The following is a 128,538-nucleotide window of genomic DNA, read 5'->3' as shown; positions in this document are numbered from 1 at the left end:
CCAGGTGCTTGCTGGGCATGTCCTTCTAAGGAGAGAGGAAGTTTAGCCTGTAACCTGACCACCAGGCCATGTGACTACCTCAAGCTGTCAGAGGTGGGGGTTGTAAGGTGACCTGCAGGCCCAGAGCAGGGAGAAAACAGTCCTACTGCGGGTCTCGGGTCTCAGGGGGAGATTTAGGTGTTTGGATGCACCTCGACCTCACTCTTGCTCCTGGCTTTCCAGACCAGATCCAGGCATGCTTAGCTGGCATCATAAAGACATGCAGACACGAAGACAGGAGGACACACGGGGATGCTTCTGAGCTTGCTCCATTTTCTTCCAAAACGTTCCTGTTCCAAGAGCCATTGAATTTTAGTCTTTTCTATCAAACACTATAAAAGTCTGTGTATGGCAAGAAATTCAAAAACATTTTTTTAATCTCCCTCGCCTTTTAAGATTCTCCTACAAGTCTTTTTATTCAACCCACCTTGTAAAACCTTTATGTAAAAATTTTAATCCCTCCTTTCCAGTGACACTTTATTTATACAAAGGCCTTGCTACATTCTGGGAACTTAAGTGTCTAAAGTCGCTTAGCCGGGTCTGCTTTATTTAGATTCCTTTGAGCTAGCCAGTTGTGAAACACTGAGATCCAACCCCAGTCAATGGAGAAAAGATATAATCATCACCTGTGTTACAACCAGAGCCAAGAGCACTTCCTGCCCTGGCAAACTCACTCTTCTTTTGGGAGAACGCCGTTTTCGATCAACAGTAAAGTTTAGTCTTACAGAAACCCTTCAGCTGGAATGGTGGTCTCTCTCTTTGGGGCCTGTAGTTTGTTTTTTCACACTGCTTCACTCAGTCACTAATGGGTTAACAGGAAGAGGAAATGAGGTAGGGAGGCTTGGCCTGCCTTGGTAAGACCATCTTACCCTCCCTTGACTTTCATAGCTGTCCCCTAAGACTGCATTCTTGAGTGTACATAATAAGTAAGTGTGTATGGGGTAGGGGAAGGCTTTGCTCTTAATTAATGGATCTGGAGCTCAACAGAAAGCAGGGCTGGAGAGTGACTTATAAATAATTGTAGCACAGGGGATTATTGAATCATTTCTTCCTCTCTCTGATCTTTAATCTATTTTGGCTGGTTCCCAAGAATAAGCCTTCTTCTCTCAGCTTTTACTGCATTCTCTTTCCTGGAGACCCAATGCACTCATCCTCTCTGTCATCCTTGCTGATAAGAGTTCTCCAGAACGAACGCAACAGCCTTCCCCCAACCAATCCTAGAGCACCGCCGCCTCTCTAGGGCCGTGACACTTCTCCATCTTCTTAGTGTGCAACCTCATTCAATTTCTGCCTTTGATGGTTTTCACCATCAAAATGCCCTTTAAAACATTTTAATTTATTTACTTATATGAGGATGACCCCCAGTACCTGGTGCATGGTAGACAACAGCTCCACCACTGTGAAGCGTCTTGAACCCTCTCTACTTTTACATATTCTTGTATTTTTACCATAGCATGGATTTTTATCTTCTTTCTAGGATCACTTAATGCATTACTCTTTTGGGACTCTGCTAATTATGTCTACTCAGATATGATTACTGGAACTATATCTTAGTAGGCATATTAGTAAAGCTTTTTCCAGGAAGATATGGTCACACATAACAGTATTCCTAACCCTTGGATGGTAGAAAGAGGAGAATTAAGAGTTTGAGGCCATGCTGGGCTACATGGCCAAAGCTTACTTACAGCAAACCAAGGGCTATGATGTAACTTGGTGGCCGTCATCTTTCTTAGCACACACAGAGCCCTGAGTTCAATCACCAGTACCCACCCAGACAAGATGATTTTTCTTTGTCTTCTACTTTAATCCACATTTCTTCAAATGATGAGAAACAGGATGATCTGCACACAGCATTGGTTTTTCCAACCTTGGAAGTCTCAGTGTGAGCCGCTGAGCCTCATTACTGGGAGTGGCTGCGACTTCATCGCGCCTTTGACACAGAAAGGAGATCGTGAACATGACTTTGAGTTGTAGCAATGGAAAGATTTCATCATTAAACAGTCTGTTAGGACCTAACCAGCCGATGAGGAACAGAAAGTGTCTCACAGCCTGACACAATCAGATTTACTGTCTCTCAAGGAGGGGAGACACTCCTAGGCCAGAGGGATGAGGGTCACAGGTTTTTGTAGTTGAGTCTGAGGGAGCCTGGATCACTTTGGGATCGGTTGGTGTTTGGAGGTAGGATTAGGAGGAGGGAGTTAACTACGTATCAAGTGGTGACCGGAGGTAAAGATGACAGAGCAATCGAGTATCAGAAATAGTGCATGCAAATCGCCATGGTCCAAGGCTCCACTGGTAAGAAGTCATTTGCCATCAGAGCGGTTCATTATGGCATTGTTTAAGCACTGTGCGGCCTTGGCAGCAATGGTGCTGACTTCTACTCTTTGTAGTTTGTGCTGTCTGTCTGACCATGTCCATCCATCCGCCCATCTGTCTATCTGTCGTCTGTCTGTCTTCCTAGCACTCTGAGTGTCAAGAGTTCTTTACATTTTATTTTCATTCAATCTAATTTTCATTGTTTTAACCTCAAACATATTTTAACTTGTTTACTGTCCTGGATTTAAAATTTATCAGAATATATTTCCCTACTGCATTTATCAAAACATTAACACTGCCAAGTTAATCTTTATTTAACTTGGTCAAAGCATCCAGAACAAGCAAGAAACAAAACCAGTTTCGATTTAGAATATCTAACTCTTTCCAAACATGCCACCTCTCTGCTTTTTGACAATGTTGCCCCAATAACAGACGCTTCCAGCTGTCTGAAAGCTGATGGCTCTTCTTCAGATGTAGCTTTGGTTTTGTGGTTTGACTTTGTTTCATTTCGTTCTTTTCTCTACCTTTCTACCTAATACATACTTGACCCACACAGGAACCTTTATGTTTTCATATCTTCATGTATTTATACAGTCACATTTCCCTCCTCTGGGAACTTGAACCCCAAGTCCTGCTCTCTTTTGCTTCTCTACAGACCAACTGTGATCCACCCTATTGAGACTACTAGCTTCTTGGCAACAGTAGCACAGTAGAACAGTAGAACAGTGGCTTGTGTCTGTGTGTTCAGCATTGCTCTCCCTTTGTCTTCTAAGAATGTAGTGGTTCTTCAGAGTTTCCCTTGCTATTTGAAATTTAAAAGCTTGCCTTATCTATTTTTAACATCTCAGGGTAATTTCTTAACCTGATGTTCCTAATTTCCTTGTGTCCACCGTGGGACAGTGTGTATAACTTTATGTGTACACACACACACACATATATAATAAGAGTACTTGCTTGTATGTATGTATGAATGAATGTGTATAATATATATATACTGTATATATGTATATATGAATGTATGTGTGTAATATATATTTATGTGTGTACTATATATTGTATGTATGTATGTAAGTATGAATGAATGTGTATAATATATATTGTATGTATTTATGTATGAATGTATGTGTGTAATACATATTGTACGTGTGTAATATATATTGTATGTGTATAATATATATGTATGTATTTATGTATGAATGAATGTGTATAATATATATTGTATGTATGTATTTATGTATGTGTGTACTTTTCTGAGGAATGGACCTACAACTTATATCACATGTCCAAAGAGATGTGCTACCTCCCAAAAGGTGAAGAAGAACTTTTAGATTATTAGTCTATTCTGGAATGGGCACTCTGCCACTCAAACAGATGGAGGTGATGACTAGAGCAACCAAGACATCATGAATGTGCATCAAATGTGGGTGCTTAGGGCATGAGACCCAGCTGGGCAGGTGGAGAACGCCATCCACCCAGAGCTGCCAAGGGCTATTAGCCAGTGCTGATTAAGCTCTGGACTGTGCCGACTTTTGGAAATTGCAGTAAAATCCAGTCCTCCCTAGTATTGGCACAGGAGCACAGTGGTTGGCTGGGTTTATCCACACAAATGCTCTGCCTGTGCCTTTGTCAGACACGGTGTTGGCAGTGGTGGCACCATTACTTGTCCCTGTCATTTCTTTTTTAATTCCCACATACAATCAGTTTGATTAGTAATCATGCTTCAGCATCACAGGTCCGTGGAGTGGGGTAGGAATCTGGAGAGAAATATTGCGTGTGACTTATTTTCATGCTTAAATTTAGTGGAAAGGCTCTTGGGCTGGGGATGTTGTTCATTGGTCAAGTGTTTGCCTAGCATTTTCGAGGCTCTAGGTTAGATCTCCACCAGGACAGAAACAAAACAACAATAGAGGAGTTAGGGGAAGGACTGAAGGAGCTGAAGGGGTTTGCCACCCCATAGGAAGAACAACACTATCAACCAACCACATCCCCCAGAGCTCCTAGGGACTAAACCACCAACCAAAAAGTATACATGGAGGGACCCATGGCTCCAGCTGCATATGTAGCAGAGAATGGTCTTTTTTGGTATCAGTGCAAGGAGCGGCCCTTGGTCCTGTGAAGGCTAGATAGCACAACACAGGGGAATGCTAGGATGGTGAGGCAGGAGTGGGTGGGTGAGTTGGTGGGTGAGCACTCTCATAGAAGCAGGGGGCAGGGGGCATGGGATAGAGGGTTTGCAAAGGGGAAGCTGGGAGAGGGGATAACATTTGAAATGTAAATAAATAAAATAACCAATAAATAAATGAAGGAAGGAAGGAAGGAAGGAAGGAAGGAAGGAAGGAAGAAAACCAACAGCACTAACAACCAAAATCTCTTCCAGCAATCATCTACTATGGATGCCAGATTTCTTCTGTGTACTCGCTGTGACATGTCTGTCTATACAGTCAATGCTTAGCATGACTTTCAGACTGAGATGACAAACCTCATGGGGGAGGCAAGACTTTGTCTGTGTCCCTTAACTTCCTATGTTAAAACAATTCATGGTAGCAGGAATATTTTTCTGGCTACTGCCCTCCCTCCATGCTTTTCCTAGAAAGTTCTTTGTAGAAATGGTTTGACTTGTAAAGAAAGTTTAATGTATGAACACGGGCATAAACATGTATACTTCTAATGTTTGTGTGCACTCATATGTTGCTTAACTATTTTTTTGCACTTTTTGTGAATTTATTTATTTTGACACAATTTATTCCCCTTCATAGAGATGTTTGGTGAGACATCAAAACAATACGTAATCCATGTCACTTGGTTTGAAGGAAAATAAGTGTTTTTCTTCAAAGTTACTCTTTGCCTGTATTATGTTGGCTTAGTCAAAGAAACCAAGGAACAAAAATGTCACTATAGCAAATGTATAATGATAATAAAAGCTACTTATTCTAAAGGCAATGTGACAAGTTTTTCAACCCCATAGCTATGTGTGAAAGGGGGACTTGCTAACTTGAAACAGAACAAAACTCGCACACGAACAATTCTAGGATCTGAGTATCTGTTCTGAATCACTTGGAAAATTGTTAGAACACAGGTTTGTGGGCTTCTCCTCCAAACTTTCGAGATCGGGGTATGGCTAAAAATACGATTTTTCACCGGTTTCCAGGTGACACAGATGCTGCATGTCTGGGGGGTCACACTGTGAAAACAAATTCATCTATGACTTAGAGGTCACAAAGTGTTTGCAATCAGGAAAGAACACGTTCCCAAATCCCTAGCAGTTCATGATAATATAAGGATTGGAACAAGCCCCGTAAATGCTCTACAAGGGCAGCCACGACACAGAACTCTGCGCTGACAGGGTTCCCAAGGACACCCTCAAAGTCTGGCTACCATTGAGAGCATTATGTCCAAAAGGTAGACACAGAGCCACACTCTTGTAATCCCACCACTAGGGAGCCTGAGACAGGAGGATAGCCTTGAGTTTGGGATGCAACTCAACATTGTTATTCTAGGACTTCACAAAGGTAAAGCTAGATCTTCAAATACAAGTCAGAGCAAAGTGAATTTATTAAGTATCGACAAGGGACAGCACAAACTTCAGACTTAAGTCCAAGTAAGAGTAAGAGTGTGGGACAGAGGAGGTGCGCACGCGAGTACGCGCGCGCACACACACACACACACACACACACACACACACACACACACACACACGAGGGGGAGAGAGAGAGAGAGAGAGAGAGAGAGAGAGAGATGCAGTTACACTGGGAGTCTTTATGATATATATAACATATACATATATACATATATACACATGTATACACATGTATGTGTATATATACATATCCATGTATATACACACACACATAATTCTGCAGATTTCTAAGTTAACTTGTTCAAAAGATGTAATTTACAAAATTTAGAGATTAAGCAAAGTTCAAAAGTAAGAATGGTTTAAAAATAAAGCCGTGATTTACTTATTTCTCTTATCTTAAAGAATGCCCTTTTTGTACATTGTAATGTGGTTTCATGAGGTTTACTGTTTGGAGTTGAGAGTACTGCTAACAGGTTTAAACTCAAGGCCACGGCCATCCTGGCCCTAAGAGGCCATCACAGTGACTTTAACATTGCCGTTTGAGATGTATAAGGAAAAATGAGCATTATCTTGGAGGCAATCTTGGCTCGAGTGGTTGTGTTGAAGTTTCTTGACACACAGCCAAGAGGGAAGCTAGATCCCAGGGTGAGATGCCTCATCCTTTCCCATATTCCCTTGTTTTCTCTGTCTTTCTATCCTGCCCCTATCAGAGGGGAGGTAGAAGATTTCATAAGGGGAATGAAATTAAGGGGATTTGACTGAAAATGGAGCAAACTAGTTGGAGGTTAGCTTCAGAGTTAGTACAGCTGTCATCCCAGGACCTGAGTAACAGGTACCACCAGGAACAATTTGTTCTGGAAAGCTCTCAATACCATTTAATACGAAGTTCAGATTTCCTACAGCAGGGAATTTATCTCCCATCCACACATCATCTCCTTCTGGGACATGTAGACACAAGGAGCTATCTTCATACTCCATGAACAGTGTAAGCTTCCCACAGCACTGTTTGGGGGGTGCAGTGCAAAAAGTTTTAGTTACTGTTTCTCAAGTGTTTGTGAGGGAAACAGCTTAGATTGGGAGATGGGTTATTTGAACTGCCGAGTTCATTAATTTTTCCTAGGTTTCACTGATTGGAACGTTGGTAACTTACAGAGATTTTTCTGAAAGACATAAAAAGATTATTTGAATGTGGATTTAGGTTGCCAGCAAGAACTGGAAAAACCTTGGATGGCTGGAGAATCCCAAAAGAGGGTTCGAAGGCCCTAAGAATGAACATTGCTGCTTTGGGGTTCAAGGATAGGTGTCACTTCCAGATCCTATTAAAATTCAAGTACGGAATGAGCAATCCTGAGACTCCATTCTCTTCAAGATTTCTGAGGATGTCAATGTTGCAGACTGAGTTTTGAAGCAAGGTTAACATGAAAAATCCATAGCTTGTCACTGGGGAGAAAGGCCTGTTCCCTGACAGAAGGAGGAAGCGAGCACTGCTTAAGGCTAAGGCTGGTCCTACGCAGGAAGGGTGTCGGGACACGTGTGTGCAGCTCCCCTGGGCAGGGCCGGGCTGCAGGGAGGGGAGCACAGGTAGGTTCGAAGAAGGTAGGCCGGGCGCAGCTCTGGGCTGCGAGCGTTTTCAGGTCTTTCGGCCCTCGGCGGCTCCCATCGCAGCTCCGGGGCGCGAAGCGGAGACGGCGACGGCCGTGCCTCCGCGCGGGCGCGCGGGCATGCCGACACCCACTCGGCCGGTCCCGGCGCCTCGGCTCCCGGAAGCGGAAGGGGAGCACGGCCCGGCCTGGGCGGCGGAGGCGCGGAGCCGAGTGGAGAGCGGAGGAGCGGGCGGCGGTGAGTGTGGGCCGGCGGGCGGTCCCGCACCTGCCGTGGAGCATCCCTCCCGGAGACCGCGGCCCTGAATTGAATGGGGTGGTGAGAGAAATCGGCCGAGTTCTCTCCGGAACTCTGGCGTCCCTGCATCCCCCGGGCTCGGGCTGTCGGTGTGACCGAACGTTTCATTCATTTCGAGGTCGCTGGTGCGGAGCTGCAGAGGACCCTGTGGAAAAATCGTGCACCTTCATTGACCTTCTCCCTCCTCTCCCTCGGCCGCACCGGTTGTTTTGAGAAAATGGCTTTCCGCATGGCAGCACTTTGCACTTGTTACCATTCCCTGTAATCGCTCGCTGGACTGAGCCTGGCGCTGGTCGTTTAAAATTTATGATCTTTCTCGAGCTGTATTTGGGTCACATTTTAAGATACCTTATGAGTCAGTGGAAGATGTGTGTATCTTCAGGGCTGAGAGGACCTGGCCGATAATTACTTGAAAATACTGCAATATAGCAGTTCATAAAAGTACAGGAGGGGGAAAAATCAAGGTCATTGTGGGTCATAAATCAGTGTAAAGTTTCGGCCCCAAATAAGGGCAAATAAAGGTAATTAAGTGTAAGTTTAAAAGACTTGTCAAATGAGTCCTCCACCCACTGCTACTATGCGCACCCCCCCCCCCAATTCACTACCTACTTTGTGGTAAAAGGTAATGATAGCCATTACCGTTTGATGACTGCTTAGTGCGTGCCATTCCTAGATGAAAGGGTTTGGTGCAATATCTCATTAAGTTCTTCCAGAGCTTGAGATCCGCGGATAAAGTTCAGAGGGGTACTCTGTTTCCACCTTAGTTGTGCCCTCTCAATAGTAAGGCTTTTGAAGAGGAGAAGAGGTTTGAAATCATTTGGGGGAAAAGAACAAACAAAACAAAACAAAACAAAACAGAAAACCCAAAAACGATTTGGAGTTGAAGAAAGAAAAACCAGATTCGCTTTTGGTTTCTGTACTGTCCAGCTACGGGGTCATGAGTAGGCCAGGGATCCAGTTTATTCTCTCATCTAGACAACTAGGTAGCCAGGCTAAGTTTTTCCAAGAGCCCATCTTTAAAGCTTTCCCATGTTTATCTGGACAATGTCTGCTTTTAATTTAACACCTTTTTGACATGGTGAGCGTTTACCTGATTTAAAAAAAATAATTAGAAAATGCTTGTAGTACTGGAAGTCCACAATTCAATTTGGATGTAAAACAGCAGCGTTACATTAGCTGTCTTCAAACTGTGGAGATTTCTGTTAGTACTTTAGGAGCTGTAGCTGGAATAAGCAAAATAGACATATTTAAGAGAAACTGATGTCTAAATATGCTTTGTTTACTTAACATAATTTAAATACCTAAGTACCTAAACATCCATACGACAGACAAAAAGAGATCAGTCGATCATAGCATTTTAACTTATGTGCCCACTGCCTGATTTCCCTGATTCGTAGTGGGTAATTCAGAATCCTATTGGGAAAGCACGTATATTAGTAGAGAGACCAAGAACTCTGGAAATGTCCATATAGAGCCTATGGAAACATTTCAGCATGGGATGTTACGTGTTGCAGCATAAATTTATCAGGCATAACCGGTAAAGAAAAGGAATGTATACTTTCTTATTTACAAAAATATTAGGGCTGAGATTCAACTTTTCAAATGTCTTAGAAATAAAAGATCATCTAGTGGAACAGTCAGTATACATTTATTATATGCAATTACTGAAATTAAAAATGTTTGACATATATAGAATGCGCTACAAGCACAGGTCTCCCATGATCTAGCTCCATGTCAATGTCTGTGTATATATGTCAGTTGGTGGTAGAGTGTTTCCCTGGGATGAGCAAGGCCCTAGGTTTGATTCACTGGCACTGGGAGGAGGGGGGAGGATGAAAAATAAAAGAAACAAGCCTCTGGTCTGGTCTGGGTTATGATTTGTTGGTTAAGAATCCCCAGGAAGCTGTGTTAGCTAGTTTGGTAGGCACATTTTTTCATGTGTGAGGCCACTAGCTAACCCTGAACACCTTACTGTAATATCAGCTTATTTACTTGTTCCTGGTGTATATCTCCCTGGGGTAAATGGTGACATTTTCTGGCCATGTGTTTTGCATTATAGGCCTTCTCTTCTCCTGTAGTCATCTCAGAGTAGATTAAGCTTCTTCTAGGCTTTAAGAGGCTGGATGTTGGGGGGGGGGGCGTGGGCTGGGGAGACAGACAGAGTCAGAGAGACAGAGAGACAGAGACAGATGGGGCAGTGGCGGGGCGGGGGAGTGGGAGTGTGTGTTAAAGAGATAGATCATATTAGGTACAAATTAGCAGTGCTTGATTGTAAACTCACAAATTCTGGCTTTAAGCCTTTTTTCTGTGGTTAGAGAGTTATTAAGTTGTTCACAACCTGCAGGATTTTTCATCAGTAGAAGCATTTAATGTTATTGTGCTTAGTTCATACCTGCGTTGGTAAACTCTGCTGTGTGTGGGCAAGCCAATCTAGCTTTTTTTCTTCTCCCTGGATGCCTTGGCCCAGTGGCCACTTGAAGGGCAATAACTTGCTCATTTTCCCACTTAGAAGAATGTGCCTGGTTAACACCCAGGAAAGACCTGACTTGGCCTCTTCATTTCTGGTGTTTACTGTACCTGAAATGTTTTTCCCTGGTCTTATTTTTGGAGGAAGGTACCTGTCTCCACCCTACATTAATGTTGCTTTATGTGTTTTTGTACCCCTGTGTTTCTCTGTGAAAATTCCCACAGAAGTTTTCCTACATGGAAACAGTGTTTGACAGTCTGTCTTCAGTTGGTATCATTCTACGTCTCCCAAGTTATTCTTTTGTCAGGAGAGTGCAGAAGTATGTTAGCTAGCTCAGTGTTGTTAATGGAGGTCCATTGTTAGGGAATAGATGAAGCCAGTATACTGAGCAACAAATGCACGTGAAGGGCCAACAGCTTATGTTCAGTTTTGTCCAGAATGCAGTGACAGAGAGCCTTTCACGGGTGCCTTCTTGAGACCATTAAAGGAGCCAAAACACTACAGCACCCATGTTTCCTTGGAACTCTTCTCGGAGAACTGTGTCTCAGAATGCCTTAGCTGGACTTGCTCACCAGTTTCTGAAATGGAGTGCTGATGTCCATCCATGCTCCACTCCCTGGTCTGACATCTGGCTTCCTACCTGGAGTAGGAACTTCGTTTCAGATCAAACCTGTAGTTTTCTTTTTCTGCTTAGAAACAGAGCAGACAGCAGAAGAAACGCACTTCTTTCCTGCATACTTATCATGCAACACAATGCCAGTGGTAAGACTGCAGTAACTAAAGGACTTCTCCTCACAGTTTATTTATTTTGTGTGAATGTGTGTGTATGCATGTGTGTGGGCACATACTTGCAAGAGCACATTCGTAAAAGTTAGAGGACCATTTAAGGAGTTTATTCTCTCTGTCCACATTATGGGTCCCAGGAATTGAACTCAGGTCTGCAGGCTTGATGGCAGGTGCCTTTACCCATGGAGACATCTCACTGGCCCTAAAGGGTTTATTCTAATAAATAATTCCCTGGCTTTGGTATTCAGCAAAATAGAAAGTAGATGGATGGCTAAATGTTAGTACCACTTTTAATGATGGGGTGCAGGAATGCTTTTATCTAGGAATTGCTAAAGTCATACTTACCTTTAATTCACTTCCTTTCAAGTTACCATTGGGCAGTAGTGCTTCTTTGCTGGGCAGCTCCCAGTGAGGCAGTCAGCAGTCCTAAGTGGGCGTTATCCTCCCTAAGTTTTGCCGTGTTACAATGTTACATGTTTCAATGTTACAGTGAAGCCCGGAATGGACAGAGAGACAGTACACAGTTTGACTGTAGCTCCCATGTAAGACTTAGGTCTACTTTGTTGATAATAAACTGAATATTGATGATATTTTTAAAATTATGTTAGCTCATTGGCTGATTCCTAAAGTCAACTAGAGCCTGGTATCTCAGAGTTAACTGCCATGCTTACTCAGTTTTTAGAGTAGAATAAACTCAAAAGTCAAGTAGCTTTATGGATGTCTTTAAAGATAGGTACATGCAACTTTGGTTTTTACTGTGGTGTGTTTGAAAAACGACTCCGTTATTTATATCATTTTGGATGTAGCAGGTTAGGAGATGTAATGCTACTGCGTTATGACATTGTAGACATTTTATAGTTCAGAGGCATTGGGATTCAGGGGCTCCATGTTGTTTGTATCCTACAGAGTGATGTTTTTCTAGATTTTAAGTCAGTGAGTGGCTGGGGTTTGAGTCATGGATGTTTGATCTGTGCTGTTTCCTAATAATGTGATTGACAGAAAGTGCTGTGAGGAAACCATTGAGAGCTCCAAGCCTTTTGCTGCATTACTTTGGCCATGTTGCAAAATGTACTTGAGGCTTGCTTGCTCGTTTCCCTGGATAAAAGAATTCATTTATTTACCAGTAGTGGGGTAGCAGCTCCTCAAGTTTGTCATACATACGTGGCCCCTAAGACCAGGACAAAGTGAAGAGACCTGTTTGAACTTGGTTAAAGTTAGGGGCTGAGAGATGGCTCAGTGGCTAGGAGCACCTGCTGCTCTTCTAGAGGACCTGAATTTCTTTAACATTTGTACCCTAGCAGATAATATGTAATTAATAACTTGGTTGAATAAAGAAGTGAATTGGTATATCCTATGTAGAGTTCTTTACAATATTATCTTTTAAAAATTGAACTGTAGGAATTCACTTTTGTGGTTGACTCTCAGTGGTCTTGTTACAGGAAGATAATTTTTTGTTAGCATTTTGAATGAGAACATACATTTTACATTGCCTCTATTTATCTGTTGTGCTTAGGGACTTGGAGCTGCACATTTGATCATCACTGACCTGACTCTCACAAGTGAGCTCAGAATGCACTGGGACTCTGCTTTGTGGCTAAGGCAGTTCAGTAGAGCCCAAATGCGGGACACATGATTGTTTGGTTTTATGGGAAGCGGGTGATTTCAAGAGAGAGAGCTTCCAGGAATAATGACCATGGTGCTCCTGTGGCTGGGTGGGATGTGAGTGCACAGGCAGCTGGACTGGGTCATCTTATTTCTGATCTTAACACCTTTGGTTATTGACTCTTTCCCAGAATGTCTCCCTGCTTACTGTTCCTATCTCTGTAAGACATTTTTGTTGAACTTCGTAGGTACTCATAAAGAACTGTTATTGAAGAGAGGCCCATATGATGGCACACGAAATGGAAAGAAAGAAAGAAAAGAATGACTGAAGAAGATAGCACTTCTAAATGCAAGTGCCAGAAAAATCACAGCTCATCTCAGTGAATTTGCAAGTGGTAAGTGGGCATTCGATTTTACATAGGAATGTGTTTGCCTTCTGTGACATAGAGTGTCCTTGCAATCTAGTGTTTAGCACATTCATTTGCTAATGAAGAATTAAAGACAATTTGACCTTTTCATATTAAATTTTAACAATGTATTTTCTTAAGACTTTTTCCACTAAAAACCTGAGAAGCATCTTTTTAAATTATAAATCTTAATGGCTTTATGCTGGTCTTTCTGCACCACATTTTAAAAACTAATCTGAAGTGAGAAAGAGAAGCTCAAATTAAACATTTTTGTTTAGAAGACCATTGGTATCTATGCTTTAGGCTATTTCTATTTCTCAGTTGGTTGAAAAGGATTTAGAGTTTTATGTCCTCACTAGTAGAAGAAAACATAACTTGTACATAAAACATAAAAGCCATCCTTCTTACTGCTCTGTCAGCCGTGTGCTATGTGTAGTCTAAGGGATGATCTGTGATGGCCATCTGCTCAGTCTTGAAGTAGCCTGACTGAGACGGCAAATATGGTGATGCCAAGCCTTGGGCTCGGCACATTGAGCAGGAGTCTATGTTGGAGAAGTTGAGGCAGTCAGCTGTACTTCCCGAGTGAGCTTTCTCTCCAACGATAGTCTTCACATAGTTAAACATCCCATTCTGAGTTAGGCATTTTTAACCATGTGGTAAACAGTGGTACCCTTGGTTGGAGATGGTTTGCTTCCTAACTGTTTTCAAGGACATAGTGTTTTTGCTGTTCAGTTTTCTTCCCTGATTTTCAGTCTTAGGCAGCCCAGTCCATTCTCATACGAGGGGTCTTGGAGGACATGTGGCATAAACATGCTTGTGTCTGAAATGGGTTGTAACCCAGCATCAAGAGCCAGCTTCCCAGTGTGCTGAAATAGCATCTGAGAGTCGATATGTTTCTGTACACTGTATCATGGGATGACCACTGCTAGCATTTGGCTTATTGTTTTCTTCAGACTGACATGTTCTCTGTGTACAAATCACTTTTCTTAAACAAAAATTATTATACTGTAACTTGGATGCCCAGATTTTCATCTTAAAAAAATTTCAAAGAGAAGCATGGAAAAAAATTTGGAGGTGTAACACCTGAATACCCTCTTTTAGATTGTGTAGTAGTGACAATTCTGGAATTTGTTTTTTAAAAACACAGAACTATTATAAGAATGTATTTTCTTTTTAATCCCAGGTATGGGATATGGGGCTGCTTCAGACTGTCTGCAGCAGCTGACTATGATTTGCCTCATGCTCTAGCAGAGGCATGGTTTTGCCAGCTATAGATAGTTTTTGTGATTGGAATCTGTGTGATGTTTGGAATTCTGGGAATTTTTCAGATGGTATATAAATGCTAGACCCCTGAGAGGTGAGGTGGGTGGGTGCTGGTTTGTTAGTTGTGCTCAAAGGAGAAATAAGAAAGACTTTAGATTCAGGGATCTCTCTCTCTCTCTCTTTTCTCTCTCTTTTCTCTCTCTTTCTCTCTCCCCTCCCCTCCCCTCCCCTCCCCTCCCCTCCCCTCCCCTCCCCTCCCCTCCCCTCCCCTCCTCTCCTCTCCTGTCCTGTCCTTTCCTGTCCTCGGGTGGGAAAAAGAAAAAGCCATAACCAGCTACAAGCAAAGAAGAAAGAAATTAGGTTCAAGGATATGTGTGTCCCCCACCCCCTTCTCTCCTATCTAGTGATCAGGGGTGGAATTGGAGGGGGGATAAAGGGTGGGGAAAGTAGAACCCACAAAGTAGCAAAGACCAGCCACTTTGTGCAATTGATGGTCTGGATTTCATCATACACTCACTTGTCTATCCCCATCTATCAGTCAACTTTATTATTTATTATCGTTCTATTTCAGAGTAAACTGCAGACATCAGGATTGTTCTCAATAAGTAGAGTTCAGACTTGGCTTATAGTTTTGACTTTGTAAAGCTTCACACACATACACATAGCATAGAATCCTTCAATCTTTTTTTTTTTTTAAATTGGATATTTTCTTTATTTACACTTCAAATGTTTTTCCCTTTCCCGGTTTCCCCTCCGAAACCCCCTATCCCATCCCTCCTCTCCCTGCCTCCATGAGGGTGCCCCCAACACTCCAGCCTCCCCACCCTGGCATTTCCCTTCACTGGGGCATCGAGCCTTCACAGGACCAAGGACCTCTCCTCCCAGTGTAGTCCAACAAGGCCATCCTCTGCTACATATGTGTCTGGAGCCATGGGTCGCTCCTTGTGTACTCTTTGGTTGGTGGTATAGGCCCTGGGAACTCTGGGGTGTCTGGTTGGTTGATATTGTTGTTCTTCCTATGGGTTGCAAACCCCTTAGGCTCTTAACTTCTCCATTGGGGAGGACCCCGTGCTCAGTCCAATCTGCCTCTGTATTTGTCCGGCTCTGGCAGAGCCACTCAGGAGACAGCTAAATCAGGCTCCTGTCAGCAAGCACTTCTTGGCATCTGCAATAGTGGCTGGGTTTGGGGTCTGTATATGGGATGGATCCCCAGGTGGGGCGGTCTCTGGATGGCCTTTCCTTCAGTCCCTGCTTCACTCTTTGTCTTTGTATTTCCTCCCTTAAGTATTTTGTTCCCCCTTCTAAGGACTGAAGCTACACACGTTGGGCTTCCTTCTTGAGCTTCATGTGGTTTGTGAATTGTATCTTGGGTATTCTGAGCTTTTGGGTTAATATCCACTTATCAATGAGTGTATACCATGTGTGTTTTTCTGTGATTGGGTTACCTCACTCAGGATGATATTTTCCAGTTCCATCCATTTGCCTATGAATTTCATGAAGTCATTGTTTTTGATAGCTGAGTAATATTCCATTGTGTAGATGTACCACATTTTCTGTATCCATTCCTCTGTTGAGGGACATCTGGGTTCTTTCCAGGTTCTGTCTATTATAAATAAGGCTGCTATGAACATAGTGGAGCATGTGTCTTTGTTATATGTTGGAGCATCTTTTGGGCATATGCCCAGGAGAGGTATAACTGGGTCCTCTGGTAGTACTATGTCCAATTTTCTGAGAAACCACCAGATTGATTTCCAGAATGGTTGTACCAGTCTGTGCAATCCCAACAATGGAGGAGTGTTCCTCTTTCTCCACATCCTCACCAGCGTCTGCTGTCACCTGAGTTTTTGATCTTAGCCATTCTGACTGGAATGAGGTGGAATCTCAGGGTTGTTTTGATTTGCATTATAAAATTGCAAAGCTTCTGCAAGGCAAAGGACATTATCAATAAGACAAAACAGGAACCAACAGATTGGGAAAAGATCTTTACCAATCCTACATCTGATAGAGGGCTAATATCCAAAATATACAAAGAACTCAAGAAGTTAGACTCCAGAGAACCAAATAATCCTATTAAAAATGGGGTACAGAGCTAAACAAAGAATTTTCAACAGAGGAGTACTGAATGGCTGAGAAGTACCTAAGAATGCCTCAATCTTAGGTATGCCTTTTCTGAGTTTTATGAATGTTTGATAAAGGTACAATAAGGTTTTAGATAATACTGTATTTTTATGATTGCAGAAAGTTTTTGTATATATTTGTCTGTCTACTTTGTATACTTGCAAGTGTGTTTTCGTAGGTGTTATAAATAAAACTGCTGGGCTGAAGGCTTTCACATTTTGATGGGTATGCGAAATTGCCCTCTTAAGAGGACTTTATCTGTTTACATGCAGGTCAGCAATGTAGCAATGCATGGGAGTGCTCTTTCCCTGTACCCTCTCGACATAGGAAAAACTGCCAAGTCACTCCGCGTCTCCTCATCCGTAGTGACTGCCCATTAGATCTCTTTCTGTTTGTGAGCTGTCTTCTCATTTATTTACTTCGTGTGCCTCTTATCAGCCATGCACTGTAGTGTTCATGTCGGGAATACTTTGTAATTTCGTTTCTGATGTGTTTGAGCTCAGAAATTTAAACTTTTCTGTGGTCACTCAGTGTTTGCTGGTCTTGATTATGGAGGCCATCCTTACTTACAGCAAGCATTTAAAATCACTTGCTCTTTTCTTCCAGGGTCGTCTTTTATTGACCTTTACATGGAAACAGAGAGCATTGTGTCTGAAGTGCTAGGGAAGTTGGGATTAGCTTTAAACCCTGAGTTGAATTCAGGCAGTCAGAGTGCTGGAGACTCTTCAGACATGAGCAGCCAATGACGAATATTTTTCATACTTATGGAATAGCAATAAAACCAGTTTTAGCTAAGGTGGGGAGTCATAGGAAACTTAAGTTTATGAATATATGTTTGACTTTGTTTCTTATTAATTATTTTGGCTAATCCTTATTTTTCTCTAAAATTGTCATTCTGACATTACAATTTTCTGTCATATAGTCATTTTTTGTTATTTTTCTTTCCTCAGTGACTCAAATCTTTGTTCTGTGGTGGTAAAATTAAAGTGCCTAAAATGGCAAGAAAGGAAAGATTGTATACCTTCAGAATAAATTGAACACTGTAAATATTTCCTCAGGGTAGTTTATTACAGTTGAATTATAATTTCTTTAAAAGTAGTTTGTGCTGTAGTAATTTACATCAGTATGAAGCTAGTCACTATACTGGTGTAGTCACCAGATGGCAATCTCCAGTGTTGAGGAACCAGTTCATCAACTAGTCACTTCAAAGTTTGATGATGAGCTCACCACGTAATATACAAATTAGCATGTGGGGATCTCCAGCTAATGAAAGTATTGGGGAAATGCCATCCTAGACCTGAGCAGCAGTGTTCGGTTTAGTTGTTGCTCAGAGTGTGTAATAGTTCCTGTCCAGCCACCAGCCACACCTGATAGCTAGCCGCGCTGGAGTGAACCTGCTGTTCTCCCGGTTACAGGCTCTCAGCTGTAGCCAGCTGTGGGCTCCTGGAAGACCACTGTTCTCCCCGGCCTCCTAGAAGGACTATATGGTGCTAATTTTTACTAATCAGGTATTTGTTCTCAACATCCAATGGTGTGTTCCTTGTTTCATTTCTCTGGGCTCAGTCTTCTTGGGGATGCTGTTGTTTAAGCATTTGCTGTCTGCATATGTTTTCATTCAGGGAAACAGACCCATCTCAAATGATTTTGTTACTGTCTAGTAGTTTCTTTTGCGAGGGATTGATCTTTTCATAATAAGAAAAATTTGTTATTTCAAAACAAGAGGAATTAGAAACAGATTCAAAAGATGAATACTTGATTTTCCTACTTACCAGATTTATATATCTGTTTCTAATGTGAATGTTGGGAATAAGCCACAAAAGTATTGTTGCATGTGGACATAGTTTTTAGTCTTGTGTAGAATTGAAGCTTTGAAAGCCAGAAAGGTAAATGAAGTTCATCCTGTTGGCTATGTTGGGAAGCAGAGCCTCTGTCTTTTCTTTTATCTCTTGGTACTTTAGCAAGGCTGTAAAAAAATTAACAGTAACCTCAGGCCAGCCTGGGCTCCAAAGCAAAGTCCTTTCCTAACTTCCCGTCCTCTCAGATACCTTGCAGTGGTTCTCTCTTTAGATGCGCAGGCATTTGTGCTTCTTTAGGTTTAGAACAGTGATTCCTGGCAAATTACACAATAAGCTTTACTCTTTCTGTTTTTCTCTACTTTAGTGAACTGTCTTTTAAATTTCTAAGAGAGAATGAAGTTCAACTTTTTAAAAGATCTATTTTTAAAATTCCTGTTTTAGAATTATAAAAACACTAATTTGAACTTTATATCACTAAATTGGGGGTGTACTGCATTCGAATTCTTATCATTTTCTTTCTAAGAGGAAACTAGTACCTTTTAAATTAAAAAGATATATATATATATATTTAAATTACTTATTTTCTTGGTCCTGCTGGGACTATTGTTACTTAGTGCTGTGTTCTTTTTCTTCTGTTCCTTCAAGAGTTGGGAATTTGTAAGGATGAGAGGAGAGGTGTTCTTTTGAATGTAAGTGGCCTTCAATTGCTGTTTTGGTAGCCTATGGCCCTGCCGAGCACCAGCAGGGTCCCTCAGTGGAAGCTCAGTTATCCATAGAATGAAGTAGTGGGGCTGTCATGTCAGCTACAGATCTAGGAGTCATCCTTGATTTCTCTTCCACTCCCAGTAGTGAACCAATTAGAAAGGCTTACTGATTGGGTTTTCCTTCAGTAGGTCTCTTCTCTAAAGTTAATTTCGACTTTTGTATTCTTTTAATCTAATGAGTTTGTCTTTAACTGTATTCTCCACAGGAGAGTGTTAATAATTTATTTAAAGTACAGATCTTACTTAACCCCCACTTTAATAGCATTCCTGTGCATACGAATGAAGTCTGAGTGCTCTAAATGACGACTGTTTCCCTCAGGAGAGAGCCCTGTCCTTATTTCTGAGCCAGTCCATGGGGGGCTTTATGACTTCTGATAGCAGATCATGATACTTCCTGTGACGCTCAGCTTAGTCACCCTGCTCTGGCTTCTTTTTGCTGTACTGTTGCCTTGTTTTGTCTTAGATAACCTTTACTCATCTTTTAAGATTGAACTCTGTATCTGTTCCAGGAAGTCCTGCTTGAATCCCAGTGTAACTAGGCCCACCGTCTGTGCATTTACTGACAACTTGTCACAGGTCTGGAACTTACCATAGTAAATTAAACCCCTCTTAAGTGACATTTTCCAAACAGATTTGGTTTATTTAAGCAAAGGCCATGCCTTATTAATAGTTGTATCTATGTCTAGGAAGTGACTCTTCTAAGAATTTATTAAACTCACTACTGTACCACTGATGTCTTAGTGAAGTCAGTGGTTAGTTATTCTGAGCCAACATCATCTGGGTGATGCACCTGGTTTTAAGTCTTGTAAGGAATTCAGCGAACGTGGAATGGGGTCCAGGAATCTGACTTTTTTTTTTAAAGCTCCCTAGTTGATTCTGGTATGTTGCAAGTTTGGAAATGACTGACCTAACTAATTATAGTTTGTCTCAGAGGTGCCCCTAGACCATGTACAGAAAGTAGTTGTTTAAGCTTAGTACGTTATGTGTGCCTACTACAGTACAGATAGGTTTTAGGTCACTTGATGGACAACACTTCTGTATGAAATGTCAGCTCACTTGGAGACTCATTTAGGGATGTGTTGCTGATTGTGAATTCTCAGCTGAATGAAAGTCCTACTTAAACAGGAGTCTTCTTGAGTTGATAATCGGAAGTTAGGTGGGCTTCATCTCATAGATTTTAATAATTTTAACTACTTGTAATTTTAATATTTCAAAATGATTTTTGAAATATTTCATTGTAATTTTAAGTACATATACAATCTTTATGTTTACGTTTGCATATACTCACAAAGTACTACCCAGATCAAGGTGTAGAATACTTTTGGCCCTTTAGAAGTTCTGATCAAATTCATTTCCAGCTAGAATACACTCCATCTACTACAAGATAACCAGAACTAGAGACTGTGATGTTAACCTCCTGGTTAAAGTGCTAAGACTTTTGCACGTGTTGTTTGGTGGACACACTCATTCATTTTGTTCATGTCTACACATGAAATTTGTAGATATGGATAAATATGTATTTTTGTGATTTATTCTGAACAATTAAAATAGAATTGATTGAAGATTTTAATGAATTTTGCATTTGTTTTGGTAAGTACTTATCGTTGAGAAAAACTCGAATTTCCTACACAGGAAACTCAGTAAATGTCATGAAGTTTCCAGAGATGTAGTTTTCCATTGAGTAATTTTTCCATGTTAGTAACTCTTGCTTTTCTCTCTAGGATTGTCTTCCCTGTGGGTTGGCAGGCAGTTTTAGGACTGCAGAATGGGTCTTCGGATTCACTTTGTTGTTGACCCTCATGGTTGGTGCTGCATGGGTTTGATTGTCTTTGTCTGGTTATACAATATTGTTATAATTCCCAAAATTGTCCTCTTTCCTCACTATGAAGAAGGACATATTCCTGGCATTTTAATAATAAGTAAGTTTCTAAGTATTATTACCTCTATAAAGATTTTTTCTCTTTGTGATTGTTTTGAAGTATCTCCATGCCTTCCTTGGAATGTGCTATTTCAGTAGTACTATTAACCTTTTAATTAAATTAGAGTTGTACAAAATAAAATAATAGTTTTTGTATTTGGAGAGATAAGACACTAACTCTATATTTATTTGACTATGTAAAGTATATGAGGACCATTCTGTTCAAGAGAAAAGCCTGACAACAGGAATTGCAGACATGGGAGGTGATTGACTGATTGATTGATTGATTGATTTACTATTTTTGGGACAGGGCTTCTCTGTGTAGTCCAGGGTGGCTTCAGACTTGCCATCTTTCTGCCTCTCTTCTGCATGCCTGGGACCACAGCATCTCTGTGCCTGGCTTGTAGATGGAGGCGTTATAAGGAAGGGAATGGGATATATTACTGGGAGATGAGAAGTCCATGATCCTAGAAATGACTTGATTGTGATGCTACTGGATCTCCTTGATCAGTTTTGTCTGCTGAAGCCCAAAGATTATGGCTTGCTTATGTTACTGACAGTCAGATCACTATACCACGTTGTTGTGGTAATTTCTTACTCCAATAAGCCCTTATGGAAAACACACAGCTCTGTTATGATACTTATAAACTGTCTGCCTGGGTTGGGCAGATCCATCACCATACGAGTTTATTCCCCAGCTGTGAGACCCCTTGCTACTTGCAGCTTCTGCAGGTCATGTGGTTCTACTGCCTCCTCCTCCATTCTCTCTCCTTCTGCACCCACTCTCTAAGACCTTCAGTCCCACCTTTCTCTTCCACTGCCCAGTCACAGACTCGAGCCTTTATTTGACCAGTTAGAATGGGGAGAAGTTTCACATCAGATCACCTGAATGTGTATGATCTACTCCTTGTCATGTGCAGCCCTCTTGAGGAAGCAGAATTAACATCACAATTCAAATAGCACGAGGGCAACACACATTTCCCCTTTTTGTCCAATAAAAAGGCTCCTTTATGCCCCTCAGATATAAATTGAGCACAACTATAGCAATTATGCAAATATAAAGTATGATATACATTTAACATCCATTCCATCATATTTGTCAATTTAAATTAAGTACTCTACCATCTATCCTAATTTAAAGAATCTACAGTTCTATACTTGAATTATGTTTTGATTTTAACTTGTATTGCTATCTGAAAACCATCTTTTTAAATCTACATTATCTTTCTCAATGCTAAATAACTTAAGTTTGATTATGATACTATAACTAGACTTCCACCCCATCAGAAATCCTAGAACAAATAAAGTATTACCTCAGTATATACGAAGCATAAAAACATAGCTTTCAAAACTTAAACTGTTTGCAGAGACAACTGACTGCCTGGACAGATCCTTATTCCTCAAAACATTGGAGCATCTGTCTTCAGCCTTCTGGCCCAGGGTCATCTGATAGACCTTAAACAAAACAGGAACTGTGAAGGACTAACTTACTCTGTCTTGGCAGAGCTAAGCTGTCGACTATCCCATATTGGGTGTCCTTTCCTGGACAGTATTTTTTTGTCTGTAGATGGATTAGGGCAATGCTTACCCAGCGGCTACCTTGCCACAACTGGAACAACTCCATATAGAGGTTTTGATGCTCAGTATCTTCTTTGAACCATGAAGGGGGCACTGTCTCATAGTCAAATGATCTTCAGTCATGAAATAACATTAAATGTTATATTTTATGGATTTCTGATGTTTTTGAAGACTGCCTATGCAAAGTATACCTGAGTTGTAAAAACTTAACTACTCCTAGCTATTTCTATTTAAATAATATTGAAAAGACTTTATTATAACTAAACCAGAATCTAATATAACCATGAGTTTACTGTCTAGCCCTTAACTTGCATTTCTTAATCATCCTAAACAGTTTGTAATAGCAGCTATAGAAGGACTAGTCAAGGCCTTGTGTTCTTAAGAATTGCATAGGCACAATGCCTATCTAAGAATAACAGTAGTAATTCCAATTTTTTTTATCAATATATAAAGATTTATACCAATGAAAACCCTTAAACCTGTATCAATATGCATAAATTCTATTCCAGTGTAAGAAATTAAAACTTCAATTTTACATCAATATAAGGATTTCTACCACTGTAAGATTATGGCTATATAATGCTTTGTTTAAGAATAAATTTGATATCTTCTATTTGTATATTTCTGTAATTTCTATACTATTGTTATATTCCTGCTTTTCTTTCCACCCCTTCTCCTTTACCTAAGGAGGAATGGTAGAGAAGAGGAAAGGAAAGGGAGAAGTACCTGACTCTAAGCTCTCTAGTTTCCTCCCTGTTCAAAGCAACCACACATCTGTACAGTGTTTATAGCTTTCATGTCCTTCCTTATTTTGATCTCATAGTAGCTGTAAGAAATATAATCCCTATTATATATACTGTGAGGAATGGCCATTATCCTGTAGTCCTAACATTCAGAAGACTGAAGCAGGAAAATGGTGACTTCTAGGCCAGGCTGAGCACTGTAGTAAGATATACATCAGACGGACAGATAGACAGATGTCGTAGTTAGGTACATATCAGTGAGCACAGTTTCATTTTTATGTGTTTAATGTGTTGGTTTTTTATTCCCCTACAAAATGCCTATTTTTTTGAGCAACAGAGAATTATAGGATATGTTTATTATTTTTCCTATGTATTAATTTAAAACGGGTAATTATGGTGACTGAATCTTAATTGTTAATTATTTTTAAGGTTACTTTAACATTCAAAAGGTTTTAATTCTTCACTTTTGAAGTATATCTCTTAAGATTCATTTAGAATAATTTTAGAATAAATTTAGAATAATTTTGAAGATAGAATTGATGAAAGGTTAAATGTAGAATTTTTTAAAATGCTGTTTTGATCCCATTCATTTATTTCTCATTATTGGGGTTATTGTATGGAAGAATCTCATTTATTATAAGCTTATCAGTGATTTTGGACAATCATATTTAAAATTGATGCATTTAGTATAAATGTCATCTTGACAGGAGTATTTGAAATAGAAAAATAAACCCACATTTTGTTTTTACATATAGTTTATAAAGTTTTCCTGATAGGGCTTACTAAAACTAATTTTTAAATTTTTAAGCTTGTTAATAAAACATTTTAAATGGCTAATTCCTGTGTTCAATTTCATATTACAGTATTCTATGGCATTTCCATATTTTGTCTGGTTGCCTTAGTGAGGGCCTCCCTAACTGATCCTGGAAGACTCCCTGAAAATCCCAAGATCCCACATGCAGGTATGGCGCTCTTGAGGGTCATCCATTTTTCTGATGTTGAAATTATATTTATTGACACATTAGCTCCAATATATGCTTTATGTAAGTCACTTGAAACCACTCTCACGTCTTTGCTCACATGTCTGTTTTCAGTTGCAAGCACTCCCCTCCCCCATTCTGTGCCTGCCCTTTTCATTCCTTTTAGATCCGCATCCATTCTGAACATGTGGGTTACTTTCAACTCCTGTGTATGTGATGTGCAGTGTTGTCTCTCTAGTCTGCAGAAGAATCTGCCTTCACTTACAACAAATAAATACTTGTTGATTGAAACAAAATTACCTACCTGAGAGATTCTGGATTGTTTAAGAACAGGATTTTCAGTGTGTGATATTAATAAGTTGCTTAGAATAAATATTTTTAGTGTTATAGACACTATTTCCCATCTTTCTGAAGGTTCTACCAACATAATGAAAAATTGAAAGCTTTTGTTTTTGATATCAACAGAAGATAATTTTTTATTCTCCTGACATAAATCATTCAAACCATGAAAAAAATGGGCTGTTTATTTTGTTACGTACCAGATACAATAGAAGTTCACTTCTATCTCTCTTTAGCTCATCTTTGATTATTTCTGTACTGGCTTTGAGAGTTCTGTACTTTTCTATATGTTTTTGTAGTACATTTTAGAGCTATTGTACTCTATTTTCTAAAATAATTTAGTGGCTTCTGAATTTTTACTTTCTAATTATCTGGGGAGCTTAAAAAAAAAAAAAACCTCAGTGTCCAGGTTACAACTTGTATCAGTTAAATCAGAGTACTTGGGAACAGGCACAAGCGTGAGTTCACTGAAAGATCCCCCGTGGTCCCAGTGTATAACTGAGTTTTGGAACCAAGTAGTAACTCCATATGAAATGTGATTGACAAGTCCCCATACAGAGCCCTCCAGAGAGACTTAATTCTTGGGTATTGAGACTTGTCATTCAGGGCCTTACTTGGCTCACAGATTAGAGAGTGGGTGGGAGTATCACAGTGATAATGCATAGCTGCAGCACTGCATTTAATACGTAGTTCTGTTCACTTGCAGCAGTCATAACACAGTCTCTGAGTAGTTAGTGTGTATCTGTTCTGGAGTGCGAGCAGAGAGGACGCTCTGGTCTGTATTGACTCCTTCTTCCCAGGCAGTGTAGCTGTATATATCGTATCCACATGCTGCTGCTTCAGCACTGAAGTGCAGTAGCTGCACAAGAAATAGAAATAGAAGATTCCAGACCCATTCTGAGGAACACCGCAGTGGTCAAATACTCACATGCCTACAGGCTCCTGATACTGCCTGTCATAAGAGACAGTCTAAAGGGAGTAGCCATGATTCAGCTGTTGTGAAATGGTCACACAATTAAGTTGCTAGATGTTAAAATTTTAGAAGAGAAAAACACATTATTAAGTTTTTGTCATCATAACAAATATCCAAGGTAGAGAAGTTTTATAAAGAATTTATTTAGCACACATTGAAAGTGTCCCATGGTCCAGATGATAGGATGTGGGATGGCTTCCTTTCCTCTATCAGTCCTTACCTCCCTGATGTCATTCTCTCCAGAGCCCTCTCCAGAATTGTCCATAAGGCTCTGCTTACAGTGTTACAGGCTTGGCTAGTGTGCTCTTCAGAAGCCTGGTTCCAAAAGCAGTCACACATTCTATGTAGTGTTAGTGTAACAGTCCTATCTGAAGAACCCACTTTTTGTGCTACTTTTGTGTCACCATAATAAAACTACCAAGACAGGGTACTGATGGAGAAAAGAGACTCATTTAATTTAGCTCCTGGTCTGGAGGTACAGGGCCCAGGAATGAGTACTCACATTTCTCAACAGGAAGCTGGATCTTCAAGAGGGATACAGGCGACAGCTTTTAGGATAGCCCCGTTCCAGTTCTTCACAACCAAACTCTTTCTACATAGACCTTTGGGTTCAAACCTCACTCAAACATGAGGAACCGGGAATCTCGATATTTGTAAGAGATTTTACTATTAAAAAACTAATTCTACTTCAGTAAGATCTTGAACTTGAGCCTGGCCTATAGTACATGGTGACACACTCTGTCTCTCCAAGAGCCACCCATCCAAACAAACAACAAACAAATTAACTAACCCACTACCAATAAAGCTTTGAATTCAAACTCTTAACAGTGGGGAAAAAAAACCCCAAACTAATAAATAAATAAATAAATCAGCAAGTAATGAGACATAGAAATATTGAACACTAAGCAAATAATATATTTTTCACAGATTTGTGTGTGTGTGTGTGTGTGTGTGTGTGTATCTACATAAAAGTGTACTCCATTAATGTGCAGGTGACCTCACAGTCCAGAGACATTGTCTCGAGTGTCCTTTTTCTGCAGCTGCATGGAGTATTCTAGGCTAGCTAGCCTGCAAGCTTCTAGCTGATTCTGTCTGCCTTACATCTTGCTGTTGGCTTGCTCTTCCTTCCTTCCTTCCTTCCCCCTTCCTTCCTTCCTTCCTTCCTTCCTTCCTTCCTTCCTTCCTTCCTTTCCTTCCTTTCTTTTAAAAATGCCTTTAACATGCATGTGATCCATTAAATATGAGGCAAGGTTAAACACAAGGGAGTATTTTGTTTTTCCCTTGAAAAGGGAAAACCTTTGAGTATGTAGATCTAATTAAATGAAATTGTTATACATTTATATCATTAAAATTATTCACATATGTATTTGAAATAACAAGTATAAAACAGTACTCTAATTTAGAAATATCACTGTCATTTTCTAATTTTATGGAACCTTATTTGAGCTCTTAAAAGTTTGCTTTGTTGAGGGTAATTCATCTGTCATATAGTTCATTCATTGAAAATATCTAGTTCATTGTGTGGCCATCTCCACAGTCTGCTTTAGGATACTCTGACCACCATTGACAGAATGTAATAAGTCTTTTTCACCCCTTTTATTGGATATTTTTTATTTACTTTCAACCATTATTCCCTTTCACGGTTTCCCGGACATAAGCCCCCTTTCCATCCCCCTCCCCTTCTTCTATAAGGCTATTTTCCTCCCCAGCCATCCCCCCCGCACCTCCTCCCCCACATTCCCTTACACTGGGGATCCAACCTTGGCAGGACCCCTTCTCCTTCCATTGGTGCCTTCCTCTGCTACATATGCAGCTGGAGCCATGGGTCAGTCCATGTGTACCCTTTGGGTAGTGGTTTAGTCCCTGGGAGCTCTGGTTGGTTGGCATTGTTGTTTTTATGGGGTTGCAAGCTTCTTCAGCTCCTTTAGTCCTTTCTCTAATAGTCTTTAAAACAGGAGATTCTGCTTTGTAACACTGCATCAGAGATCTTGGGTTACAAAAATGGGGTGGACTTGACTACCCTGTAGTCTACTAGCCTGGGCCCCAGCTTCTTACACTGTGGGTCCTGTAACTGAATGTGGGGGGCATGAAAACTTAAACTATAGTGAAAGATTACTGAGATGCAAAACTTAATTCTAAATCAAACGAATGACAATTCTGCACTTATAGTAGCACCACTCTACTGAGTGGTGGGGACATCACTGAATTCTGAATGCAGTGATTCCCGTGTGTGTGTGTGTGTGTGTGTGTGTGTGTGTGTTATAAATGCCACCTGAAACACCCAGGCTCATAATCATTACATAATTAATATATATTAATATATTAATTTTAGTTTTTTATTGTACATAAAAGTTTTCTTATGCGTTTTCTTCTATGAGGAAACAATACTATAAAGAAGACAAGGACTTAATATTTTCCTACGATATTCATCTTACTGGAATGTAAATATTGCTGACTGAAGAGCTGGGTGAGGAGGTACAAGTCTGTAATACAGGAACTCAGGAGGCAGAAGCAGAGTTATCTGCCACAAAGTCAAGGCCAGTCTGGTCTGCATAGTGAGTTTTGGGCAACTCAGGGTTATATATCAAGATGTGTCTCAAGAAAAAAAAATTATTTTGCCTAAATTTCTGACTGGAATTTTATTTAAAAAATTGTTAGATTCTGTTTGCTTCAGTATTATGGCAGAATTCTCAACAATTTCTGACATGGCTGTAGATGTTTTTATGCTATTTTGTATAGTATTTATGCACACTGTTCTCAGCCCTGAAGATTTAAAATCAAACATCAGTCAACTCTGCAATATATTTAAAAGCTTTCTCTTTTGCATTATCAAATATTCATCAAAGATTTCTTTGTGTAAAAACAAGCAAACACAAGTATTATGGCATGAAGTTCTTTAAATGTCAAAATCACGTGTGAACTAAATAACTGTTTTAAAATGATTTGTGGTTCATCAGTAATGTTTGATTTGTAAACTTATCTGTATAGCTAGGATCATAAAAATCTCTGGTGAAAAGGGTTACAAGTGTGATAAGTTAAAAGCCCTGTCACATAGCCGAGCTATAGATTCCTTCTCTATAACTGGGTGTTCTCTCCCCCAAGATACAGGCTGCTGTGCATGGAAGAAAGCATTGATTATCTCTAGATGGTTGCATGCTAATTCATCAAAAAAATGGTGTGCTGGGGCCATTATACAGAGTTTCCATCTTGCTTGCAGTAGTAAGGCTGCCTTGAAGTGTTTAAACTGGATTCCAATATTGTTTCTCTCATGGTGTGTTTCCATTATAAAAGGAACTATGAGAGATGTTTTGAACAATAGTTAATTTGATGCAGATTTTAGTTTTATTTACCAGTTTTCTTAAAAATATCTATAACAGAATGTTTTCCTCACGTTTTCCTAAGTCAGATTGGAGTGTGCTAAGCTATAGCCATTAGACTAAAATGGTAGAATTTAAAAAGGAGATTTTTTTCCAGAAAACTGAACATTATTGTCGTCTTCTTTTAAAAAGATTGAGAATGTTTTTTAAAAGTTTAACCTTCATATTGGAGCAGTCACTAGTCATATGACAGTCACTTCATATGACAGTCCTCATCGTGAAGCCGCCCTGTCTGTCCGTCTCCTTTAGATTATGAGGGTGGCACAAGCAGGAGTGCTGACATTTGAGGACTTTATAATGGTAAAATTTTATTTTAAAAACTGTAAAGAATATGCATCTCATATAAGGAAACAGTTATTTTATCTTGGAGGATGAATTAATAGTTTTTATGGATGTGGTTGGAACAATTTGTGAGGAAACATACCTTTCTCTTCTGCAAGCCTTTAGTTGTAGACCGTTTGCTAGAGCAGAGGCAGTTGCTACCTGGGTAATGGGCTAAAGCTGATCCTAGCGCTGGGTTAGCTGTAGCAGGAATGCTGGCAGTTCAAAGCCAACTGGGCTATGTAGTATCCAGACCCTGTCTCATTAAAAACAAAACTCATCTTTTTATTTTCATTAAATACTAACGATTTTTCTAACCTTTGCGTCTTTACTGGATAGATGCCTTCTAAACCCAATCTGACCTCTAGTCTTCTTCTAAAACACATGCCCAAATTAATTCATTAATATTAAAAAATAAAATGCTTTAGGGGAATATAGGATTGGTTTCAACTCATTTATCTACTGAAACTAAGACTCAGTATTATTTCTTCTTTAGTTCTTTAAAATAATATAATTTGTATAAATTAATTGATTTACATAAAATTCTTCTAATATTTTGGGTAGGCTTAGAGTTTTATAAGATATCACTTACATTCTTATGATGTTTTCAGAACTGTGCTTTCTGTCATGTACTTTGAAACAGTGGTATCTTATTTTTGTTGTGTTAAGATAGAAATGTATAAAGCAGAACACACAGCATTTATGGCAGAGTGGCTTGCTTGTGTTAGAGACTCAGCAGAAAGAAATGTCTCGGTGAAGTAAGTTGAAGATCCCTGTGGGATTCAGTAGCAGTTGCCGAGGCCCAGCCTCCCTCATGTGCCCTCTTCCTGAGTGGATCTCTCTCCTTCACAGAGCGGGAGCTGTGGGAGCTGTGCAACAAGTGTAACTTGATGAGGCCGAAGCGCTCCCATCACTGCAGCCGCTGTGGCCACTGCGTGAGGAGGATGGACCACCACTGTCCCTGGTAAGTAGACAATTGTCACCGCTTGCAGATAGCAATAGAATTGCTGGTGAAAGCATCCTACAGCATGTGAGTGTGTTGTGTACATCTATAGTTCCAGCACTCAAGAGCTGCAGCAGGAGGACTAGTTAAGGAAAAGACAGTCTGAGAACCTGCCAGCTTTAAGCAAAAATTACATTAAAGTTACTCCATTAAACATTCTTTCAATAAAAATGACTTTTGCAAAACCCAGAGTAAATTATAGAGATATTATCCCTGCTACCAAGAAAACATTTGAACAAAAACTTTGAGCAGAAAAAAATTGAACAGAATTAACACATACCCAAATACACAGAAGGGCGAAGGTGCTTACATCCAATGAGACTCAGATGCAGAGTATCTGGCAAGCTCAGGTGTGTGAAAGCACCTGCCTCACAGCTGTTTCTCTTGTTGGTGAGAAAAGCCACAATGTCCACTGCTTAGGTTCCTCTTTCCGTACTCAGGTGAAGAACAACATTTTCAGATTTGCTGATAACTCCCTTCTACTCCTTTTTAGTGTTTTCTGTGGCTGGTGACATTCTGTACATGCTGGGTTTATGCTAATTAACTTTCTGTAGAACTGCCAATAGTTTTGGTCAATAGGGGGCTCTGTTGTAATGTTTAAAGTCATTCTGTTAAAAAACAGATTTAAAAAATGCTCTGAGAAATCTATTGTACTTAATTTCAAAGCTGTCACAAAAAACTTTGAGCAAGATATTATAGTAAATTCTGCTTATCTAACATTGAATTTTTAGGTTTGAATATTTAAATTGGTATAACATACAATTTATAAATATATATATATCTGCTTATACACGCATGCACAAACACACACACACACACACACACACACACACACACACACACACACGAAGTTAATTGTATAATAGCCTCCTTTATCTTATGTCCATTTACCTGCAGTTGGCCAAAGAAGATAGTTTACCTTTGTCTAACGGTGATAGTCAATTTTACTTCCCTTGTGTATCATAACTCATTTTGATAACATTGTTAATCTAAATTTTTAGTTGGAATGTTTTTAACTATAAACTGTTTATTTACATAGATATCTAGAGACCAGAAAAACAGAAGAGCAATTTAATAAAAGTACTTCAGGTTTTTTAATTGTCTAAATCTACTATAAGATACTATATACTATGCCATACAGTATAAAAAAAATGTACCTTATATTTTAAATAGATAATTTTCCAAAATTTTTTTAAACCTCAGTGGTACTTACAGTCACAATAATAGCATATGAAAAATACTATGTGAAATCTGCAGGTAATTAGTTCTCACACTGAAAATTCATAGCATTTTCTTCTGTATTAGTTTCATAATCAGCTAAAAAGATAATAAACATTTAGGGTACAGCTGAGTGTTGCTGCTTCCTTACAAAAGAATACCATAATTAAAAAAATCACCTGGGCAATGTGTCTGTTAGTACTAGTGATACATGTTTAAGAGTTAGAGACTAGGTTGTTGGTGAGGACATGAATCTCCCTTTAACTTGAAGTGTAGTGTTGAGACATTTCTGTTCCTAGGCTTCTGGCTTTCAGGGTCTGTTTCAGGGTATTGGTGGGAGCTTAGTGAGGAAGGTGGCCTGGTCTAGGTTAGACTGAATCTTCTAGCAGAGTGCTGCCGAGGTCCCAGGGAGGGCAGTACTTGGTGTTAGCGTAAAGCAGGGGGTCCTTAGGTTATAACAGAGTGCACCACTTTAACTTTAGAGCCCAGCTTCAGATCTCATCTGGTGGCCAGCAGCTCTCGGCTGCCTCAAGGCCTTTGGTTTTCTCTCTGATTGGTTTTTTTTTTTTTTTTAATATTTTAAGCTCAGGCACCCACACGCTAAGTGAGGGCTCTCAGCCTGTCAGGGTTAGATGCTGTCTCTGAGCAAAGACAAGTGCCGTGCTGTTCTGGAGCCAGAGGAGAGGCAGGAGCAGAGTTTTGAGGCTCGTGTGAGCACACTTCTCTCAGAGTCTCTCTTGTAGGTAACACGGCTTACAATTGTCCTATTTACCTCCACCAGCATTCCAGCTCAGTCCTATTTTTGATTTTTTAAAAAAATAACATAAAACAGTACATCCTAAAAGTAACAAGTTAAGCTACAAGTTGAACTTGCCATATGTACAGATATGCATTTTCTCCTTTCTTTAGTGATAGTATAGTTCTATTTTGAAGGAAATATTCATATAATTGAGAAAAATAATTTTATATTGAAATTTTAATGGCACCTTAAAATACCCATTTTATAAAATAGGGTACTCATTTTAAACGAACTTTGATGATTTATGATTATAGATTATCATTCTTATAGTTAAGACTTTCCTGTTGTTTTGACAGCAAGTGCCCGTAAGTGGTTTTGAATGCATTTTTAGTCTCAGCAGCCAAGGGTAGATATTTCATAAAGTAATCATGTAAAAATAAAAGGATGTGCCTCGCAGTTCTGCCCAGGAGCAGGTTTGAGCTGTTTTCCTCTAAGTGTTCAAATTGCTCTTCTTAGCTAACATGCAAGGAAGGCAGGGGCGCCACAGAAAGCGTCTCCTTGACCTCTGTCTGTCTCTTCTAACTGAACACCCTCAGGCCGTGACCTGAATCCATTATGCATCTTCCTGTGTCAGTTGGATGAGGCACTGGGCTACTGTGAGCTAGAGGAGCGCAGTCTCTGGCTGGCCTCCTTGGTGAAGGAGAAGGATGTTAAAGTGTGTATCTCTAAGTAGTTGGACATTAGGTTTAGGTGAGACTTACCTTCATGATCCTGATGTGAGCATCTTACTAAAACTTGCATGTTTCTTTGTCATTTTCCCTGTAGGATAAACAACTGTGTGGGTGAGGACAACCACTGGCTTTTTCTGCAGTTGTGCTTCTACACTGAGCTGCTTACCTGCTACGCTCTGATGTTCTCTTTCTGCCATTATTATTATTTCCTGCCACTGAAAACACGTAATTTGGTAAGACATGTTTATCTCCACTGTTGTTAGAGTGCCGTGACACATGCCTGTGAACATGGTAGCTCCTTGAGAGCAGGCAAACATAGCAGACAGTGTACACTACACTGACCGGGTTTGAGTGGTGTGAGAGTCTCTTTATGTGCATTTGTGTTGAGTAGATTTCTTCAGAATACAAAATATGAGCTCTTTCAGTATAGGAGTCTTAAAGTATAGGAGTTTAAAAGTAACATAATGAAAACAAAGGAGAAGTATAAAAATCTTGGGTTTTAAAAAAATTTTTATACAATTTATTTTGCATATTCTTTTTTCTCCTCCTGCTTCTCCCACATTCTTCTTCCCACCAAAATTCATCCTCTTCTCTTCTCCTCCCCCTCCAAAAACAAAAAGCAAAACCACCAAGCCTACAAAACAAAAACCAAAAAGACAAAAGCCACCAAACCGTAACCAAAAGAGAGGACATAAAATAGAGAGCCTGTTTCATGTTGATCGGCTATGCCTGAGCATACGTTGGCCCTGGAGTGTGGAAAATTAGTTAAATTTTTAAAGGTTCTCAAAGAATAGTCAACATTTGAGAGGAGGACTCTTTCTTTTCTGTTGTATTTTATGCCTAGGTCTTGGCCTGTAGCCTAAGGTAGCCATGAACTTTTTGCCTCCCTGCTCATTTCTCCTGAGTGCTGAGATAATAGGCATGTGCCACCATACCTGGCCTTCTGCCTCCAGCTCTCCCTAACAGTAAGATGGGTTTGTAGAATATTCTAGAGCAGTGGTTCACAACTTCCTAATGCTGTGGCCCTTTGATAATTTTCTCATGTTGTGGTGACCTCCAACTATAAATTTGTTTTTGGTTACTTTCTAACTGTTATTTTGCTACTCTCATAATGGAAATATCTGTGTTTTCTGGTGCTCTTAGGTGACCCTCTTGGAAGGATTGTTTGACGCCTCTCCCAATGGGGTCATGACCCACAGTTTGGGAACCCATTACTTTTAGGTATAGGTCATTTGAGCAGTGCTCTGACTTGTCTCAATGGTGAGGAGGAGGCCAGCAGCCCCAGAGCCTTTGGTTCCTGACTCTGCTGACACTGTACCATGGCCTTCTCATAGTGTTTCCAGTATTCACAAGAGACAGTGGAGGACAGTGGGGTGAGAGAATCACTGCCTAGAAGGGGAGGGTGATTACCCAACTGCTTTAGTGACAGAGCTGGGTAAACTCAATTGTATGCTAGTTGTCCACTTTGTTTGGGCCTTGTTTTTTTGTTTGTTTGTTTGTTTGTTTTTTAAAGAAAATCCTTTCTCTCTCTCTCTCTCTCTCTCTCTCTCTCTCTCTCTCTCTCTCTCTCTGTGTGTGTGTGTGTGTGTGTGTGTGTGTGTGTGTGTGTGAGACAGAGGGGGTTCCGGGGGAGGGAGAAAGAACAAATACAGAGATACAGGATAAAAGAAAAAGCAGAACTGATGGAGGTGGGTATTTTTCGTTACTATTTACACAGTTTATGCCTTTGCATTTGAAATGCCATGAGTGTGTGGTTAAGCTGTGGGATATAAGTGATGGGAGTCTTAGTTCTGTCTATATGTGGTTACTTTGGTGCGCATGATTGTTCTGAGACCTGGCTGTTCTGTGTGGCAACCTCAGTGGAGCTCTGTCTTGAAAGTAATTGGATTGTGATTATTAAATATGGTGTACATCATCAAAACTGGATCCAATAACTGAATAAAACCAAATGAGAATTTTGCTTCTTATTGGTACTAATCATTAAACTTAGATCCTTAGTATGCTAGCCTTGCATCGAGCTGTATCCCTTGCCCACTTTTTAGTTTTCAGACAGGGTCTCACATTGGCCTCCTCTTACTCTATTGCCAAGACAGCCTTGAATTTGTAGCCTTCCTGTCTCAGCCTTCAGAAAAGATTTCAAATGTGTTTGTCATTTTCACACTGAAAATACAGTGCCTGTTTCTATTAGAGTTTTAGAAATGTTTCATCTTGCTTAAGGTTAATTTGTGGCATAATTGATGTTAATTAGAACATGTGAGTCATCCAAGAAAATTGTGTGAAAATTGAACCTCACAAGAAGTGTTTTAATATGGTTACGTAGGGTTAAGGTCATAGTTTTTTAAAGTGTGAGAGAAAAGATGTGAGAGGTGTCAGAGGAGAGAAAGATCAAGAAGAGAGACCCCCTTTCAGGGCTGGGTCAGCAGCTTCTGCCTGGGGTTTAATGAATTTCTATATTTAGATTTTGTTAATCAGTTTTACTGGAGGGACAAAAAAAGCTATTTTCATTTTTCCATGCATAGTCTGTGACTACTTTTGTGCTCCAACAAAATTGAGTGGTGGTGACAGACTGTGTGACTAGCAAAACTTAAAAATACTAAATACCTGGCTGTCAATATTAAGTTTACCATGGTAGTCAAGAGGTCCTTTTGAAAGCAGATATCCTAGATTAAACTTCTTACTTTCTTTTATTGCATGTATAACCATTAATAGGTTGTTTAACCCCTCTGCTTTGTAATTTCATTTTCTGAAAGCTTGAATAATAATGAAACTAAATATGTTAATATATTCAGCCAAGCAGGTGGTTGTGTTTGTGATCCTAGAACTTTGGAGGCTGGCTGATTGCAAGAGTTTTAGCAGTCAGGGTCAGCCTCAGCTACATAGCAAGTTTGAGGCTAACCTGGAGTTCCATAAGACCTCATATCAAAAAACTAGAACAACTGAGAAAAAAAGATAATATATATAGCAAATAGCATATGTTTAGCTTATGTTACATTTGGTTTCATGTAAACTCTCAAAAGCAGAGAATATTTTTTTTAGTTTATTTTTAAGAAAAAAATATAAACCATTGAACAGTATTACAGAGGGTTTGGTGACATTCAAAAGAAGTTCCAATAACAAATAAGAATGGCACAATAATACTTATATGGAAGATTTATAAATTTGAAATTGTAAGACTGTTTTTCTTTAGAGAGATGGGGAGATGGCTTAGTGTGAGCAAAGTGCTCATGCCCTATGGAGGTGGTATGTACCTGTAATCCCAGTGCCAGGGAGCTGGACAGGAGGAGCCCTGGATTCATGACTAGTGCTCTAGCCTCATTGGTAGGCTTCAGACCACTGAGGGTCCCTGCACTGTATGCCCTTGCCAACAATACCTGAGGTTGCCTTTTATAACATGGACAGGGACTTGCACACACATTGACATACATGCACACATAATAGGAAAGATAGGAACAATGGGTAAATTAATGCCATTTAGAGGAAGGATTAGAGGAAGTAGAGATCTGATTATAGGTGGTATTTGAATATGTTTTCATACATGTACTGTGTTTTTTTACATATATACTAAATGTTGGAAGATTAACAGTTAAAAGTATATCAAAAGATTAAAAATCCTGGGGAGAAAATAAGCAAAGCTGGGTTTTGGAAACTCAGACAAGACTAATGCAGGATTTTAAAATAGTAATAATATCTTAGTATTAATAAGTGTCAATGAAGTGATCAGATGTTGTTGTAAAAATATAAAAATAAAAAAAGTATGGCTGTCTTTTACCTTGCTAAAAGCAGTACCGTGGTGCCCCAAGATATCTGCTAGATATCTGGGCGGAAACACATCCCAAATTCACCGCGGTGGCCCAGGGTCTCCAGCCACCGCACACTTTCCTACACTCAAACTCTCACATAAAAGAACACACAACACAATAATCTTAGATCCAATTGCTAAGATATAATTGCCCACTTAAACATACAAAGCCCGGTACCATTCATCCCTTGAAAACATTAATAACAACCTGTAAATACCCAGAGCAAGATCTTTAAGTCAGCCTCCATTGTCCTGCCATAGCTTCTCCCCTCCTCTCTCCTCCTTCTGTCCTAGTCTCCTCCTCTTCCTTCAAACTTCTCTCCCGCCCATCCTTCCTTCTCCAATGACAGGCCTCCTTCTATCCTGTACTTGCCCCTCACCTGTACAAATTCAGTGGGGAGAAGGTTCTGGTGAAGTCACCTGATTCCTGAGTACATGACTAGGCAGCTGTCCTTGGGGCAGTGGAATTGCATCAAAAACAGGTAACTTCAGGGCAAACCACAACAATCAGATGTTATTAACTATATTAAAGGCATTTTGGTACAAGTAATTCTAGAAATATAACTGTTGCGTATGCCTAATAATGTTGAGCAGGCAGTGCTCTTTGAGCCTTAGCTTTCAAGTGTCTTGGCAGTAAGTGGATGGCTTCCTAGTTTGCCATTTTCTTTTTCTTCGCTCACCTTCATTTTAGAAGGAATGAAATGGAAACCTAAAAGTGACTTTTCCAAGACCATGTTGCTTGCCATTGAGGAGTCTCTGGGCATGTCCTATTTAGAACACATTTTCTGAATTAGGGGTGGCAGTTTATTCTGTGATTCCAAACTTGGGAGTCTGAGACAGGAGGGTTGGCATGAGTCTGCCATAGTGAATCTCAGTATGAACTACTTCATTTCAGCCTTCCTGGAGCAGATTATCCCAGTTATAAGCCTGAAAGTATCGTCATTTCTTCAAGTTTGAAAAATTTATTGCTTATCACAGGATTATAGATGAATATTTGCTTTCAGTTAAAAGTATTTTCCATTGTCTTTTGGTTTCTATAGTTTCACTATAAAGTCAGCTGTTGGTCTATTTCATCAACACAATGTATCTTTTAATGACCACTTTTATGATTTTTAAAATTCTCATTCAGTTGTTATTCTCTAATTCTGTAATATGCTTCAGTATTTCTTTGCATTTTTCTGTTGAAAATTTAGTGTAACTTCTTCAACCTGTGTGATGAAATTCTTACATTATAAAATTTCTGTCCCACTCTAAATATGCTGTGACCTTTTTGCATAGTTCAGGATATAATTATGTATGAGGTTTTTGCACTTCCTGTCTTTGTGGTCTTTTTTATTTATTTTTTTTTTTTTGCATACCCCGCAGTTCAATCATTTTTCTACTGATCTCTCTTCTGATTTATGGTAGCTTTTCTGCTCCACTCTGTTGAGTTTTTAGTTCTGTGGCATGGTACCCTTTTAGAATTCCCACTTGATACTGTTTCTAATAGAACACTTTTCTAGGGAAATTCTTCATTTGCCATTTTTCTTGAACATCTTAATACCATTTCTTACTATCTTAAAGATTTGTTTATTTTATTTCATGTGCATGATTGTTTGGACTACACATGCATGTCTGGCGCACATGGAGGAAAGAAGGTGAAGGGTGTCTGGAAATGGAGCTGGGGATGGTCGTATGCCACTATGTAGGTGCTGGGTTCACACCCCAGGTTCTCTGCAAGAGCAGCCAGTGTTCTTAACTACTGAGCCATCTCTCTAGTCCCTTCTTGAACATTTAATTAAAGTTATTTTGATGTCCATACCAGATATTAGTCTGTACCCTGGTATACCTGATTTTTGTTGAGTACAGGGTGTATGGCCAGTTGTGGGAGATGTGGTTGGTGTGTTTGATTTACTCTTTGTTTCTGTGTAGGATAAAAGAATCCTCATCTTGACCCAGTCGGGGTTAGATGACATGTTTTCTCCTACTGAATTGGGCTTAGTTTAGTGACTCTTTTTAGAAGATCATACTTACTATGTTTGTATTTTGTAGGATGTTTGGTTGCTAAGTTTCACGAAGGACTAGTTTCAGTTTGTTCTTACTCCTCAATTGTATCCTTATGAGGTTCCAGCTGAGAGTTGAGGTGTCTCTTGTGGATTGTGTCTTCTGATGTCTTCCCTGTGATGATGACAAGCAGTGCAGACGTACAGCTCCTCTTAAGGCACCTCTGTGCTCTGGATCTCAGCCTTAACTTACCACTGGTTTCTAGGTTGGCTGCTGGTTACTGCCTTGCTGGTCATAGATTGGCCTTATCTGACTTTTCACGGTGTCCTTAGGAAGCTTAGTCTCAGACAATGGCTCTTACAGGTGGCAATAATGCTTTCATAACAGTTTCTTCTCAGGTGATTCTCACTGTTGCTGCCCTCATCTATGTAATTAGAGTTCTGTGGAGTTTTCCGTTTCAAAACTTATGTGTCCCTAAGGTTTGAGTACTGTTGGGCTCTGGACAGACTTGATAGTGAAGTAGACATTATCAAACAGAAAGAAGTCAAATGTCAGTGTGAGATAAGGAAACTACAAGAGGCTTGATGTTGGATTTGAAGTTAAATCTTCTGTAAAACACTTACTACAGTGAATGTTGTTGGGCTAAGTAATAGTACACTGTTCTTTTTATAAAAGTTCTTTTGAAGATGACATTGTAAAAAGTTACCACTAATTTCAGTGGGGAAGTCCCCATTGTCACATTGACCTTGGTGATTCTATCCATATGCATTTTTGGAGCTCATTCTTCGTACCTTTACATTTTTCTTATGTACAGTAGGAACTTGTATGCCACTCTAGAGTTGTGTGTTCAGCTGGCCAGAGCGTATCATCCCTGCCTCAGCACCCTCTTACTACTGAGATCTGCAGTGAAGACCCCAGAGTCCCTGGACTCATTGGGAGTTGATGCTTCCTGTGCATCATTGGTGCAGCGTCTGAGATTGACTTTGATCCTACACTTTGTCCTGAGGGAAGTGAGAGGCTTTGCCTGCCTTTCCCTCACACCCTTTCAGGTAGGGAGATGGCAGCACAGCGTCTTCCTCCTGTCCTTAGATGCCAGAGCCGAGTGCTTTTCTTTCTAGGTTGGGAAGGAGGGTGTTATCAGCTCCTAGGTGTGTTAGTTTCTAGGATGAAAGTGTTTACTCTCCTAGAAGAGTAGAACTGCCTGTGAAGGCACTTGCCAGTGTTTGTGAGAAGCTGGTAGGTTATAATACCTCTTGGAAACAAGAATTGAAAGAAAGCAGGCTCAAATTCTGGGAGATAAACCATTTGTGAATCTGATTTTCCATTTATTTTTTATTTTCAGTAGACTTCATTCTATGGTGGATAACTTTAGTTTCTTTGCAGTTACCTGGCCCCAGATTTTTCTCTTTCTTACAGTAATTGCATACTTATTTTATTTTTTCTTGTAGTACTGGGGAAAGCATGGCTGGCAAGTACTCCACCCCTGGATCACACTCCCTTCACCTCCTGTCTCTTAGTCTTTACATTCAAAAGAGGACCTTTCCTGCCTATTTATCAGGCTTTTGGGAAATGCTTTAAAATGTCCTTTGTTGAGGGAAGGAAGGTATAGAAAGTGTAATGGATAAGACTGTATATCTGTCTGTGTCTCTGTCTGTCTGTCTTCTGTCTATCTATCTATCTATCTATCTATCTATTTATCTATCTATCTATGTGTCTATCTTTTTTATGTGAATCCCAAATAGAATTTATTTCTTAAACTTATTTATATTCTAGGTCTTCTGTTAAGGAAAGCTCATGAGCTTAAAACAGTTTATATGATCTATTCTCATTGAAAATAGTAATTTAAAAACTCAGGGACTGGATATATGGTCAATATTTAAGAGTACTTGCTGTTCTTGCAGAGGATCCTTTCAATTCCCAGCACCTACCTAGTGGCTCCCAATTATCTGTAGCTGCTGTTGTGGGGGATCTGACAGCCTCCTTTGGCCTTCATGGGTACCAGGTACAAATGTGGTACATACACATACAAGGATGCGGGCAGAAGCCTCATACACATGATCATGAATGAATAAATCTTAAATTAGAAAATCTGAAGGGCTCAACTAATGTAAGAAAATAATTAATGGGTGTCTAGAGATTTTCAGAAACTTAAGTAACAGGTTAGGTTTATAAAAATAATCAGTTTTGGAAAATGTGTAAAATGTATAAGCTTTAAGTCTTTAAAATGTCAAGCATTAAATTTGTTTGCCTTTTTCATGACAGTGTAATGTTGGGGTTTCCTTAAAATTCTTAAAACTCATGTCTTACCTTAATTATTGAGATTAAAATTATTGGAGGATTTAAAAACTTATTGCTTTTGGAATAACTTATTCTAATTAGATAAATTAAGTGGATATTGAAGGAAATGAACTTTAATCATTGGCCAGTGTCTATGTTTGACAGTTTTATATAGTTATTTTAAGGGTTTCATAAGCAAAGTTTAGTCACTTACTGTTTAGCTGAAGTATAAGAGACAAAACCGCAGGCTTTTAATTAAATGGGGAGATAGAGCATATTTAGAGTGAACTGTCTTACGTTAGATCTGGGGGTATCATGAATGGCATGAGTCCTTTCTCGGGTGCACGTTTTACAATTTCTATCATAGGTCGGATGATTTTGAGCTTGTACATTGCTAGGAATGCTGGGAAACATCACTTTGGAGTGTCCCTGAGACTGGTAAGATGGCTGAGACTGAGGCATCTGTAGCTCATTCATTCACAGAGCAGCTGTTGAGAGAAGGTGATTCTGGCTGGTGCATCAGCCTGCAATGCTGCTTCTGTTTTCCTGAAGAATTGTTTCTCAGGGGGGAGGGAGGGAGAGAACAGTGTCTCATGTCGCCTGAGCCGGCCTCAAACTTGCTATGTATCCCAAGCTGACCTTGGATTTCCAGTCTTCTTGTCTCCATCTTCCAGTGCAAGGGTTGTAGCTGTGCCACCATGCTGGGTGCACCTGAAGAATTTTTAGGCTGTTTATACTAGCATTTAAAAAATTTTAAGTACAGATTTAAAATTCACTTAACAAGCTACAAAATTTGCCCCACAAAGAATGACAGGTTGATAGATTCATGCATTGATGTTTTTCTCTTTTTTTTTAATTGAGGCAGCCTGCATTTAATATTTTTATTTAACATAAAGGCTGTTCATTCTGTTTTATAAAGACATCATAGTAGTGTAAATTTTTTTTAATGTATGCCCACTGGCAACTAGATATTGTAGACAGTAATTACTATCTATGAGAGAAAAAAATTTTAAGTAAATAATTTGTAGTGTTAAAGTAGGGGTTATCATTTGTTAGCAGCTAATCATTTGTGGAATACCACTCCAGTTCTAAAATTATGCTTTTAAAATTATTTTTAGATGAAGTAGATTCAAATTAACTTCAGATTGATTCTTTTATAGCTATTTTTATGTGAAGGGCAAAATCCTACAAACTAAACTTACTGATCTGAGAGCAGGGGTGACAGAAGGAGAAGGGAGGAGAGAGAATTTAAACAAAGGGCTTGCTGCCAATATTCCTAAGAAGGGAGTAAATAATGTGCCGTGGCCAGCCAGACTTTTCTGCTAGCAAGATACATCACTGCTATTCCAACTGACTGATAGCTAATAGTGTTGCTAGGGACTTGATGTCATATAGAATTGTGCTGCACAATTATGGGCCTAGGCATTTAGCTAATAAAGAATAGAAATAACCAGAAGACTTGATTGCGGGTACCTTTGAATATTTCTAAATCCCATTATAATTAAAAATATTTCTATATAATCAACCTTAAAGATAATTACTAGTTCATCGTTTATTGCTGTTAAAATACTTTAGGGCTTAATGGTCATTATTTTATCATGTACAAGGTCATTTATATGGTCACTGAAGAATGGAGAATATTTATGAAATACATATTTAACTTTATGACCTTTTGCTAAGTATAGCCAAGAAGATAGGAGATTAAGACCAATATGAAAAAAGGAACTATTAATGCCAGTATGAAGGTAATTAGCTTCTTCGTTCATGTGTGCTGACTTCACTGCTAGGAACACTCTCTCTTTGTAACATTTACAGATATTGGTAAATAAAAATCTAATAATTGTCAGTTCTTTTTGTCAGTGTGTTCCTTTTCTGTCTTGACAGATGGAACCTAGAAACTTTGTAACAAGCCCTGAGCATGTGCTGTGATAACAAGATGGCTGGATGTACATCTTTATGAGACTGTTTCTGTGGTGGTCTAGTTCTAAACAGAGGACTGTGTAACATGGGGGACACAGCAGCCTCTGCTCCTAAGACAGTCAAGATCTTTGAGTTTAAATGGTTAAAACCTGGAGCAGTGTCGTCACTCTCTTAATTCTATTCGACACTGTAGGGGTTCAGTTCGTGGTGAATTTAGCAAGAAAATATGTTACCCAGTTTCTTATGAATTTGTCCAGATTTCCTAGAGATTCCACTGCCAAAATATGGCAAGACAAACAATACACTTTTTCTGAAGTATTCACTGTTTGTCTGGAAATCAAGTGCTGGTCACATTTACTCTCTAATAACAAAGTTGTATGCACATATATACAAAATGTAAGGTTTGATTCTGAACACTCAGTGATAGTCACTAGAGAAGTATCAAAGTGAATTTTCCTTTAGATATCAATTTCCATTAGGATGTAATGATAGAATAGTTTACATTCCTTCAGAGAACATAGGAAGAAAAACAATAAACTTACAAATTCACCACCTATATTTTGGAATTAATAAACAAAGGCCCAAATTTGTAGAAACATCATACAGATATAAGGACTTTCAAACTAAATTAAAATGTGTTATCATATTATGAAATGAATTTTCATATCGGCATTAATCTCTGCATATGAAGTTGTTAGTCATTTTGAAAACTCAGATCTTTATGTTAGGTGTGTTAGATATGATCCAGTTTCTTTTGTTTCTTGGAAAGCCAGGCAACCCAAGTCCCTTAGTGATAGGCTGGCTCTCTGTAGGGATGGGACAGTCATTTTAAAATAATTCTGTTTCTATTTTAAACTCTCAATATAGTAATATGTAATATATAGTCTAAATTTTATGATTGCAGTTTTCTTTTTTACATCGTCATGTACAGTTTATCTGTAGAAGAGTGCACAACTATTAAACTATACATATACAGGCAGGCCAGTGAACTATCAGGGACTGTATGGACAGCATTCTTTTTTAAATGTAGTTAATACCCACTATGAGTTTTGCTATAAATATTCATAATATCTCATTTAAAATAATGTAATATTTCTTTTGATGGATAGATACATTGTTCCCAGTAATAAACCCATTAGGCAGCCTTGCTTGTATCTCTTTGTTGAACCTGTGGTTCACTTGGTTGTAGCTAGAAATACTGCTGTCCAGAAGCATGTTTTACATATGTATATCACATAGGTGAACTTTCTAATGGTATTCTCTAATGCAGTTGAATCCATTTAAACGTGCACAAGTAGATGATTCAGGTTGAAGCTGCAAATAGTTTCTCAGGCTGCATTAAGTGTCTGGCTTTAGCTCTGTGGTTCAGGTGAGCAAAGCATTATTATCCTTGGGATTGCTTCTCTAGTCTGCTGTCTTATCGTTATGGTTGGACCACCCTCTGTGGACTTGGTGTGATAGTTATAGAACTAATCTTGTTACATGCTAAAGCGATACTTTTGTTTTTTCCCCATCATCATCCTCAGGAGTGACTTTGGGTATTTTCTTTTCTTCCCTCTCCCAAGTGAGTTTAAATTTTAAGAAATAAGACTTTGTCAGACAAGATTGGTTTGTATAGTGCCTGAAGCAGTTGTCACAGCCATGATTTCTTCCTTTTTAATCCCTCGTTGGTGGCATCGTTCTGCTGAACACGGGTGCATTGGCTCAGACATGCGTGCCATGCTTTCACGAAGAGGGTTTGCTGTTCTTCGGGTCTGCCCTTTCTTCCTGTGAGAATCAGCACTGTTTACACACACAAGAGCGAGGCACACTGTGCCAGCTGGTCTCACTCTTCCACTCTGCCGATTCTTGTGCTCAGGATTACATTAATTACATACAACAGTGTGAGTGGACATTTTTATGTGTTTTGAATTTCCTGATCCACAAGGTAATAAATAGAGTCTTTTTACAAAATGGGAAACATTGGTAGTCCTTTAATAAACAGCGAATAGATCTTTCCTGAAGCAAATGCACTCCAGGCCACCCAGTGAGTGACTGTCAGGTGCGAACAGGACCATCATTTCAGCCTTCTTGGTTCATTTCTGAATAGTCTCTTGGATATACGACCCACCAAGGAACATTGAGGAGAAACTTAGAGTCCAATGAGCCTGGACGAAGATGGCTGCCTTCTGAGAAAAGTGTTAGCTAATTGATCCAAGGCAAAATCAAGCTTAGTTTATCCTAGAACATGGTAGATTTCCCATTAGAAAATTAGTCTGCAAAATTTATCACATTAATTGGTCAGATAAATAAGTATCTCAATATGTGGCCAAAGATAAAATTTAGAATTTCCATGTTATCAGACTAGAAGTAGATAAGTTCCTTAGTCAGAAGAAAGTTTTCCAGAACCTGGGAAAACAAATTCCTAGTGTGCTGATGAAATGCTGACTTCTTGCCCTGTGATGGAGGGGTAGACCTGGGCTTAGAAGTAGTTACCTTAGCATAGTAATTTCTACTCTAAAAGCACACATGTGCCTTAAATCATTCTACCACATAAAATCATGTGCTAAAACCCAGAGACTTGTGGGGAATGAAGGCACTGTACCCCAAATGTTTTTGTCAGTTACATTCAAAAAGGGTGAGAGCCACCAGGAAGCACACAAACTCTGTTGAGCATGGAGTGAGGCTGTGAGTGTGGACTTAGGTTGTCTTGTGAGAATGAGCGTCAGAAGCAAGCATTGCAAAGGGAAGGCTGCAGGGACTGTGTGTGGGCATGGCTCATGTGATACACTCTAGGAGATGTTTGCCGAGCGAACTGTCCTGTGTGTTCCTCATGGCTTGATTCAATAGGGTGTACTTTAACTTGATTCGTGTGGGGTCCTTGCAAATGCAATAAACAGGAAACACAGTCCTTGTAATGTTCAAGTTGTTGCTTCACGTGTGAAGTGCATTGCCTTTCAATTTTATTTTCATAAGTATTTATAATTAGACCTCTTAAAAGTGAAATGTTGGGTGACAGCTTAGTATTTCATGTTCCAGAACAATTCAAGTGGCTTGGGGAGTTTTAAGTTTTTCAGGCTAATGAGTAACTATTAAAGGTATAGAGTCAGCTCTTTTTCTTGAGTCTAAAGTTTTATCAGCATGGTCCATAAAAAGGCATCAGTCTTTGTTTCAAACAAACACGTTTTCTTCAGGCTCACCTAATATTTTATTTTTTTCCTTCTACCTACCTACCTACCTACCTACCTACCTGTCTGTGTATCTATCTGTCTGTCTATTCATTCATTCTTTAGAAAATTGACTCCGTGCTGCTTAGCTTGGCCTTGGCTGTCTGGTCCTCCTGCCTTCACCTCCCAAGCTCTGCGATGCTTGCACTCCTCACTCCTGGCCCTACTTTTGGGGTTGCCATCACACTCGTGATCCTTAACCTTTGTCAGGAAGCATACGCTGCTGGCATTTGGGCATCTTCCAGTCCATCCATTGCATTAACACTGGCTGTTTTACTTTCAACTTTAACAGCAACTGGTTCCTGGAGAAATACTAATTCTTTGACTCTCTCCCTTGGTATTTTCAGTAACCATGATGTCAAATGGATTGCTCTTTGTTTTCCTGTCCTTAGAGCACAGTTCATGTTCAGATTGCTCAGTTTCATCCCCCGGAAATGACCAGAAAAATGACCTTTGCCTTATTCTAGTTCCCATTTCCCCTCATGTTCTTTTCTGTCTCAGCAACACTGTATGCCTGCATCCCCAGCAGTACAGCATGGGACATTTGGGAGTGCATAGAGCACATCATTGTTGTTTATCCTGTGTGTGGTGCAGGCTAACTGAATGGGAGAACAAATGGAGTAGGCTTGGAGAAGGCTGTTCTTACACTGCTGTTAGGAAGGTTCCCCTCGATGGTGCTATATTAGATAGATAGTAGACATTTTAGTATTATAAATCATGCCTGTACATTCCAAACTTTAAGCAATGTAATAACAAACTTTCCTTTGTGGATCAAATACCCTATAGTGTTTCTGGTTTTTATTTTCCTCCACAAATTTTGTGTGTGTGTGTGTGTATTAGAAAGGTAACTTGTAACTCTGAGATTGAGAGAGATTATTATTTTAAGACATAATACAGTAGTGAAATCCTATAGCGTTCAACTTTTTATTGTAAGTTCTAAAGTTATTTTTGAAATTTTCAAATACTTATGTGTTGCTGACATGGAACAAAGGGAGGAAGCAGTAAGGGGAATACGTATGCACAACATATTGTCTCTGATGTCAATAGCTAAAGACTTTGTTTTTCTTGTAGGACCTCTTTGTTGTTCGGCATGAGCTGGCTATCATGAGGCTGGCGGCCTTTATGGGCATTACTATGTTAGTGGGAATCACTGGACTCTTTTATACACAACTGATTGGAATCATCACAGTAAGTAGACTTTTAATGTAAAATTGACATGTATGAGCAGGCAATGTAATTGTGGACTTAATTCTAAAATGTTACAGGAAGTTTTACAAATTAAAGGGAAAAAATAACCACAATTGTTAACTACGTATAACGTATATTTAAAAATTTGCATCCCTTTTTTTAAAATGTGTAGAGTATTTTTATATTACAGTAGACCTTGTGCTTATATGCTTATTGATTACATAAAATTTTTTCTATTGATTAGCATCTAGTGTGGAATCATTTTTTTTAAATCTTATTTCCTTTTATACCATACCAATCATTTTGTTTTCTGTGTTACAAACAACTCTTTAAACATCATTCTTTTTCATTAAATTATTTGAGATCAATTTCTGAAGATAGGCTTGCTAAGACAAGACTACTTTTAGTAGTAATTAAATCATCTCTTGGATGTCCTAATTAATTTATCAATGTGCAAGCTAACTTAATAAGTGATTATCACTGTTCAGTATGTCTGAAGACAGTCAGCTCCTTCTTCTATATTTGACATGGGAGAAAAGTCTTGAGGCAGCGCCAATCAACTTCGACATTTCTCTCCATCTGAGGCAGTCGTTTTTCTTACTACTTACTTGGCACAGTTGCATCAAACATGTGACAGTATGGTACTGCTCTGTGTGGACGTTTATTGCATATGTTTCTTAGGTCAGTTTGAGAGTATAGGAATAGAAGCAATGAGAGAGAAGACAGATGTTCTAGAGAATCAATAACCATAGTCAAATCCTTTTATCACAACGAAAGAGATTTGAAAAACTGAGAAAAATCATAAGGATTGAACAAAAGAGCCCTCTGGTAGAGAGAATATAGGTCAAGTGGACTTTCTTATATATTATTGGAAGGAGTAGCACTTGACTTAACCTTGTTAGAGGGTCAATTAAATCAAATTTTAAAATGTACAATCCTTTGACCAACCTTGTCAAAATAGTCTTGTAGACGCTATGTATTTGAATGTATGTGAACATGCTCAAAGGGGCTGCAACATTGTAGTATGTCTAACATCTATGTTGTAAATGAACATTTAAGTACTTACCAGCATATAATGAATCAAGTAAAGAAAGAGCACCTCAGAGCCTAACATTAAAGCAACAGTATTCAAGAGTTATGGGACTGGCCTAAGGATGGACGTGCATGTTCATGAGCTAGAACTGAAAACTAGATAGTCCTTTGCTTTCTATAGAGACTCACTTTCAGAATGCCTTGTGTAAACTAAAATTTGCAGGAGCTGCTAAAAACCCTATTGGGATGGCATAGTATTTGCATATACACATATGTAGTTTACCTCATTTCTGTATCCTTTACAATGTCTAATACAATATCAGTGCTATGCAAATAGTCTCTATACTGTGTTGTTTATGGGATGATGCATAGAAAAATCTGAGCATGTTCAGTGCGAATACAAGTTTCTTCCTAGTATTCCTAGACTCTGGTTAGTTAAATGCACAGATACAGAACCCATGAAAACTGAGGGTCAGTAGATTTTCAATAAAAATGCCAAGACTATTTAATGTGGAATACATAGTTCTGGGACAGATAGATATTCACAATAAAATGATCTCTGCTTTATGACATGTGCAGAAAGCTAACCAAGAATGAATTACAGTGCTGAAATGGAGAGCCTAGAGCAGCAACTCTCAGAAGAAAACATGATTGACAATGTTGGTATCCTAGACTGAGCACCCAAAGTCAAAACACCAGAGAAAAATAAGTTGGACTTCATCCAAATGACTTTTATCAAGGGGCTCTATTTAAGGCAGTGCGAGAAGACTTTAGAACTCAGTTGGTCTTCACACACTGTTGTGTGTGTGAAGTGTAGTGCAGTGTTGCAGAGTGCACCTCCACTGTTCTTTAAACAGTGAGCCACAGAGTTCCCCCTAGACTTACCAGTTTTTTTATACATCCAGCCCAAAAGAGGGACGTGTGTACCCACACAGCAGCTATTTCATAGGAGCCCCAGATGGGAAGCAAGCCAGTACCTATCCATCATGTAGATGCAAGAATGTGTGATTTGCCTATGAGAATATGAAAAGAACAAAGTGCATGGTACTATGCATATAACCTTGAGGACATGCTAACTTAAAGACCACATTCTTCAACAAGGCAGTTTGTTTGAAATGTGCAGAATAGGAATGTAGAAGAAGAAAATGGCATTCTGGTAATATAGGGCTGGAAGGCTAAGGGTGACAGTTCAGGGGTATAGAGTGTCTTTCTATGAAGTAACCATATTCTAGAAGTGACATTATTGGGTCACATGGAGCCATTTTCCCTCACCAGTGGACCTTGATCCAGGGAGGCACTGCCCTCCAATAATGTATGAGAATCTCAGTTGCCCCACATCCTGTCATCATCTCTTGACAACAGTCTTGGTGATTGTAGGTATACTGTTGGTAATAGTACTTTTTTCTAGTACATTTCTCTGATGACTGATGTTGAACACTGTATGCTTATTGAGGCTTCATGCAGCTTTGTGAAGTGTTGAATCTTTTTTGATTTTTATTTTTGGAACCATTGAGTGTAAAATACCTGTTGGTAGTGGTGATAATAAGTGGCATGGCTATGGGTAACAGTGCTGTAGATGGTGATGGTTTCCTAAGACCATGCTCTCTACGGTTATACACATTCATGAGTAGTTCCTAAGAACGAGCTTCTAATGCACAAATGTATCAGAATCAACAGGTTATGTTTAATTTACAACTTTGAATTTGTCAGAATTCCTACTGGGTATTTAAATCCCTCAAGCAGAATTTCTCAGATTCCCCTGTTCTTACTGTTAATGTCTAAGATTGGACATGTGGGAACATTCAGCTAAAAGTGCACAGCACTACTGAGGGCTGGCAGAGGCTTCCTTCCCACTGCAAACCCATTAGCTTCCAAGATTGTACTGTGATGGCAACTATGTCATGCTTTTTAAAGGGTTTCTACTGTAAAGTCTGAACATTCTGAGTTGTACATAATAAGTAAGTTATCTGTTACTTGCTTGGTCCTAACCAGATAGATTATTTCTAAACTGAGTAGAAACCACACAAAATGGTACATCTATGAGACACTGAGGAAAAGACGCAAGTGCTGAGAGAGAGGAATATATGTTGTCAGTCTGATCTTTAGCCACTGTTCTTGCCCTCAAATACCGATGCTCATAAGGAAGATTGCTCTGTATTGATTGAGGGGATAGCCCGTCAGGCAGCACAAATGTGAGGACCTGAGTTTGGGTTCTCAGTCCACAAATAAAAGCCAGGTGTGGCAGGATGCATCTGTAACCCTGCATTGGAAGAGGGAAGCCAGTGTGGCCTTCCCTCTTCATTGGCCAGCTAGTAGCCGAATCAGTGAGCTCCAGGGTCAGTGAGAGACACTGCCCTATGACCCTCATGTCATAAAATGAAGAGTGACTGAAGAAGGCACCTGGTATCCATCTCCGGCCTCCACATGAATGTGTGCGAATGTACACACACCCGCACAGGTACCACACAGGTAAAGAAACTAGAGTATAAAGAAACGTTTTAATAACGTTTTCATGGATTGTTGTGGTGACTACCAAGCACTGTTCTTTTTGGATTAAGTTAGTAATTTACTAGTCAGAATTTACTCCTTTCCTTGCTAATTCAGACTTCATTTTAAGGCTTAATTGTTTAAAGTTGTCATATTTGCAGTGCATGATATTTTTAAATCTAAGGTACAGAATAACACTTAAAACATTGATAATATAGACTACGCATACCTTCTTCATAAATACTTGTTCTGTTCCATCTTTTATTAAATTAAGCTTGCCTATAAGCTTCATCATACCTGAACGCACAGGACTCTGCCATGAGCTAGCGGTGAGTTGAAGACCGCATCAGAGCCATGGAGGAGTCACAGTGGACCCAGTCACTCCATGGAAGCAGTCTTCCTCTCCTCCGCTTGTCTCCCAAAGGGTCTCTGGGAAGAAAGGATGTCATTCCTTATGGAGAGCTAGAGTCTCCTAGCTTGAATGGAGGTCCACTAAACAAGTGACCAGAATAAATGCCAGCACTAGCCCAAGGTGTCAGAGAAACAGGGCTCTCATTTTTAGTAATTATTTCTCCATTGTTTCTTTAACCTGGAATGAATAAACTCTGTTAAAGGACTACAGACAATAGACAATCAGGAATTTCTAGTAAATCGACATTTTTCAGATTTGATTTAAATTGGGATGTAAATGTATGAGTTGTGTCGTGCTCTGAATGGGTACTGGAAGTCGTGTTTGGAGAGCGTTGGCTTTGCTGCACTCTTTATTTAGGAAACAAGTTATCTTAGCAGCCCTTGCCGAGGAACCCTTTTCTGCCCTTGCATCTGAATGAAGTGGACAGTGATGTTGTTATCAATGTCATTGACAACACAATTAAGGAGCAGTAGTCCCAGGCAGCAAGAGGGAAGTTCCTGCTGGTGAGCCCCATGTTAACAGTGCAGGGTAGCCAGACCAGTGAGTTTCCAGTGACAGGAGGTGTAATCAAGAAGCTCAACAGCTGCTCAGCTCCCTAGGGAGGTCCTGACAGGGAGCTGTTGTCTGCCATGACACTCTTCTGACAGTTTGTCTGAATTTTGAATACAAGCATTTCTGTTTGCTGGGCACAGTATTTTGTGTGCTAGTGTGAGCTTCTGATGTCTTCTTTGGAGCTCAGTGTGCTGAAGTTAGGGACAGGGTGAGAAAGATGTATTCAGCTGCAGCTTTGTAGACGTTCAAACTGTCTTAAGTGTGTTGCCTTTGTTCTCACAGATGCTGTTGAATTCTATTGGAATTTAAAAGATGATTTTTAAAACTGTTGCATAGACAATGTTTCACCTTACACCTGCTGGCCCATGCTTGATTTGCAGTCAAGATTTGCCTACATATAGAAAGAATCATTAGTGCACGAGTGACTGGAGGTTTGACTAAGATTGGCCCTACAGGATCATATATTTGAATACTTACTCAGCAGGAAGTGGAACTCTGTGACAGGATTAGAAGGGTTGGAGAAAGTGTGTCCCTACTGGTGGGCTTTGAGCGTCTGGATCAGGATGTAGACGCATCAGTGACTTCTCCAGCACCGTGAGTGCGTTTGTGCTTTCAGGCTCCCTACCTAATGGAAGCAAGGCCCAGTTAAATGCTGTGTTTTTTAAGAGTTCCTTGGTCACAGCAATAGAAGAGTTACGAAGAGAGTGGCATAATTTTAACTGGGGCTAATCTTATGCAGTGAAAAATGGCTCATATTCAAAATCAGATTTAAAGGAGATGAGCTATTAAAAACATTTTATTAATCAATTAGAGAGTTTTTTGCTTTATAAATATGTATCCAGAAATGTAGGCCAAAAATTGTCAATCTTTATAATTGAGTTTTCCCAAATATCAGTGAATCAGTGAGGTGACTTAGTACAGTCTCTATGTAAGTCATTCTTTTTTTATTATGATGTTTTTTTTATTGGATATTTTTTAAATTTACATTTCAAATGTAAATTTGCCAGTTTCCCCTCAGAAACCCACTATCCCATTCCCCCTCCCACTGCTTCTATGAGGGTGCTCCCCACCCACTCCCTCCCTCCCTCCCCTCCCTCTCACTCCCTATATTATCATTCTTAAGGAGCTTCACTAGCAGCCAGCATTCCTCATGTGCAGATCATTGTAGCTCGCTTCTTTAAAGGGATATCAGATCTGGCTGTTTCTGCTTTCCTTTCTAAGTTATACAGATTTAAATCAAATAAATGTATTTCTAGTAGTAGTTATAGGACTTCCAACTGTAAAATTATATGACATATAGAAGTTTTAATACATATTGATCCTTTTAATCTCACAAAGACTTAGAAGGTAAGCATTCCTACTTAGGAATTGACATGTGCAGTTTTACTTTCTTACCTATTTTGTGTAGCCAGATGGTGGGTTGATGAAGAAAAGCAGAGAAATTATTTGGGAAAGAGATTTTTCAGTGGCTACAAATGTAAAACCTTCTGCATCTCCACCATTGTCTTGCAATTGATGAAATGCTTATGTGAACTTCACTTTTCAAATAAAAGACGCAGCTGGTCCTCTGTTTGCAATGGACACTAAGGAGCTGCCAGTTTCCAATAAGGAAACTGAGCTCTGGAGGAGGAGAGAACAAAGGTTAACAGGACTCCTGTCTTCCCATTGAAAACCTCAAAAATAAGGAGTAAAGCGTTATGGTGTTTCTGGTTTGCCTGGCCAGCTCTGGCCAGCTCTGGCCAGCTCTGGCCAGCTCTGTCCTACAGATAGGTATCAATGGTACCCAATTTGTATAACCTTGTTCTGCTACATGCTTTGGACTTTAACGTTAAATGGGGATTAGAAAAATGGCTCAGAAAATGTTCTGCTCTTGCAGAGATCCTGAGTTCCTCTGTTGGGTGTTAGCCCTAGCCCTGGGAGATCTGATACCCTCTTCTGGCCTCCGTGAACACCTTCATTCATTCACCACCACACACACATGCATATACTTTTAAAAAATTAAATGTGCTACTGTTTATATACTAGTAAGCAGTCAGATGATGCTCTTACAATTAGGAGAACAGGTATATGACATTGAACTACAAAAAATGTTCCTGAATGGTGTTTCCAAGGCTGCATACAGTAAGTCATGCAGTTAAGTACCTGTATGCAGCATAGAGGCATCCTGGTCAGCGAGACCTATGAGGACAGATTTCAGGTGACTGTGAAGGCTATGTGGAGGTGTATTAAAGGGCTTCTCTCCGATGGCTACCTTTACTTTTATCAGGTCTTAAGTTTGCTATGCTAAGAAACTCCTTTGGAGACTGTTTCCAGAGTTAAACAGGCCCAAAGGCAAGTACTCTGCCACACTCTGAAGACAGTTGTTGGAACCAGATGGACTATTTATCCTTTATGTGTTGCTCAGGATGTCTGAGGACTCTCTACAGCACATTCTTTTCCCCACAGGACAACAAATGTGGCCAAGTAGTGGTGCTTGGTGAGAGTGAACTGAAAGCAAGAACAGTTATCAGCCTGACTCAGGGGCTGCGTTTTCAGCCCTGTTAACCTGATAATCAAGAAACCTATCTATGGTGATAAATTCTTGCTTTTCATACTACAGCCGATTCCAATTTTCCAATAAATCCATCTCTTCCTTTTGTTAAAAATCTTTTTTTCTCCATTCCAGGCACAATCCAGCATTAAGTTAGGGTATAGTTTTTCCTTATAGTCATAATTTTATACTGAATCAGAAGGATCTCTTTTTATGACAGAATTAGCCACTAAGAGAAGACAAGGTATTAAAAGAGAGAATAGACCTGTTTCTGAAAGTCTTTTTTGCTTTTTTTTTTAATGTAAAATTCCAGCTTTTAAAATAATGAGGTATTTATTCTCTTGTATTGTTTAGGTATTGAGGATGATTGAAGCTTTAGATGTTGTGATCATTAGATCATTCTGTGCATAAACATTTCTCAGAACTAATTATCGCAGCACTCAGTAAATGCGATTCCGCATTTGTTAAAAGAATGGTTTATTTCCTAGCTAGCTGAGGCTGAATGTTGTATTTTTATTCCTTTTGTAGCATTTGTCTTGTTGGTCCTTCCCTAGTGCCACTAGAAGTTTTGAGTATCTTCGGTATGCTTAGAAAAATCTCATGTTTGTCCATGTTACAAAACAAAGTAAATCAAGACCAACTTAGTACTTGTACATATGTGGTTTTTATTTTTCCTTCAGTGACAGAGTCTGTCTGGTGCATTGCAACCTGCTTATAAATGATAGGGTTCAACTTTCCTGTGCTCGCTGCCTCCCAGACTGAGCGCTAACTAGCACTCAGGTACAGACCTTATGCTGTTTTTGTGGTAACAGTATTCTGGATGACAGAGGTGGGAAAAGGTGAACACTTGCCATTCTAGAGAAAATAGTAGATTAATTTAGGCAGCTTCCCAACTGCTGTTTATGACAGAGAGTGACGATCTCATCTTTTGAAAGAATAGCTGTTATCTACCCATGATTTAAATGCTTTCGATTTTGATGTCTGAAAACTCCAAAGGGCTTTCTATATGTGAAAGCTAAACCTGCAGAGGCTTTTAAAGATATTTTTTTTTCAGGACCACACTAGATTCTATACTGTAGATTCTGTAGTAAACCTGTCCCAGTATAATGGCGACAGTAGACCCACCACCCTGCCCTGTGTCCTCATGCAGCTTTTAGTTATAAAGAAGGTGTTGTCAAAGGTTGTATTTCAGGTCGAGACCCCTTTGGGGTTGAAGACCCTTTCACTGAGATCACATATCATATTTACACTATGATTTATAACTAGCAAAGTTACAGTTATGAAGTAGTAATGAAAGTAATTTTATGGTTGGGGTCACCACAGCTTGAAGAACAGCATTAGGAAAGTTGAGAACCACTACTCTAGAGATAGCATGTGGTGACTGTCTGCTCTTTCCCTCTGCACTTTGATGTGGGTTCCTTTGCAGTGGCTTTTGCCATCTGCTCAGCACCCTAAGACATTGTCCATATGGCCTTTTCTTTTATTGGATATTTTCTTTATTTACATTTCAAATGTTATTTCCATTCCTGGTTGCCCCTCCAGAAAACCCCTATCTCATCCTCTCTCCCCCTGCTTCTATGAGGGTGCTCCCCACCAACCCACGCACTCCCACCTTGCAGCCCTGGCATTCCCTATACTGGGGCATGGAGCTTTCACAGGACCAAGGGCCTCTTGTCCCATTGATGTCCGACAAGGATGTCCTCTGCTACATATGCAGATGGAGCCATGGGTCCCTCCATGTGTACTCTTTGGTTGGTGGTATAGACCCTGGGAGCTCTGGTGGGGGTGGGTCTGGTTGGTTGATATTGTTCTTCCTATGGGTTGCAAACCCCTTCAACTCCTTCAGTCCTTTCTCTAACTCCTCCATTGGGGACCCCATGCTCAGTCCAATGGTTGGCTGCGAGCATCTGCCTCTGTATTTGTCAGGCTCTGGCAAAGCCTCTCAGGATACAGCTATATCAGGCTCCGTTCAGCATGTACTTCTTAGCATCCACAATATTGTCTGGGTTTGGTGACTGTATATAGGATGGACCCCCAGGTGGGGCAGTCTCTGGATGGCCTTTCCTTCAGTATCTGCTCCACATTTTGTTTCCATATTTCCTCTTGTGAGTATTTTGTACCCCTTTCTAAGAAAGATTGAAGCATCCACACTTCAGTATTCCTGCTTCTTGAGCATCATGTGATCTGTGAATTATTTCTTGGGTATTCCAAGATTTTGGGCTAATATCCACTTATCAGTAAGTGCATACCAAGTATGTTTTTCTGTGATTGGGTTACCTCACTCAGGATGATATTTTCCAGTTCCATCCATTTGCCTATGAATTTCATGAAGTCATTGTTTTTGATATCAGCGTATCCATTGCATAAATGTACCACATTTTCTGTATCCATTCCTCTGTTGAGGGACATCTGGGTTCTTTCCAGCTTCTGGCTATTATAAATAAGGCTGCTATGAACATAGTGGAGCACGTGTCCTTGTTACATGTTAGCATATACCAAAAGATGCTCTAACAACTACCCTTTTCTACTTCCATTAGAACCACTTCTCTAAATGCTTAAGATATTTTCTCACATTATTTATAGACTGTTCTTTCATTTAGAATGAATAAAATATTTGTTTGGGGAGGAAGTTATGCAACACAACAAACAGAATCTTATTTTCAACATAGTTGTTAAGTTTCAAGACATAATAAAAAACTAACATGTATGGAATATATAGTAACTCTGCCATCTTTTTGCAAATCTTTTTGCAAATCTTCAGAAAATGCTGTAAATGAAACTATTGTCTGTTGCTAGTCTCATAAAAAGCAGGTTTACTTCTCCCTTCTAGAGGCTAGCTGCTTGCTCAGCATATCTGATAGTTTGTCATCCCTGAATGTAAAAGGTTAGTGCCACTAAAGGAAAGTTCTACAGCCAAGTCATTTTTACACTGACAAGTGTTTCCATGAATGGTTCTGATTATTACTGCTTTACTCCGCCGTTTGTCATAAGTGAACAAGGCAGTAAGGTCGAATCATGGGACATGGGGAAGATTTAGCCAATGTTTTTGCGTATTTGAAAAATGTTTCCTTTGTATTGCTTTAAAATGTACTTACACTTTACATTTTTACCTAGCTATAAGGTTGAACAATTTATATATTGGGTATTTGGCTATCACAACATTTTGTCAATATAATCGATAGATTCTTGGTTATTGGAGTTTGCATCCACACTTTCAGAAACACTTCTGCTGAAGAGCTTTCCTTCTAGGTCTGCATTGCAGCCCTGTAAAAACACACAGGAGAAATTGCATTTTTGTAAAGGTTTGGTTTGCTTGTTGGGGGAACTAAGAAATGTTTTCTTTTTATTAGGGAATATTAATCATCTAATCTTATTTAAACATATCGTAACATGATTAATTTATAGATTTGCCTTGTTATTTATAGAAGTCTGTAAAATCCAGAACCAGTAGTATTCTTTGTCTCTTTATAGTTATGTACTCATTGATAGCTTTTATGTGTTATTTTGATACTTATTTTTAGTGTCTATTTTCAGAAAGTTGAGTTAAATGGAAATAGCTAGGCTTTTAAAAGAATTACCAAGGAACCAGGTGTCCTCAGAGGTTATAATCAAATGCAGTAGTTCTTGGAGAAGTGTTTGACATTTTTGTAGTTCACTAATTTTTTGACATGATGTAATGTTCATTTTATTTATTTATTTTTTTTTGGTTCTTTTTTTCGGAGCTGGGGACCGAACCCAGGGCCTTGCGCTTCCTAGGCAAGCGCTCTACCACTGAGCTAAATCCCCAACCCCATTCATTTTATTTTTTAAGAGGACCTCAGGATGTATATAAACTTGTTAAATCTTTGTAATATTTTCTGGATTGGCTTATATATTACATAAATAAAATATTGATAAATTCATTACATCTGAATATAATTTTTCTGTTTTTAATAGGATACAACATCTATTGAAAAAATGTCAAACTGTTGTGAAGAAATGTAAGTATTAAGTTATAGTGATCTTATTTAAAAATAGAAACAACTGACTACCTTTGAGAATTGTGTGCCTATGTTAATAGTAGGAAAGTAATATATTGATGTCTTTTTCCTGTCCTGTCTGAAGCCCAAGCTGGACAGGAGTATCCCAGTCTTACAGTAGGGGCTTTCAGCCATGAGAGCTCTTAAACAAAATAAGTACTGATCACTCTTGTTCCCTGTCTCACAGAAGTAAGCTAAATTATTTGTCCTGAAAGTACATCAAAAGAGATTTGCTACTGTGTTGTTGACACACATTCTGTTATGCTGAGCTTCTCCTCTGCTTCCAGAGTTACCCTAGGTTGATTGACGATGCAGATACAATATCTGCTATCCAGAGCTGAAGCTCAGCTGCATGCCACATTGAAAGGAAAGCTGTGTTTGTGATGCTGAGACACAATGCATCAGAGTCCAGTAATGGATCCCCAGCCAACCTGTATTGTTTTAGCTGACTGAAGTGCACCGTGGGAGTGCTGTCTTTCACTAATAATGCTGTCTTCTGTAGATCGCGGCCCCGAAAGCCATGGCAGCAGACCTTCTCAGAAGTTTTTGGCACTCGTTGGAAGATCCTGTGGTTCATTCCTTTCAGGCAGAGGCAACCACTGAGAGTTCCCTACCACTTTGCCAATCACGTCTAAACAGATGGATGGTGGGCACAGATGGGTCCTCCATGCTGGAAATGCATGTTACAGGTTTTATGAGAATAGAACTATGACAGTCTTCAAGTCAATTAAAATCCACCCACCAATCTTAGGCATCATAATGTGCCCCAGGCTTCATTTTAATAGTGATCTTGATCCTGTTGTGGGGCTAATACATGATCTATATTTAAGTTTTAAAAGCATGTTTACTTTTAAATTAGCCTTGCACCAGGATTCTTTAAATGCTTCTGTTACTAGACTCAAAGGCAGTGATTGGGATAAAACAATGGTACATATGTTTTCTTCAGTACTCGGAATATTTTAAAATCTAGTTTATAGAAATTTGAGATGTTTTATGTTTACCTTTAAGCAGTACTAACCAAATTTGAATTTAATTCTTCAAGTTTACAAAAGTGGATACTTTGTTATGTGTAAATTTTCCTTTTTTGAATATCAGTTAAAATGATGTTACTACTTGCTTTTGATGTGCTGCAGGGTTTTTACAGTGCAGTGAGCAGCAAGGCGCAGTGGCTGCCTGGGAGCAGCTCTCGGATGCTCCTCTTTCCTCCTCAGCAGCCACAGACGACACCACGGGTGTAGCGCACCAACTACTACCTTACTGTAAAGGAAAGATGCTTTTCTCTTCTGCAGCAGTCATTGATTGCTAATAGAATATCTGCTCCCAGGAGACATTTGTGACCAGTCAGGCATATATTCCTGTTTTACCCTAAGATTCTAATGACTGAAGAGGGTAGGAAGTTTGCAATAATTCCAGTTACTTCTTCAAGTGCAGTTATAGTAAAAAGCAGATGTTTTAAATGCTCAACTGGATGGTGTGTAATGTACAGTGTAAAGAGGAAAACTGCTTTTAAAGTATGTATACTTTTATTTATCTGCCACTCGATCTCACTGTGCACATTGAAGGTTTATATATTGTAGAATAGATGCTGCTCAACTTATATCAAAGTTTAAAGTAGGTCACAAAATTCATATACCAGTAATCACCCCAGTTAAAATTGAATTTGCATTGGCCAGTTCTAATTTGTATCACTCTAGAGACCTTTTATTAATGTCAGGATATTATTGTAATCTACGGTAGTGATGGTCCCTTAACAACATGGGTCTATTGTATGCAAAGACATTTCATATGAGTTAATTTCTTTTCATTTAGAATACTGAAAATGTATATGTTTTGTGTGCTTGGTGACCTTTTCCCTGAAAAGAAGTTGAACAAATCTACCATTCTTGAACCATATACATACTTTTCTTATAAGAGTTGTAAAGTAAGGAATCATAGCTGGGAAATACTGTGGCTAGTTCTTTCAGATACTGTAAATGTCTTATAAGATATTCTGAGTAGAATAATCTCTTTGCAGAAATATTAATACCATATTTTCATGTTCTGATAATTATGTTTGTTATTTAAAAACTTAGAAGTGGCAGATGGAAGCATTTATTGGTGCTAAGACATATAGCAAGTTTAATATAAGAAACATTTATAAAGGTTAGGAAACCTACAATTAGTATGTTTTAGTCTAGGCAGAGGGTTGGATTTATGTAAGCTGATTGACTAAGTTGGCTGGTGACAGTTACTAAAGGGGAGTGGTGTATATCTAATGTGGGGAGGTAGGCGTCGAATGCCTGCCTTCAGCTGTGTATGTTCAGTTCACTCAAGACCTGGAGCATCCACAGCAGAGCCAAGTGCAGGCCCAGTGTGGAGCTCCGTAACTGCATGTACTTCTGGAGCAGAGTGGCTCTGACACAGAGGCAATGGGGAGGGATGATCACTTCCCCATCTGGGGGTCTGTGGATTTGGTTTGCTTATATTTACCACTTCTGGGCACATCATCTTCCCTTTCTCTTTGTTCTCCCTGGTCCTGACCCGTCTCTGCAGAATTTCCTAAGTAGTCATTGGACTTAATACACAGTTTGACCTACAGAAATGCTATTATTGATGTATCTATAAGAATCTATATTGCAGTGTACCTATATATACTCACACAGTATTGTCCAATGTATGTGTCTGACCCCACGAGGGGTTTGCAATCTATTTAGATTCCTAGGGAAAAGCCTGTTGGCCATTTCCTAGGGATTAAGCTCCTATGTTCTTTCTGCGCCCTCTTTTGGCTAATTGATGTAATTATTCTGGCTCTAGAGGCTTTTACTATCCTGTTAGTGGGTTGTATCGCCAATCTAGGAACGTGCCAGAGGTGTACACTTATAGGAACATATGTATAAAAGTGTAAAGTTTTATAAACATTGAAAATGGATGTGTTACTGTTGGCGATGTTCCTTCTAGGTGAAGTGCTCAGCTGTATGTATGTATATTCTTGTATACTTTTTACTGTCGCTCACAAGTTCAGATTAGGGTAAGCTAGTTCTTGATTTTACTTTAAACCTTATTGTGGCAACTTATTTTGTTAGCATTATAAAAACTTACTTAAAATACTATTTTATTAAAAGACGAAACATTTATTACAGTTGCTGTGGTAACTGTGTTATCCGGTATGTTTTATTGAGAATTTAAAAAAGTACATGTAGTTTTTTCAATTCAATTTTGGGATGGTCCCCTTCCACACATACACAGGCTCAATTGCCTTAAAATAATTAGTAATTGGTTAATAATACTATTTTTTCTTTGCTTTTTAAAAAACCTTCTCAGTGAGAATTAACCCTGTAGATTCAATAGCCCCTTTCCTCTGAGTAACGGAGGGCATACCTGCCCGTGTGGGGTCTTAGGAGGCAGTGGAGCAAGGAGATGGCTCCTTCTCTATATTACATTGAAGCACATAGAAACTTCCTTTTTAATTAGCAAAATGTGGGTCAAAAGGTATTTTTACATTAGCAAAGTCACCTCTTGGGATTCTGCAGTTCAAATGTTAATACCAGTTCGCAAATACTTGGTAAACAATTAGAGTTGGGCCTGCAAGGTGGTTCAGTACATAAGGGTGTTTGCTGTGCATGACTGGTGACCAGATTTTGGCCCATGTACCCACTTAGGTGAAGAAGGAAAAACGAAAGCACCTGACTCCACAGAATTGTCCGCTGACCTCCACAAACATGCCTTGGCACTCATGCCCTCTCCCCCATCATCATCATTCATTTATTCATTCGTTCGTTCATTCATTCATTCATTCATTCATTCGTCTCACACACCACACATTAAGTTTTGTGATATCTAACAAGCTTGATGTTGGTAACAAAGGACCGAGTTCAAAATCTTCTAAACATTAAACAGTCTCTAAGGAGTCTTTGTTACCAGACTTCCATTTCAAATTACTAAGCTAGCTGATGTTACTTGAAAATAAAAACCTATTTTGTTTTATAAGTTATGTTTAAAATGTTTTAGGTAACATAAAAGACATTTAAAATTGTAGCTAACAGGGTAACCTCTTTTTCAGAAGACATTTTACTTTTAATAGTAATAAAGTAAGGGTCCATATGTACCTCAACAATAGAGTGCACAAGATGCCCAGGATTTAATTCCAAGAATCAAGAAAAGACAGGAAGAGGGTATAGAGCATAGCTGTACCCTAGATGCAGAAGAACTGAGTCAAACATCTCAGAACATTTCATTAATGTGCATAAGTGGTTCCTTTAAGGATGGTGGCTCATTCTAGCTATTCTTAATGAGACTTTGAGCTATTTCCATATAAGTAACTAACTATTTTGCTCCAAAGATATATTAATTCTAAACAGTAATCACAAAGACTCAAATTAAGAATACACTTCCAAATAGGAGATACAAATGAGTTTATATGAAAGCCACATAGTTTTCTGTGTTAGTTCATGGTTAGTTTGAGTGTTCTTACATGTATTGCTAAAAAAAAAAAATCACAATTTGTCTTGCAATGGCTTAACATGGTACTAATATTCATTAGTATTATGCTAATTTCTCTCTAGTCTGTCTGTTCTCTGGGTAGTTCTCTTGTGTGACACATATCAGTAAGTAGATAGCCTAGCTACAGTTCACTACACTATCATACTTGATTATGTAAGTTTTTGACATGACCTCTACTATACATACATATATTGGAAATTTATTACAAACATTATGTAATTTACTAGTAGCTAAAACATTAGACTTTCACCCACCTCTACTAATGCTTTGAGAATTACAAATGTTGACAGATGGAGTTAGTAGGTCCTGTAAACTTACTGCGTTCTACTTGCTAGTGTTATTGACCATTTAATTAGCTAAGCAGTGAGAACGTGGTCCAGTACCCACATCTGTCATTGCCTTCTGGGGTAGGAACCATACTCGGAACTTAGTTACAAATAAAAATTTTAGTATAATTTATGCTTAGCTGTTCTTAGATTCTACAGTATTTTACAGTAGAACATGGGAAAGTATTAGAAGCTGTTTACATGAAGTACTTTGTACCAGTACTGTCACTGAGTATATGAACCAATATTAGCATTTCTGCTACCTTTGAGATGGTGATGACTTAACTTCAAGAAGTGACTTTTCCCACTTTTTTCCATTACCTTTATGCATTTTTAAACAAAATTTATTTTTTAAAAGCTGTTTTGTTAAGACCAATAATATTTTTATCAGTTCTTTTATCAGTTGTGGCAATATTATCTGCTAGTGATAATTTGAAGCAAATTATTGTTATTATTATTATTATTATTATTATTATTATTATTTGGAGACAGGGTTTTACTGGCTTTGCCACATTCTGGGATCATGGGCATATGCTGCTGTGCTTGGCTCAGTGCTTAAAATTCTTAAGTCATTGGTAGTACTGATCTTCCAATGTCATATCTCTTGCTATATTACAGCTTTCCCTGTGTCTACCCTAGAGTTCAGGTACCAGTGAGTAATATTATTAAAAACTAGATTAAGAAAGTCAGGGACGTTAGTGAGATGGAGCGAAGGCCCAAGGACATGAGTAGTCAGCATCTGAAAAGAGCTGACTGGAGACTGAACTGTCCTGGCCACCTCCTCCTCGTCCCCGCTGGCACCATGTCCCTGTAGAGCTCTGTGACGTGTGTAGATAGCTGCACAGTCACTCTGGGAAGCATTTGGTCTGAGCTGTCCCTTCTTCACTCACTGTCCTCCCTCCTTGGCTGGCCCGATGCTCCTGAAAGATTATTTTTAACGTCAGGTGATTGTGAGGGTCAGTTCACCTCAGGCATTTTTAGCACGCACATGTTAAACTATCATGGAAGTGTAGCTGTAGTAAAAGGAGAAGTGATAGCCTGCTCAAAGTTTAAAAAGAACTGGAGCCTGTCCGAGGAGTCCTATAGCAAAGAAAGAATACCCAGTCACCAGAGAAATCAGCAACTGTTATGAAGGAAGGGATCTGTTGGTGTTCATGAGACCCTGGAGGCCTTCTTTTCTGAAGCCCTTATTCCCTCACATGTACAAGTAGTGCTCTCATAGTTGCTCAATAACTAATTACACGTATAAAACACTTTTCATCTCAGTAGCTTTATACACAGAGGTGTAGCCTGAGCACCTGTGACCGCAGGCATGCTCCTCTGTGCTTTGCCTGCCTGCCTCAGTCAGCACACGGTCTGCTTGTTTGTAGGCTGTCAGTCAGAGGGAAGACGCATCTGCATACTGATAGCTCTGTGTCCAAGCCAGTGTGGATGCATGATATTTTTAACCTACTCGTGCCTGAAATTAGAGTTTTACAACCTGAACAGTTAAAACATCCTGGTGCTATTCACATTAGCGTTGAGTTACATTTTTAATTCTTGAACCAAAGAGCAGTTTTCTTTTGGTTGACTGAGAGCTTCTTATGTTCGTGTCTGAAGAAGTGAACAGTCTTGACAGCTTACATTCAGCAGAGTCAATTGAAATGAATCTACCTAGACTCATTTTTATTTTGTTGTGCAGATTAGTGTGGGCTTTACTTTTGTACTTATGTGGCTACTTTATAAGGTATTTCAATAGGCTGAAGCTACTGAAGATTAGAGAATCACTTTTCAAAAGTTCCCCCCTCCCTTGGTCTTCTTACTTCAGCAGTGAAGAAAAAATTATTTCTATAAGCAAAGTAATTCTATTGGACACTTTTAACATTTGCTCAACCAGATGCTAAAATAAAGGGCAAATAATGGGTCCATTTTTATTTACAAGTCAAGAATTTAGTATCTCTGTGTGTGGGGGTGTATAATCCGTAATGGCTTTAAATAATGATACAGGTATTTGCTTATTTTGACAATGAGAATGAAATTAAAAGACACTTTAAAACATAAAAATCACAAACACATGCATACACAAACACTTTCCCAGTAGGAGGCCTAAAGGTACATTGATTTAAGCCAACACCCTGACAGTTGAACTTCACATCAAAAGCAGTTCCGCTGCTCACCATATGTGAAGATTAGAGTTTGATTGTTTTACAGACTAATTTTTTCAGTGATTTATTTTACATAGCTGGCAGACCAGAGTCCTGGATAGATCGTCCAGCTGTGGTACCGCTGCTCACGATCGACTTCCCTGTGCTTCCCCTGAAGCTCTACACACACTTATCAGTGTTTCCTCAGAGAGAAGCTGCCAGGGCTGATCGCTCAGCCAAGCAAGTAACCATGCAGCTGACTGGGAAAGTAGACAGTCGTGGAAATGCTTGTGTCGTTTCCAGCAGCTTCAGTCTGTGTCTCCTTCTGAATGAAAAAAAAAAAAAAACCAATCAATCCTAAAACTTGAAAGGTGACGAGCTCATGAGCATGAGGTGTTTATAGATGAGCAGTTAGACAGGAAGCAGGGGAGGGCAGCACTGTGGCTCTTGTGAGAATGTTGCCACTGGAGTGTGTCTTAATAAGCCCATTGCTTGTCCATTGCTTAAAAGGCAGAGTGTAGGAAATTTTTCTCAAGTAGGAAAAGAGAGAATTTGCCACTGCTTGCTGTCTCCTGGTGTGATTATTAAAAAGCAAAGAAAAAACCAACATAAAATAAAAGCAACTAAAGATATAGAAAGAAGAAATTCATCCCCATCAGAGATTTTCGGATGAATGGGTTGTAAGCCCAAGGACAGACAGAGGAAAACAGAGTGCAGGGAATTAGTCTGGCTAGTTTAATCACTAACAACACCTGTGTCATTCTGATGCTCCGAAAACTTGCTATCTGCTCCAATTCTCACACATCCCTAATTGAAAAACACTGCTTGAGTTTTAATAATGATGTGTACTGTAGGTACCTAGGAAGACCCTGTCTTGAAAGTTGCTGGGTGTGCTTTTCATTCAGCTAAACTATGTGTACGTCTGAGGGCCGTTCGCCTGCCTCGTCTGCTGTTTTGTTTTTGTCTCTTAGCCTAGGAAATCTTCACTAACATTTCCAGTGCTAGTGGTAATAAGGAAGAGAGTGGGTAAGAGACTTGTGAGCACTCTGAGGAGAGGGAGGGAGTTGACAGGTGGGTGGGAACTACGAGGTATATGTAATTGTTTAGATGAGATGTCTACACTGGTTCTTCTAATGAAAATGGACTATGTATCTACCTTAAGAACAACATTGCTTTTAATATTTATTTTAGTGATTTTGTTTTATTCATGTGATACTCTATATTCTTTGCAAATTGCTTTTAATTTAAATTGTGGAATTTTTACTTCTCTTGAAATGTACTATGTACTGTATTTTTAGAAATCTTATTTTTAAATAAATATTTTTGAAAAACATAGGAGTGTTTTTATCCTCTTACCTCCTTAATTATTAAAATTTACTAATGCTCAGAGTTTTAGAATTATCATGTCCTAAGACTACCCCAAAGTTTGTGCTATTTGGATGAATATTTAAAAATTAGTGGCCTTAGGTTCTTCTACCACAATCACAGAAAAACAAGGTATAAATATTGGACTTAAAATTGACAGTATTCCTTGGAAGGTATCTTATTTTATAGACCGTCCAATCGCTACATTCAACTGTCTCATGTATTTGTGTTATGCTTGATGCTGCTTTGTGGAAATATTTTTCTTGAGGAATAGCTTCCACATAGTGAAGTGGGAAGAAGGGTCAGTCTAGGCACTGCTTTAAATCTTGAGTTTGGAAGGCTTCGCTCTTAGGGCATCAGCTCATACAGACTTTCAGGACATCTAGGGACAAGTCTCCAAGCCTGCAGTAGCTGTTTGCTGTGAACACGGACAGTAGATTAGAGAGAAGGACACAGACATGTCAGGTCCACACAGGTAAGCTGTCAGGTCGCCCTGCCGATAAAAGAGGGAATAACTTATCCTTTGAAATCTTTACATTTTTTAACAGAATAGCAATTTTAACAAATATCCTGTATTAATATGGCTTGTAGATAAGCCTAGGGATTTTGTGGTGGTTGGTGAACCGAAACAATTGTTACCCTCTGACATTAAGACTATGAAACTCTTACCTGGTTCTGTTCATTTTTTTTCTCTAACTCTAAGTACTTCATGTTTTAGCTTCATGTTTTATGAATAGTCTCCTGACTATTCATAAAAATTATTACAGATATTAGTATTTTTGTTATCTTTATATTAATTTACTGTATTCTAATTTAAAAGGGACTAGGGAGATGGTTCTGCAGTAAGAGTTCTTATTGCTCTCACAAAGTACATGAATTTGGTTCCCAGCACCCATACTGGGCAACTAACAACTGGGTAACTCCATCTCCTGAGGATCTGAGACTGTCTTCTGCCCTCTGCAGGTACCTGCACACAGGTGAGCATATGCGTACACAAGACACAGGCATACAGAAAATGAAATCTTTAAAAAAGCACATAAAAGTGTAAGAGGGAAATTAGATGTGCATATATTTAAACAAAAGCTCACTTTGATTTAACAATTTAAAATCTTTTCATAAAACAGCTGCCTTCAGAGAAGAAAGTTGGTTTCCCGTTTTATGATTCAGTCAGATACATTGGTATCTTAGTGAAGTCTCAGAAGAAGTTTGATCTTATGCAGAGGATGTAATTGGAAAAGGAAGGGGTATTTTACTGGCTTCTTCAAGTAACTGGATATTCCTTTATAGGACACAAACCCACAAGTTGTTCCAGTTATGGCTGTCATCAAGAAGACAGATGACGGCTAATGTCTGCATGAATCCTGGGGAAAAGAATCCCTATACTGTCGGTGGGAATGCAAGCTTAGAGTAGCCACTTTGGAAATCAGCCTGGAAGTTTCTCAAGGAAGGAAGGAAGAAATAAAGCTAGTTTGTGACCCAGATACAACATGTGTGTACCCAAAGGACAACCATACCTTCATATCACTGATACTTACTACCCTTACTCCAAACACATAGGCAAAGGAAACAGACTACTTGTCTACCAGCTTACATATAATGAAAATGTACGGATGGAAAAGGAAAATTGTAGATAAATGGATGAAACCAGGAAAAACATAGACTGGTTGTGACTGTGTCCCAGAAGGACAAATAAAAGTTCTCATGTGAACTAGTTCTAACTCAAGTACAAGTGGAAGCCAAGAAGCTAGGAAATGGGAACATGGTGGGGCAGGGGTCTGAGTACAAGGGGCGTATTGAAACATAGTAAAGGGAAGTGGTGGATGGGATTATGGAGGGTGGAGAGGTTTAAGCAGGGAATGTAGGAGGATTAGGGAGATGAGACAGTGAGGAGGGTTAACCAAAATGAACAGTATATAGAAAAGCCATGTGGAAACCTAATGTTTTAGAATTCAAATAAAGAGAAGCTGAAGTGAGTTACCGCACATGACTAGATAAAGCTACTTCTGGAAGCGGTGGATTACTAAACAAATAACCAGACACCTCCACAGATGTTGGTCAGGGAGGCCCCAGAGGTTTCCAGAACAATGAAGCTCTTGTCAATCCTATTGATTGCTCACTAGAACTAGAGGCTAAGATGCTATGGCTGAAGGCACCATGTACCTCAGTTACAAGGAACAGAGAAAGCAAGCTGGAAGTTTCCTTCCCGCTGGCTAGTTTTCATAGAGCCAGGTGACATGTAGGCTGCTGGAGAGAGGTGTATGTGGAGGGCGTGGGTAGAAGGTCTTACCCAGCTGTGAGCCATTAAAGCAGTATACTAGGTAAGATGAGCTTATCTTTATAGTACTGGCACAACTATTGTGGGTGTAACCAACTGCCCTCGGCATTTAAGGCTCACTCCACAAAAGGGAACCTCTGTCTGCTACTGTAAACCCAGTTAATAATCCATGGCTGTGGAAGTCATTAGGTCTAAGAAAGAAACTTACTACCATTATCTAGCTACGTGGGCATAGCATACCCATAGACAAAACTACTCTTGGCCATAGTCAGAGAACCTCTCTTTGTAGTGAACAACAATGAATACAGGTACTCAAGGCTGCCCAAGAGTGTAACCCAAAGTGAGTGTAGAATGCCATCCTCTAGATTCATAAAACCACTGTGACCAGGAATTCAAAACAGTGCTTACCTGCCCTGCACCACAGAAGACTGCCTTGTCAACCACCCATCATGGAAGGGAGAGGAGCCCATGGACCCTACTCTTCAATGCTGAAGAAGTGGCTATTGATAGACTCTTAAGAGGGGGAGTCATTGTCTTCAAATGTGTGGCCAAAACTGAGTCTACCCATCTGTGATGGTTTGTATGTACTTGGACCAGGGAGTGGCAGCATTAGGAGGTGTGGCCTTGTTGGACTGGGTGTATCACTGTGGACATGGGCTTTAATACCTTAGTCCTAGCTGCCTTCAGATGAAGATGAAGAATTTTTAGCTCTTCCTGCATCATGCCTGCCTGGATGTTGCTATGCTCCCACCTTGATAATGAATAATGGAACCTCTGAACCTGTAAAGCAGCCCCAATTAAATGTCCTAATAAGAGTTGCCTTGGCCATGGTGTCTGTTCACAGCAGTAAAACCCTGACTGAAACACCATCTCAAATAGATGACTCCAAACTCCCATCACACAGATTGGCACTAGTTAGGTTGAATGTAAGGAAGGTTTGTAGGAGAGGATGGTAGACAGGTGGGAGAGAGTTGGGATTGAGAACGATCAGCATGCACTATTTATGTGTGACATTGTCAAAGAATGAGTTTAATAAACCCATACACAATAGTTTCTAGTGATAGTCACCAAAATCCATTGGCTTTACTCTCTTTGGAATGTTCTTCATATAAAATAAAATTCACTGCTCTCACCACTGTTCTCGTCAGAAAACAGGAATGCTGGAAGCTGGTTTGATGGTTAAGGGGAAGCCTCACCAGTTAGCCATGGCAGTCTTGGGGGAACGTTGGTTTTTCTTGAAGGGACAGTTAACTTTCACTTGTGTTTGAGGAAATGCGTAATATCCAAGTACAAAAAAAAAAAGCATAATTCCCCAGTTATTCAAGTGATGAGGGTGTTTGGGGGTCAACTCATCCTGTAACTCACAGTAACACTGGTGCTTTCCTCAAGAATAAGTAGTTCTGCTCCCAAATTCACCGAGGAGAGTTTTCCTTGCATATCTCATTGGTGTTGAGAATGTACTCCAGATCAGGACTTGATATGGTGAGTGGGTTGTGTCCCATCCTCAAAGGCATTATTAAATGAAACTGGCTTGCCGATCTCTCTCTCTCTCTCTCCCTCTCTCTCTCTCTCTCTCTCTCTCTCTAGCCAGACTGTTCAAATCTAATTCTTTTGTCTGTTTGGGGAGGAGGGTGAAGGAAAACAACTGCATATGTAGCAATGAGTAGCCTAGTAGGGACACCAAGGGAAGGGGAAGCCCTTGGCCCTGCCAAGGCTGGACCCCCAGTGAACGTGATGGTTGGGGGGAGGGCGGTAATGGGCGGAGGATGGGGAGGGGAACAGCCATAGAGAAGGGGAGGGGGAGGGGTTGGGGATGTTGGCCCAGAAACCGGGAGAGGGAATAACAATTGAAATGTAAATAAGAAATACCCAATTTAATAAAGATGGAGGAAAAAATACACTGTCTCCTATAAACCCATGCTAGTTAGCCTTACTATAAAGTCAAGAGCTGAAAAATTCACGGTAGCCCTCTAAGACTGCAGAGTCATCCGGGAAGCTGGCAGACCGCGCAGATGAACAAATGCATGCGGATGCTGCTCTAGGCTGACCAATTACCCATAGAGTAGCAATTATATTAGCGTGCAAGGGCAATTGGAGGGAAAAATTGGACCCTGTGGACATCCAGCTGAGCAAACAGCACCGAGGAAGGAGAGAGGATCTGTGCTTGAAAAACACTGACATCCAAGCTTACTTATAAAAATATTTGTTCCAGTCACAGCACATTCTTTGTGTGGCCTCTCATGCCTAGTGTTTTTCAAATTAGTCCTTGTCCACAAGTGCGGTGCCTGCCTCCTCTTCAAGATCAAACACCCAATAGTAACGGTTTTCTGTTAAGTGAAAATGCCAAGACATCCAGGACAGGGAAGTTAGAATGTTCACATCCAGACACTTTCTGATGGCACTCTGTCTAGGCACAGGACTCTCTGCTCAGCCCAACTCTGGTGTAGCCTGCATATCTGTCCACAGCACTGAAATTCATAGTTCTTTTAAGCTAGATGGGTTCCCTGGATCTAATGTGATGATTATTGGCAAAAAAAAAAGTGTTGGGGGAAGGGGGTATTGCCATGTTGATGCTCAGTCCATGTGGGCAGTCTGAGTGTGTAATCCTTTGATATGCTCACCAGGTTAATGGCATGTTTCTAAACCAGAACGTCATGCGGTTGTAGAGCAAATACTTCACTCAGTCTAACAGCTGCACATTTTACTGCAGTTTGGAAGCTACTACAGCTTTTTTTAATTTTTATTTTCTGAGGGGTTGACTTGGTATACCCTGATGTCTGACTTTGTTGTTGAGTGTTCAAAGTTATTTCTGATATTCTCAATATGGACTAAGCCCCTTGGTGTGGAAAAACGACAAATCATTTCAGGTCCTATGAAATGTGCTGTTTTTGGTCTTTTGTTTTCGTGTATTTTCCATATGTGGATGTTTCTGGTAGTGTGACATCACTCTAAGACCCATGACTCAACTGTCTGCCTTCAGCCTCTCACAGGGAGGAGCATAGAAGTAAATACTGTCTTAAGTTTTGAGTGCAATATTTCCACACATGTATATAAATTCTGTTGAAGATGGACACTGTTCTGTTTGATCACTTTATAAACTTTGCATACAACGTGAAAAGCAGTCTCCATCTTCCTTTTATAATTATTTCCTCCATAACACTACCTCATAGAACAAAATATGAAAAAAATGGCCAGGATTTTCTCTCTACCCCTGAGGCTTTGGCCGGGCTGCTTTTCTGGAGTGTTTTCTCATAGAAAATTGGTCTTGAAGTAGTCACTTCAGCTCTCACATCCATGCTTCTTCCCACCCCTCCTGACCTTGTGCAAACATCTTTCCCATGGTTTCTTTCTGTATTTCTACCTCTTCCCAAATTATTTGCCAATCTAGTAATTTCCTAGGAATCTGATATCATTTTCTGTAAAAAGTTGAGGGGGAGGGGGACACTAATACAAGCATGCTTCAAAGAAATGAATGATCCATCGTGGAGATTTTTCTTTAAAGGACAAAAGTCAAGGACCAAAGGGGCTGAAATCAACATGTTGGAGGATGAATGGGAGTGAAACATCCCGTTCTCTCGGAGCTTGCTGGAACAGAGCAGCCTATGGGACATGCTGAAGCTTGGGGTCACCCAGGCTCTGCTTATTTCTTATTAGCTGCAATTCCTTCTTCAGTCTCACTGTCGGGCTGAGGTTTGTGAAGTCCTCAGGAATTGATTAGTGTTGCTTGTAGATCTTGGCTTGCCTGTTCTATTTCTCTGGAAAATCAAGATCAGCTTGATAAGATACATACTTCACCTGAGGGTAAATTAGTGAGCTCTGGGTTTTCCTATATGAAAGGAATTGGATCCAAATGTTTTGTGTTCAAATTTGCTTGCTACCAGGGATTCATGGAAATAATAATTTAAAAAAAAACAATGGAGAGAAAATGCCATCAAAATAGTATTGTCAGGGCTGGAAAGAGAATAAGAGTCAGTGAATAAGAGTACTTTATATGAAAGCAAGAGGGCCTGAGTTCAAATCCTGGACATGGCTTTGGTGGGGCAGCGGCAGGGAGACCCGGGGAACTTTTTAGGCAGCCAACCTAGCTAAAGTTGTGAGCTTCAGGTTTGGTAACTCTTTCTCAAAAAGTGACCAATTAAAGGAGATGTTTAATGTTTAAAATAGCTTATATTTAACTTTTCTCATCATTATTGCTAAGGCTTTTCTGGAGCACTTAATCTACATTCTTATAAATGTAATCCTTATGTTAAAAGGATATCATTAGTTCTCTCCCATCTTTAAAAAGTTATACCCCGCTTTCAAACTTTTATAAATGTAACTGGGGGTTTAGATTATGGCTTTATATATACTATCTTGAAACCTATTGAGACATCGTTTAAATGCAGCAAAATGTCCACTTCAAGACCACGTTCCAGGGCAGTTTGGGAAGATCTGCACCTATAGAGTTACAGTCAGTTGCTTTAGACCCCATGATCACACCAGAAACACTAATGGAAATATAAACAAGTAAATGCTGTAAACGTGTAGCTGTTCAAGCATCACCAAGTTTCAGCTTTAGAACACTCTATGCCTGGAAAGCATCCTCACTCCTAGGCTAGACCTCTGGTCTATTGACTCTCTGGTCTGTTGACTGTTATAGGCTTGGTTTTCTAGGCAGACACTGGAGATGGAGTTATAGCTCTCTAGACTTTTTATTTGGCTTCTTTCACCTAATGATGCATAACATACGGGTCAGGTGCACCTGCCCTCTTCCTGGTGACTAGATCACACCCTGTTGACAGGATTCACTATTCCATCCATCCACTCCACAGTCCAGGGGTATTTGGTTGCCTTCATTGGGGGCTGCTGTGACTAATGCTGCTCTCAGCAGTAGTACCACGTGGGCAGAACATCTTAATCTTCTGAGATAGGTACAGGAGGGAGTCTGGCTTGAGTCCTACACTTACACATTTTAGAAAAACAAAAAACAAAACACAAAACCTGGCCAATAGTTAGGCTCCAAAAAGTGGTTGTAACACTTTATATGCCTACCAGGAATGTTAAAGAACTTTTGTATCTGCACTAATGCCAGGATTATCTTTATTACGGCCATTCTAGTGACCCTAGAGGTGTTCCTATGGTTTTGACTTTCAGTTCTTTCGTGGGTTATTATCCCGAACTTTCTTTTCAGTGCTGGCGCTCAAACCTGACATGTGACAATGAGGCTAAGTTAATTTTGTTCTTTACAGGGCAGATCTTGTTCACACCAGTGAAATGATCTACCATTGAGCTTCCCAGTCTGTTAGCCCTCTAACAGTGCCTTTAAGAGATAAAATTCAGATTCAAAGACATAGATAAGTTGAACATACAGTAACTAAAATAATACACAGACACTCATCAATAGCTGGGGTGGCATCTTCATGAAAAATAGGTTTTATATTAAGAAAAATAAACAGACAGGTACGAATCCGCTGAGACAGGCTGTCTAGAATTTTTACATGTTGTGAAGGATTTCCTCAGAAGGGATGTACTTCCTGCTACTTCAGTATTCCTGAGGATAAGTAGGACCTTGGTTCACAGTATGTCGTCTGTGATTTGAGTCTGGGGCTGTGGACAGAGGTTTTGGAATTGCTGACTTGCAACATTAACATTTAACGTAATTGTCAAGGGGGCTGTGTTTGACTCAATTACCTTTCTAATTGTTTACAATTCTTCACATATCTTAGACCAGTTTTTGGTTGCTAGAACAAAATAGTTCGGTCCAGGCAGCTTAGAACGAATAAGTTCTGGGGTTGCGGTTGCACTGGTGTCTGGTGAGGGCTTTCAGGCCGTACCCTTACATCCAGATGGCGAGTACTATGTCCTCACATGACGGAAGACAGGAGGGCAGAGATTCCCTCTCCCAAACCCTTGTACACATAGACCTTCCTGGCCTAGTCACGTCCAAAAGTCACATCTTTACGCCATCGTGTTAAAGATTAAGTGAGTATGGATTTGGGCAGTCACAGATATTCAGAATCCCATCTGTTGTTCGTCCCCTTCCCTGCCCTTGATGGGGTTGAAGCAATTGTTTGCTCCCACTTCATCCCTGCTCTTGGTATTGCTTAGGACTACAATCTGCCCTCCGGTGCGCCGTGTTGCCCCCCCTTGGCCTGTTGGCCTCTGTGGAGTTTGTTGTTTGTGCGCCGGTACCGTGTCTTTCCCTGATGCTCATGTTGTAAACCTAGCCGTACTTGCTTGTTTGCTTTCACTAGTCAACTCTCTTTGAAGTAGGGAAAGCATCTTTTAGGTTTGCCCACACTCACCATTTCTGGTGGTCTTAATTTTCCCCCTCCTGGATCTGTTTCCATGTGGGTGTCTTTTTCCTGTCTGTCAGAACTTTTTTTTTACAATTTTTGTGACTCCCGTGGCTGCTGCTGATAATTCCCGGGGCTTCTGTTTGCATGAAAAGGTTCTCATCCACCTTTGTTTCTGATGAATTTTCTGGTGAACGTAGAATTCTGGGCTGGCGATGGCTTGCTCCCTGTGCTTAGCGCCTTTCATTCTGTGGTTGTCTGCTGATACAAAGTCTGTCCTCTTTCTTTTTTCTTTTCTTTTACTCGCTGTGTTCCTTTTCACTATTTTAAAAATGACACTTTTCCCTCTGGGTTTTAGCAGTTTCAGCGTGGGGAATTCCTGTGGGTTTCTCTGGGTTTGCCCTGCTTAGGGCTAAGTCTGTGGGGTTATTCTCTCTAGATTTGGAGACCTTTGGTCATTAGATCTTCAATTATTTTACCTACAACCTCCCTTTAAAAAATGTTGTGTCACTTTGGGCTTGTGAATGTGCTCTGTCAGAAACACAGAAAGACATGCTTGGATTTGTCTTTCCATAATGTCAAAATTTACTGAATAGCAAGTTCATAAGGTAAGGTGGTTTGAATGGTAGGTTCTTATGTCCATGGAAACCCAGGTCAGGGACAACACAAGTTCTTTAATTCCAGTCCCAATCACTAATGCTCTTATTAGACATCAGACATAAATGTGTCTATGTCTCGGCCTCGGCCTGTGTCTGTGTCTATGTCTGTGTCTGTGTCTATGTCTGTGTCTGTCTCTGCCTGTGTCTGTGTCTCTGTCTGTCTATGTCTGTGTCTGCATCTCTGCCTGTGTCTCTGCCTGTTTCTCTGTCTCTGTCTGTGTCTCTGCCTATGTCTGTGTCTGTGTCTGTCTGTGTCTCTGCCTATGTCTGTGTCTGTCTGTATCTGTGTCTGTCTGTGTCTGTCTGTGTCTGTGTCTGTCTGTGTCTGTGTCTGTGTCTGTGTCTGTCTGTGTCTGTGTCTGTGTAGAGTACACAGTGACTGCAAAGGGTTAAAGAGGCAAGGACTTTTGAGGAGTCTTAGAAGCAGGCACATAGAAGTGTGAATAGGGTCTATGTTGATACAGATGACAAATTAAAGGCAAAGATGAGGTCTAGGAGCCTCGTGAGCAGAGCTGAGTCCAGCTACAAAGGTGAAAGGACAAGATGGGTCCAGATGGACAGTAGTTCCAGGGCCACATGGTGAACAGGCTTGCAGGGGAGAGGGGTAGCAGTTGAATAGGCTTCATCAACAGCACAGAGCAAGCCCTGGTGAAGGCCCTGCCTGTCAGCCTCTGGGTGTCAGATGACAGCTCTGTGGGGCTGTCACAGGGATAGGTGTCCACTTTGTTATGTCCAGACAGAAGCGTTAAGCCCCTTTCTCTGTCTGACCTTTCTCTGTCTCTCTTATCTGACTTGCTTGTCCAGTAAGTTCTTCAGCCTGTTTCCGTGACGTGACCATGTGCCCCTGTACCTTGTCTGTTGCCATCAATGCCATCTGTCTACCTATGCTGTGTGGGTGGCTCTTGACAGAGGAAGCCATCAAGTGTCACTCTTCAACCTTCAATGAGCCAGACCCTGATTGTAAAATGGAATCTCTCAGGTACAGGTGGTTGGTCTGTGTTGCTTCTGTTTACCTGCTAACATACTGGCTCCCAGGATCTGGTTGGCCCCAATGAGCAGATCCCGAAGTACACCAAGTGATGCTATGTAAACTTTACTCTCCAATTTAGAACTATTGGCTAAATAAAACTGGCAATAGCCCGTTACTTGGGGAAGAAAGAGATGTGGAATTTGAGTTACCGGGCTGGGGGTCGCAGGTAGGGACCACGAGGGAAGAGAGAAGGAGTGCAGGAACACGGACTGGGGGACGATGGGAGAATAGGAGGTCTCCGTGAGTCCCGAAGGATCAGCAGCGTGAGCATATGGGTCCAGGCTGCTGGAGCTGAAGTAACCCAGAGAGCTTCACACAGCAAGCTGAGGAGCACAGCTGAGCCAGTAGCCAGAATGGCACTTAGAGATTTAGATTACTGGTAATTCCCCAGTAGTTGTGCAGAGCCTAGGAAATATATATCATAGTTTGAACCTCATTCATTTAAAGTTAGATGAGGATAAGTTTAATATCTATTCAGGCCAAGAAAAATATCTGAAAAACAAACAAACAAACACCCCAAACAAAACCAAACAAAACCCCACCATTTTACATTGGATGGAGTAAATTAGAGCAAGATGTAGCCTGATGCTACTGTCCCAACTTATGGAAGCCCTCGGTTCGTGTTCCTTGGGTGTTTTTTGTTTTTTTGTTTTTAATTTTTTTTCTTCCCCTCTGAATGAGTTCTGGATTTCGAGAGCGGATCAATCCTGCAGGCAGTTCGCATGGTGAACTTTGAATTTTAGGTACTGAAGATCATAGCTCTAGAACCTGTCTTTGGTTCTCCTTCCTCGGTGAATGGTTTGTTTGCAGGCTTTCTCTAAATACTGAGAGCAGTGGTGAGAACCTTTAACCCAGTTCCTCATGGTGTGGGGACCCCCCCCCAACCATAAAATTATTGTTGCCGCTACTTCATAACTATAATTTTGCTCCTGTTATGAATCATAATGTCTGGTATGCATGAGTCTTGACCTACAGGTTGAGAGCCGCTGCCCTCAAGGTGTCCGAGAAGGCGCTGTGAGGAAGTGAGCTTTAGTGGAACTCCTCAAGTTACAGGGACACAAATTTGAAGGTTCAGGGACCTCCAGGCTCTTCTTCCTCGTCTGCATCCTGACGATACAGTCGGTAGCTTTGTCCTGTCCTCAACTTCCATCCTGCAGTGCTACCTCCCACAAAGCAACGGGGCCAGCCCGTCATGAAACAGACCGTCAGCTGAAGTGAGCCTTCCCTGTCTAAGATCATTTTGGAAAAAAAAAAAAGTCTGAACACTTGCTACGGTGATGGGAAGCTGCCCCAGCCTTTGTTTCCCAACAAACCATGGAAAATTCTTGTGCCCTTTCAGGAAAGCAACAGAAATGTACGTGATCTGTCGGCCCCCTGCCCTCGGACCCAACACCTCGTGCCCGTTGACTTTTCCAAACCGGAGGAACACACTAGCTTTTCATCTGACCTTGTGCTCACCAGCCCTGGAAGGAAGTAGCCATTAATTTCATGCTTAATGAGGAGGGTTCTGCCGGAAAGTCCGAAGGTAGCTGGAATTCCTCTTAGGACTCCCTCTTTTAGTTTGAGAAAAAGGGACCAGGAATTCTCCCAGGGGCAAGGAAGGTATTTAGTGAGCCTCGTGTGTGGAATGTCCACCTGGAGGAGGAAAGGACACTTCCTTGCCAGATCTTCGTTTGGGTGTCAAGTGCTGGAGGCCGAAACAGTGAACCAGCACCTCCCAGTCAGCCTGCATCCCGTGCTGTCATTTCATGCATTTGCCACAATAACAGGACCATAAAGAAAGCCTAGTGTTCACAATAGGAGCCATAAGACCATGCTGCCGGGAGTTAACGGGAAACCAGTACTTATGTGCCCAGCATTGTTATTAAAGACATTAGCTCTTCTGCTCCTCAGAACAACCTCAATCACCCCTGCTATCACAGCTTCTGGAGAATGAAGATCACCCAGTGATTAAAGATCGGATCCAGCAGTCTACACTTTAACCACCACTAGCATGTTTTTCCAGATCACATGTTGGGGAAATCGAGGCAACTGAGAATTTCCAACTTCGGGGAGAGACTGTGGGGCACCCCTGGAGGTTCCAGACAGAAGCCTTTGCAGTCAAAGATCTCACTGTCCCCTTGGGGGTTCACTTGGGGATTCTGCCATTCGACCATGAATCATGGTGAATATGCTTTAGTGGGGGTTAATGGAACCCTTAGGAATTACCGTCACTGCCAGCTTTATTCCGCATCCTCATTGGTCTGTTCTCAGGAACTAGCTGCCGCTTTGGGAATTAAATTCTCCATGTGGATTTGAATTAATTCCCCCAGGCCACAGAACAGTAATCGAGAGAGTTCATTCAGCGGCGGCACCCAACCCTTCTCACGCTGCTCTGCCAAAGTCACTGTGAGGCTTTGTTTGAACACAGGCAGCAGCGCTGGGTGGCAGATGTTTGCAAATACCATTTGTTTAATTACTCGGGCACTTTATAATGTCTGCTTGTCCTGTGCGGTGGAAAACACATCCTTCATTGGCTTTAAAATGGAGTGTAGCTTTGGAGGGCCATTCGGATCTTCTTTTTCCCTTGTGCACTGGGCAAGCAGATGGAGTAAACAAAGAGGAGAGAAAGGAGAAGCTAATGGCAGTTAGGTTTAACTTGGCCTCTTAGCCACTGTAGCATCGACACTATAGAAATCAGAACCATTCCCAGTGTTTCTCCCAACCCAATAACAGAAAGAAAAATGCAAGCAACAGACAAACACACAGGCCCGTCAAGCTGGGCAGACAGTGGGGCAGTGTGAGCTCAGTTGCAGACAGTGGGGCTCTTCTTAGAGGCTCGCCTCAGCGCCTGTAGTTTGTCAAGTGTAAGGCTGCAACAAGAATCTGGCATGGCCTTCCTGCACAGCACAAGTGCTACTGTGAGGGGTGGTCCCACTAAGAGTGCTTGCCCAGCGTGGCCTTTTACCAAGCACACACCAGCTTCCTTAGTGGGCCATGGGAGGGGCTGCGGGTATGAGCTGGGTTGACCTTGGTTTCAGAGTCATGATGGTTGTTGGTAAGGTCACCGGTAGAAGTGAGACTTTCTAGCTATCTCACATTCTACCTGTTACCCTCTTTGTAGCCAGTAGGATATGGTGGCTCTTGGGTATTGGCACCTGTTAATCAACTCATGCGTGAGTGATTCAGGTGTGGATATTTACTGCTTTCTCACGTGTGACACGGAATGTCTCCTTCGTGTGGCAGTTATAAGAATCATCTCTAAACCAAGACTCTAATCTGACAGCTACTTGCTAACTGTCCGGCCTGGGACAGCTCAGGCCTCACTTTCACTGTGAGAGGGAATGGTAACATTCCTCACTTTGTGGGGTAGGCTGAGGCTGAGATGGGCGCTCACGTGGAAGGGACTTAGAATGCAGCCCTTTGACGCTTGGATCCATTTATAGCTGGCTCTGTAGACCCGGAGTTTCAAAGGGTTGTTGTTGTTGTTGTTTGTTGTTTTGTTTGTTTTCTATCTCTGAAGGGATTACTCTGGAGTCTACAGAAGTCAGCTTGACAGCCCTATGTGCCGCTGGCCCACTTAGAACAAATAAAGAGCTCTTAAACATAAACTTTTAGCACTGCTGAAGTTCAGGGAGCTTGACCCAAAGCTAACTAGGTGGAGACCGTACATGAAGCACTTTGGAGGAAGGTGGGAAAATAAGAGAAGGATGGAGGTGCCCTCTATGACAAATATAGTACTAAAGACTTCACAGTCATGTCATGCAAGGCCCGACATAGTTAGTCAGCTGTCCATAACAACAGAGAATCTGACCCTCCTGGAGTTCAAGTCCAGCTCTCTCTGAAATCCAAGGCTTTTCCCTTTCTTATGTGTCCTGACTCCTTGGAAGATTTAGAGACACCCAGTTATGTGTGTGTCTTCTTCTGCATTGGAACTGGGCCAAGTCCAGGGATCTGGCTCTCAGCTGTATTCTGAATCATGTTTACAGGGCTGATCATAATGTGCTTATGGCGCTTTGGTGCTGGGGAATTATTTGTCTTAGTCCACGTTTGTCACAGCAATCTTATGAAAGAACAAATGACAAGCTAGAGAGGAACATTACTTATGAATTTATTGTGTACTAGGCAGTGTGCTGGGATGCTCCTTTACATTTAAAGTAGCTGGTGGGTCCTCTTGGCATCCATATTTTACAGATAAAATCACTGAAGTCATCCTCAATGCTAGCACTGAAGCTCACATTTGGGTCTGCTTCTAGATCCCCAAATCATAACATTCATCTGCCCCTTGTGAATGAGGACACCAGGCTGAAAAGAGTTGTGGACATACCCTAGGTTCCGAAGCTACACCAGGAATCACCCCACCTTCTAACGACACATTTCTGGTGATCTGGGAGAAAGGTTAGGTAGCACGCAAGCAATGTTAGAAGGCAGAAGAGGAAAGACAATGGGACAAACATTAGGTATATGGTCTGTTGGGATCAGGAGAGGTATGTGAGGGAATAAGATGGACTAAGTAGATGGGTGAAAGCCCTAGAAGCTGAAGTAACCAGGAAGGATATTTAGGTGAAAGGCAGAGGAGGAGGAATAAAAAGATTCCATGAATTTAACAACAACAACAACAACAGAACCCACATGCAGAATTCAGTGCAGAGAGTGTGGAGGGCCAGGCTAGAAGGCCAAGTGTGCTCACCTGTAAGTCTGGGCTGTGTGTGCTCACCTGTAAGTCTGGGCTGTGTGTGCTCACCTGTAAGTCTGGGCTGTGTGTGCTCACCTGTAAGTCTGGGCTGTGTGTGCTCACCTGTAAGTCTGGGCTGTGTGTGCTCACCTGTAAGTCTGGGCTGTGTGTGCTCACCTGTAAGTCTGGGCTGTGTGTGCTCACCTGTAAGTCTGGGCTGTGTGTGCTCACCTGTAAGTCTGGGCTGTGTGTGCTCACCTGTAAGTCTGGGCTGTGTGCCCCTACACTGCTGCAAAATGGGAGCATCTGAAGTCTCTTGAACAAGTACCGTGTCTTAATTAAGGCTAACCTTTAAGGAAGATCTTTGTGGCAGATAATGAGAAGGCTACTAGGAGGCTGGGAGCCATGATCCCATGATTTGAACTGGTGGTGTCCAAGTGTTGAAGAGGAGAATTCGGAACAAACGGTGATGTAGAGGTAGAAGAACCTTACACGTTCCTGAGTGTGGAGGCCAAAGAGAGCAAGTGCAGTTTTATGTATACCTCAGACCTTAAACGATTCTATTGCCCTATAAGAATAGCAAGGTAGAGGTTGGCTCAATGGTAAATCCCTGGGTACAAGCATTAAGAATTGAGTTTGAATTCCCAGAACTCACATAAAGCCAGGTGTAAATCATGTGTCTCTAATTCTAATTCTTCTATGATAAGAGATGGGAGTCAGAGATAAGCTTGGTGTATACAGACAGATACACACACACACACACTCACACACATACTCACACATGCACTCATGCACACATGCATACATGCATACACGTATACACGCACATATATGCATGCACATATACTTGAGAAACATGAAAAAAGATTAAGACTAGGAATCTATAGAAAAAGAAGACTAAGGACGAGCGATGAGCTCATTTGTAGCAGGCCAAGCTGAAGCACACGAAGTTTGGTGAAGCCAACGATCAACAACCGAAGACCCAGTCTGGAGGAGCCTTGTCAGGTCACCGAGAAGGCAGGCATGGAGAGAAGGGAAAGGAAGCAGATGGTGAGAGCCCAGGTTGGAGGCAGCACACAGGGAGAGCGGAAGGGAGCCAACCACGAAAAGACTTTGTCAAGAAAAAATGTAAAAGGAAGCTTCCAGAAAAATAAAAAAGATTAGCAGTAGAGAAACATGGAGCAGGCAGGAGATGAAGAAATCAGTTGAGAGTTGTAGGCGAGTCGGCGCAAGCCCAGAGAGCAATGGGTTAAAGAAACCAGTGAGCTGAGCCCACAGAGCAAAGGGCAGCTGACTCAAAAAATCTGTTAGCAAAAAATTTCCAAGACACACGATCAATTCAATCCTATTTTGCAGTGTCAAATAGCATACTGCATTCCAGTCCAAGGGAGTAAATTCTTTTACTACACCAATTTGTATTTTCAGGAGATTTAAAGAAAACAGAGGTCTTTTTTTTTTTTAAATAAGCATTAGAAATCAACATAAGGCAGCTTTCTGAAGGGGCCGGGTGAAAAACTCAGTGCCACAGATGGAAATGAAGCCGCAGCCCAAGAAAATCCTGCACCCCTGGCTCCCTCCCTCGCTCACTTGGGAGAGCGGAGAGCGCATTCCATTAGTAATTAGAGGAGAAAAACTACACCCTCTGGGGAGAAGCACTCAAGTCACTGCCAAGCCAGACACCAAGTTTCTGGAAGTAGTTGGCTGTGCACCTGGCTGCACAGGGTCCTCATCCCGTAGACAAATAGCCATCCGAGTCCCCTTACGACGGATGCTCCATTTCAGAGCGGCTACCCCTTCGGATCACCACAAAAGGAGGGATTGCCTCCTCTGGTGCCACAGCCACCCCTTTACTCTTTCCTCTTTTGCAGTCTGCTCTTGAGTTACACATTTCAGTGGTGTTGATGATATAACAGTGGAATTAAATTGAACTTAGTAAGACTGGGAAGACACTGGCTGCAGGGAGAAAACTTGCCTTCTGGATTGGCTGCAACATAATTTCTACTCCCTCCACTTGATGTGATGGGTGCGGGCACCAGCACCAGATTAAGGTTTTGGGGCTCATCACAGAGACTTGATGTGCCAGAATGGGGGAATACCCAAGGGGACCCCACCTGCTTGGAAGAGAAGGGAAGGGGGATGGGGAAGGACTGTGGGAGGGGGGCAGTGAATGGGATGCTAAGAAAGTAAGTAATAAAAATAATAATAAATAAAATTTACTATTTAAATTTAAACTGTTTAGATTGAAAAAAGTTTTAGGGTTGAACTAAGCTTAGCAAGAAAGATGGAAATGAAAGCAAATGACAGACAAGCTGTGACTGGAGGTTATGGGGTGAAGTCCTCAGTGCCAGTGTGAGCTGAAGAGCTTGTCAGCAAATTCCTGTGAACACAGTGAATACACACCCTAAAGAGCTGTGGGCTAGCCCGGGGGACGGAAACCTTCATGAGGAGTGGATGTTTAAGCAGGCTTCGCTTACTAGAAAGCCAGTCTCACAACGGTGTGTGAACATTAGGTAGCATGCCTAAGAGTTTTATAAGTTACTAAAGTAAAACCGACCTGTTCCTCAGAGGCAGGGCTCCCAGCACTGCTCGGGGTTAGTTCCTCTAGGTGCGTGTGTTTTTTCAACATGCCCCAGTGCTAGCTTTGACATTTTTCTAATCTTAGATGCTGGGTGCTAGCTTCCTTCTCTGGAAATTGTGGATTTTGTTTCATTATTCCACCACCTCCATCATCTACTTCCTGTTTCTCTCCATGGCTGCTGGTTTCTTTGTTGTCACAGTAGAAGCCAGATCATTGGCCCTTGTCTGGCCAGCCCTTACAAGGTTATCCGAAAGCTCTGTGTAGAAGGGTCAAGCATTAAGGGTGAAGGCTTCTCCACCAGGGCTCAGTCAGATATTCTGGGTTCTTCCTGAAGAGTTTCAAGGCCCAATATATGTTTTAAGCCATATTTTATTATTTTTAATTATGTATGCATGTATGTGTCTGTGTATGTGTCTGTGTGTATGAGTGCAGGTTCCAGAATAGTTCAGAAGAATGTATTTGAGCCCCTGGAACCAGGCTTACCGTTTGTGAACCAAAATTGGGTCTTCTGAGAAAGAACTAGGCCCTCTTAGCTGCTGAGCCCAGCAACTCAAAGGCCAGTATTTTTAAGTCTTCTCCCTCAGGCTGGTCAACTTTCCCAAAGATGACTCCCACAGCTGGAGCGGTGCAGAGGTCAATATGTCAGCTGTTGTATAGCTCAAACCATCATGCAGGCGGGAGGTCAGCTCAGGGTTTCTCTCAGTCTTGAGACTGCCTCCCCACCCACAGCATGAACTGTGCCTGCTCTAAGTTCGGAGTCTTCAAATTTAACCTTTCCAGTGGAAACCATCAGGCGTAGGGCGCTGAGCAGCCTCCAATCCACAAGAGGGTGAGGGGTCCTGAACCCAGCTGCCTCTTGTGCACTTAGCAAACTCTCCATCGTCAGCATCCTGTCCTGTCTCCCGTGGCACTAAGGACCTGGCCCTCTAGTCCTGTGAGATGCACTGGGCAGCATGGCGTCCCTACACCAGCTGGGTTGGGTACCATACATCTGCTTTGACACATCCCGAAGCTTTGTTAAAGCACACCACTGCCTCTCACTTCTCTTCTCTTGGTTCTCATAAAGACTCCCTTTCAGGTTATTTTGCTGATTTGTCACCGAGAAGAGTTTACCTTCATTTGGCCCCTCCCGTTTTGGAGTTATAAGTTAAGTTCTAAAAGATACTTGAAGGGTACGAAGGCATGGGGAATAGAAAGGCAGCTCATGAATGGTCATCCACTCATCTCTTCATTCATTCACTGTGGTTTTAGAGACAAGATCGGGCTTTGTAGTGGCCTTAAACACAATGTCTCTACCTCTGCCTGCCCAGCGCTGAGATTACAGCACATCCCTCAGCGACAGGGAGTTTTGATGCAAAGAAATAGCCATTCCAAAAAAAAAAAAAAATTAGGTATTTTCAAAAGCCTTGGCCCTGTTCTTAGGAGACAGGGATTGCAGTTTGGCTAAAGTATGAAATAAAACGGTGGGAATCTAAGCAAGGTGGAAAGGCTCCTTTGGGAGATGGGTTTCAGAAACGGTCCCAGTTATTTCCCTCTCTGCCTGCAGGTTCTTCGTGACGTCACTTTGCAACTTCCTCAAGAGGAAGCATCTCTTGCCCGTCTTTGGAATCTGCCTTGCGATGTTTCCGGATGATAAAACACGACTGAGGATGATGGACAGGCCTGGCTTGAACAAGGGATCTTGCATTTCCACTTGGTATTTTGAACCCTGCCCAGCCGCCACTAACCACTGAGAGGCAGGTGGTCCAGTTGTACCTTGTTGTCCCAGTGAAACCATTGGGTCCCTAGAGGCAGTTGGTTGGCAGACTTAGAGTTAACCATGCAACTTTTAACAACAAAATTGAGCATCTTGATTGGGTACCAGGCTGGGGGGTTCACAGAACGATGGGAAATATATGATGGTTGACTGATCTTTGCTATAGGTCATTCATCATCCAGCCAGAGCTGACTGGTGTAGTCCCTGAATGGAAATCTGAAGAGGAACCTGGGGACCAACAACAGCTCCTTAGTGGTAGGAGACCATTCTACCTCTACCTTCCCTGTTAGTCGTGTGTCCCTAGAAATGGCCATTCACTTGATCTCAGCCTTATCGTTGGTGGACTAAAAGGTAGAGTAGATGAGTGTTTTTTTCAAACCTATTCGTATGTTTTAAAAATAGTCATTCTACCAGCAACACCTCACTGTGATGCCAGAGGCAGAAGGAGTCTCACAAGTTTGGGCTGTGTGGGCCTCCACAGTATAAATTCCACATCAGCCAGGATCCACCACAGCCCAATCTTGTCTCAAAACTACCCTAAGCCAAACCAAACCCCATTTCTGTTCCCAACACTATAAAATGGAAACATGTCGACTGTTTTTTATCTCCTTAGTGAATCTGACGTCAGCAGGCCAGCAAGCGATTCAGACAGGACCGCTGAGTACAATGAGACTGTACAATGAGATTCTCAAAGTCCCTTAAGGGTTAAAAATATGATGGTTGACTGATCTTTGCTATAGGTCATTCATCTGTGAACAGAAGTCTTATATGTTTATTCCTAACTCTATCACATACCTCTGTGTCCACCTGAAATTGATCCTTCCTGCCTACCTCCCACTCCTGGGCTCTGTCACTTGTCACCCTCTTCCTTTCTCCACCCACCGCAGTCCTACAGCTTAGGCAGCTGCTGAAGGCTTGGACTGGCCCAGCTGTGAGGTTTGCCTTTATCTCTGAGTCTAACCAACAGCCTGTGTTTTAATACTGCAAAGTCTACCTTTAGTTCTCCTAAGGACGTCTTTGCTTGTTAGAGGAAAGGGCCAGTAGATTAGAACTTGCTTTTTCCTTTTTGTTTGTTTGTTTGAGACAGGGTTTCTCTGTGTGATATCCCTGGCTATCCTGGACTCACTTTGTAGACCAGGCTGGCCTTGACTGATCTTAATTTTCCTTAATGCTCCATCTCGAAGGGACACTGGCTCTACTTCCTACTTCCTTTTAACCTCGGTGTGTTGTTTGCAGTTTGATGACAAGTGACAGGTGTCAGGTGTTCTGTGGTGATCCCATAAAAAGTTATCCCCATTCAATCTCTTGAAACCTTAGTCCCCAGCCCCAGCCCCAAGTCAACATTTCTAGAATGCCCAGTCCTCTTTGTTGACATCAGGATCTGGCTTTTACCTCTGAACCCAGTGGTGACATCATCCGTAGGTGACAGGGACCTGTGCATCTGTTGCCAAGGCCATGGCCACACATTCCCAGCGTCCATTTGGTTTAGCTCCCACCTTTACCTGGGAGCGGTTACAACACAGTTTAAATAAAATGTAGACCCTTCCTGACCTTTGCCCCTTCTTTTTCCCTCTCCTCTTTGTCTCCATCCCCCGTCCCCCCAATAACCTCTCCTGTGTGGAACTACATTGGCCTGCTGTGGTCTATCCAGACGCGAGCCGCGAGCTACTCTATCACAAAACTCTCCCTTCTGGAATGCTCTTCCTTTAGGCCCAGGTTGCCCTGACTAGAGTTTCTAGTAGGTGAACAGTTAACAGCTTCACTAGGAATATCAAAATCCCCATCTCTCACAGCAAACATTCGTTCATCAAAGCCTTATTCTGTTTTGTTTTCAAACCGTGTGTGTGTGTGTGTGTGTGTGTGTGTGTGTGTGTGGTGTGTGTGATAGAGAGAGAAAGACAAACAGACAGAGACAGAGAGACAGAGAAACAGAGACAGAGAGAGAGACAGAGGAGACAAAAAGATGGAGAGATTCCATCGACTACATCTGTGTTCCTTTCTTTCCTCACCCCAGTGACGGGGAAGCATCTCAGGACATCAGACCAAAGCTGTACAGCAGCTGGTCAGGCCTAAGTAGCTCCTAACCTGGTGACAGTGGGTGGGAATTGAAAGGTGCAGAGCTCAGAACCAGGTCTAGCTCAGGAGTAGAGAAAGAGGCACCTTTATTGCTGCTGAGTGTTTGAAAAGCTTGGCCCTGTATAGCTCAAACAGAGCCTGTCTCTGGATTCCCCTCTGCTCCAGTGGTGCTGGCTCCTCCCATTAACTCCAGTGTGTGTGTGTGTGTGTGTGTGTGAGCATTGTGGGGTGGTGAATCTGGATAATTTGCAGATAGGTGTTAAGCCCTTTTAATATGTAAAAAGTATAGAGGTCGCTAAAGCTAATTTAACCTCTTTCATTAAGAAGCCAAGAACAACCTATTTATTATATGATGTCCATCTGCTACAATGGTCAGCCACCATAGTGAAAGCAATTAACCCTTTCCTCTCTGTAAACACACAATGCCATCCCAATAAAAGAGCGCTTCCACAGTTACAGCAGAACCAAACACAGACTCAGTTTAACCATGGGTTCAAGTTACTTCTCCACAGCTGGGCAGATGTCTCCTGGCAGTTTATGGAGGAGCTGGCTTGGAGGTAGAGCGGATTGTTTTCCTTCCCAGAGACTCATGTCCATCCTAGAATGATGTTTGGATTCTGTCTTCTTTACACGATCACAAGCTTTACAGGGGTAAGACTCCTGTGACCTAAGTGGCTGTGTGTCTCTGTAGGGCAAGCATTAGTCTGTGTTAGACAACGGAACTCACCTAGGGTTGGGCGGTTCATTCACACTCCTGGCCTTTGAGTTTCTTATTCATGTTAAGGTGCAGCAGAAATGATCCTTGTAGGACATTCTGCCCTGCCCCCTTCGATAGAAGTCTCAGTGTGTGAGCTTGAGAAGTTACCCACACAAGGCTTAGCTGATAAAGCTCTTTTGGTACTGCTGCTATGTGGGACTGGCTGATGCACTTGCTTTGATTTGCCTCAGGTGACAGATAGACTGCTGTGGCCCCACCAGCCCTGGACAGGGAAGTTCTACCTTGTTTGTTCCCTGCAGAGAGAGCTGTGCATGAGGGCTGAGCAGTACTTTGAGCCTCCAGTGTCCTTTGTACTGGCAGAGGCAGGCCTGCAGGCACACCTAGGGACAGGCCCCTGCCTGCAGCCCATGAACAGCCCTTTCTTTCTGAGAGTCACACACACACACACACACACACACACACACACACACACACACACACACCACTCCCCTGACTGCTTTCCCTCCCCCCTCACAGCAGGATAGAGACCTGTAGGGCAGACACACAAGGCTGCCTTTGTCCCTGGGCTTGGAGTTGAGCAATGCACCTGCTTTAGATGAAAGTCTTTTGGGAAAGCCAAATCTTTGTTCCCTTTCTTCCTTTTCCATTTCCACAGATTCAACAATACAGCCCTCACTTTCAACATTTAACCTTATCAAACGTGAGTAGGTTTCGAGTTGGAAAGTGGATTTAAAAGTTCCCCAGCTCCACACTGGGGGCTTAGCTTTCTGAGAGGAAGACTTAGAACTGGGCATGGTTTCTGAAGGCTCCTGAAATCCCCTTAACGGTGGTGACGCCCTTATGTCTTCTGTTTTCCACTACAACCATGTCCTGCCTTTGAGGGCAGGTGCCCCTTTTAAGGAATCGGGCATAGTGAAACTTCAAAGCAGTTAGCTTGCCCTCAGAGAGAACCAGGTGTGCATGAGTGGACATGGCTGCTGTCCCGGAGGACAAAGAGCAGCCAGCATTTAGACAATAGAGAACCTAGCACCTCCTTGACCTCACACTGGCCCCAGCTAACCTGCTCTGGAGAGAATGTGTGCCGTGCCTCTGGGTGATGGGCAGCTCCATCCCCTCATTTAACCCTGGGAACACCACCCAGGATGCCTGTAATTTGAGCAGTGGACAGCCTGCTGCTTTGAACTGAGCTTTCCCATGTTGCAGATCCCTTTATCCTCAACTCCTCTGGGCTCCTTCTGCAGGCATTCCCGTGAGCACTGAGCACAGAGCCTGGCCACCACAGCTCGGAAGCACACTCAGTGCTGAAATTCAGGGTTCTACCGTTTCATGTGAACTACCCAGAACCCCAAATTGGTAGATCCAGAGTTGGCTGACTATAGCCTGAGAGATAGACTTGGCCAAGTGACCTTATTTTGGGGGAGGGGTAAAATATGAATAACAAAATTCATTAGTGTCCTCTTTTTTGAGGGGGAGGGGAGCAGGGTTTCTCTGTGTGGTCCTGGTCATCCTGGAACTTGCTCTGTAGACCAGGCTGGGCTCAGACTCAAAGATCCACCTGTCTCCCTCTGCCTCTGCCTTTGCCTCTGCAGTGATGGGAAGCAATCTTGGTGAGCACGAGGCAGCATTTCGCTGTGGTTTTGAGCTGTGCTTCTCCAGTTATTCATAACACTGAGAGTGTTTTCCCGGGCTTTTTGGCCATTTGTACTTTTCCTTTTTTCTTTTGTTTTCTTCCTTCCTTCTCTCCTTCCTTCCTTCTCTCCTTCCTTCCTTCTCTCCTTCCTTCATTTCTTTCCTTCTTTCTTTCTTATGTCTGTCAAATTGTTGACCCACTTTTCACTTTAGCAGTAATAATGGCTTGCTTCCTAGATTTATCTCAGAATGCCTCATCCCCCATTTATTTTATGTGGTTGCACTTGACGCTACAATGGAATGGCAGAGACCAGTGCTCTGCGAGTCTGCATTATTTCCTACACACTCCTTTCCAGAAAAAGGGGTCATCTCTTGGTTCTGACAGTAATAAAAATTAGTTAGATTAAATGTCCTTCGTGTTGTGTAAATATTTGAGAGTTTCATACAACATGTTGTTGCTCCTGTTCCTCCTTCCTCGCCTCTGCCTTTGCAGAGTCACAACCCTCCAGCCAACATCAAGGCAGATTTGTGCTGCTCAAATATTCTAAGATGTACGATCTTACACTGTAGTGTGGTCAAATTACCAGGGACTACTTTCTTAGTGAAAAAAAAAAAACTGTCTCTCCTTCTCCCTGAAGCTAACAGTTGCCAATTGCTCCATGGCTAGAGGTAAAATGTTTTGTCTAACTCCCATCTCCATGCTGGGATTTAGTCTGGCGTGGGCTTGGAGAAAGATTGTGCATGGTTGTACAACCCCTGTGAGTTCATAGATGCCGTTCTCCTGCTGTGTCTAAGAGTCATTGGTTTTTTGTTTGTTTGTTTGTTTTGTTTGCACAGTGGTCCACCATGTCTGCCTCTTACACTTTTTATGGCCCCACTTCTACAGTGAGCCTTGAGCCTTGGGAGGAGGGGCGGAGAGTGTTACAGAATACATGTTCCATGGAAGTCTGAGGGCTCTGTAGCCTCTTATTTTCTGCACTTTGACCAGTTGTGGGTCGCTGTGCTAAGTAACATCTTTTTACAAGAAACCTCTCAGAGGAGAGTTGAGAGAGGCACTGATATACGGGTATAACAATAGGTCATCAGAAACTGGCTTAATATTATGTACACTTAGCGAAAAGAATGGTGTTATGCTCTGCCTTAGGAGCTATGACCTGTTTACCCATAGGTTCTTGGTGTGATAATGGTTCCAGGTAGGAGATTCATCTTGTGGAGTGAGACTTAAACGCAACCAGAGTGACTGGCTACTCCCATCATGTTCGTGCCACCACTGAACGAGTGGGCACACCTTCGTCATCTCACAGGGCACACTGCTAGGTAAGTTGGGTGATCATTTTTCTCTTCCCTGGTAGAGTGCAGGGCACCTTTCAGCCTAATGAAAGACGGCCAGGAGGAATGACGCTTCCAGGTCATCACTGCTTGATTCCTCCATGAACTGAAGAGCATATGGGCAAGTTCTGGAGGGTAATTACAAGTATTGACAAATGCATGTGTAGTCCCTAGGTCTCTCGTACGGCTGGAATAAACTCAGTGGACTCTTACTGGAGAGACACATCCTTCCTTGTTCATTCTGGCTCCTAACAATAACCAGGAAATGGAATCAGCGATGTCCATCAGCTGATGAGTCTATGATGAAATGGGCTATACTTGTATGATGTAATACTACTCAGCTGTTAAGAAGAACATAATTAGGAAACTTACATGTAAATGAAAGTGGCTATAAACAGCCACTCTGAGTGAGCTAATCTAGACCCAGGAAAACAGACATTGCATATGTTCCCTCCTTTGTGGATGTTAGCTTTAATTCCTCAGATCTGAGTATTTAATTTGGAATACCTGTAGAGGTGAGGAGATTGCTGAGGGGCCATGGCGAGCGACCTCCAAAGGAGGGCAGATGGAATAGAAGGTTAAAGTAGCATAAAATGTTAAAGGAGAAGGATGGGGCAAATGGGATTAAAATGGGATGAAGAATGTGAGGGTGAAGGAGGGAATATTGAGAGCTTAAGTAACACTAAAGACTTTTGGAAAAGTCATATGGAAACCTGCTGCTGTTTAAACACACACACACACACACTCACACACATACACACACACACTCACACACATACACACACATATACACACATACTCACACACATACACATATATACTCACACACACACGTTTTTTCAAATGCTTGTATTACATCGAGTCATTCATTTTGCTGATTTTCTTAATGTAGTCAGAGCTATGGCTCTCCCTCATAGTTCACTTTCAATGTGTCCTAAAGATTTTGGTGATCTCTTCTTTGACCTATTCATAGTGAGCCATTGAACACAATGGGTTTGGGTGGTTACTAGCATTTTTTTTTGTGCTATTGATTTCATGTTTTATTGCATTGTGGTCAGATAGATACATGGAGATGATTTATTTTTTCTGTGTTTGCTGAGATTTGGTTTGAGTCTTAGAATGTGATCTATGCTAGAGCTATGCCCAGGGTCACTGAGCACGATGTATGTTCTTTGATGTGGGTGGAGCATGCTGTAGTTATCTATTAGGTAAATTTTATTTATGATGCTATTACATCTGCTATTTCTCGGTTTATTTTTTCTAGATGACATATCTATTGGAGAAGGTTAATATGGAAACCACTTATTATTACTGAATTAGGTTAATTCATGTCTTGAAGTCCAATAGAATGACTTTTATAGAATTGCGTGACCCAAAGTTTGGTGCATATATGTCAAAAATTGTAATGTCTTCTTGGTTAAGTTTTTTCCTGATCAGAATGAAGTGCCAGAATACAAACTACCATGACATATCATATTTAAAACACTAAAATATACAGAATAAAGAAAGAATATTAAAAACTTGAAGAGAAAAAGAGCAAGTAACATACAAGGGAAAACCAAGAAAAATAACAGCTTATTTTTTCAATGGAAACTTAAAAGGCCAGAAGAAATTGGATCAATGTTCTCCATCTTCCAGAAGTGCTGGGTTCTGGACATTTGGCCTTATTTCATGATCTGTGTGCATGATGTGAGATTCTAACCCGCATATGTGGAGTGAAAGCTTGGTCCTGCTTTCGTTCTTGTCTGAACTTGATTGGTTTCAAGTCACAGTAGGAGAGTAGGCAGGCTAGTCCTTCAGATACTTGGTGTTGATTATTGATTAGAGAGGAGGGGTGATTCTGATTCTCTGGTGACCAGTGTGACATATTGGTCTTCAGGCAGTGTGACATTACTTGAAGTCCAAGAAAGTCACCTACTGTAACTATCAGCTGTGCCTGGCTATAAGAGGCAGCACAGGGCAAGGGACTAGACCCACTTTCTGAAAAAGCATAGGAATGAATGTGACTCCAGGCTGGGCATGGGCCTGGAGGTCAGCACAGATCTGGGGACAAGGGCTGGAGTCAGCAAGCCAACCACAGATACAAATCCACTGAGGCCTGGGAAGAGATGGCCGGAGGCATGGCTCCCAGCTGGGTCCAGAAGGGGGTGACTGGGGAGCATTGGTTTGAAGTCTGGGTTGACCCAGAAAGGGTGAAAATGGGTGTTTGTCCTAGCTGGGCCTGGATCTGGATGTGGGTGGGCAGTGAGGGACTCTGGAGGCTAACACACCACGAGAGCATATGCAACTGTACCTGGGCAAGGAGGAGTCTTGTGCATGGGCTCTGTGAGGTGAGTGTTCCGAGTCAAACTGGGCAAGAGAGCTCACAGATGTGGCTACTGTGTGGGCCTGGAGGGACAGTGTGGCTCAGGTCTTGCTTTTTCATACTTGCTTTGTCCTCTGGTCTAATTACAATGTATTTCTCTCTCCACACCCTGTCACTTCTGTTATAGCATACATTACAATACAGCTATGTGCTCAGAGAGGGTGTCGTCTGCACAGGGGAATGGTTCTCACCCCTGAGCACATTACGCAGTGTTGCTACACTTCATTTCTTGAGCACGGGTTCATAATTGCCACAACTTTAACTCCTTTACTCTTCTCCAAACGGTCAGCGGTTCACCGGAAGCGTTATGGAAGTGCACTCACTAGCACCATGTACGGCACTGCTGTATTTACTTCCTCATCTTTTGGAATCCTTGTCTTTCCATCTGAATTCTCCATTTCTGGGGAGTGAAGATGAGGTAAGAAAAAGGAACCAGAGCCGACAAAGCATCACTCTGGTCCTTTGAGGGAAAACACTGTGGGCAGATGTCATAAGAATCCCCCCTGTGAGGTTATTCTTGTGTCTTCCCAAAGCTTGTGTCCTCTGTCTTCCTCTCGAACTAATTTTAATTTCCACTCACAACTGCATTCATTCAGCCTTTGCTGTCAGCATGCCGTGGATGAGGACCGTGCTGGGGACGATGGTGTCATCAAGAGGGATGAAGCAGAGATGATTTTTGTCTTGCAGAGGACACAGAAAGCACAGAGCATCTGACAGCATTGGCTCCTTTTTTAATGAAACTCTGTGACCCACATGCCTTTTCGTTTAGCGGAGAAACAGCTCACCTGCCTGTGTGAACAGCTTTTGTGTCTTCAGGACGTAGCAGCATTCGAGGCCCTGGGCTGAGCACCCGCATTGTTCCATGGAACACAGTAGCCCTCTGCGACCGAACTGTTAGGCCTCCCACTGTACACGGGTCATGGGTAGTACTGACGGGATTCAGAAGTGAAGCTCAGAAAGACTTCCCCATGCTTCCCCCTCCATTCTGACTTCTTCTGATCCTAGTTGTGAGGGACGGGACATGGCACCAAATGAGACAAATGTGGGAAACTGAGGAGATACCAAAGACATGCTGAAGAACCGACACCTTCGGACCGTTGGGATCTTTCCATGCTCACCTCAGTCCCTAGCATGACAGTTTATCTTCTTGAATTGGTCTAGAGCCTATCATTCACACACATACATGCACACCCACGCACCCACCCACGCACACACGCAGCAGTACATATTCTATAAAGACAGGAAAGACACCTCAGACCTACCTCCAGTTTTGTTCTATGATGGCCAGCATGCCTGCTACTCTCTCAATATAGGGTTCCCTTTGCAGTTCTTGCTTAGACATTCTTCCCTCCCCTTCTCCTGGCCACATCTACCCACATCACCTCCTGAGGGAGGCGAGCTGTGGCATTCTGGAGGACTGTCTTGTCTGCCTTCCACAGGAAACTCCGCCTTGCGTCTGCTGCAGTGAGCCTCAGTACTTACTAAGGAGGCCTAGTTCTGCACGTCAGCTCTGGAGAGACTGGATAAAGTTTATCTAAGTGAAGGACCCTAAATGGGTGGATGACCAGTGGAGGACTGTTCTGTGTCAGTTTCCCCTAAGGACAAAGAGCCTTGCAACTCTCCAGAACCACTTCTTTCGGAATGGTATTTTTCCTGAGGGCCCTTCCATAACTTACCATCTTCCAACCTTTTGTTATTCATTTTAAAATATTGCATAATGGGAAGTGGCTGTCCCTTCATTTCTTCAATTTTTGTCACTATACCCAACTGAACGTGCATATTTGAGCCCACTGCTTTGTTATTCTCTTTATAACTCAGCATGTATATTGCTCCTAAAAAAAAGACTTACAGCATAACACACAAGAGCTCCGTAACAACCCAGTGAAGGAAATGAACCTCTGCTCAGACAGAAGGGTCTATCTCTGTCTTGGCGTCATGCCTTTGACTTAGATCATATAATTCTACTTAGCACTTCTGGGCCATTTCCTTCAAAGTTCTTTCCAAGTATTACCTAAGTGATGCTTAGGTAGGGTGGGTGGGACGCCAGGAACTCTGGCCATAAACGTAGAACTGTTAAATGCAGTCCCGAGGAAATTAGATTTTAGAGTTGGGGGAAAAGAAATGCAGTGCGGACACTAACAGCCTGTTTCACTTCAAATAGCCACGTGTCTACCTTTTCCTCCAGATCTCCTCGGGGACAATGGGGGTATTATACTAAAAGCAGGGGAGAGGGGGAGCTGGTTTTCCAAAGATTATGAAAAGCTATATCCCTTAGTGGGCAGCCACATTAAAGGACAGTCCTTTCCAGTTTGGACAGGAAAATATCTGGCCTCACTTCCTGATCGGGGGTGCAGCATGCTGCGATCGGCAAGGCCAGCCTCAGTTCAAGGGTACGCTATCTGCCAAGGGCCTGCTGTGGGCCAGGCATTTCACATTTGGCATGTGTCATCATAACACCTAGTGTAAAGCCATGAAGTGTCGCATGTGAGGTGAGGTGTCATACATGAGGTGATTGGTCGGCCCAGTCCCTGGGTTCCCAACAGCTGCAATGCAGGAGCTATTCATACAAGCAGACATTTGAGAGGCCAACGTGTGATGGTGAACAAGGTCAGAGGCTGCTCATGAAACATGCGTCCCAGAATCCTGGAAGGTTGTTAGCAGTGTGGGAACTAGCAGTGTGGGAACAGAGGGTGGGGCTGAGGGTGGCTTTCAGGCATCAGCTTAGAGACTCTGGAACCATAAGTTTTTCAAAAGAAATAAGATGTAGCTGTTTTAGGGAGTTTGAAACACTGAAAGGGAGAAAAAAGCAGACTGTAAGACAACTGCTTTTCTCACAGATTGCCCTGTTTCTCTTTCCTAGTCTAGTATGTAAGCCTGGGGAGCCATTCTTCCTGGGGCAGGGTGCTCAGTCCACTTCATGGCTGGGTCTGCCCCTCAGACCACTGCTTGGTGCCTGGGAAGAACTTGGTATATACTCTTTCCATTCCTTCTGTCCCGGTTCTTTCAATTTTCTTCCTTCCTCTCTCCCCCATCTCCTTCCTTCCTTCCTCTTTTCTCCCTCCCCCATTCCCCTCCTTGATTCCCTCCCCTCCTCCTTCTCCTTCTCTTTTCTCTTCCTCCTCCTCCTTCTCTTCTTCTTCTTCTTCTTCTTCTTCTTCTTCTTCTTCTTCTTCTTCTTCTTCTTCCTCTTCCTCTTCCTCTTCCTCTTCCTCTTCCTCTTCCTCTTCCTCTTCCTCTTCCTCTTCTTCTTCTTCTTCTTCTTCTTCTTCTTCTTCTTCTTCTTCTTCTTCTTCTTCTCTCTCTCTCTTTCTCTCTCTCTCTCTCCTTTATTTCTTCCTGTCTTTCTTATTTCTCTCTGGTGATTCCATGAAACACAGCCTAGCCTCAAACTTGTAATCCTCCTGCCTCAGATTCCTGAGTTCCTGATGCTGTAGATATATGCCACCAGCTGCTCATTTCCTCATTATTTCTTGGAGCGGATTATATTTTTGATCCAAAAGAATTATTAGTCTCAATGATGATATAAGAGTAAAATTTTCTAGTTACCTTGAGACCAACGTGGATGTGAGTCAAGACACCAATGAGTGTTTTGGATTGTACTTGAGGCAGATGATAAAAGGAAAAGTTAGGTGACTTGTGTGAATGATGTGAGGGCTAAGACCCAGAATGCTGACACACATATGCCACCATAGCTTTCAAAATAGAGCCATGCAGAGTCCAAAGTGCCTCAACCATGAATGTAAGGGCCACTGGACTCATTTCCACCCAGCCTTGTCCTCTTCACACCATTAACTTGGCTTTTATGAGGTTTCCATTTTGTTTTTAAATATGTGTGTGTGTGTGTGTGTGTGTGTGTGTGTGTGTGTGAGAGAGAGAGAGAGAGAGAGAGACAAAGAGAGAGACACAGAGAGAGAGACAAAGAGAGACACACACACACACACAGAGAGAGAGAGAGAGAGAGAGAGAGAGAGAGAGAGAGAGAGATGCTCATTTTCAAGTGTATGTGTATGGCCTCTTTTACCTTAATTGTTGTGTATGTTTAGGCACATATAGAATACACCACCTTCCCAGTCCTTCCTGTTGAGTTGGCCTTAAATCCAATTTGAGAGGTGTTGGTTACCACCAAATATGCACACTACAACTGCCTCCTTAAAGTTATTATGTCATGCTGGCTGTTGTTGTGGTTCGCAGACCTCACAGCTTAGAAAGGCCGTTGGTTGCTTCCCTTCGTTGAAGCTTGCATGGCACCTTCTGGCACCATGGAAACTTGTCCTCAGGGAAGAGGCTTCACGTCAGATCCAGCTCAGGTCCTATGAGTCTAAAGTGCACAGTGTTTTCAGCAATAAGGGGTTATCTTCCACCTTTGCAGAGTAACGCAGGGCAGCGAGCAGTAGCCGGTAGTGTTCTGGGAGTCTCTCAGACAATCCTGGCCGACAACTCAAAAGAGGGCCTCATACCTAATGTTGGCTTTTTTGTTGGCTATTCCATGGCTCACTTAAACTACATACTTATTCACAGGCTTACATGTATTATAGTAGATAGTTGATGGTATGTGATTCCTTATGTATGCCCCAGACATGTCTAATTTGCCTTCTCCCTCTTCCCGCTGTATTTATTTCTTCCCTCCTTCTCTATTTAACGCTTTCTGTTTTCCCCCTTTTCTCTCTTTGGATAGCCACTATTTCCCTCTCCATTGCTCCCCAGCCCCGTGTCATGCCAATGGTTCCTTTTTAAATCCCTGGTGACTGCAGTTACTTTAGGATCTGTTCTCACATCCGAAGATTTGGATTTGGGAGCCTCTGGTGAGAGAGAATACGCGACATTTGTCTTTCTGGGTTACTTCACTCGATGCGATCTTTCCTAGTTCCATGGACTTCCCTGTAATTTCATGTCATTCTTCTTTACAGCCGAATAGTATTTCATAGTGTATATGCACCTTTACGCTATCTGCTCATCAGCTGAAGATCACATTTTCCTGTTTCCATTTTCTCCTGAACAGAACAGCGACACGGCAAGCAGGTAAGCCATCGTGGAGCAGGATGCTGAGGTCTTCGGGCAGATGCCCACAAATGGTATAACCGGACCATGAGGTGGATTGGTTTTTAAAATGTCGAGGGTACTTCAGCCTGGTTTCCAGACCAGCCGCATTAGTTTATGATCTCACCAATATGGAGTGAAGGTTCTGTTTCCCCTGCGCCCCGTCCAGCATTTGCTGTTGGTTGTTTGGTCGATCTTTACCTTTCAGACTAGGCTAAGATGAAATCTCAGCGCTGTTTTGATTCCCACTTTTTCTAATTGTCAGGGATGATGAACACTTTTGAGACATTTTAAGGCATTTTTATTTCTTCTTTTTAGAACTCTCTGTCACAATCCCGAGCCCACTGTTTCAGTGGGTTGCTGGCTTTTTTCCTCTTTGTTTTTGTTTTTGTTTTTGTTTTTTGAGCTCTTTATACATTCTGGATATCGGTGTTCTCCCAGATGTATGGTTGGCAAAGATTGTCTCCATTCCGTGGGCCCCTTCTTCACTTGAGTGGCTGTTTCTTGAGCTGCACGCAGAAGCTTTTCAGTTTTATGAAGCCCCACTTGTCATTGTTGGCTTTAGTTCTTGGGCAAGCGGAGTGCGATTCCGAAAGTTGTCTCCCACAACCTATACCATGAAGGGCACGACCTGTGTTTTCTTCTGGTAGTTTCAGTGTTTCAGGTTTCGGTCGTTGATCCATTTGGAGTTAGTGTTTGTGCAGTGTGATAGATATTGGTCTAATTCCATTCTTCTCTGTGTGGCATCTAGTTTTCCTGACACCATTTATTAAAGGTGCTTTCTTTTCTCCAGCCTGTGTCTTTATATTTAAGCTTCTGTATACTCATATTTAAGCAAATGATTATACAAAATAATTTAAGTCAAACATTAACAACCTGTCAAAATCTTTTTTAAATATATTGGGAAGATTGTTACCAAATATATTGCAACAGACAACAGATACACAGTGATACTATGACGGAACTATTAATGAAAATTTTGGAAACATTTGTTGAATCAAATGGAAATGATGAAAATATGAATCATAAGACTGTTTCCAAAACTGTGCATCTCACCCACATTATGGAGTCACAGGTTTTAACCACCGCTTATTAAAATCAAGGCACTCAGTCTTCAGCCCCCTCCTCACTCGTCCTAGCATCTGTCAGAAAGATTAGTGGATCCTTACAGCCACGAGGTACCAGAGCCTCTCACCGTGTCTGCACCCTCAGCCTGGTGTCTCTCTGCACAGTTCTCTTGGGATGAATCCTTTGACTTAGTGCTGGGCACTCCCAACTTTTATCTCTATGTTGTTCACTGTAACTGGGAAACTGGAAGTGAAAAGCAAGTTTGCCTTTCTAGAGTCCTGGGCTCCAGTAGCCTAAGCTCCCACTGTGTTCTTTATTCATGGCTGGGGCCAGAGCTGCCACACACTGCCAGCTCCTGACTTCTCTCCCTGCCTGGGTTCTTTCTTTTTGGCGTCTGTGTGATTGACCTGTGTTGGGGCTTGAATGGGAAGTGTCTCTCCCAGGCTCAGGCATTTGAATGCTTAGTTTCCAGGGAATGCACTGTTAGGAATTTCTGAGACTTTTTTATGAGATGGGACCACCATAGAGGAAATGGGTCACTTGGGGGAAGTCCTGGAGGTTTTGCAGCCAAGCTGGACATCCTGACCACATTCTCCTTTCTGGTTCATGAAGCCATGAGAAGGCAAAATATCCTTACTGTACATTCCTGCCACCAAGGACTGCCTGCGTTATGCCTTGCCCTTCTTGTTGGACCGTGAGCCGGGTAAACCCTTCTCCTCCTCTCAGATGCTTCAGATATTTACTCAGAGCAACGAGAGAGCTAATACAGCCTGAATTGGCAAATTCTACGGACTGTTTCCACTGATCCAATACACCCACCTCTGAGTTACGTAGGACATAAGCTACCTCCCTTAAGTAGTTAAGTGAACGTGTATTCAATGTCAGGACAATGGAAGAGGGACTAAAATAGTGAAAATTTTCACATTACAATTAATTTGAACTCCACGATGAATTCTAAAACTGAGATTAAAATTATGCATTGCACATATTTATGTAAGCAGTTAAATGGGTCTTATGTTTTTATTGAACTTGAAAAAAATAACATTTAATAAAGTGGAGGAAGTTAGTGGACATGGCCGCAGGTTTGCCCAACTCTTTGCAGTTCCCAGGACGAGTGATCTTGCCTAACTTTGAGCTTCTGGCATGATCTTCCTTACCATCACCTCTTCCCTCTATAAATTTAGAAATGGAAGATACACACCTCTGTCATGGTTTAGAACATTATCCAGTGGCATGAGTTCTCAAAGAGATAAAACATATCAACAGCATTTTTAACTTCGTATTCTCTGTTCCTGTCTGTGCCTTTGAGGTGATGTTCACTAGAGCCATTCTAGTTGGAGTTTGGCTTCTATTTTCTGTTTGTCCTATTCTCTCTGCAGATCAACAGTTTTATCTTAAAAGCAAAGACCAGAGAAGGACCTGGAAAGATAAGAGATCACATTAAGAGCAACTGCATATTATATACAAATATGAAAAGATGTATTTAATGTAAAGGAAATATATAGAATTGCACCTGGGATGGAAAACACAAATATTTAACAAGTGATAGCATTATACAGTAGCTATTCTTGTTTGGGCTATGAAATCAAAACCACTGACTTTTTGAAGTAACAAACATGATATTTTAATTGAGACACAGTGTGCTAATATTACTCTTTCTTAATTATTTTTTATTTTATTCTTATCAGTAGTAGTGTGTGTGTGTGTGTGTGTGTGTGTGTGTGCGTGTGTGTAGTCATGCACGTATGTGTGTGCCACGGTACACATGTGAAGATGAGAAGACAACTTTGTAGAGTGTCCTCTATTCTTCTACCTTAATTGGTTTTCAGGAATCTAACAGCTCTCTGGGCTTCTATAAGCATAGTTATCTGCTGACCACACCACTGCCTCTAGAATTTTCTTTACTCACAATACCCCTGTATTTCCTGAGGAAAGAATTCATTGGCAGCAACAGAACAACACACTGTGAGACTCTTCTTACATGAGGTGCCTACTGTGGCATAAAGAATCGTGGTTGCTTATGGGTAGGAAGGCCAGGAATTGTTATTTAGAGGTGGAGACTTTCGGTTTCCAAGATAGAAGTTCATACATAGATGGCTTATGTGGTGTTTTGTCTTCAACATCCACTTAATGGATTTTGAATCACCTAGGAGACTGACAGAGTGGAAGACCTACCATAAACGTGAATGGTGTCATCTCATGGGTCAGGGGCCCAGACCGAATAAAAGGAGAAAGGAAGTCAGCTGAGGTCTGGTGTTCCTGTTTCGGATTTCTAACCCTCAAGAATATGAACTGCTCTGCTCCTTTAGGCTTTCTCGGCCATCCTGGCTTACACCCAACACGACAGATCCAGAAGACCTTAGAATGGGACCCCTGACACTGAGCCAGAATCTTCTTTCCTTTTGTTGTCACAGGGGAAACCTGACTAACACATCCACTGATAGACAAAACGTGAACCGAGTGGTCACTGTAGCTGCCATTTTGTGGAAGACATCAACGCAACAAATATCAGTATTTTAAATGAACTGTGTCATCAAGTAGTTCTCATTCTAGGGATTTCTGCTAAAGATGCCCTTCATGAGTGCACATTTTATATCTAGAAGAAAAGTCCTTTCAGCTTTGCCTTTCTATCACAGGACTAGAGACAACCAATATGTTGTTCTAAGGGCTATTAAACAGAGCCACTTTTGGTGACTTTACAAATGTTTGCGTCTGTCTGTCCATGACAAACATTTTAAGAATGATGGCATCATATTGGGCATGCGCTGCCTAGTTTTATGCCATCTTGACACAAACCAGAACCATTTTGGAAAAGGGAACTTCAACTGAGAAAATGCTCCCGCCAGGTGGGCAGTCATGTAGGGCATTTTCTTGTTTGATGATAACGTACGAGGGCCTGGACCACTGTGGGTAGTACCATTCCTTGCCTGGTGGTCCAGGGTTCTATAAGAAAACAAACCAAGCAAGCTTTGAGGAGCAAGGCAGCACTCCTCCATGGTCTCTGCATCAGTCCTGACTCCAGGTTCCTGCCCTGCTTGAGTTCTTGCTTGGACTTCCCTCAGTGATGAACTGTGGCCTAGAAATGTAAGAGGAAATGAACTCTGCTCCCCGAACTGCTTTTGGCCATGGTATTGACACTAGAAATCCACCCTAAGACAGCAGGCTATTGACTCACTCATCTTTCTGTTGTGTACTGAGAATTTTGTTTTCTTTATGCGCACAGTTATGTTGTGAGAAAACGTTTTTGTTTTAGTCCCGGGTGTGGAATATGGGACTGATTCAGATTGTCCACGGCAGCTGACTGTGAGTGTCTCATGCTCTAGGAGCATGGCTTTTTGCTAGCTGCAGATAGTTTATGTTTGGAATGCTGGGTATACATGGGAGAACCCTGAGACACCTGGGGTAGCTGATGCTCCTCTGCTGCTGGTCCCTCTGCTGCTGGTTCCTATTGCTATGGTTTGTCAAGTAGTTGTGAGCAAATGGATGAAAAGAAGGAATTGGAGATATCCTGAAGTTGGAAATTTGAGCTGCCCCAAGGAACTCAACACCCATAATCAGCAGGAAGTGGTTGGTCTTTCTTTCTCTCTTACCTAGTGTTGGAGGGTTGGAAGGGATAGGGGTGGAATAAGGGATGGAAGAGTGGAACCCAATAAAGTAGCCCCACTGTCACCCCCAAATCGCACCTACATTGTTGCCCTGCTTACCTGGCTTTGTTTACTCACTCTGTTGTTTAATGAATCTCTCTCGCATCGTTGATCTCTTGCAGCTGAATGTCTGACTGATGAGATTATAAGCTTGTGGCAGTACGAGTCAAGAAAGGAAGATAGTGACATATTTGTAGTGTCTACAGAGGACAGAAAAACAGCCCACACTTTTGCAGTCGTCCGTTGCCTCCTGTGTTACAGCTTCTCCTCCCAGTGCATGCAGCTTACTTCTCTACCTCTTCAATGTGGGTCGAATAATGACTTGAGGTGAATTATTTGTGTTCAAATTTATTGAATAACAAATACACTCACAACCTCTGTCTCTCTGTGTGTGTTGTTGTTGTTGTTGTAGAATGGCTGCAAAATGTCTACAGAGGGCTTCATTGTAGACTGAAGCAGAGAACTGTTGTTACAGATTTAGGGAGTCTCTGAAGGTGAGTGGGTCAGGTTAAGGAAGCCAATGGATCTGTGCTGAATAAAGCTGATGATGAATCAGGACAAAGTCTTGAGAGATGACTAGATAAACAGATGGGTGGCACTTTGAATGGGCCACATCAAAGAGCAAGGACCCTGCTGAGCTGAAGCCGTGGGACCCTGGCAGGTTTTGGTTCGTGGGCCCTGAGCACACTCTCTGGATGGCAAGATGACAATTCAGTGGTGTCATTACTCACTCCTTTGGAGGATCCAGGTAAAGCGGTGGCATCGTTCATTGATCTGGTGTGCTTGGTAAACTTGCAGCCCTGATTTTTGTGATATGGTTCTAATATGTACATAAATGATGGTTTGAATAAGAATGTCCACCCTCCCAGTAGGCTCACATATTTGGTTGCTTAATTACCAGGGAGTGGCACAGTTTGAAAGGATTTAGAAGGAGGTAGGGTCTTGTTAGAGTAGGTGTGGCCTTGCTGGAGGAAGTGTGTTACTAGCGGTAGGCTCTGAGGTTTCAAAAGCCTGAGCAAGGCCTAGTCTCCCCTCCCCCTTCCCCTCCCTCCCCCTTCCTCTCCCCTTCCTCCTCCCCCTCCCTCTCTACCTCTCCCTCCTTGCAGACCAGGATGTTCTTTCAGTTACTTCTCCAGTGTCCTGTCTGCCTATGCACTGCCTTGGTCCCTGCCATGATGATAATGGGCTAAACTTCTGAAGCCATAAGCAATCCCAGTTAAATGCTTTCACGTATGTGTTCTGCATAGTTTGATGTCAATTTAACAAAAACTGAAGATTGGGCTGTGGACAAGCTTGTAGGTCATTTTCTTTTGATTAGTGATGGATGGGCGAGGGCCCAGCCCAGTGTGGGTGGTGCTATGGCAAGACACAGCCTAGTCTGCATGCAGAGGTTTAAGGAGCTTTTTGTATTGGAGTTGGTGTTATGGACTCTAAGGCCACAGTGCCAAGCTCACCCTAGAAGACACAGTCAGCTCATTTAACTTCTTCATGGGATTATGAGTTACAAAAGTAATTTATTCCACCATTTCTTTTTTGTTCTGTGAGGTCTCATTATGTACCTCATGCTGTCCTGCTTAGTTAGGCCTCCGAATTCTGGGGTGGTTTTGTATGTAGAGAAAGCTTATAGATGAAGCACTATTTGTTCCACAGAGGGACATGCAGCGAAGCACCACTTATTCATGCAGTGGAGTGTGAGAATATTGTTGGAAATATTTAGTCTTTGCTTGGGAAAGTGTGCAGTGAAAAAGAGATGATTTTAAAATAGTAGATATGCTATACAGAACAAAACTAACCACAGAAGGAAACCGTGACCGTGTCTGCTCAGGAAGAGCTGACTGTTAACGGTGGTTATTTCTGATATTTTAAATAATTTAAATGTGCTTTGGGTATGCTTTGCTTCACTTATTCACTTGGATCAAATAGTTAAGAGTTCATTTCATAAAGAAGAGATATTAAATCTGCTCTGGTTTCCGTGGGCCCTGTTTTAATTAATCTACTTTCAGAAACCCCAGATCGCTTCTCTCCTGGGCTTTGTGCAGCTTCCCTTGCAGCCCGGCCCTCAGCCCCTCCATCGTCTCCCGCTTTCAGGCCCCCTTCTGCGCTTGCTGGCCTCCATGAAACATTCATTATAATTTCATTCTTCCCTTTCCTTCCTCTGTCTACTCAGGTTCCCACGAAGGATCTGCGTTTGTGAATGAGACCTGAGAGTGCCTGGCCACAGACCCGCTCTTGTCTTCTCAGTGAGACACGTAACGTGAGAGGGCCTGGGGTGGGATGAGGTTACCAGGCTCCAGGGATGGCACCCGTGGGCGAGTGCTGTCCAACTTCAGACAGATCTCAGATCAGCAGGCAGAACCCTGTACCTGAGGGAAAAACAATGCCCAGGGCCAAGGAAATCTCACACGCACGAAGCTTCAACAAATAGCAATTCAGAAATATGGTGTTTCCACACGACTAAAGAAAATGACATACATTTATTTATTTATTTGTTTATTTATCATCTCAACCACAGTTCCCCAATTTCTCCTCCCAGCCCTTCCCACTCCCTGCCCTCTGAGTCTCCCCTCAATCCACTCCTCCTTTCTCTTCAGAAAAGGGCAGGCCTCCCATAGCTATCAACCTACCATGGCATATCAAAGTTGCGGTAACACTAGGCACTTCCCTTCCTATTAAGGTTGAATGAGGCAACCCAGTATGAGGAGAAGGTTCCTAAAAGCTGGCAAAAGAGTAAGAAACACCGTCCGCTCCCACTGTAGGGAGTCCCTCAAGGAAACCAAGCTACACAGCTATAGCATATATATGCAGAGGGGAAAATGCATTTCCTATTGAAATTGGTAAACAGCAAACAACAAATAGTCATAATCAATAGACTTAGATGGAAAACAATAGTATCTGTTTTTAGCTTCCAACCGATTTGCATCTCATCACCTGGCATCCCCTGCACACATGGGGATGGAAACATATTTATTTGGAGTGAGGGCCTTGGGAAAGTGACCGTGTTTGTGGGGCATTTGAGGGGCATTGTGGCGGTTTGGGATCGGGTTTTCCAAACACACCATCAAAACGCTAGGTGGTACAGAGTGCTTCTGTGGTTTTGTGAGTTTTAGGACGGGGGTTTTTGGTATTTAATTGGTTCAGTCCCATGTGTTCCCTAATGGTTACAAATGATTAGGAGCTCAAAGCTACAAAATCTGCTTAGCTGAGGGTAATCCTGCCCTGGTAGTCACTCACTATGCCCGAGGAAACAAACAAAAGTAGTGTTTAATGTATTATCAGAGTAGATGGCTGCCCCAGCATTAACTGCAGCAACTGTTAACTATGGGTGTGTGTTAAGCCATAATTACAGTGGCAGCGTGTCATGGAGAACCAGAGACTTATCTGTTTTGGGCTCTTTAACGTCACTAGCAAGGCTGAAAATGGGTCCCTCAGGGCTGTGTACAATCTCATGAAAACACATTTGGCTTAAGCGAACGAGTAGACAGTTATGACTGCCATGCTAAGACAATGCAGTTGGAGCACACATTGAGCCACAAAGAAGTCGCCCCTCTTGCGAACTGCACTCATGGGCCGCCTCTCCCTGGGAGGCCAGCTAGGAGGCGCTGAGGGACAGGTGGGTGGCAGTCGTTGTACTCAGAAAGGATGTTAGAAACCAATTAATGCTTCCTAACTTAATAAGCATAAACTGTCAGTCATTAAATCCTTATGTCATGCAATAGGTTCATGGTTGTATGAGATGCTTGGGACCCAAGTGCCTAATTTTAGAAGAAATGACTGGGGACTAGCTAGAGATGAAAGCGGTGGCCATATCAGCTCTGGGTGTGGAAAGTAGAAATCCCAAGACGAGTGTTGCAATTACGGTCAACTCAGAGAGGGCACAAAGCCATCCTCAGAGAACAGATGCCTCTCCCTGGGCAGAGCCAGCTCTCAGATTCACTTCTTTTGAGCATCCACACTGCAGGTTTGGATAAGTCCCCTCACCTACACACAGCCGTGGTCAACTCATCAGCGCTGTAAATGATTCCAGCAAAGCATAATGGGACAGGATCTGAGCGAAGACTCTCTGACACATAGTAGAGACTCAGGAGACCATGGCCGTTGATGGGTCCACCACATCTACCTTCAGTGTGGTACACAAGGAGACCAGGTAGAGGCCTGTGGAGAAGTCAAGGCGTGTCTGAGAGAGGTTTCCAGATTCTCCAGCCAATGCTTCTTCTATTCCACCATGACCCTTGGGAAGCAGAGATCACCGAGAAGCTAGACTTCTCACATCTTTGTACTTGTGTGGGCTGCAATGCTCAAAAGAAAGGCAGTTTGAACTCACAGAGATGTCAGTATGGTAAATTAAGGGATTATAGTTCTTCCTCTGTGAGTCTGCTCTGACCTGAGCCAAGCAGGGAAACTAGACAAAGAGATGGAGGAGAATGATACACGGAATGCAGAAGGGCGAAAGAGTTGGAGCAGAGGCCTTTTGTCTCAAGCAATGGACAGCAGAACTAGCCTATCTCCAAGATACCTCAACCATCTTTCTGCTCCATCTATCCCTCTGTCTCATTGCGTTAGGCTGAGAATGGGAGGAGAAAGGGAACCCTTCAGAAGCAATTTTTTAACTGACAATGCAGAAAGGCTCTGTTCAGAATTAAGGGGCCTTCTGTATGGGTTTGGCCTGGGGTCATTACTGAAGAGATGGTTGTTTTTTTAGATATCGTTTTATTTCCAAAATCCATAGTTAACTGCAAAAGCCCAAACTCAATGGTTCTTTATTGGCCCAAACACTTCAGTAAAAAATCCCTGGCACCTGTCCAAGGCTCCAGATATCCTGGGAGATAGGAGGTCTGGGAGGGAGTGGGTTGTTGGGCTTGTCTTACTAGAGCAAGGGAGACAGTGTGAAGGAAGACACACTGTGTGCTCATGCAGCCGTCAGATCCAACACTGACCTCCTGCAGTATGACATGGTGTCTGGTTTCTCCTTCTGTACCACACAGCGCACACAGGGCAGTGGGTAGATTCTCCCTGCATGTGAGGACCCTGCAATTTGCAAAGGCTTCAACCTTTGTGCAATTGACAATTCTGTGAAGCACAGAGCTGGGACCAGAACTACTACTACTACTACTACTACTACTACTACTACTACTACTACTGAGACAGGGTCTCCCGAGATAACCCTGGCTATCCTGGAACTTACTGTGTAGACCAGGCTGATCTCAAACTCGCCTGCCTCTGCTTCCCTAGTGCTGTAACTAAAGGCATACACCGCTTCGCCTGGCTGGGACTCCCATTTCTATTCCTCTGATTCTCTTCCTCCTCCTTTCCCCTTCGGTCAGCCCCACCATCATCCTGTGTGTGTGATTGAACACTGGTCAAATTGGATGATTTGTAGGGCTGTGATGAGCAAATTGTTTGGGGTCATACCTCATTTGTGCAAGTACAGAGACATTGAAGAATGAAAGTTGAATGATAGTCTTGAGAGAGAGGGGAAAGAGTTTAGCTTCTCCCCTTATTCGTATTTTTGATAATCCAAAGTAGAACCAACTCCTGGGCTCTCACCTAAGCTTGCAAGCCTACCTCATGTTGGCTGCCTTGACTCTCATATCCACTGTCATGACAGCCTCTGATTGACACTTCTACTTCCAAACCTCATGTGTATTTTCAGTCTCTAAGACCCTACAGTTCTGTTTGCTATCTGCTGGACAGCCGTGTCACTCAGTTCTAGCTTTTAGGGATGCCTTAGTCACAAAACTGCATATGTTTTTAATGCTCTGCCCAAACTTTATATATATGTGTGTATGTGTACATGATGTATATATATATGTATATATATGCTTATGTATATGATGTACATGCATGCATGTATGTATACAAATACATATATGTATATTGTACACATGTGTGCATCCTTATTAGTCTTCCTCTGACAAAAGTTTATGTTTATTTCATTCAATCATGTGGAGTCATCAGAAGAACAGGTAAGGGAATGTGGAGTCTACTGTCATTTCAGCTTTACAGAATAAGAAACTAAGACTCTGGACTTATGCAGCAGCCTCAAAGTGTACAATTGGAGCCCAAATCTAGCAACTTTGGCACATCCTGGGCTAGTAACTGCCGTGTTTGATGGCACAGTCCTCTGACGTGCCACTTTTCTGAGATTAATGAATTCTGGAAGAGTTGGAACATTTGAAAACTGCCATAGAATGACCCGCACTTTGAAATGTGGAGTCAGTGAGTAAAGCCATGGAGTGGCTACTGTACAGGAGAATTCTTTTGCTTTATATTTTTAGAGAATTAAAATTTAAAGGACTATTTGTTAGGACTTAAGAGAATATTTGTCTCTCTTCAAATTTATATTCCTCAAAGCCACGCGGAGAGTCTGAAAAAGAGGGAGAGCATGAGGATCTTACAATAGCCAGACTAAAAACTGAGAGACTGTTTTATGAAGAAGGACTAGGGTAACTCTATGTCCAGAAGTGACTGCAGGACAGCAGTGGGTGAGGAGAGTCAGCGGGATGGAGGTTGAGTAGAAAGCAGTGTAAGTCTGCACCACCAAGTACTGTGCAAAAACCAGTGGCCAACTTTAAGTCAAAGAAAAATTAAATCCAAGGTTAACAAAAAAAGTTCTAAAAATAAAACATAAAACATGGAAAAGAAAGGCACACAGGTGATAAAACAAACAAACAAACAAACAGCAGAAGTCACAGGTTAGAGATTTGAAAAGATTAATAAAATTGTTAAACATTTTTAACTAGACTGACCAATCTAAAAAATCTTTTTAAAAATAACAAAACACTATCTTAGAATGTTGTATGAAGTGCTCTAGTAGTTTCAGGCTTTCTGTGCTTCCATTGAGGCCTTTGATCCATTTTGGATTGATTTTTGACAGGGTTAAGCGATACTGATCTGGTCTTGAGTGGACCTGCCATTTTCTTGGCACCATTTGTTAAAGTGCTGTCTTTTCTCCAATACTCATATACCACAGCTTTGTCAAACATTAAGTAGCCACGAGTCCATTTACTGCCCACAACACTGTTCCACCCCACTGGTCTATCTACACATCTGGTTTCTGTACTGGTGCTATGTTGCCTTTGTCACTATGGCTCTGTAGTGCAATTTGAAATTAGTATTATGATATTTCCAGCATTTTTCTTCAAGTGACGACTTTGGGTGTTTAGACTCTTGTGTGCCCATGTTCACTTTAGTACTGTTTTCCCCTAGTCATTGATGAGGGTTACATGGAATCTTTAGATCACTTTTGGATGTATAGCTTTTTAACAGTATTAATTCTTCCCACCAATGAACAACTGAAGTTTTTCTACCTTCTAGTGTCTTCACTGATTTCCTCCTTCAGTATATAAAATGTTTCAGTGTGTATGTTTGGGGCTGCTCGCTAGGTGTACTTAATGAAATGTTTTAGGCTGTTGTATATAGGATTCCCTTCCATTTTGACTTTTTTGTTGGGAAGATTGTCGTTAGTATACAGAAAATATGCTTGGTTTATATATTGATTTTTTTTAATGCTTACTATTGCTAATGGTGTTTATCAGGTTTAAAAGTATTCTGGTGAAATATTTGTAATTTAGTATTATGTCACCTGCACTTCACACACACACACACACACACACACACACACACATGTTCACACATACACATGCACACACACACACAAGCATGCATGCCAACTGGATTAAATTATTCATTGACATCACCCAACAATTACTGCATCAGGATCTATTCACCTTTTATGTCCATTAGTATTGTAAAAGTGTGAGTCACAGTATTTACTGCATACATCTTTACAACTGTGACATTCTGGTGAAATGTCCCTTTGTTAATATGTAACTGCCTTTGTTATGTCTTTTAACTTTGATTTGAAATCTGTTTTCACATATCAGAATAGCTATTCCAGTTTGTTTTCAATTTCTGCTTGCTTAATAATTTTCCATCCTTTAACTCAGTCTCTTGGGGCCTTTGTCAGTGAGGTGTGTTTCTTTTGGAGACAACAGATAATGAAATCTATATTTTTAATCCAGTCGGTCTATGTACCTTTTTGGGTCAGGCCGTTTGCATTAAAGGGTATTCCTGAGGGATGTTTACTAATTCCTGTAATCTTGTTAGCCTTTTTTTCTGGTTGGTTGTGTTATTATTTGTTCTCCCTCATAATTGCTGGAGGTTTACAGTTTTCTCTGTGCATTGTACAGTGTATCCCTTCCTGTATCTCCCATTCTTAGCAGTTCCAGGTGTATTCTCTTCTGTGCCCTTGTGATTGAGTCTGTCTTTCCCTCTCTCTTTTGCACTAAGTTTCCTCGTGCTGGGTTGGGGGTCATAGATTGGCCAACTTAGTCAGTGCTTGTCTCCACTACCATTATTTCTCTTCTCACTTTAAAAGATATTTTGCTTGATACCACAATGCTGGTTGGCAATTATTTACTTTCATACCACGAGGCATATGTTTCACTGGCTTTGAGGGCTGCTGCTGAGAGATCTGTTGTTATTCTGTAGTCTGCCTTTGTAAGCGAGTTGACATTCCTCCCATACAGTTTTTATTACTGCCTCTTTGCTTTGTAGTTCGACATCTTGATTGTGATGGAGTTTCTTCTCAGATCGTATCTATTTGGGGTTTTGAATGTCTTGTGTCTGGATGTCTCTTTCTTCATCATTTGAAGATCCCCTGGTATAATTTCACCAAACCCTACTTAATTTTTCCTCAACTATTAAATTCAAAGACACCAAAAAAGATAAAACTTTATTTTTTTTCTGTGCTGTGACTTTTGTATCTGTTTGTTTTGAGATCACGTCTGCATTTTGGAGGAATCCTCTTACCGAACAGACTTCTCTCACAGATTTGGTCTCCAGGACCACTCAGCAAGGAGAGAGCAAACTGCAGCAGCTGCCCCAGCAAACTATTCAAGGTATACGAATATACTTAAATCAGTCATGGCTCACTAGCCCATCACCAGTAACCATAAAGCTGAACATGGCAGGTGTACTGGAGGGTGTGCTATGAAGCCAGAAATTGTTTAGGTAAATGGGAGGCGTAAATGAGTAAGGGGAGACGTAGGGATAAATAATCTAAAGGAAAGGGAAGAGGATTAGAGAAGAATGCTGTTGGGGTAGAGATCAGAACAAAATTAAACAACAACAACACAACAGCAACAACAAAACAAGAAATGCTTCCCCAATAACAAAAAAGTTCAAAACCAAAATTAAATAAAATGTAACAAGGAGAATAAAGACTATTTTTTGTTTTATTTTAAGATTGAAAAGTGTGTGTGTGTGTGTGAGTGTGTGTGTGTGTGTGTGTGTGTGTGTGTGTTTGTAGTATATGAGTGCAGGTGTCTGCAGAGACTGAAGAGGGTGTTGGATTCCCTGGAGCTGGAGTTCAGGCTGTTGTGAACTACCTGACAGGGGTGCTTGGAACTCAACTTGGGTCCTCCGAAAGAGTGCTCCTAACTCTTGATCCATTTCTCCGGCCCTCAGAATACTTTACAAAGTAAAACAGGGCTAGAGACAGTGCTCAGCTGTTGGAGAGCAAGTGAGAGGTCCTGAGTTTCAAAGCAGGTGAGGTCTTAAACATGTAATATGCTGGCACTCAGGAGGGGCCAGGCCATCTCATGCTGAAGGTCATGCTTGGCTAAGCAGTGGATTTGAGGCCATCCTAGATTATGCTAGACCCTGTTTCAAACAAACAAATAGAACAAGTTGGGTCTGACAAGATGGCTCACTGAGCAACAACACTTGCCAGGAAGTCTGAAGACCTGAATTTGATTGCCTGGTCCCACATGGTAGACTGAGGGAACTGAGTCCTCTACCCTCCACCGCCCAACACACACAGACACACACACAGAGGCAGACACACAGACACACACACACAGAGGCAGACACACAGACACATATACAGATATACACACAGAGACAGACACATAGACACACAGATAGACATACACACATGTCCAGACACACACACCCAGGCACACACACACAGACATACAGACACACACACATATACACAGATATACACACAGATATACACACAGAGATAGACACACAGACACACATACAACACACACAGCACACACAGACATACACACACACAGGCATACACACAGACAGACACACAGACACATACACAGACATATACACAGATATACACACAGAGACAGACAGACACACACACAGACACACACACACAGACACACACACAGACACATACACAGACCTATACACAGATATACACACAGAGACAGACAGACAGACACACACACATAGACCCACACAGACACACAGATAGACACACGCACACACACATACCCAGACACACAGGCACAGACACACAGACACACACACAGACACACAGACACACACAGACACATACACAGACATACACACAGATATATACACAGATATACACACAGAGACAGACACACAGATGCACACACAACACACACACAGACACACAGATAGGCACACACACAGACACACAGACACACAGACAGACACACACACACAAACACACACACATACACACAGACACACAGACAGACACATACACAGATACATACACAGACATATACATAGATATACACACAGAGACACACACAGACACATACACAGACATATACACACAGACAGACACACAGACACACACACAACACACACACAGACATACAGATAGATATACACACAAACAGACATACACACACATGCCCAGACACACATGCACAGGCAAACAGACACACACAGACACACACACAGACAAAGACACACAGACAGACATACACATAGAGACGGACACACACAATACACACACAGACACATAGATAGACACACATACACAAACAGACATAGACGCACAGGCACACAGACACACATACACACACACACATAAATGTAATGTTTCAAAACTAAATTCAAAATGTTACTACACATACAGGTAAAAAAAGAGGAAACATAGGCAGAAAATAAAAAAAAAACAACTAAACAAAACATTTAGGGGAAAAAGCATCATTCCCTCCAAAGTAAAAATAGAAATAAAAATACCTTTAAAAATACAATAAATTAAAAATTCTGCAAAACAAGTAAACAAGAAAAGTAGGGAGTCAGAAGGGTAACAACAACAACAGAAATGAAACAGGCATTAGAGCACTTTCTTTGTGGGTCTTCCACATTGGAGATGCCAGTCAGACACTTGGAGGTAGGAAGGACCAGTTGTACTGCAGACTCTTGTCTTTCCTGTGGCTCATGCTATTGCTGAATCTGCACTGGACACGTGTCTGAGGTGTACCCGAGTTGTCCTCACAGTGGTAGGTTTACCCTTTGTATATCAGGGGCCTTTGCTAGCTATATTAGCTTTGCATTCTGTGAGCTGGGCATATTCTCTCATCCTCCAGAGACTCCTTACACTGTAGCCCTGGGTGGCTAATGTTGCAGCTGTTGTGTGTCTCCCTAGTGTGGTAGTGGAGGTTGTGGTTCAAAAGGAAGACAAGTCTTCATGCTTGTAAAACCTGCTTTTTTGTAGAACTGGCTTCTGTTTGCCATCTCCCAGAAGGGAACTGAACTTTCATCGCTCTTAAGGAAGAAGTTGCACTTCCACACCACCTTTCCCAGAAAACCGGAACGGATGAAATATTCCTTCACTCAGCGTCCCCAAACAGACGCTATGCTAAGAAAACAGTATCACAGACAAGTAATTCTTATGAATGACACAAAAGAGCAACAGATATTATCAATTCAAAGCCAGTGATATCTAAAAATGGTAACAAAATATGGTGTTTTTAAGTGTGAAAGCTTCGTTTTAGGGTTCTAAAAGTAAAAGCCTGTAACATTAGGAAATTTAGGAGAGTAAAGGGGACCATTTTTATGATCATCTCAATAGAGTAAGAATTCAATTTTATATCAGTGACTTTCAAAACATTAGAAGACACTAACAGGAACTTAATGAATGGAACTCTCAGAGGAAGTGTCAAAGTTTTGAATCCAGTATGCTTTCGCTTAGCAAAGAACGAGATTTTGAGACTTTTTTTTTTTTTACAAAAATGGAGCTGATTTCATTTGGGAGTCTTTGACACTTCCCTCTCCCGAGAGGCAGAGCTGTGCCTTAGAATTGGGGACCTAGCATAACTGAAGCAGAGCTTGCAGTGTGTACCAACTTTTAGAGTTTCTTTATCAATGGTTTAATAATTCAATTTTTATGAGATTATCTTGTTTGTTTGAGATATTTGTTTATGTCCCAAATTCCAACAACATTGTAGCGCTAAAAAGGTCAGAAATTGAGCATTTATTCAATACAAACTGCTTTGTCTAACGTTTTCCTTACTAATGAACTGGTAAAGGTTTTCTACCCAAGATTTGAAGAGGAATAAGAATACACGTTCTCACCATATTAGTCGGCAACATTTCCCCTGGGGATTGTGACCCATTGGAATAACAAAAAAAGAAAATGAGAACAAGAAAGAAACAGTACCATGCATTCTGGAAAAGGTATACTCACATCAGCACAGAAGACAAGGTTACCTCTAATCAACTAAGAAACAAAACAATCAAAAATTCTTATCAAATGAGTAAATTTAGCAAGATTGATGGAAACAGGAAGTCAACATAAAAAAGCAATTATATCACATTTTGGCTTTGGGGTAATACCATTCGGAAAAATCAATTACATTTCTTCAGTCTGGAGATGAACAACTGCAGAGTGCAGTGTCTTTAGAAATAGCCCCCAGTACAACAAATGCACGATGGCAATGTTCTAACATTTTTAAAAAATTTATTCTCAAACCTCCACCAAGAAAAGGCCAGAAGGTTGCAGAGGAGCATAAACTCAAAATCTAAAGAAACGGTTATGCACACCACATTGGTGGACTGAGAAAGGGAGGAGGGAGAGAGAGAAAAGGGGTGGGGTAATCAAGATCAGCTCTACTGCAGGTAGTCAGAAAAGTCACCACTATCCTGGTGAAATCCAAGTCAACAGACTAACGCACACACAGAAACGCAAAGGACCGAGAGAGCTAGACAGTCTTCAGAAGCAAACAGCAGGTGACTTGCACCACTGAAATGTTACAGTGCTTAAGAAAGTGTTGTTGGCAGAGGGGTAGACACACTTAAGCACGGAATATATGCACAAGTAGAGGTCAGAGGGGGCCACTCACAGGCATGCAGCCAGGTGACATTTTGCTGATGGACCAAATCTATACAAGGAGAAATGGAAATACTTTTCAACACATGGCTCTGGACCGGTTACCCAAACTAAAAAGATGAGAGCACCAATGCTCAATTTTCATCTTACACAGAAATGAATCTGCAGCGGGTCACAGACCCAAACAAAACGGAGACCCCCAAGCATCTGCGGAAACCCCAGAGGGATCTCTGTGATGTTTGGGCAAATGAAAATGTCTCAGAAAAGAGAGAGAAGCTATAAAAGAGGAAGCTGGACTTTACCCAAATTTAAAACAGTATTGAGAAAATTCAGAAAATATGGGCTGTAAAAATAATTCTATAACACAGATGTGTAACAAGAAATCTACATCTAAGCAGACAGAGAGATTTCTATTGGGTAAAAACTACTGCTCTTCTGGAGGGCCTGTGCTCAGTTCCCAGAAGTCACATCAGGTGCTCTTTAACTTTGCCTCTAGTCTATTCTGGCCTTTGTGGGCACAGAACCTCTTGGCATAAATCCACACTGTGACACACACATATACACAGAATTAAAGTGAAATTTTAAAAGTCTAGAATTTATTTATAAAACATTTATACTTTAATATCAAAAGTAGAAAATTAAGTTGGACATTTGGCTAAGATGCTGGCAAAAGGAATGAAATGGTTGTAGCATGAGAGGTTCATCATCCCCAGAGGACAGCTGAGGAACTAGTCAGGTCCTTTATACACCCGCTGAAATGCTAGTTGGAGAATCCTGGCTGTGCCAAGAGGAGAAGATGGAGAAATCTGCAAGTCATATGCACATGATAAACGGCTTATGGTATTACTGCTACATCTCAAAAATGTATGTAAAGTGAAAGGTTCAGACACAAACAAGTACTCTATACCAACGTGAGTTTCTAGAAAAATGCACAGGATGGGATAGTAAAATTCCAAATGATGATTAAAGTTGGGTTCAGATACCCTGAAAGGACCAGACTTGTTCCAGAGCGTCACAGGAGATTAGACAGCCCTATGTATTTGTTAAAAACGTAACTACTTACATAATTGTATAAATTACATTTCAACCAGTCTTTGCTGAACTCCAGCAAACTGGAGCAGGGTGCCATCTTCCAGACTTGCCTCTGGGTGCCTTGGTGAAGGACCCATAGCAGAGACTTTCTCTTCTGGAGAAGCAGAAAGTCCTTCTGTCGATTCGAAGCAGAGTCAGCAAATGGAGGGTGTTCGTTCCGTGCCTTCCAGTGTAGAGCAGTTACCCCATTGCTGGTCAAAGAGAATGGGATCCAGGGTATGTGATTAGTTTCTAGGGTGAATGCACGCGGTGCCCTGGAATAAAGGTGGGTTTTAGAGAAGGACAGCTCTGGTTTTGATTCCAAGGGCTAGCACTCATTCAGAGGTAAATTGCTTAATTGCAAAATGAAGATAATCAGTTGCCTTGAGGGCTATATGTGGAGTCCTGCCCAGCCCTCCCTCTCTTCCTTCCTCCCTCCCTCCCTTCCTCCTTACCCACCTCTTCTATGAGGCTTTCCCCAGTTTTCCTGACTTTGTCAACTTTCTTGTGGCACTGTTCTTTTAAAGCAGAATAATGTTAGGTTTTTTTGTTTTTTGTTTTTTGTTTTTTGTTTTTTACCTCTTTCTCTGCTACAGACTAAATTCCTTCAGGACAAGGAACACAATATTTCTGCTCACTGGCACCTAGTATAATACCTGGTATCCTGTAAATACATAACGAATGTGAATGTTTGCCGTCAAAAGTGGCTGACTGGGGGTTTGGGATTTAGCTCAGTGGTAGAGCGCTTACCTAGCAAGCGCAAGGCCCTGGGTTCGGTCCCCAGCTCCGAAAAGAAGAAAAAAGAAAAAAAAAGTGGCTGACTGGTTGACAAGCTGGGGTTTGTTCTGTAATCAAGCCTTCTCTTACTTTGGTGAAGGCAAGTGGAGCGGTAAACCTCAGTGGAGTCTTCCCTGCCTCCTCGGTTTCACCCCCTCACACTCTCAGACTAACTGAGTGCGTCCTTTCTCCCTTTGCCTGTGCCCTGAGTTCATTACCTTATATAATTCGTGGGAAAGATGAAGGGTGTTGGGAGGAGGGTTTGATAACTCCATCACTGGTTTTTACATGGTCTTTAAGGAGTCCGCTGTTGACTTTATTGGTTACTAAGCTTTCTCTCCAGGATGTCTACAAAGCCCTACCTCAGGGACTGGAAGTCTTGTGCGTGTCAGTTGCTTGCTTATGTGCCCCAGCCTGGACATTTTCAGGACCCTGCTTGTGAAACACACCAATCTTTTGGCAAGGTTTGCAACATGGCAGGGTGCTGTGCTTCCTGTTATCACAACCTCTTTTGCTCTCCATCTTTTTCTCTGCTTTCTCCTTTCTTGCAAGATGGGAGAAAAGGACTGTGGCCTCTCAGCCTGGGAATGCCTGTTGCTCTAGATAGTCCTGTAGACAGACTGTCTGTTATTGGCTTTACTGCTCAGGAGTGTAAAACTTTAGATGGGAACACAATTATTTATGTTGCACAACTGTTTGTTTGGAAGTTCAGCTGCTCCTTACCTTTCGATGGAGTTCTGTACTGAAAACTCAAGGTGAACTGAAACTACGGTGAGTTAGAAACAAAAGATGAATACAGACTGCCCGGTGAACTTCACAGCAGTAGGGCACCCTGTGGTGCCAATTGGTTACCCTTCTGATTCAGTGGCATCTATATTGAAAACATTGACCATGTCTTACTAGCTCATGAAACAAATATCAAACATCGAAACGGAGGCAGCTTCCGCTAATCGAGTATTGCTCCTGCCATCCTGAGAAGCTAAGCATCCAAACAGCCACGGTGAGGAGCGTCTGTGACTGTAGATTGACAGGGCATAGCAAAACGCATTGGGGGCAGGGAGCTTTTATGCAACTGCTTGCTTTTGTTTATCAATCCAATGCATGGGCATTAGAACACCAAGAGCACCAATGCATTTATGACTGACCCAGTTGCAGAGCTGCATGCCTGCAATCCCAGCACTCGGGAAGCAGAGTCAGAAGGACGACCATGGAATGAAGACCAACCTGGTCTACTATAAAGTTCTAGGCCAGTCAGGGGTACAATGTGGGGCCCTGCCTCAAAGCAAACAAAGAAACAACAAAAATATTTCTTTATAATTAAGTCCATATCCTTTTAAGACATTTTCCAGCCATAAATGAATGCATGGAGCTTCTTGGCTCATTGAGCAAAAAATGGAATCATGTGAGTCAAGTTTTGTGGCCCACCCTTTGGATCTCTCTGCGTCTGAGGCCAACCTGGTCCACATAGTGAGCTCCAAGAGAGGCAGGACTACATAGAGAGGCCCTGTTTCAAACAAGCACATACGAGGACCATGCTATCAACCATTTTAACCCTGTCTCAAAGAGGAAATCCTCCTACACCAGTTGCTACAGTGCCACACGTTTCTGTAGGCAGCCATAAAAAAGAGAAAATGTTTCAAACACATATTTTTTTTTAGTAAACAAGATTTTGAAACTCAGTAGAGAAAAGCTGGTATACTCTCAGGTGAACACTCTTTGATTCCGGGCCAGGCCTCTGTTCCTGGTTTTAATCAAATTATCCCTTTCTGGAAACAAACACCTTCCTCCAGGAGAAACCAGGGGTGGTTCCCATCATCACCGTAGGAATTCACTTGCATAATGAGCCTGTTCCATGCCTGTAAGCCCTTAATCTTGTAAAAGGAAAAAAAGTCTGCTGCCTGTCTCCAAAATGTCCTTTTGTCCAGTCTGTGGGGACCAAACTCAAGGGCACCTTTAGGGACAGGCAAATGGGTTAAGACAAAGCCTTCCGGGAGGCAGTAGGAAGACTGCTGGGGCAGTTGCTGGGTGGGTGGGAGGTTGAGTCCTTCCCTGTGAGTAGCCACTACCCACAGCATTCATTGACCAATCCAGACCTCCATTCCAAATCCTGAGATGCTGCCCTGCAGCTAGCATCAGCGAAGGAGAGACAGTAAGGCAATGGACTCAGGCACCTGAGACAAGGCAAGGTTTCATCTTGGATCCCTGCTAAGCTCTCACCCCTGAGACTCTGCCTCAGAGAATCTCTCAGTCTGAGCTTAGAGGGTGAGGGGAAGTGACTCACAGGATAGCAAATCCTATCTTGAGTCCTGAGAGCAGGAGAAGCTGGACATTGTGAAGTGCTTGACTGTAAGTACTCATCCATGAGACCATCACTGCCACCACCAAGGCCATAGTCAGACCCACAGGTGATCCAGTGACATCCTCACAAACACTCAGGATGGTGCTTCCAGCCCTCCTTCATGGGTAAAGAACTTGAGGTTCCCAGAACTTGAGTAGATTGTTCAAGCTTATACAGGTAGCAAGTGGCTAGCAAGAACCCAGAACTACTGTCCAAAGAGGAACACTTATCCACCCACTATGTCATAGTCTACTGCTTCATGCATGAGTTAGGACTCATGAGCACAATTATGTACGTAGAACAGACACCAGGGTTTAAAGGACACAAGCAAACTAAATAGTTTAATTAACTGGATTTCCAAATAGTATATAAACTTATGATCTCTGGGGTGGGGGGGGGCGTCCAGTTATTGAGAAAAGGTGGTATCATTTGTAGAACCTGAGGAATATAAAAAGAGCTTCCAGCCTTGGGTGTCTACACCAGAAAAGTATAAGTAGCCAGCAGGAGTCTGGGGCTCAGAGGCAGCTTGGAGCCCCCCACCCCCACTCCTAAAGAGCAATTCAGACACCAGAGTGTCTTTCTCATGCTCTCCCTGTCTACCTCTCTCAATTAGTTTTCTGAATTCTGTTTCTGTGCCTTTCTCTCTCTCTCTCTCTCTCTCTCTCTCTCTCTCTCTCTCTCTCTCTCTCTCTCTCTCTTCTTCCTCTCTCTCCTCTCCCCTGCTGTATGTGTGTGTGTGTGTGCATGCATGTGAGCGTGTGTGCAAGTGTGTAACTCATTTCCCACTCTTTTGTGTAGAAGAAATGGAATTTTCACCTCCCTTTCTCTCATTCTATTTTAATTGTGACCTACATGATTTGAGACAATAGGGGAAGCTGAGATTAAGGAACCTTATAATAGGCCATATAACCAGCAGGCAATAGGGTGTGACAACCCTGGGACTGTGACTCTAGTCCATGTCCACGATTGGTCACCACAGTCCCAGCTGATAGAAGACAAGAGGCTGTAGTAGTTGAGGGAGTCTCACGGGTGTGGGGGGAGGGCTCTCCGAAAACCTCGATATCCTTGAATTCGACTCCAGACTGACCCCTACTTTGTTTTCCTGTAACAGAAATCGAGGCACTTTCAGGGAGAAACTCAGCTACAATCAGTGCTGGATTTGGGGAGAAGGGGAAGCTTGCCCAAGGTTGAATTCTGCTCATGTTCTGGAACACCAGCGGCCCAGAAGTTCCCTTCCTCACTTGAGCCTTCAGAGTTTAAATGTGTTTTTAACTTTCCAATTAACCTTCAGGCCTGCGGCAGGTGGGCGTTTCAGGTAGAGGAGGCACTCTGCCTGAGAACCCAGACCTTCCTCTTGGAAGGCACAATAGGACCCTTGATGGAGAATGGCCTCGTAGACGTGATCTGCTTCATTCCAGCCCCAATTACAAGTCTGCTGTGTCTCCAGTTCTTTCAATGAGGGCTCGTTACCTGCTATCCTGCACCCCCAGCCATGCAAGGGGTGCGTGGTTCTCTTATTCATTCTCCATCTTTATACCCCACCCCCACCCCCAGAGTCTGTGAGTGCCTACAGCCTCTCTCCTGCTGCCTCTCCTTCCCCTGGCCTCTCTCGTCATCTCATCATTTCCCACATGTCACCAACTAATTAAAGGGAGGGTTCCCACAGAGCCAGTGAGAAGGGACCCTCTCAGCAGATGTACCAGTGTGCTGGTCACACAGCATGCCGTGATCATCAAGGGATTCTAGGTGGTGTGCAAGCCATGGAGAGATGAAAGCTTTCAGGCCGTCACCCAAAGCTGGTGAAGAATCCTTCAAAGCAAGCACAGCAGGGATGGCACAGAGGAGTTGGCCTTACCCTCAGAGCACACAGAGCTCCAGTCAGAGCTGACTGGAGGGGAGGAGCCAAGATACCAACCATCAACTGCAGGCCACGCATCTATCCCCACAGGGAGCTCTGCAAACACTTGAGTCAGGTCCTGGGTCCAAGCTGCTGCTGGCCTGGCACAGAGTAAGGACATCTCTGTCAGGACATCTCTCTCCTGGACAATGCCAACCAGCTAGATATCCCCGTAGCCAGCAGGACATTGGGTACACACAATTGGAAGCTGCATGAGACTCTGAACATATCTCTCTAGCCTCTCTGCCTCCACGGCCACGGCAACCCCTGGTACATAGTAGGCATAGGACATGGTTGCTAGGGTCCGTGAAAGTTAAAACAACGGTCTATGATCACTGTTAGTGGCCTTATTAGCAAAACGCTGCTCAAAGAAAATCTACAAATAAGTCTTGAAGAGGGAACGAAGGGATAGAGGAGAGAGAAGGGGGGGGAAGACATCAGAATCATGGGGTACTTCAAAGGTAGAAGCTGGAGTGGGGTATCCAGGTCCCCAGATACCTCTGCTGCCTGAGGTTTAAAAGACCTAGTGGCGCTCTGAGGGGTTGAGTTAGTTGATACTATTGTTCTTCCCTCAGAGCTCCCAGGGACTAAACCACCAACCAAAGAGTACACATGGGATGGCTCTCCCTACGCATAGAGCAAAGGACTACCTCATCTGGCATCATTGGGAGGGGAGGTGCTTGGTCCTGTGGAGGTCTGATGCCCCAGAGAAGGGAGAGTGGGTGAGGGGGTGGGTGGGGGCAAAAAGGAGGGGATGGGGTGGGAGGGTTCATGGAGGAGAGACCGGGAGGGGGGATAACATTTAAAATGTAAACAAATACAACAATTAATAGAAATAACTAAATAAAAACCCGAGTGGAGGAGGGAGCCACAGAAGCCCCCTGTGACCTGGAGGTTGAGGAGGGTTACCTTCTGCTGCCAGCCCCTGTCAGGTCACCTTAAGCTCCCAGCCTGTCTGGGAGTGTGCCTGACCTGTCTCTGGGTGAATATAAAAATACCCTAAGGACAGAGCTTCAGTCTGGAAGCCATTGCCTCTCATTTTTTGAAGCTCCAAGCTGAAACCGGTTGCTTTGACAGCATCTCACTCATTGAGTGGAGAGGACAGAAGACTCGTTCAGTCTCATGCAGCAACTTCCCTGTTCCCTCTGCTCAAATTAATCAGGAGGTTGGCCCTTTAAGCTGTGTGCAGCCAACATGAACCCTTAGCCTAAAAGGCTGGCAGAGATACGAGCAGGACATGTGAGGGGCTGCGTGACAAAATATCAACACAGAGAGTTTGCTGGGCCTTGCTGGTGCTGTAGGGACCTGGGGTTCTGTGGCAGTCACTTTGCAGAGATGTACTTTTCTGTATTTTAGCAAAAGAAAAAGTTAGGTCAGCTTGTCCTGACTTAGCTTTCTAGTTTTAGGGTCCTGATTCTGTGAGATTTTCTCCGCATTATTCAGATTTTTTTTTTTAATTCTTTGGAAACTTGAGGAAGGAGGGAGGGGAGGAAGGAGGGAGGAAGGAAGGGATGGAGGGAAGGAGGACAGGATATTGGAAGCAAGTGCTTTTATTAGTAATTAGTCCCCATTCCTGTATGCGCTCTCCAGGAAATCAATGCCAAGCTCAGAAGGAAGCAGAAGGGACCCCTTTGAAGGGCGAGACAGAGAAGACCTAAAGCAGAAGCTGGATCTAAAGTCAGACCATGCACAAACCTGGCCCTCATCTTCCTCGGATTTTAATCAGGTCTTCCTGTTTCTGGGTCACCTTTGGAAAGAAGTAAGCACCAGGCAGGGCACCTTCCTGATGGAAAGCCTGTTCTCAAAGCTGGTTTATCTTTGTAAACTGCCTGGCTCTTCTTGAACAGTGATTTCAAAGAGTTAAACTGTTTCCATATGTCCGGCATGAGAATAGCGTTTGTAGCCTTTGGCAACCTCAGCTGAATCCAGCTGCAGCTGCTACCTGTGTGTTCCCCTGTGTGTGTGTGTGTGTGTGTGTGTGTGTGTGTGTGTGTGCTCTCATACGCACACCCGCATGCTTCATGCTTGTGTGCAGTGACACATGAACCGTGTTCCCACTATGTCAATGAAACTGTTATGTCTTTGTTGGGGTAGATATTAATTCTGGGCAATTACAGCTCCCTTTCCCTTCTCCCCTCCCTCCAACCCCTCCCCTCTCTTCATCTGCTCAGCAAGGACCATGGACCATGTCAAACAATATACAACAGAGAAGAATGCAAATAAACTTTAGTCTGCATCGCCCAGCAAGGCAGTTAGCCGCCCACTTGCAAGATACTTAACTCTTGTACACATGATACACAAAGAACGCTAGCTACTTTCACCAATCCCTTTAGACCAGGAAAAAAAAAAGAGGCAAAAGAACTGATCCTTGTCCTTCTATCTGTGAGGTTGCAGTTCCTCCTGCTAATGAAGGAGCTTTTCCCATGATGCAGTGTGATAAGGATTGGCCTACATGTAGTCCAGCAAGCCACCGCTGATGTTTCCTTGATTAGGTCTCTTATCTTCCATTGAGCTGCCTCTGATGAAGGTCGCTGACAGCAGGATGGCTGGGAAAACATCGGACAGCTCCATCAAATGGCAGCTCTGCTATGACATGTCAGCCAGGACCTGGTGGATGGTAAGTTTGGCGTGATAACCCTTTCCCACCCTCCCTCCAAATGTCCCCCTCCCTGCTTCCTTCCCTTTGAGCGCCTCCTTTGTTGTGCGGTGCACGTGTTATAAAGTTTGCTGCCCACTGAAAGTTCAAGCTCAAGTTGTGGGAACCTGGAGTGTTTTGCACACCAGTGGGCTGGATAGGATTTCCCACTATTGTGGCCAGGGGCATAGGCCTTCTCTCTGAAAGGGCAGGGTGAGTTTTTGTTCACTTTTAGGAAAGAAAAAGGGGAAAGGAAGAGAAGAAAGGAAACATGCAAATACTCCGGTGGGCCACAGACAGGCTAGCTGCTGAGAACTTTATGGAGGCGGGGCAGGCAGGCAGGCTGTGGGGGACTGGAGCCGCCTTGCCTAATTGTTCTTGCATTGGTCTTAAAACGGAGCAATGTTCTTCTTCCTTCGGTGTCTCGAATAATAATTTAGACGGTGTATTGTGGCACGTCGCGCGCAGCCCCCTCATCAGTATGCGGCTGTCCCCCATGCTTCGCCTTAATTTGGAACCCACCTCTCTTTCAATGAATACTGTAACCGGAGCGACCACTGATTACTATGCCACTCAGCGTAATTAAATTTACTTAATGAGGATATGCATATTCAGTTCATTATTTTTCTTTGCTCAGGCAAATGTGTGTGGGTTTGCTGTTGGTGTCCCCCCCCCCTTCATATTTGTCCAGCTGCAAATGCGGGGAGGAGAGAGAATTAGCACGGAGCATGGGCGAACCCTGAGACCAACTTTAAAAGTAGGATCGGGAACAGACAAGTTTCAGCCTTCTTCAGTCAGGTTGCTGGGACGAGAGGAGTTTGGGGAAAGAAAACCTCTTCCCATTATAGAGCCGCTACATGATAACTTTCAATATGCTGGGTCCCGTGTGTGGACAATGGTCTCTTGTCTGCTGTAGCCCGTGACATGAATGGGAAATCTTCCCTAGCCAGCATTTAATGTGACTATCAAGTTTGTCATTGGCTAATTTATCTGAGCCATTTTTTTTCTTTTGTCACTTTTTCCCTTTGCTCTCCATCAATTTTGACCCTCGCATTGGTGCCTGGATAGCTTTGGCTCAACGGCTTCCACAATTACTGTGCTGATTGCACTGCCTATTTTCACAATTAGCATGCCGGGAGACAGCCGGCATTTTCTCCTAGGTGGGGAGAGATATGTCTGCCCTGGTGGTCAGTAGTCTGCAGTCCTAGCACAGAAGGCAGCTCCTCCCAAGGTCTTCTGGCTTCTGGTGTTGCTAGGCTACAGGGGTTCTTATTAATGTGTTTAAGTTTCTAAAAGGTAGATGCAGTACCATTGCCTGTAGGCTCCTCCTGAGGGTCCCAGTGCAGAGGCTTCGCTGCCTGCTGCCTGCTTCGCCGTGTGCTTTCTTGTTAGCGAGAGATGTGGGAGCCACAGAACGCCACTGCTACTTGTTGCTGTTTGGAGCTCTCAGTGTCAAAGGAAAAAAGACCGATCTCTGTCTTGTTGTACCCCTTTCTCCCTCCCTCTCCTCTCCTCTTACTCTCATTAGAGTACATTTTTCAACTGATCTAACTCTTCTCCAGTGTTGCAAAACTCTTGTGTAAAAAAGTCTTGTTGTACATGCCTACACCAAGGCTTCAAAGTGACATTTAATAGTGACCCTGTCTCCTGAAACTCATCTAAAAGCTGGGCTTTAAAATTAATATTTTCACTAAGCAAAACATGTACCTGTTAGGGTCAAAAGTAAAGTTGGTGCTAAGAAATTCGTCTTGGTGTGAGCCCAGCAATCCGGTCGCGAATGTGCCCTTAAACTTCATCATCTGTCTCCACAGAGTCGGTGTCCCTTGAGAAGTCCATTGCGAATACTTGATTTAAAGACTTACACAGCTGATTGTTTATTTGCTTTTTAATTATGTTATTGTGTTGCCTGAGAAGATGCAGATGATGGACAAGGACATGTTCGGAGATGAAGTAACAAGTTGAAAATATTTGCACAAGTCATTTAGACTCAGGCGTGGTGTGTAAGGGTGCTGTTCTTAGGATGATTCCGTTTTAAGGGACTGTGTTAATTTGGGACCTAAGAGATTGTTTAAGAGATTATTATTTAATATGTCATCAGAAACTCGGGGTGACAGGTGCTTTGTCAGATACCTGATTAATCAAGCTGCGTTATCGCTTATCTTTGGGAAAGCTCTTGAAGAAACACGAAGCACACAAGGGCCACCCGAGTGTCAGCACCCTGTTTCTGTAAGGTCTAGGAAATATTTTTAATGGGGCTTTAAAGTTCTTACAATCTCTTTTACTGTGACTTTCCACTTACTGTGAAACTGACTCTCCTTTCTGTAATTACTTCAGGGCTTTGTATAAGAAAGGATATTGTATCCTTGTCCGGCTTAATCAAATGAAATTTTAGTAACCAAAGCCTAAATTCCAGAGCCGCAGTGTCAACGCACCCCGACAGTTGATTCCTGACTCATTGTCTGTTCCACTTAGGTTCTCTTTTTGTGTGACAATGATCATAAATTCTACTTGACAGGAGGGAAAGCCCAACAAGACGTGGTTGTCCAATTCTACATCTGTTTCCCTTCCTAGATAGGCATGTTTTGGTAAAACAGAGGAAGAAAAAACATCTTATTGAGACAGCTCAATAAACAAGTATAGGGAGAGTAAACTCTCGTGAGTGTGCGTGGTGTGTGTGTGTGTGTGCTAGCTGTCATCTACACGCATGCAGTTCTTACATGATGAATCCTGTGTGCTTGACTTTTATGTGTGCGTGTAGTGTGTGTTAGCTATCACGTGCGGAGTTTTAAAATCTTGTGTGTTTTACGCTTGTGAATTTATATGGCTGAGTTAACTCTCACGAGTGAGGAGGCTTTTAAACACTCGAGCCACACACGAGTTACTCTAGTGTGTGTTTTGAGTATTAAACACAGGTACATGGCGCACTTTTTAAAATAATAAACATCATGGTTTCCT

At 41.8% G+C, this 128,538-nt stretch overlaps 1 protein-coding gene and 1 long non-coding RNA gene across 8 annotated transcripts in view; both read left to right on the top strand.

The window, feature by feature from the left end:
• Positions 1-7,006: 7,006 nt before the first annotated feature.
• On the top strand, positions 7,007-66,620 carry Zdhhc21 (zinc finger DHHC-type palmitoyltransferase 21). Of its 7 annotated transcripts, XM_063287366.1 has the most exons (10): positions 7,572-7,771; positions 12,598-12,643; positions 12,935-13,081; positions 20,756-20,953; positions 24,137-24,235; positions 30,116-30,227; positions 33,049-33,187; positions 47,211-47,327; positions 58,277-58,320; positions 58,862-66,620. In XM_063287366.1, exons 4-10 carry the CDS (start codon positions 20,800-20,802, stop codon positions 58,992-58,994), a joined length of 798 nt encoding a protein of 265 aa, XP_063143436.1. In that variant the 5' UTR covers positions 7,572-7,771; positions 12,598-12,643; positions 12,935-13,081; positions 20,756-20,799; the 3' UTR covers positions 58,995-66,620. The 7 variants fall into 7 exon arrangements, with proteins under 7 accessions (XP_008761989.1, XP_008761988.1, XP_038965434.1 ...); XM_008763767.4 differs by lacking the exons at positions 7,572-7,771; positions 12,598-12,643 and adding an exon at positions 7,007-7,513; XM_008763766.4 differs by lacking the exon at positions 12,598-12,643 and having other exon boundaries at positions 7,536-7,771.
• A 57,839-nt stretch (positions 66,621-124,459) lies between these two features.
• LOC103692393 (uncharacterized) overlaps positions 124,460-128,538 on the top strand; it is a 4,666-nt gene continuing 587 nt past the window's right edge. The window contains exons 1-3 of the long non-coding RNA XR_592571.4: positions 124,460-124,707; positions 125,441-125,565; positions 127,395-128,538. The exon at positions 127,395-128,538 is cut by the window's right edge and continues 587 nt beyond it. This is a non-coding gene — a long non-coding RNA (uncharacterized LOC103692393). The remainder of the gene's footprint in view (positions 124,708-125,440; positions 125,566-127,394) is intronic.

The sequence above is a fragment of the Rattus norvegicus genome, chromosome 5 (genome assembly GCF_036323735.1).
Source record: "Rattus norvegicus strain BN/NHsdMcwi chromosome 5, GRCr8, whole genome shotgun sequence".
Lineage (NCBI taxonomy): Eukaryota > Metazoa > Chordata > Mammalia > Rodentia > Muridae > Rattus > Rattus norvegicus.
Note: the sequence above shows the minus strand (reverse complement) of the source record. Positions and strands in the feature narration are given on the sequence as shown.

What these genes read in the sequence shown, in the direction of transcription:
- Zdhhc21 (XM_008763767.4), top strand. Translation starts at nt 20,800, where the DNA reads ATGGGTCTTCGGATTCACTTTGTTGTTGACCCTCATGGTTGGTGCTGC. An exon ending in TCCTGGCATTTTAATAATAA is followed by an intron (nt 20,954 to 24,136) that starts GTAAGTTTCTAA and finishes TTCATATTACAG; the next exon opens with TATTCTATGGCATTTCCATA. An exon ending in ATGGACCACCACTGTCCCTG is followed by an intron (nt 30,228 to 33,048) that starts GTAAGTAGACAA and finishes TTTTCCCTGTAG; the next exon opens with GATAAACAACTGTGTGGGTG.